The following is a 139,496-nucleotide window of genomic DNA, read 5'->3' as shown; positions in this document are numbered from 1 at the left end:
CTTAGGCCGGCTCCAGCACATACCTTCTCCAACCCTAACCCTAGCTCCAGCCTTAACCCTATCTCCAGCCATAGCCCAGGCTCCGGCCTTAACCCTGCCTCCAGCCCAAACCCTAGCTCCCAGCTGAACTCTAGCTGCTGCGGACACCACAGCGCCGGCCCCGCCAAGAAGCCGAAAGCCTTAGGCCGGCTCCAGCACTTACCTTTCTCCAACCATAACCTAGCTCCAGCCTTAACCATATCTCCAGCCATAGCCCAGGCTCCGGCCTTAACCCTGCTCCAGCCCAAACCTAGCTCCCAGCTGAACTCTAGCTGCTGCGGACACCACAGCGCCGGCCCCGCAAGAAGCCGAAAGCCTTAGGCCGGCTCCAGCACTTCGCCTTCTCCAACCCTAACCCTAGCTCCAGCCTTAACCCTATCTCCAGCCATAGCCCAGGCTCCGGCCTTAACCCTGCCTCCAGCCCAAACCCTAGCTCCCAGCTGAACTCTAGCTGCTGCGGACACCACAGCGCCGGCCCCGCAAGAAGCCGAAAGCCTTAGGCCGGCTCCAGCACTTCGCCTTCTCCAACCCTAACCCTAGCTCCAGCCTTAACCCTATCTCCAGCCATAGCCCAGGCTCCGGCCTTAACCCTGCCTCCAGCCCAAACCCTAGCTCCCAGCTGAACTCTAGCTGCTGCGGACACCACAGCGCCGGCCCCGCAAGAAGCCGAAAGCCTTAGGCCGGCTCCAGCACTTACCCTTCTCCAACCCTAACCCTAGCTCCAGCCTTAACCCTATCTCCAGCCATAGCCCAGGCTCCGGCCTTAACCCTGCCTCCAGCCCAAACCCTAGCTCCCAGCTGAACTCTAGCTGCTGCGGACACCACAGCGCCGGCCCCGCAAGAAGCCGAAAGCCTTAGGCCGGCTCCAGCACATACCCTTCTCCAACCCTAACCCTAGCTCCAGCCTTAACCCTATCTCCAGCCATAGCCCAGGCTCCGGCCTTAACCCTGCCTCCAGCCCAAACCCTAGCTCCCAGCTGAACTCTAGCTGCTGCGGACACCACAGCGCCGGCCCCGCAAGAAGCCGAAAGCCTTAGGCCGGCTCCAGCACTTACCCTTCTCCAACCCTAACCCTAGCTCCAGCCTTAACCCTATCTCCAGCCATAGCCCAGGCTCCGGCCTTAACCCTGCCTCCAGCCCAAACCCTAGCTCCCAGCTGAACTCTAGCTGCTGCGGACACCACAGCGCCGGCCCCGCAAGAAGCCGAAAGCCTTAGGCCGGCTCCAGCACTTCCCCTTCTCCAACCCTAACCCTAGCTCCAGCCTTAACCCTATCTCCAGCCATAGCCCAGGCTCCGGCCTTAACCCTGCCTCCAGCCCAAACCCTAGCTCCCAGCTGAACTCTAGCTGCTGCGGACACCACAGCGCCGGCCCCGCAAGAAGCCGAAAGCCTTAGGCCGGCTCCAGCACTTCGCCTTCTCCAACCCTAACCCTAGCTCCAGCCTTAACCCTATCTCCAGCCATAGCCCAGGCTCCGGCCTTAACCCTGCCTCCAGCCCAAACCCTAGCTCCCAGCTGAACTCTAGCTGCTGCGGACACCACAGCGCCGGCCCCGCAAGAAGCCGAAAGCCTTAGGCCGGCTCCAGCACATACCCTTCTCCAACCCTAACCCTAGCTCCAGCCTTAACCCTATCTCCAGCCATAGCCCAGGCTCCGGCCTTAACCCTGCCTCCAGCCCAAACCCTAGCTCCCAGCTGAACTCTAGCTGCTGCGGACACCACAGCGCCGGCCCCGCAAGAAGCCGAAAGCCTTAGGCCGGCTCCAGCACTTCGCCTTCTCCAACCCTAACCCTAGCTCCAGCCTTAACCCTATCTCCAGCCATAGCCCAGGCTCCGGCCTTAACCCTGCCTCCAGCCCAAACCCTAGCTCCCAGCTGAACTCTAGCTGCTGCGGACACCACAGCGCCGGCCCCGCAAGAAGCCGAAAGCCTTAGGCCGGCTCCAGCACTTACCCTTCTCCAACCCTAACCCTAGCTCCAGCCTTAACCCTATCTCCAGCCATAGCCCAGGCTCCGGCCTTAACCCTGCCTCCAGCCCAAACCCTAGCTCCCAGCTGAACTCTAGCTGCTGCGGACACCACAGCGCCGGCCCCGCAAGAAGCCGAAAGCCTTAGGCCGGCTCCAGCACTTACCCTTCTCCAACCCTAACCCTAGCTCCAGCCTTAACCCTATCTCCAGCCATAGCCCAGGCTCCGGCCTTAACCCTGCCTCCAGCCCAAACCCTAGCTCCCAGCTGAACTCTAGCTGCTGCGGACACCACAGCGCCGGCCCCGCAAGAAGCCGAAAGCCTTAGGCCGGCTCCAGCACTTACCCTTCTCCAACCCTAACCCTAGCTCCAGCCTTAACCCTATCTCCAGCCATAGCCCAGGCTCCGGCCTTAACCCTGCCTCCAGCCCAAACCCTAGCTCCCAGCTGAACTCTAGCTGCTGCGGACACCACAGCGCCGGCCCCGCAAGAAGCCGAAAGCCTTAGGCCGGCTCCAGCACTTACCCTTCTCCAACCCTAACCCTAGCTCCAGCCTTAACCCTATCTCCAGCCATAGCCCAGGCTCCGGCCTTAACCCTGCCTCCAGCCCAAACCCTAGCTCCCAGCTGAACTCTAGCTGCTGCGGACACCACAGCGCCGGCCCCGCAAGAAGCCGAAAGCCTTAGGCCGGCTCCAGCACTTACCCTTCTCCAACCCTAACCCTAGCTCCAGCCTTAACCCTATCTCCAGCCATAGCCCAGGCTCCGGCCTTAACCCTGCCTCCAGCCCAAACCCTAGCTCCCAGCTGAACTCTAGCTGCTGCGGACACCACAGCGCCGGCCCCGCAAGAAGCCGAAAGCCTTAGGCCGGCTCCAGCACTTCGCCTTCTCCAACCCTAACCCTAGCTCCAGCCTTAACCCTATCTCCAGCCATAGCCCAGGCTCCGGCCTTAACCCTGCCTCCAGCCCAAACCCTAGCTCCCAGCTGAACTCTAGCTGCTGCGGACACCACAGCGCCGGCCCCGCAAGAAGCCGAAAGCCTTAGGCCGGCTCCAGCACATACCCTTCTCCAACCCTAACCCTAGCTCCAGCCTTAACCCTATCTCCAGCCATAGCCCAGGCTCCGGCCTTAACCCTGCCTCCAGCCCAAACCCTAGCTCCCAGCTGAACTCTAGCTGCTGCGGACACCACAGCGCCGGCCCCGCAAGAAGCCGAAAGCCTTAGGCCGGCTCCAGCACTTACCCTTCTCCAACCCTAACCCTAGCTCCAGCCTTAACCCTATCTCCAGCCATAGCCCAGGCTCCGGCCTTAACCCTGCCTCCAGCCCAAACCCTAGCTCCCAGCTGAACTCTAGCTGCTGCGGACACCACAGCGCCGGCCCCGCAAGAAGCCGAAAGCCTTAGGCCGGCTCCAGCACTTCCCCTTCTCCAACCCTAACCCTAGCTCCAGCCTTAACCCTATCTCCAGCCATAGCCCAGGCTCCGGCCTTAACCCTGCCTCCAGCCCAAACCCTAGCTCCCAGCTGAACTCTAGCTGCTGCGGACACCACAGCGCCGGCCCCGCAAGAAGCCGAAAGCCTTAGGCCGGCTCCAGCACTTACCCTTCTCCAACCCTAACCCTAGCTCCAGCCTTAACCCTATCTCCAGCCATAGCCCAGGCTCCGGCCTTAACCCTGCCTCCAGCCCAAACCCTAGCTCCCAGCTGAACTCTAGCTGCTGCGGACACCACAGCGCCGGCCCCGCAAGAAGCCGAAAGCCTTAGGCCGGCTCCAGCACTTACCCTTCTCCAACCCTAACCCTAGCTCCAGCCTTAACCCTATCTCCAGCCATAGCCCAGGCTCCGGCCTTAACCCTGCCTCCAGCCCAAACCCTAGCTCCCAGCTGAACTCTAGCTGCTGCGGACACCACAGCGCCGGCCCCGCAAGAAGCCGAAAGCCTTAGGCCGGCTCCAGCACTTACCCTTCTCCAACCCTAACCCTAGCTCCAGCCTTAACCCTATCTCCAGCCATAGCCCAGGCTCCGGCCTTAACCCTGCCTCCAGCCCAAACCCTAGCTCCCAGCTGAACTCTAGCTGCTGCGGACACCACAGCGCCGGCCCCGCAAGAAGCCGAAAGCCTTAGGCCGGCTCCAGCACTTACCCTTCTCCAACCCTAACCCTAGCTCCAGCCTTAACCCTATCTCCAGCCATAGCCCAGGCTCCGGCCTTAACCCTGCCTCCAGCCCAAACCCTAGCTCCCAGCTGAACTCTAGCTGCTGCGGACACCACAGCGCCGGCCCCGCAAGAAGCCGAAAGCCTTAGGCCGGCTCCAGCACTTACCCTTCTCCAACCCTAACCCTAGCTCCAGCCTTAACCCTATCTCCAGCCATAGCCCAGGCTCCGGCCTTAACCCTGCCTCCAGCCCAAACCCTAGCTCCCAGCTGAACTCTAGCTGCTGCGGACACCACAGCGCCGGCCCCGCAAGAAGCCGAAAGCCTTAGGCCGGCTCCAGCACTTACCCTTCTCCAACCCTAACCCTAGCTCCAGCCTTAACCCTATCTCCAGCCATAGCCCAGGCTCCGGCCTTAACCCTGCCTCCAGCCCAAACCCTAGCTCCCAGCTGAACTCTAGCTGCTGCGGACACCACAGCGCCGGCCCCGCAAGAAGCCGAAAGCCTTAGGCCGGCTCCAGCACTTACCCTTCTCCAACCCTAACCCTAGCTCCAGCCTTAACCCTATCTCCAGCCATAGCCCAGGCTCCGGCCTTAACCCTGCCTCCAGCCCAAACCCTAGCTCCCAGCTGAACTCTAGCTGCTGCGGACACCACAGCGCCGGCCCCGCAAGAAGCCGAAAGCCTTAGGCCGGCTCCAGCACTTCGCCTTCTCCAACCCTAACCCTAGCTCCAGCCTTAACCCTATCTCCAGCCATAGCCCAGGCTCCGGCCTTAACCCTGCCTCCAGCCCAAACCCTAGCTCCCAGCTGAACTCTAGCTGCTGCGGACACCACAGCGCCGGCCCCGCAAGAAGCCGAAAGCCTTAGGCCGGCTCCAGCACATACCCTTCTCCAACCCTAACCCTAGCTCCAGCCTTAACCCTATCTCCAGCCATAGCCCAGGCTCCGGCCTTAACCCTGCCTCCAGCCCAAACCCTAGCTCCCAGCTGAACTCTAGCTGCTGCGGACACCACAGCGCCGGCCCCGCAAGAAGCCGAAAGCCTTAGGCCGGCTCCAGCACTTACCCTTCTCCAACCCTAACCCTAGCTCCAGCCTTAACCCTATCTCCAGCCATAGCCCAGGCTCCGGCCTTAACCCTGCCTCCAGCCCAAACCCTAGCTCCCAGCTGAACTCTAGCTGCTGCGGACACCACAGCGCCGGCCCCGCAAGAAGCCGAAAGCCTTAGGCCGGCTCCAGCACATACCCTTCTCCAACCCTAACCCTAGCTCCAGCCTTAACCCTATCTCCAGCCATAGCCCAGGCTCCGGCCTTAACCCTGCCTCCAGCCCAAACCCTAGCTCCCAGCTGAACTCTAGCTGCTGCGGACACCACAGCGCCGGCCCCGCAAGAAGCCGAAAGCCTTAGGCCGGCTCCAGCACTTACCTTTCTCCAACCCTAACCCTAGCTCCAGCCTTAACCCTATCTCCAGCCATAGCCCAGGCTCCGGCCCCGACCCTATCTCCAGCCCAAACCCCAGCTCCCAGCTGAACTCTGGCTGCTGCGCAAGCCACAGCGCCGGCCCCGCAAAAAGCTGAAACCCTTAGCTGGGCTCCAGCACTTGCCCTAGCCCGAACCCTAACCCTAGCTCCGGCCTTAACCCTACCTCCAGCCATAGGCCAGGCTCCGGCCCCGACCCTATCTCCAGCCCTAACCCCAGCTCCTAGTGGAACTCTGGCTGCTGCGCAAGCCACAGCGCCGGCCCCGCAAAAAGCTGAAACCCTTAGCCGGGCTCCAGCACTTGCCCTAGCCCGAACCCTAACCCTAGCTCCGGCCTTAACCCTACCTCCAGCCATAGGCCAGGCTCCGACCCCGACCCTATCTCCAGCCCAAACCCTAGCTCCCAGCTGAACTCTGGCTGCTGTGCAAGCCACAGCGCCGGCCCCGCAAAAAGCTGAAACCCTTAGGCGGGCTCCAGCACTTGCCCTAGCCCGAACCCTAACCCTAGCTCCGGCCTTAACCCTACCTCCAGCCATAGGCCAGGCTCCGGCCCTGACCCTATCTCCAGCCCTAACCCCAGCTCCCAGCTGAACTCTGGCTGCTGCGCAAGCCACAGCGCCGGCCCCGCAAAAATCCGAAACCCTAAACCGGACTCCAGCCCTTACCCTTCTCTAACCCTAACCCTAGCTCCGGCCTTAACCCTACCTCCAGCCTTAGCCCAGGCTGCAGTCTTATCCCGACCTCCAGCCCTAACCCTAGCTCCCAGCTGAACTCTGGCTGCTGCGCAAGCCACAGCGCCGGCCCCGCAAAAAGCTGAAACCCTTAGCCGGGCTCCAGCACTTGCCCTAGCCCGAACCCTAACCCTAGCTCCGGCCTTAACCCTACCTCCAGCCATAGGCCAGGCTCCGGCCCCGACCCTATCTCCAGCCCTAACCCTAGCTCCCAGCTGAACTCTGGCTGCTGCGCAAGCCACAGCGCCGGCCCCGCAAAAATCCGAAACCCTTAACCGGACTCCAGCCCTTACCCTTCTCTAACCCTAACCCTAGCTCCGGCCTTAACCCTACCTCCAGCCTTAGCCCAAGCTGCAGTCTTATCCCGACCTCCAGCCCTAACCCTAGCTCCCACCTATACTCCGGCTGCTGCACACACCACAGCGCCGGCCCCGAAAAAAACCGAAACCCTTTGCCTGGCTCCAGCACCTGCCCTTCTCTAACCCTAACCCTAACCATAACCCTAAACCCTAACCCTAACACCAACCTAAACTCCAACCAAAACCTTGCTCCGAACCTAACCATCGCTTCAACCCTAACCTTAGCGCTATTCCTAACTCTAGCTACAACCCTAATCTAAGTTCCAACCCTAATCTTTGCTCCAACCCTAGCTCTTACGCTAACCCTAGCTTCAACCCTAACCTAAGATGTAACCCTAACCTAAGTTCCAACTCTTTCCCTAGCTCAAACCCTAACCTTTTCTTCAACCCTAACCTAAACTGAAACCCTTACTGTAGCTACAACTCTAACCTTAGCTCCAACCCTAACTCAAGCTCTAACCCTTTCCCTTGCTCCAACTCTAACCCTATCTCTATCCTTATCCCTAGGTCCAACTCAAACCCTAGTACTAATCCTTACCCTAGCGCTAGCCCTATCCTTAGCTTCAGTTCCAACCATAGTTCCAACCCTCACCCTAGCTCTAACCCAAGCTTCAACTCTCACCTGCACTCCAATCCTATCGCTCCCTCAGGGTTCGTACAGATTTTTACGAGTGAAATTTAAGCACTTTTCAAGCACTTTAAAGGTCCCTTAATTCATTTTTCAAGCACTAACATTGAATTCACTGATGCAATATGACTTCAAATGATGAAAGCCACCCTTGGTAAGTTTAAACAGCGCCCCTTTATCTTATAGGATCAAGCTACAAGTCTGGAATCTTCAATATGAATACCACTTATGATTATATTTAGTTCATAGTTTGCATACTTATTTAACTTTGGTTTTATTTTTATTAGGAGATGCAGCAGGTTTGGCCTGTACCTGCTCTCTGGTGGGTCTGGGGTTTGAGTCCTTCTTGGGGTGCCCTGTGACAGACTGGCATCCTGTCCTGGCTGTGTCCCCTACCCCTCCAGCTTTGCACCCTGTGTTGCTTGGTTAGGCTTTGGTTTGCTGCAACCCTGCAGGACAAGCAGTTTCACTCAATGTGTCTGTGTAAACAAGAACACACACACACACACACACACACACACACACTTTCTGAACCGCTTGTCCCATACGGGGTCGCGGGGAACCCGGAGCCTACCCGGCAACACAGGGAGTAAGGCCAGAGGGGGAGGGGACACACCCAGGACAGGATGCCAGTCCATCACAAGGCACCCCAAGCAGGACCCAAACCCCAGACTCCCCAGAGAGCAGGACCTGGTCCAACCCACCGCGCCACCGTGTCACCGCGCCACCGTGCCACCGCGGCCACCGTGCCACCGCGCCACCACACCCCCCTAAACAAGAACAGAGAAAAAAGAATGCACATTTGACTGCTCAAACCGAAAACAGTCTTGCAAGTTGGTCCAACCCTAGACTACAGCTCTTGGAAGTGCTTTCAACTCCTTTAGCTTCTCATCTATTTGACACGCCACATTTTCTATAGCCTGCTCTTTTTCTTTAGCAGCTCTTCGAAGTCTATTCGATTTTGAAATTAAGCTGAGTTTTCCAAGTTTCTCTGCCTTCTCTGCACTATGATCAGCAGAGGTGTAGAGAACCTGAATATCCTGTTATCCTCCTTTTCTTTGCTTCTCTGCTATCTCCTGCATCAGTCAAAAGGAATTAATTTATGCTTATGAATGAATACATTTTTTTTTACATGTACGTATTAATTAAACATTTCTTTTTTTTCCTGCATTACATGGCATGGTCCCTTGCTACTGCAACTGGACTCTCCTTTGGATGTCTACTTCATCATTTAACCACCAAACAGCAGTAAAGAGAACCATCTAGAAAAGCTCTAAGCAGTGAACACAATTAACATTTATTAATCACATATTTTAGCTTTGAAAGCACTAATGCTCTGAATTTGAATGTTGTTCTCTATCATACACATACTACCAGGGTGACAACTACAATAGAGCTCTACAGTATAGCAGAAAAACTACAGATTGTATTTACCATCTTCCAGCCAGTCATTGTTAAAATGAAACCTTGAAATCACCTGTTAAAATCAAGCATTTTACAAACTTTCAGGGCTCTGTACGAACCCTGGATACAGTGCAGGAAGGGCAGTACGCTCATGGTGCGAGTGGCACTGGGCAGTCCTTTCAGACATGAGGTTAACTTTGACTTCAGTGTGTGGCACTTTCATGTTGGTGACTTTGAACTGCCATTGCTGTGTGTGTGTGTGTGTGTGTGTGTGTGTGTGTGTGTGTGTGTGTGTGTGTGTGTGTGTGCGTGCGTGCCCTGCCTCACATTCTACTTCTGGTATAGAGCACAATAGATGAGAGGCTACTGATAATTGATGGATGGATGGATATGGATCCAATACTGCAAGCCTTAGGCCAACTTTCTGTGTCAGTCATCCATGATCTATCAGTATCTGTGACCTTCTCCAGTAATTTTAGGGGCCAGGATGTGACACCCTCAGTACATATGCAAGTTTTGATCACGCTTGACTGGCGGAGGTTCTCTCTTTGCCGTGCCATTTACTGCCTCTAGTGGAAAAGAGCTTCCAAGAACGGAGCGGATGGGGCTGATTGGTGTTCTTGAAGAGGCTGCTGAGCAGGGATCCAGGCACTGTTTGATCTAAGACATCTTAATGGGAATACACTGTATGCAGCAACTGGCAGCCTGGTATCAAACATTTGCTGAGATGTAACTTCTTTATTTCCCAAAATCTTCAAGCTCAACTACAGGGTAAAATACTACACATACATGGTGTTAGTATAGTATATGGACCCCAGTGTGAGTAACACATCAGACTCAGTGTAAAGAGAATAGTGACATTTGATGATAAATGCTGCCGTAGAGCAGGTTAACCACCTGGGATACATAATCAGTGCCAGGGGCACAGAGGTCGATCCGGACAAGATTAAGGGCCATTTGAAAACGTCTGAGTCAAAGGCTACTGCTGTCATCCCCAGTTCTGTGGCTGCTGCAGTGCGGATGGCGCGATTTTCTGCATTCTCAGGCACTCCTGTTAAACACGACTGTCGAACTGATGTCAGCAAGATTTTGCAAAAGCCGCAAGTTACAGCGAGTGAAATTATGGTGGGAAGGAAAACACCCAGAGGACCTTTTTCAACTGAATTTAACTAAATTAATTTCCATATAGTGTAATTCATTGGGGATTGCTGCAGACCACTTTATGCTGCAAACATACAAAAATCAACACTGTAAAATGGGAATAAAGGATTGTCAGCTTATTAAAATGTAGAGCATTAAATTTAAAAAATGCAAGGACCTAAAGTAAAGGGTTCTTTGCCCCTCTTGTTGTGTTCCCTGGTATTAACATATTTTAAATTCTGTTGCACCTGACCAGCCATGATAATAGTAGTAGTACTAATAGATTAATAATTTTGGCAGGGTGGACAGATTCTGTCAAAATCTATTAACTGGCAGCTTCTTGTTCAGATGAGTAATTTCCACATATGCAACAGGAAATGCTTGATAATATTCACTGAGGTCATCTACACATCACCAAAGGCCCTCCAGTTTTACTGACACTTGCCTGTACTGTTCCTCAGATGGGTGGTGCCAAATTTATTTTATTGGAATAATGCCATGTACACTGAATTTTGGATTTCATTCATTGGAATCATGCCCAGCACCCACAGATAAGCTTCACACTTGCATGAGAGATGAGCATACAAAAGTGTCACTTTCATGGGGTTTTTTGAATTTACTGAAGTGAGGAACGGAGTCATGTGGAATGTGTTGATGTGGTGGTACCCGAGTTTTTGGAATGTTGCTCCAACAACCATCATTGCATCCATTTGTTAGTAAATCGTAATATTAATAACCATAGAAATAACATTTGTGAGGGAAAATGATCACAGTAGCTTAGATCGCTTGGGTTACTGTATCAGTCAATAAAGAAAAAAGAAATGTTAAATATTTGGGTAAAACAAAACAATTTTATTTGAAGCAATGAGTGGTATTTCATATATGACAAACAGAAAATGGGTATTTAATGTATGATGTAATTTCGGTGCATTGTGATTTGGGCGGTGGTCGGGGCCGAGTGCCCGGCCGACCCAAACCTCGGGCGCCAACTCTGGTTTTTGGGACTTGGAATGTCACCTCACTGGCGGGGAAGGAGCCTGAGCTGGTGCGGGAAGTTGAGAGATACCGTCTAGATATAGTCGGGCTCACTTCCACTCACAGCTTGGGTTCTGGAACCACTCTACTCGATCGAGGGTGGACTCTCCACTATTCTGGCGTTGCCCAAGGTGAGAGGCGGCGGGCTGGTGTGGGCTTATTAATAGCCCCCCAGTTCAGCCGCCATGTGTTGGAGTCTACCCCGGTGAATGAGAGGGTCATCTCCCTACGCCTTCGGGTCAGGGAACGGTCTCTCACTGTCGTTTGTGCTTATGCGCCTAGCGGCAGTGTAGAGTACCCGGCCTTTTTAGAGTCCATGGGGGGCGTGCTGGAAAGCGCTCCCACTGGGGACTCTGTCGTTCTACTGGGGGACTTTAACGCCCACGTGGGCAGCGACAGTGATACCTGGAGGGGCGTGATTGGGAGGAACGGCCTCCCTGATCTGAACCCGAGCGGTGAGTTGTTATTGGATTTCTGTGCTAGTCGCGGTTTATCTATAATGAACACCATGTTCATGCATAAGGGTGTCCACCAGTGCACTTGGCACCAGGACACCCTAGGTCGGAGGTCGATGATCGACTTTGTAGTCGTTTCTTCTGACCTTCGGCCATATGTCTTGGACACTCGGGTGAAGAGAGGGGCTGAGCTGTCAACTGATCACCACCTGGTGGTGAGTTGGATTCGATGGCAGGGGAAAAAGCTGGACAGACCTGGCAGGCCCAAACGCATAGTGAGGGTCTGTTGGGAACGTTTGGCGGAGGCCCCTGTCAGAGAGGTCTTCAACTCCCACCTCCGACAGAGCTTCAACCAGGTCCTGAGGGAGGTGGGGGACATTGAGTCTGAATGGACTATGTTCCGCTCCTCCATTGTCGGTGCGGCGGTTCGGAGCTGCGGCCATAAGGTCTCCGGTGCCTGTCGCGGCGGCAATCCCCGAACACGGTGGTGGACACCGGAAGTAAGGGATGCCGTCAAGCTGAAGAAGGAGTTCTATCGGGCCTGGCTGGCCCATGGGACTCCTGAAGCAGCTGACGGGTACCGACGGGCCAAACGGAGTGCGGCTCTGGCAGTCGCCGCGGCAAAAACTCAGGCTTGGGAGGAGTTCGGTGAGGCCATGGAGGAAGACTTTCGGTCGGCCTCAAAGAGATTCTGGCAAACCGTCCGGCGACTCAGAGGGGGGAAGCGGTGTTCCACGAACACTGTTTACAGTGGAAGTGGTGCGCTGCTGACCTCAGCTGAGGATGTTCTCGGGCGGTGGAAGGAGTACTTTGAGGATCTCCTCAATCCCTCCGACACGCCTTCCGTAGAGGAAGCTGAGGCTGGGGACTCGGAGGGGGACTCGTCCATTACCCTGGCTGAAGTTGCTGAGGTAGTCAAAAAACTTCTCGGTGGCAAGGCTCCGGGGGTGGATGAGATCCGCCCCGAGTTTCTCAAGTCTCTGGATGTTGTGGGGCTGTCTTGGCTGACACGCCTCTGCAGCATCGCGTGGAGTTCGGGAACGGTGCCTCTGGACTGGCAGACCGGGGTGGTGGTCCCTCTTTTTAAGAAGGGGGACCGGAGATTGTGTTCCAACTACAGGGGGATCACACTCCTTAGCCTCCCTGGGAAAGTCTATGCCGGGGTACTGGAAAGGAGAATCCGACCGATAGTCGAACCTCGGATTCAGGAGGAGCAATGCGGTTTTCGCCCTGGCCGTGGAACACTGGACCAGCTCTATACCCTCACTAGGGTGTTGGAGGGTTCGTGGGAGTTTGCCCAACCAGTCCATATGTGTTTTGTGGACCTGGAGAAGGCATTCGACCGTGTCCCTCGTGGCATCCTGTGGGGGGTGCTTCGGGATTATGGGGTTCGGGGCTCGTTGCTACGGGCTGTTCGTTCCCTGTATGACCGGAGCAGAAGCTTGGTTCGCATTGCCGGCAGTAAGTCAGACCTGTTCCCGGTGCATGTTGGACTCCGCCAGGGCTGCCCTTTGTCACCGATTCTGTTCATTATCTTCATGGACAGAATTTCTAGGCGCAGTCAGGGAACGGAGGGTGTCTGTTTTGGTGGCCGCGAGATCTCGTCTCTGCTTTTTGCGGACGATGTGGTCCTGTTGGCTTCATCAAGTCAAGACTTGCAGCGTGCACTGGGGAGGTTTGCAGCCGAGTGCGAAGCGGCGGGGATGAGAATCAGCACCTCCAAATCCGAGGCCACGGTTCTCAGTCGGAAAAAGGTGGATTGCTCCCTCCGGGTTAGGGGGGAGTTGCTCCCTCAAGTGGAGGAGTTTAAGTATCTTGGGGTCTTGTTCACGAGTGAGGGAAAAATGGAGCGGCAGGTCGACAGACGGATCGGTGCGGCGTCCGCAGTAATGCGGTCATTGTACCGGTCTGTTGTGGTGAAGAGGGAGCTGAGTCGTAAGGCGAAGCTCTCAATTTACCAGTCGATCTACGTTCCTACCCTCACCTATGGTCATGAACTCTGGATCATGACCGAAAGAATGAGATCGCGGATACAAGCGGCAGAAATGAGTTTCCTCCGCAGAGTGGCTGGGCGCACCCTTAGGGATAGGGTGAGGAGCTCAGTCACCCGGGAGGAGCTCGGAGTAGAGCCGCTGCTCCTCCGCATCGAGAGGAGCCAGTTGAGGTGGCTCGGGCATCTGTTCCGGATGCCTCCTGGACGCCTCCCTGGGGAGGTGCTCCGGGCTTGTCCCACTGGGAGGAGGCCTCGGGGCAGACCCAGGACACGTTGGAGAGACTATGTCTCCCGGCTGGCCTGGGAACGTCTTGGGGTTCCCCCAGAGGAACTGGAGGAGGTGTGCGGGGAGAGGGAGGTCTGGAGTACTCTGCTCGGACTGCTGCCCCCGCGACCCAGCCCCGGATAAAAGCGGAGGAAGATGGATGTAATTTCAATGATATTTCATACTAAATTTGCTGTGCTTTTTTATTAATATCGGATGCTCCCAACTAAAAATAATAAAAACATTCAATTGTTAACTTTAGTTTTTCCTTAAGAAAAAGGAAGATTATTTACATATTTTTATGTACATTTAAACATATTAGACAAGTAAATGTCCCATGCCCACAAAAGCGGTTCTTCTTTACTTTCTTCTTATGATATCTAAGTTTTTACTTTTACAATTACATTTATTAATTTAGCAAATGCTTTTCTCCAAAGCAATGCACATTTCATAGAAAATACAATATGTACATTATATTAGCAGGAAGAAAGACATAGATGAAGACACATGATTCTTAAGTGCAGTTACTTTCCACCATATGAACCAATGATCACATGAGTAGCTACATAAAACTTCATCTGAGAATCGACAATTTCTATTTTTTTTTTTTTTTTAAATAAACATTTACATTACAGGAGTAGCTGCGTGAAGGTTAATCCACTGTTTAACAAGTATGATCTTAAAGTTATAGTGCATGAACATTTACACATTACATGAACTTAAGAGATCATCAATGAAGTGAGTCCGAAAGAGGTGAGTTTTAAGACATTTATTCATTTAGCTGACACTTTTTCTCCAAAGCAACTTACAGTGTTAAGGTTTCAGTTATTTACCCAGCTGGGTAATACTACTGGAGCACTTTAGGGTAAGTGCCTTTCTCAAGGGTACTTAACAGCCAGAGGTAGGGATCAAACATGCCACCTTTAGATCCAAAGGCAATAGCTCTAACCACTATGCTACCAGTTGTCCCCTAGGTGGGTTGGGCCATCACCTTACAATTTGATGGTTCCAAGTTCTATTGCTATAGTACCCTAAAATTACCACAAATTCCTCCAGTAACAACACACACGTTTTCGGAACCGCTTGTCCCATACGGGGTCGCGGGGAACCGGAGCCTACCCAGCAACACAGGGAGTAAGGCTGGAGGGGGAGGGGACACACCCAGGACGGGACGCCAGTCCGTCGCAAGGCACCCCAAGCGGGATTCGAACCCCCCAGACCCACTGGAGAACAGGACCTGGTCCAACCCACTGCGCCACTGTGCCACCGTGCCCCCCGGCCAGTAACAACACCTGCTTGATAAATGGGAAAATAATTTCAAAGTTGAAATTTTCAGTTTTTTTGGTCATACCCCTTCATGTTGTTCCTTTTGGTTAAAAAAGATATGAGCCAATTTTTGACATAATCAAACCAGTTTTAATGGGCACTCACCCATTAACACAAACTTTTACTTTTACAAACATCAACATCTTGAGGGGAAAAAAGTCAAATTCATCACCATTATCATGCACCAAAGGGACAGGTGTGTTGAGTAGAAATTAAAACTAGAAGAGCACATACATTAAACAAGCACCAATAAGTGAATGTCTAAGCACTAAGATTATCTAAAGTTTTTTTTTTTTCTTTCAAGTAATATATAGGCTGCAGAACAGTTAGAAAAGTATCCATGGTAGAAGACAAAAAATGTTAAAAATAAGTAAATAAAATACTCAAATTTTTCTGCAAAACTCACTTTATCAAGTCAATGGGACCTCAGAAACACAGAAACTTATATTTCTCCCAGTCTTCCATTGACACTCTGTTCTCCATGGGGGGCAAACATGGAACAGTGAGCTTTTCTGCTGTCTCCCTCTACTGGTCACCTTTGATAGTGCGAGAGGGATCAAGTAACCCATGAAGTGAATGTTTCTGCATCAGCAGCATGAATACACACATAGCGGCTCCTTACATAACAATCAGTCAAGTTACACATTTTCAAAGATAAACAGGGGAAATGTTTCTATTTGCTTATTTTCACTTGTGTTTGCTTTACATACCCTTATTCAGAAATTTCTGTGTTTTGTGGAGGGAATGCAATTGCATCTGTTTGCCCAGCCAATAGATGGCAGTAAATAGCACCCAAACAGTAATAATGAAAGTCTGTCTTAATTCAACCAGTTTCCAGTGGTGGGAATGTAGTAGCTCATATCTAGCTCATGTCTGCTGTTCCTAAGCAGCAGCGATCAATAAAAAGACAGTCAATGTCATAAAAGTTCATGGGGTTGAATTGGTCAGAAACTGGCATTGAACAAGAGCTCGTGGAGACATTTTTATTTTTTTGTAATTTTAAATGTTTTTTCGGTTCACATGTAAGTTAACATTTGAAAATAATAGGAATTAAAAAGTGCTCATTTATTACAGGGATACCAAAGACTTTTACAGACCCACATGGATGAATAAACTTAGGGAAGTCTGCATTAAACAGCTCTTACTGATCGTGTCTCAGTGGAAAAAGTTACCTTAGATTTACAAAGTTACAATCAGACTTTAGACTCCAATTGTGTTCATAAGGTGAGGAGCTAAAATACTTTAAAAGCCATTGTGCTCATCAAGAAAAACTTAAAATCTGCCATGTTATTTAACAAACCACTGATTTTTTACTCACCAAATGTTCCTTAAATAAAGATTTTGATATCCCTGCTCATGTCGTGACTGTGCCAACACTGCATTTAATGGATGCATCAAAAATCACAAACCAGCTCGTGATGCTCAAGATGGGTAGAGGGATTGAGATTCTCAAAATTAAGGTTTTCTGTTTACATCCCTGAATGTGAGGAAGCTCAGCTGGTTCCTGTTGGCAAAGCGCCTTCTGCGCACCACCCACAGGTCAACTGCCAAGAAGTGTATGTGTCAATCACATCTTCAAACAGACACTGAAGAAAGCAACAGGAGGAGCTCCCACCTCACTCTACCACCCATAAGAGATCTCTCAAGAACAAAGTTTCCAATGTTTCAAATCTTCTACACCTGGCAGTATGATGAACTGCTGGAGATCAGCAAGAAGGCTGACAGGCTTGGCATGTGCACATTTGTATTCAGTAATGTTGTCGATAAACACAAACAGAGCAGGGTCAGTCATATGAAGCCTTCCGATGCAACATCATTTAAATACACTAAACCCTTTTCCACAATGGTGCATTTCCAAAACTATTCTAATGGTTTTACATTTGGAACCATATTAGGATATCATAACATTATTACACTATATTGTATTGTATTAAATGATTTTGACTTTGGTAGTTTTTAATGTTAATGATGAGAGATTTTATCACTGTGTAGTTCAAAAAGAATCTTTTATTCCATCTGACACATAACTGTCCGAATCATATTCTGGGAAGATAATAGATACTGCTGAGTGTTATCTTAGTTATCTCACAAGTAATTGGTTCTTTACCACCCATGATGATGCAAAACAGACTTTTTTGCTACAGGAGGCATCTTGAAAGCTTTAATTTAACAGCTACTATGGTTATTTTGTTGACATTTGAACTGAATGATTTTAAAAAAAAAAAAAAAAAAAAAAAAACCTAATCAATTAAGGCAACACATACATGTCCTACATCTTTCTGGCAGGTAAACTTCTGCTTTCATCTTACAGGCCAGTTCTGTATTTGGCATACCTTTAATTTCACAAATATCTATTCCTCTCTTGTATGAACTTAGGTCATAGACATCAAAATTATGCCATGTACGTAGAACATTGTTTATGCCAAATCATGACAGTGTTTGATAGGATCACAGCTATTTTACATATTTCCTGTGGAGATCAGTGACCCAGGCACACAGACGGATTCCATAGAATAAGCTGCAATCACTTTACTCGTCTGATGTGTGGATCTATTCGTTCCTTTGCAAGTGTATTTTACACATTAGACTTTGACAAAAGGCGCAAAATACAACCAAGGGCAGCAATGCCAAAATTCGATGTCCTGCAAGAATGTCACATTAAAATGACCCACTGAGGGGGAACTTAAATTGTGACAACTTATTTGAATCCAAGCATTTCCAATCTATTTCCCCCCCTGTCCACAACCGAGGCTGAATTTCAAGTTCTGTATGCAAATTCACTTGAAGTGATGGCAATCGTAGAATGTCTTCTAATTTACAATTTCCCTTGAAACTTAGGGAGAGGCAGAGTTTTACTTATTCTTTCAGATCTTTAATCTTCTTCAGATGTCAGCATGTTTGACAAGGAGAACTGTTCCTTTCTTTCATTTAAAGTGCTGCTTACCATAAAGGCAGATGGCGATGGACAGGGGATGCAGTCCAGTTATCCCATATATCCTTCCGTGAGAGGCTACGGTAAGAAGTATTTGTGTTGCTCCTCAATCACTGCCAATTCTTTAAAGCCTGTTAGACTCCAATGTCTATGATGACTTATTACTGAACAGAAAGCAGAGGACAGTCAACATGCAGTCTTTTAATTTTCTACCTTTGGCTCCGCAAACCATCTGGCTGCAGACCAGGGCAATGCACTGATTCCAGTCCTAATCCCACTGGCGGCAACCACAGCTCACACCTGACAAATCACTGCGTTCAGTGAACTGGCAGGCTTTCTCCCCTCAACAGAAAAATAATCACGATCAAAGTTACAGAACACAGTCAGACACACAGTTCCTATTTGTGATGCAGTTTGTACCACTTATTTTTTTGAATTTACGGTTCAAGAGAAATGAGATTCAACCTTGTGGTAATTAAAATGAAGGGGGGAAAAAAAAAAAAAAAAAAAAAAAAAAGACTTACTAGTGAAGAGAATTGATGGAATTTTCTTGTAATGGAAATAAAGAAGAACATTCAACAGGTGCTACTGAAGTTCCAAGCTGTGTGATTACTAAATGCTTAATTTCACAGCAATATAAAAAATATGTAATTGTATATACAATAATAAATGTAGATAAAGTATAACATTTTAAATCAAGTGTGTTGTATTGAAAAGTAGTTCACATTTAGCATACATATCACGCTTAATACACACTCCCAAAAAAATTGAACACGACAAAAGAATAAGAGATTCAATAAGTATGAATTTTTTCATCCTTATTCTTATATAAAAAAACCTTTGGAAAAAAGAAAGGTATTGAAGTTTGCTTAAAAAAAAATAAATCCTATTTTCAGTTTATCCATTCAAATCAGCAATTTCTCCACATTAAAGATGACCTAGGAGGTTTCTTAATAAAAATGAAAAATATATCCTTGACACAATGTGGGGAATGGAGGGGAATCAAAGAGAAACTACTGGCATTTGATCACACAAATTATGAGGTGTTCAAACAACCCATATCAAAGCAAAAACAGAGTGATGCCTGAAACATGAACGAGACTTGGGATTAGAAAGGGGAAGAAAAAACAAATATTGATGCTTTTTTCTCTGTCCAGCAAAATCCGCTATAGTTTGAATTAATCGCTTACGGACACATTAATAAATTTGGGAGAATGACTGGGAATTACTATGTCTTCACTCGTCCCACGAAGATCTGTTCATTTGAACTGATTATCGATGAGTGTTCCTTTCATTTTGGCCTTCTTCGCCTCCAGTTCAGCCTGTTGATATAACAGAAGACAAAGACTGAGTACCACTGTAGCACTATGTACCCTGCCTCGCACCCTATGCTTCCACACCAAGTTCTAGAACCACTGTGACTCTCTACTGGAAAAGCAGTTAATGAAAGCCAATAGATACAGTAACACTTTTAACTCATATTCTCCTAAGAGCCAGCCATTCACTATTGTCCACTTTTTTTTTTTTTTTTTAATTCTTTCCACACTCACAATACTACATGCTTCAGCGCTGAGTTGACATGTAGTGTATAGAGGACACTAGACTTTTAAGTGAGAGAATGACATGTTTGGAGGATGAGGCCTGGAAAACTTGTTCAAAATCCTAGAAATATATCCAACAAAAGCTTTTTTTTTTTTTTTTTTTTTTAAACTGTGTCTCAGGAAGAAAGGAGTAAAAACTAGCATGTTCAGATGTAACACACTGTATTTTGATAGGTCAACCAAACACTTGACCACTAGAAATGGGTGTAGTTTGCACAACAAATTAAAGGAACAAGCTGCTGCAAAAAGACAGCATGCCTTCCACTTACATAAAAATATTTATTCAGCACTCAGCTGGGAATGAACATTTTTATGCACTACAAGTGTTGCTCAGACAGTATGCCGTCACCTGTCTGACACAAAGTTAGCCAAGGATGTGTACTCCAGAAACTGCCTGTGCTCTGGGAAATCTGTACTTTGTAATGTGGCTTCTGTGTAAAAATCATCACTTGAGAACTTATGTTGCTGAAAGGAGAAACTTCAGTGTTTAGACAAACTTTTCTTGAAATATATACATGAAGCATAAATGTCATGAAAAAGAAATGGACTGCAAAGACGTTCAACTTTTTGTAAGAAATGAAAGACATTTTTACTTTTTTAGGGAAAGAAACAAAATATTGAACATCTAATTAAATTATTAATAAAACATAACAGTGTAGGTTGCCTTGGACAAAGGTGTCAGTTAAACGAATGTAAAATTTAAGCATTAGAAGATGTAGAAAATGCGCAAAGTAAATAAGCCATACTTACTGCTGTCAAAAGATATATATACATACACATATATATATTATATAATTTCCCTTGCTTATAATCTATTCCGGTAAACTGCACTTGACAAAGGCATCAGCTAAATAAACAATATATAAATGCTGATCCAGAAGGTCATTACAAAACATTCAATAATGTTAGAGGAATATTTGTACTACATTATCAAACAATTTCTGACATGATCAGAGTCTCAAATGGAAAAAAGTTTGAGATTCTGAAGCTCATACAGCACACACACAAAAAAAAAAAAAAAAAAAAGATTCAATTGTAATTTTAAGTTTTGATAAAGAGGCCAACCTTAAATGTTGAGTTTGCACTGGAATCACACAGAGATATTTCACTGCCCATTACCACCAACTGTAACAGTTAATGATGACTTGCAGCACAGTAGGGCAGCTCTTGATAAGGCTGTCTGAGGAGCCAATCACTCCGTCTAATGATGACGAATGCGCATGCTGAGGTGCGAATGTAAATGTGAGCCTATCAAATGGCCGTCTCACCAGTTCCTGCAGCCTTCTCTTGCTCATGCCTTTTCTTTCCAGCTGTTTCTCGATCACCTTAGCGTTCTGGGCGTACGAATCAGCAACTTCTCTCTGCAAAAAGAGCAAAATATTACTAGGCTACAACTATTTTGTATTTCCCCTACTCTAAAAATGACAGAGTATTTATATACAGAACTGTATACATCATAGCTCAAGAACCAAAACCATGTTTAAACAATGCTATCACTTGCGATACTGTACACAGTTTCAGTAATTAAATGAGGTCATTACTGTAAGCTCAAGTTTAGTTTATTCACAGACATACATATATAACTTTACTTGAACACATTTCAACATTTTTACAGATTAAACACGGCACCATACGTGTGTGTCTGTGTACACTGATTTGTTAGCAATCTGAAAACTGAGTGCGGCACCATTTAAATGATTATTAGCTGAGTAAAACTTTCAACGTACTGCTTCAATCTCCTCTTCCTCCTCGTCGATGGTAGAAACGGTGACTGAGCTGAACTTTCCCATGTCTTTTGTTCGCTTGGTCATCATCACCTAGAGGAGACAAATGAGGTGTTGTTATTCCTGCCAGATACACTGCAACAAGTATGAGGTCGAAACACTGAATACAGAAGAAAACCAAGACAAGTAAAATTAATCAATTTAATTACAGGACTACTCAGGCCTTCGAATGGTGTCAATGTTTTTTCATTGTACTTTGTGCAATAATAAAATACAAGAACATTATCCTTTTACATTTTTACAGCACAAGTCACTCAATAAGAACATACCCTGACTTTTTTGGGGGCCTCTTGTTTCTGGCTGTATACACTGGTATTGCCAAATCCTTCACCAAACTTCACCACTGCACCATCAACAATGAACGTAACTGGTGTGTTCTTCTGCTGGTGATAATAAAACAGCAGCAGACCACACCTGCAGAATACATACACACCTCAGTACATATATAAAACAGATTAACACAGCATCAGATTTCTGTGATGAAAACACTGCACTGAAACAAAGAGAGGAGAAGAAGAAGAAGAGGAGGAAAAAAAAAAAAAAAAAAAAAAAACACCCACCCACATTCTGGTAGAAACTCATAAATGCTGACCCTTAAGAACATTTGAGTTGCCAAGACCATGAGGTATAACAGGAAGATACAGCCAATTTAAATATGAACTGTATGTTTTTAGGATTGTAAAACACTGCACTTTAAAATGCAGAAGTCAATGCATATATAAACTTCATAGGCACATTAAAGCAAATTCAAATACTGTAAGAATTTACTCTTCTTCTTTCAACCTGAGTCAAACAAAAGTGGACAACAGCTGAGGACTTAATGCATTACTTACTTTCCACATTTCTTTCTAAACTGCCGTTCAATTCCTTCTGGTCTATAGAAAAACAAAAAGATAGCAGACAGTTTTTAAATCGGTCTATACTGTAGAAGAGCCTTCCCGCTATACTACACATAATAAAGTCTATACTTGATGACACCACTAGATAATTTCACAGATTATATACTAAAATACAGTAAACAAAATATGAAACAAAGCTCTGCCGCACCTTTTGAGATAAACACTTTCCTCCTCTTCTACATTACAGAATTTATGTGCATGTTTGGCTGCATCAATCACTCTTGCTTTGTCCCGTGGCCTCATGGGAAGCTTCTCAAGCTGGCAGTCTGTAAAGCAAAATAACACGAAGGTTTAACCATGAATTATGGCCTGTCTAATTCAAAATTAATGCAACAAAAACCGTACAAAGCCAGTAAAGCTACATATACAACCCTTCATTTACACCATACTTCAGTATCATATCATACAGAGCGACAGAGTGGATCTGATGCTCTGAAGATGGGGAAAACTATAACCACACTATTGAACAAAACCAAAAAGTGCAGCAGTTTTTCAGTAAAAGTATAATTTTCTGAAATACACCACTGTCTAAAATCTTGTTCCTGATGTTGACATTACCACCAGGCCTACCAAAACACACTGCCTTCAAACATCAGTCTCTCACTATGGATGAGAAGTGTGTTTTTACAGACTAAGCTATTGGTAGGGCAGCATTAAGTACTTTGTCAGAACTTTCTGACACCAACTTCCCCTGGTAAGAGTAGTCTAAGATGTTAGTTAGAGTAGCAAGAGGTTACTTCTGTGGTTCTGAGGGACCAAGCTCCCGTTGTCCCTCAGAACTGCTGAAACCCTCCCAAAATTCAAGAATTTCATAAAAATGTCCCATTCTGACAGATTTCTCTTCCAGTGAGCAGTGTTGACAACCTCACCAGTTAGTTCAATTTCATATACTATGTTTTTCCACGTATTTGCTGGTACAAAATACAAGTGACACAAACAAGCAAAACAGTGGAACTAGACAATTAAGGTGTGCTCACAATTGTACTAATGGATTACTACTCATATGACAGCATCTTAAGCATTAAAGTACCTTGATCAAAGGTGCTACAACAGCAAAAGAATGGATCTTAAACCAATAACCAGAAGGCTGAGTGCCACTCTTTAATTACTACACACATTATACTGGTACCATAAATATAGCTGGCCCGCAGTACTACTGGGAAACTACAAGCATACAAGGTGAATCATATTTGACTATGCCTGTTAAACAGGCATCATTCATTAACTGTACAAAGCAATCCACTAAATGAAGTATTATAACAACAATAATAATAACTGAGGCAGGACAGTGGCACAGCAAGTAGCGCTGCTGTCTCACAGCATCTGAGGGGTGCGAGAGAAGTGGACTCGCTTCCTCAGTCTGTGTAGAGTTTGCATGTTCTCCCTGTGTCCACGTGTCTGCTGTTCAGATAGACTGGTGACCTGTAGTAAGCGTGAGTGACAGAGAGACAGTTTGTTTCACTAGTGTATGGATGTAAGTAGTAGTGTATCTAGCAGTGTAAGTCACCTTGATGAATAAGGTGTGGGCTGATAACACCACATAATGCTCATTGGAAGTCACTTTGGAGAGAAAACAATCTCCTCAACTAAGTAACGTAACTGGGAAGTTTTTGAAATCATATCACAGGAAAGTGTAAGAGTACAACATAAAATGTGTCCACTCATCACCCTTCAGCATCCGGTGGAACTTGTTAGTAGCATTTGATTTGGTACAAAGGCAGAAAACGCAGTCACCATGCCATGTGTCATCAATATGAGCACAACTGCTTATGAAGATTGCCAGGCAGGCAGCAGACTGACAACCTTAGTGATTAAGGATGGGAGCAGCATGTGTGTTGTATTTCTTGCTGCTCCCACTTTGAAAGGTGTGTGATAAAGGAATATGTAGTTTTACTGTTGGATCTGTAGACTCTTCAAAACCAGTGAATCACGTTCGGTAATCCAAAGGTAACAAATAAGAGACACTGATTGGACAATAAGCACGTTCACACAGCTGTTCGGCCAGCCAGTAAAGCGTCAAGCGCGGCGAGTTTAGTTACCTAAAACCAGTACCATCTGCCCGCACAGGCAGTAATAGACATGGAGCGGCTTTTCTCCATCGTCATACTCCTCCCGGTCGCGAGTGTCCGAGCAAACGACACTCCTGGATACCACTTTCGGCATGTTTGGTGAACTTTAAAATAAAATAAAATTTATTTGATTTTTTTTTTTTAAATAAAAAAAACCTCCTTAAATCAACAAACTTTAACACTCTCTGCTGCCACCGCTTTTAACACTTCGTCCACGACTATATACGTCATACGGGCGACCAACTTTCGCTCCTTTTTCGGTGACTCGACTGGAAATTGGTTTAAAACTTTACGCAGCGCGCCCCCTACAACCCCGGAGGAGATATTACATATATGTGCCAGAAAAGCGGTGTAGACCCTGCGTGACCGCTGACAACGACTCCATGATGAGGCAGGGTTGTGTTCATCTATCATTTTCTTTGTGTCTTAACGCGCTGATATTTGCACGTCTAAATTATATATAAGAAAAAGTATTTCGTTTAGTGAAACAGGGTGCCATTAGGTATTACTTTAAACACTGATTTAACACTAAATGCCATCTTCAAAGGTCACATAGTAGAGTGCTACCCAAGTGACTTTACAAGGGTTTATGTACTTAAGAGGGGGGCATGGTGGCGCAGCAGGTTTGGCCAGGTTCTGTTCCCAGCAGGTCTGGGGTTCAAGCCTTCTTTGGGGTGCCTTGTGACAGACTGGTGTCCCATCCTGGGTGTGTCCCCTCCCCCTCTGGCCTTGCACCCTGTGTTGCCAGGTTAGGTTCCAGTTCACTGTGACCCCTGCTTGGGCCAAGCACCTTCAGAAGTGTTGCACGCACACACACACATGCATGTGTGTATGTACTTATGCAGGGTATTCTTTCTCTATCAATTCAGGGTAAATACCTTGATCGAGGGTACTATAGTAGGAGCTGGCCACAGGGACTCTGAAGAGTCTTAACCACTACACCACCTGCTGGCCCAGAAACTAAAAAACACATGCTAGAATCATATATCATTATCAAAGCAATCATTTCAAAAATATGGAATATGAACTGTATTTTGAGTTGTTTTAACACCCTGTGAAAAAGTTAAAACACTTTTTCTTTTAAATCTGAAAATGAAAGTGCATTGCCAAATCTAATTATGATTGGCGAATTAATCTTACTTTGATTTGTTTCGCAGAGAAAGTGCCAAACAATTATGCCCATTTCAGTAAAATACCAATTAGGAATATTGTTTGAGGAGCTGCAGCTAATCAAGTCAAGTTAACAGTTCAAGATAGTACAATGGAATTCTCATTTGCAGCATCTATTTATATAAATTAACAACTAATTATCTCCTGGCTGTCCTTCAAACCAGACCAGACCTCATCTTCCTTATAGATCTAATAATAGCATGTGCTCTTATTAGCTAAAACTTAATCGTTTTTGCCAGAGCACAACAAAAAGAACACTGAGGCCGAGAAGCCCGTTTTGCCCCCAGTCTCCATTCACTGAAACGTTCTGTTCCGGAACGCCGGTGCAGCTAATTGATATTCTCATAGAGGTTCCTCTTTGTGTTTATTCCATCCTTTTGTCCAAGGTGGTTGTCACAGTCATCAGTGACTTAGTTTTATTCATGAGCCACACAAGTGCCTGTAATATCCTTCACCGCTGGAGATCTCCTCGTTGCTCCTTCCCCTTAGGAAATGATGAGCGTCATAAATGACTCTCAGCTCTGGCGAGAGAACACCTGCAGACAAAACTGTCCTATGAATTATTTTCAGATTTCCTTTTTTTTTGTTATTTACCAATAACAAGGTGTTTATTCATCAACAACACATTTTTTATTCATGAGAATTATTTTTCAGTTTTTTTCTTAAGAAACAAGTTACTTGTAACTTGTAACAAGTTGTTTTTTCTTCTTTATTTAGCAAAATTATTCTTGTTTCTTTTTTGTTTTCTATAAAAAGTTTTTTTTATTACTTAATCATAATTTATTTTTTTCCATTTGCATTTACATTTATTCATTTAGCAGACTCTTTTCTCCAAAGTTACGTACATCTCATTTACAAACACACACACACACACACACACACACACTTGCTGATCCGCTTGTCCCATATGGGGTCGCGGGGAACCGGAGCCTACCCGGCAACACAGGGCGTAAGGCCGGAGGGGGAGGGGACACAAACAACAGGCTGTTATTTATTTTCGTAAAAGATATGTACTATTTTCATAGAGCTGGTTGTTTTTCAGGAGCAGTTCATACATTTTTTGACAGTGCAACAGCTGCTGCTTCCAGAGAGCTGAGCTCTCAGTGTTTTGTCCACAAGCTCAGCTCCCCACTAAGCTACATACTGTCTTATAAATTTATAATCATATAGCAAATTATGATTTTTAAAGGTGTTCATTCAATTTCTGGTGACATTGCGGCACAGCAGGTAGCACTGGTGCCTCGCAGCTCATGAGATGTCAGTTTGGATGTGGGTTTGAATCTAGCTCACTGTGTGCAGTTCAGGGGGTAGTAGTGGTCCAGAGCCTAACATGGAGAATAAGATGGGGTGGGGCCTTACATCTCCAGGGATGTGGGTTTAGAGTTCGGTTCAAATTCATCTCAGTCACTGAGTAGTTTGCATGTTCCTCCTGTGAAACTGGGTGTTTTTGTTTCCTCCCAAAATCCAAAGACATGTGTTTCAGGTGACCTGGTGACACTAAATTGCCTTCTATTGGGTGTGTGTGTGTGTGTGTGTGTGTATGTATGTGTGTATGTGTGTGTGTCTTTCATTACCCTGAAATGGAGGTGAGTGCCACTTAATTCAGGGTGTAATGTACCTCATGTCCTGTGTTTCTGGGGTAGACTCTGGACCGCCACAGCCATGCAACAGACAAGCAGTCAGTAACAATGCAAGGATCACTGGAAATAAATCCATAAACCCTAAATATCTCCTTTCTGAAGTGAGGTTTCACCAACAGTTAAAAGTAAGTCTTTTCTGAGAGTACTTTATGTAAACATAGTACTCACCCCAGAGGTAAGTGAATATCTCACAAGCATACCTTTAAAGAATCCTATTTGTCTCCCCAATTTCTTCAAACAATACAATAAAAAGTAATTACGGTAAATACTTAGTGTCTAATTACCAGGAAACGGTTTCTGCAAACTGGTATAGCTTGGCTGATTAAGGGGGGAAATCTTAAGATTATTTGCTAACGACTTCCTTTCTATGGAGTAATTAATATGTCATTCAGCTTAATGAGGAGGGTAGCAGTGAATATCAAGACTAAATCAGGGCATGTGTTGATCACGAATGACGTGTCTATACAGCAAGGTAGTGGTGGTGCTACCTCTGCAACACTGCAGCTCTTTAATGAGTTTCATAGGTCATTAAAGATTCATTTCTAAGAAACTATAAAGAAGCAAATTGTATAAATAAACACCATGGGGTCAGTTCTGTGTATTATTTTTCTGTTCTTAATTTCCTAAATTATGTTCATTAAAACAGATATATAAACAGTCTTCACTGGTAAGGAATTATAAATTAATTCATGCAATATGAGTAAATGTAATAATAATAATAATAATAATAATAATAATAATAATAATAATACACACACACACACACACACATTTTCTGAACAGCTTGTCCCATATGGGGTCACGGGGAACCGGAGCCTACCCGGTAACACAGGGCGTAAGGCCGAAAGGGGAGGGGACACACCCAGGGCGGGACGCTAGTCCGCTGCAAGGCACCCCAAGCGGGACTCGAACCCCAGACCCACCGGAGAGCAGGACCCACTCCAACCCACTGCACCACCGCACCCCCCACATATAATAATAATAATAATTTATTATTATTATTATTATTAGTAGTAGTAGTAGTAGAAGTGGTAGGAGGTATATTTGTTCATTTATGTATTTATTTACTTACTTATTTCATTTCAACTTGTCTCCAAAGACATTTACAGTGTCCTAGCCGTTATTCTTGGGGAAAATATTTATTTTAACGATTATGGGTAAGTTTTTTTGCTCAAGGGGACTGTAGCAGCAGGTGGGATTCAAAGCTGGGTCCTGCGAATGGAGGGCTGTAGCTTCAACGAATATGCCACCTGCTTTCCTGTTACCTTAATTTTGCTTAACCTGGCAATAATTGTTACTTAAGGTTACTTATGCTTTCTACCTTGAGCAAAAAATTAGCGACGATGCAATTTGGCTCCATCGCATGAGCAGAATTGGATTACCTTCAGTGGCAATCCTTAAAAGGGAATGAGCAATTTTACACTTCACCTGCCTGACTTTTATGCAGTGATAATGGGTTTATGGGCTTCAGTGTAATATATTAAACTCTGTATGCAGTAAAAGCACAGTAAACCTCATTAATCAAAACTGCACTAACAAATTGAGGCAGTGACCTTCCGGTACCCCCAGCTGTAAAAATCTGTTGTGTCTGGGTCTTCTTGGCTGCACACCTCTTCTACATGTAGCTTCTTCCACAGTCGCTCTGTTTCCTCTGCGTTATGGCATAAATCACAGTATCCTTTAGTTTATTCATCTTTTGGGCTTTTCTCTCAATTACTTGATGCTTTTCTCCTAAAAGGTTGCCCATTTCTACAGTATTAAACTTTTACTTCATCAGATCAGGATGATTACCTTGCTCAAGGGTACTGCAGCGAGAGCTGGGATTCAAACATGAACTTTGAGTCCAAAGGCAGCAGCATTAACCACTGCACCACCTGTTGCCAGGGTGACAGCATGGCACTGAAATTAAGCTGTCCTCCAGAAACAATACGTTTTAGATTTATTAAATGTTTCTCATCAGCTTCTGCACATTTGCTTTCCAGTATCAGCACTTCTTAATGCTGTAAACTGTTAAAGAAATGCATCCATTTGTTTCAAATTTTATTTTCTTTAATGGTTATTATGTATGGTAGGGGGTGTGGTGGCACAGTGGGTTGGACCGGGTCCTGCTCTCCCATGGTTCTGGGGTTTGAGTCCTGCTTGGGGTGCCTTGCAACGGACTGGTGTCCCGTCCTGGGTGTGTCCCCCTCCCCCTCTGGCCTTATGCCCTGTGTTGCCGAGTAGGCTCCGGTTCCCTGCAACCCCGTATGGGACAAGCGGTTCAGAAGGTGTGTGTGTGTGTGTGTGTGTGTGTGTGTGTATGTATTATGTATGTTTCTTTGCCCACTCTTAATTATATACTAATGATGTTTAAAAAACGCTTTTGCCTATTTGACTTTGACTGTGTCATTCAGGAGTAGATAGTCTGATGTGATTGTGTGGATAGTATTTATTTGTGTATAACACCTACAGGTGATTTCGGATAAAGACACCTGTGTCATTCTTGAGATTATGGAATGTTGACAAACGGAGTCATGTGGTTAAGATTATAATGGGGGACATTTTTCTGAGGTCAAAAAAATATATTATTCCTCCATTTTAAACAGACATTTTTGATGAATGTACTGTATGTGTGGATTATGTGGTTTAAGGTGTTTAAATTATAACATTATCATTATCAGCGTTTATCTGAGAGCTTTACATGTCAGATTTGTACACTGTAAACTGCTTAAAGAAATTTTTCAATTGGCTGGGTTACTTTTACTGGATCAATTCAGGGTAAGTCCCTGATCAAAGGTACTGGAGGTGGGATTTGAAGCTGCACCCTTTCACATTAGTAAGAAGGGCTACCAAAAAAAACTGTGTAATAAATCAATAATGGAGCTATGTTCCCCTGCATTAAATTAACAAAGAAAATTTTTACAATCAGTAAAAATAAACCTGTTTTGAGAGTTACTCACAGACTAGATAATCATTTTTCATTTCCTTCTAAATTTGCCATTTTCTGTGACAAACGTAAGTGCTTCATAAATATTAATATCATGTTGAAATTCTACTGTAAATGATACTGCAGCTTTTCTGCGCATTGAATCCTCAGCATCCCTGACCTTTGGTTATAACATAACATTTATTGTTATGTATTAAGAGCCGTCACTTGCAGTAAAGCCCCTCATTATTTCCGTTGACACGTGGAACTTCGTTTCCAGCTGCTGTGCTGCGTGATAAACGCACAACACCATTAGCAACGGGGACAGCTCAGAGAGCATGTAAATCAGGCACCAGAGCTCCACTGACATTGCTGTTGCTTATTGTGCTGCTTATGTTCATAATTAATCTACATCACCATCTGTAATTTTTCATAACTTGAACAAAAGACCAAAAGTAAACTGGAGACAGTGAAAGATGAGAATGGAAACCTTCCGCCTTTATTTTTGTGCTCCATCTACTTTGGGTGCTCATAAATAAAGTTAGTAATCCCAACCATCAGCAATATTACAATCATTGCTCAGAACCTACATTACATTTATTTAGTACACACTTTTCTCCAAAAGTGACTTCCAATGAGTTGTATGTAGTGTAATCAGCCCACACACCTCATTCACCAAGGTGACTGCTAGATATACTACTTACAATGGGTCACTCATCCATACATTCCTGGAACACACTCTATGTATGTCTTTTGGAGGAAACAAGAACACCCAGAGGAAACCCACACAGACACAGGGTGACTGGGGACTGAACCCACAGCCTCTTGCAGCACCCAGGCACTATAAGACAGCAGTGCTGCTCATTGTGCCACTATGCCACCCAAGCTAGAGCAAGAACCTATTACAATTCACTTCATGGTCTGTGATGTTATAATTTCCTATCTGTCTCACACCCTCACTTTGTTACACGTGCAGAAGAACTGAATATTAGCTCTTCTGTTATTAGTAATATTAGTAATTCTCTTTTTCACTAAAACTATTCTGATGCCCTCATTACAGCTTTTGTAACCACAGTCACGAAAATGTCTTCCTCATCATTTGATTAATCTGAATTTTAATTGGAATTGATAATTTAGCAAAGGATGCTGCTGGAACAGCTCACGAGGTTACAATGGCATTTAACAGGATTAGGGGAACAACTTATTTTATTTGACATGGAAAATAATATATACATTTTAATTAACTTGTTTAAATTTTGGTGGCGCAGTGGGTAGGACCGGGTCTTGCTCTCCGGTGGGTCTGGGGTTTGATTCCCTCTTGGGGTGCCTTGCGACGGACTGGCGTCCCATCCTGGGTGTGTCCCCCTCCGGCCTTACGTCCTGTGTTGCCAGGTAGGCTCCGGTTCCCCGTGACCCCGTATGGGACAAGCGGTTCAGAAAATGTGTGTGTGTGTGTGTGTGTGTGTGTGTGTGTGTGTGTGTGTGTGTGTGTGTGTGTGTGTGTGTGTGTGTTTAAATTTTTGCACATTTCAGGCAGTGTTACTTCTATATGTATTCATGGTGTCATGGTTCATAGATATCAAAAATGCCAGTAAAATTACATTTCATAATTTTTTTTCTTGCCAAAACAGAAAAAAATCATGTTAAATAAGGACATGCATTTTGCATAAACAATCAAGCAAATGAAAGAATGTGACATGGACAGTGGAAGGACACCACATTCATACAGCTGAGAACGAGACTGGGACAAAGTAGCCCACAGGAGGCTGACATCTTCATCCTCCTTATGTTAACAGTTTTATTGTTCCACCTTGATTTAATAAAAATACCCTTTCTTCCCTTGAAAAATACCCTTGAAGTGAACAATCTGTCATGTCGAGCCCTGGGAGTCTGCACTTTAGCCATTGCATCTATGTCTTGGTGCAAACAAGACAAACACATGCTTCACATAAATGTGTGTGAACCCAAGTGTGTCCATAGAGTGTATGTTCCTAACCCCGATGTGTGTGTTTGTAATGGAAGGTTTAGCAGCTTCAGGTTCTCTCTTGTGGCCAAAAAAAAAGAGAGTAAGGTAGAATAAAATTGTGTTACAAAATGTTTAGCAAATCAGTTAGCTGGACTACAGTCTAGATAGATAGATAGATAGATAGATAGATAGATCCAGAGGGAACTTGTACAAAATGCTGAAATTGCCTATAATAATAAATACATAATAAGTATGTAAAAAATAAGATAAAAAAAATAATAAAACAAGCAATGACAATGGTGAAAAGCAAAGGGGTATCCATAAATAAATCGATAAATTGATTTACTTGACCTGCGATAAACCTCAAGGGTGACACAGAGGTAATGTTTCAGTATAACCCTGCTGTGAGCTCCACTTGTCCAGACGAGCATCAGAGTAGCCGCAGATGCATAAGCAGGCAGAGACTTGCCCAGGATCACAGATTCGGTGGGAGAGCAAACATTCAAAGCCTGAATGGTTAGGACGGAAAGTCAATTCCACATGTGGTAAGCACCAAATGCAGTAGAAAGCACAGGGGTAATGTGCTGCAGCGAGAGACAGTACACTGAGCACTTACCATATTATATTCAATAAAAACTGTCAAGTGCACCACAGGCTCCTCCATCACAATAGTTCTGTGAAGACACATCTTGAATAACGTTTCATCATGAGTAAATGCCATACAGGATTTCAGCAAATTTCTACTTGTTTATCACCATAGTGAAACCAATGCCTTATAAAGATCCCAGCATTTTTATACTTTTTGTCAGGAGAGCTGCTGTGTAATGGAAACCCTTCCTAGTGTTGGATAAATATCTCCACACAGCATATAATCCAAAAAAAAAATCATCCGAAAGGAGTCAAGGCAGAATGACATGCGGTGGTTATGCAACGGGGACATGCAAAGTAAAATAATAATAACAATAAGAATACAAACAAGAACACAACAAAAATCAAGGAAATTATTAATTACCTTGTACTTGTGGGTAATGCAGCCTAAAAAAATTAAGGTAAAATTTAAAACAAAACACCCAATGGAAAATCAAAACAAATATTTTCAGTCCAGCTGCTGCTTGTGTCAGTGATGGTGTGTGAGTCCATTAAAAGCAGCTGGATGTGATAAATGGAGACCTTCACTGGACTCCAACACCAGTGCTCTTCTCACAAGCTAAGCATGCGGAATTGCTTTCAATGCCTCTCCTCAGGATAATCAAGAACGTATACTATTCATTTTTAATTGTGAAATATAGATTTAAAAACAAAAATAAATAAATAAATAAAATGTGATATAAAACCTTTAATTCTTAAGAAACAAATGGCGGAATGAACAGCAGGAGATCTTTTGCAATAAAAATTGTGTTGAAAGAAAATGTGTCCTGTTTTTTAATATATTTTTGCTATGTTGCATTGCCCCTTTTGTTATTGCAATAAATAATATCAATAAGAGGTTAAAAAGTTAAGCTTTTAATCATCTCACCTGTTTTCATCTGATATACCGTTGTTAGTATATAAAATATTATTTTAACAATATTATTATGCATATAGACAGGACATGTGCCCTATACAGGGCTATTTGATCTGGGGTTTACCAATGTTTGTATGGTTTACCCAAGGAAAATATATCCCCACTCAATATGACATGATACAAAATATATTAAATTCAAATAAACTGTGTATTTTTTTCCAAATCTACTACTACATAAATATGATTCTGTTTATGGACAGAAATACATATGTTGTCATTTATTTCAGAACATGTTTAGTGTACCATGTAAAGGAAGAAAATCCGTTTAAAATGTTAAAAATCTTCAAAGGTGTAAATCAGGTGTGAAGTGAGTATGCACGAGTGACAGATGTGTGCTCATTAGCAAAGGACTCAGGTCCTTGGTTCGGGGGTCTTTGAGATTAACTGGTCAATTTAAAAATGCGAACATGGTTTCAAGTAGGTGAGAGTGAACAAAAACATGATGGGCCTTGATCATTCAAAAGTCAGCCTGGGGGGTATGCAGAAAGTGTTATATTACTACTTATGTGTTTCTGAAAACATGTTGCCATTAAGTGTGGGCTGATTCTGGCTTATATTATCATATCTTCAAAGCCACCTATAGTGACAGGTTTATACAACTGGGTAATTGTTACTTCATCAGTTCAGTGTAAATTTCTCAATCAAGGTCACGATTTGAACCTGAGTCTTCTGATTGCTTAACAACAGCCTTACCCACTATGGCCCCTTGTTGCGTGTAGTTATAATTATATGTTTGGTAAATATGAATAATCAAATATTGAATTTAGTAGTGGGACTGTCACATTTTTTTTAGCTGGAAACCTGTAGCCCGAGGGACTCACTTGCCATAAATATTACAAATTGTACTGAATCACGTGATAATAGACACACACTTCAACACATGCCACATCTTAATGAAATATAACAAATAGACAATAAGCAAATAAACACATACACACATTTTCAGAACCGCTTGTCCCATACGGGGTTACGGGGAACCGGAGCCTACCTTGTAACACAGGGCGTAAGGCCGGAAAGGGAGGAGGACACACCCAGGACAGGACGCCAGTCCACCGCAAGGTACCCCAAGCGGGACTCGAACCCCAGACCCACCAGAGAGCAGGACCGCACCCCCTGCGAATAAACAGTAAATGAATAAATATATATGTATATACATACAATTTATATTCTGACGTTTAAGATTCAGTATGTCATTTACTATGATTTTTTTACCTGTGTGACCCTTGTACCAGTTGATAATAATGATTATGGCAGTTGGCTCAAAATGGTTTGGCAGCCCTGTCCTTGACAGTGTCCTTAATAAAGACAATACTGTCAATCTATTTAACCTCACATTAGTTACTTTACTCTAATTAGTCTTGCTACAGGGAACAATCTGTCCTTTAATGCTGTGAAAAGTCTTCCTGCTGTAGAATTATTCCACAGTAGAATAAGACTGAGAAAAATCTTGTACTTTTTCCCTAAAGCATTGTTGTTATTTTGTTATCTGTTACAATTATGTTATAAATATCTTCATATACACTTGCGCAGTACCCATTTTAATAGTGTTGCTCTGTAGGTGCTCCAGGAAAAGAAGTGTCATGGCTGGGGATTCAAGAACACTGGAAAAAGACTCTTTTGGAAAATATAAGGTGTTAGAAAAGTGTGCTGATGAAATGTTGTAGAAGAAAAAATGTCTATTAGATAAGGAGGTTATATTACCATTGTCACAAAATGAGCAAATACCCATAATATTTAATGTGCAGCCTGCAAGCAGACACAGGTAACCTGGAGCCTGTCACTACACACAGAGGAAGCTGCGTTTTAAATGCAGTGTCTGTGTGTGTGTGTGTGTGTGTGTGTGTGTGTGTGTGTGTGTGTGTGTGTGTGTGTGCTATATTATAAAGCTGATGATTACACCTTTATACGTATGAGACATCTTCATAACTTTGCTTTCTGTAAGCCTGGCTGCAGTCAAAGGAGGTGTTGCACATGGTGCAGGGAGATGGGGAATAATTCTGTGTCCTTAACCATTGCATCCTGTGAGGAAATTCCACTTTGCACAGAAAAGGTGGAACCCAGCTGTGTCGCCTGGAACAGGAAGGACCGGAACCCAACAGAGTGACTTTCCCGAGCTCGGAGGGTCCAGTCAGGGTCGGCCAGGGTGACGTGTTGCGGGACAGAAATACACATCACCGCTGGCCTGGTTGCATTAAGCACATACTGTGACTGAATAATAAACTGCAGATCTTCAGTGATATCGCCTTTGAAAATTTTACTCAGAATGATCTTGTTGTTCAAAATATTAGCTTTGTGTTTGTGGTCAGTGAAATGTCAGTAATGAAGTGGAACAAGACCCCATGCTGGAAATCTGGTGTCAGCTGTACTCGAGCTAATTGACAGCAGGATGGTACAGACAACAAAAAAAATAGTGACAAATACAAAAAAAAAAATAATAATACATTAAAATAAATGAATTGTTTAAAAAAAACCTGAAAAAATAAGAAAAAAATTATTTTAAAATTATTTTCTTCAAGTTCTCTAATGCGTATCCTTCAGACTACTCCATCTGCTGCCCCTGTAATAAATCTTTGTTTGGGTAGCTGCTCATGTTTTTCTTTCTATTTCTTTACGGAAATATTTATTTCACCAACAAATTTGGTGAACCAGACCTAACAACAGTTCACCATCAGCAGAGGCCAAAGTCCCGGAGACACCGAACCACAGTTAATAAAGGTTTGCAACTTCCCCCTGTATCATTTACCTGCAATTCCAGAGCATTCTGTAGTTTCACCTGTAGTACCTATAAAGTGTTGTCATGCTGTCCAGCTCTAGAAATGCCATTCATATAGGCTGCTATTAATATGTCACACTAAGCAAATAAATAACAGGTGTGATGTGTATGCCTTGTATTAAAAAAATACTCAAACGGGGCAGTATTAAGAGAGCTGTGATGTTACAACAGGAACACATACTAAATACAACTCAGACTCATGCAAAGCAGCTGCAAGAATATTTTTATTTATTCGGTACAGCCAAGCCCATGGTAACAAATGATATTTCACTTTGACTCTGCGCACGGGACCAGTACAGCGATCAAAAGTGGTGATGATCACAAATATTCAAAGGTTTTCCAAGGAAAAAGAATTGTACTGTGTGTACCAGCATGTTTTATCACTATTTTATAAAGGTGTTCACAAACCACATTGCATTGTTCTGGATTTACCATCATGTAGGTAAATCAATAAAATGAGCAGACAGTAATCTGTCATATACAGCAATAACCTTTCCTTTTCTGGGAACATTTAAAAATTCAGTATAGAGCAGTTTTCTCCCATGTACAGTTTAATGTGGAAGTTAATGTAATATTTAGCCAAACTTATTTACACTGTACACTTTACACATCACAAGTTCTATGGGAGAAATTATAAAGTAAGTGTATCACAAATGTATATGTCTCTTCCATTAGGTGCTGTCCATTATATGTTTATTATATTATTGCTTTCTTTGAAACGTGTCTGTTTTTAAGAATGGAAAATACTTCCCTGTCATATCTATCATAGATATAGTTATTGTTAGGATCAGCGAGACAGCCACAATATAAGTGACACACAGCCAGTGAGAGTTCATTTCAAGTGCGCCCATGAGACAGGTGCCATCGTCACTAGGTTTACACTGTGCGTTTGTGTGTGTGTGACCGAGTGCCTGCAGAAGTGCAGTAGTCTGTGTGTGTGTGTGTGTGTGTGTGTCTGTGTGTGAGTGTGTGTGTGTCCCTGAGATCTGACAGACGAAAGCTTGAGGAATCAGTTGGAGCTGCTCCTCTGCCTGGCTGGCAATTTCTTGGATGCGAAATTAACAGGACGACAAGGAGATGCTCACGCTCACGGTTCTCGCTTACCTCGCTGCTCTGGCCACAGTCATAGGTAAGGCATTTTTGCTACTCCCTCTTTTCATACCTATGCAAACGAACCTCACAGTAATTCAAAGTACTACAAGAAGCAGCATAATTGATGTAAACTGGTTTTGACATGTATACATATACATTAAAATATATATGTCTATGCTTCTAAACACTGAAGAATTTGGAAAGATCTACCAGAATGCAAAATGCAAGGTTTTAAGTCTGTTGTCAGGTTGTCATGATGGTTTCAGCTTGAGGTTGGATGTCTTTACTAGATCCGATTGTGCTGCATGTATAATGAATTTCTCATATCAGTGAGCTGAGAGGCGAGCAGAACTATGACTGAAAAAACACACATATTGAGAAACGAGTAATTGAGGAATGAGTACTCATTGATCCTGCAGAGCTACTTTAACACTTTATTCACAGAGGTTTTTAATGAAATGTATGTTGTAACGTGAAATATAGGCTGAGCATGAAGGTTATGTTTCTAAAGGGTTCTTTCGGAGGCAATAAGAGCGCATCTGGTTTCTTCTTTTGATAAGTGGCCGTTTCAAAATCATACTTTTCAGTAACGAAATAGAGAAACAAATAAATCTCTGACAAAATAATGCCATGAGAATGATACAGACGTTCTCCACTGTATTTAGTGTTCATTCATTGTGTTTCAATTACTTTATCAGAAGTGAATTTCCAGTTGTATGATTATTAACTTATATGATGGTGACATTATGGCGAACATATAAGAACGTCATATACTTACATCTCTAAATGTACTCATTTTAATAACAAATTAGTCTTGGGGCTGGACTGTATTACATGTATATGATGATTTTTCCCTGCTCATTTTTTCTCAGTTCAGAAGTGAGGTGAATATGTAGGTCTGTAAGTGGGATTATAATATTTCTACAAAATATTATAAAGACTTTGTCTTACAGAACAAATCAGAAAAATTCTGCTGTGTTGATTCAAGTCAGAAACTGTGTGTTTCTTAGGCATCCTAAAGCACTGACACAGCCTTCATAAGGTTAATTAGTCTGGGAGCATTGTTCAAAAAAAATATATAACTCATGGAAATATAGGATATTAAATGTATCAAAATGGCTGAAAGTTATTGAGAAACAGCTGTTCGGGGAAACCTGAATGTGGGAAAAGATGCACTAAAGGCAGATGGTGTTCTTGGGGTTTTGCTACAATAGAGTCACTGAGTGGCATTAAATGCCCAACTGCAGCTGTTTTTATTCTCTGCTGGAAAGTTATTTGAAACTTAGGGTGCTCATAAGGTCTAAAAATTCAAACAAAGCCATGAGAAAAGGCATCAGAATAAAAAATTATTTCCTCCAAGAAGCTTTGGAAATCTACTATGACTGGGTTAATCTTTTTAATCTATCAATATATCTTTAAAAATGAGTATCACTGCACAGTGCTTCAACATCTACATAAATATTAATGGGCAGAGATAATGTAACAGTGTGGAAAGAAGAATCTCAAGCACTATTCTTGACACACAAAAATTGAGCATGGACTAATGTCTTCAGACGTATATGAGGTATTTTACATTTCAATAGTTTCATTTCTGTTTAGATTGATATTTCAGTTCTGGATTATTATTATTATTATTATTATTATTATTATTATTATTATTAATTGATGTAATATGATTAAGACTTGCAGTTAATTACATGGTTTTTAGGCTTTGCAATTCATCCAGTAACCATGAGGTGGCGCATTAACGTGAACGCGCAGACTGAAAAGCATCATAAAAGGAAGATATGTTCTCAGTTAATGTTGAGCGCATATGTTTGTAATAACTTTAAAGATATTGTTTTTGAAACAGATACATTTTTAAATGTTTTTTTCTGATTCTCAGGTGGAGTTTTATCCAAGTTTTATATAGTTTTAGAGATGTATACAACTTGTTTCACTCATAATGAATTTTTATTATTGACAGCATAATAAATGTGTGCTGCTAGAATTTCACTCACATTTAAGCAATTAATCTTTTTTCCCATGTTTTCACCTTCCTATGACATTGCTTTTAAATTAATGCTTGTTTCAATTACATAGGGGAATTAAAAGACATTTCTTTAAATAATACATGTGATTTTTTTTCTGTACATCTTTTTTCAGCAACCTTAAAATGAAGTAAGACACTGGATACAATGTCAGGTTTTATTGCAGATATTATTGCTGTTGTTGTCATTAATAATAATAATAATAATAATAATAATAATAAAAATAAATGGTGATTATATCATACTGTCAGTACAATACATCATTAAAGAAGAATTACAAGTCTCAGAGAACTTTCCCCCTGTACAAAAGAAGGCTGATGACTTCATTGCACCTGTGTGATATATTTCTTGCACTGACTGTCCTAACATCTTCCCGAGTACTACTTCATGCAAGTACAGCCGTGGGGTCTTGAGGCTGTGAGGTCACACGAGTGGTGGCAGGAAAGATACCCTTGCTGGATAATGCTTCCATCAGTCATGTGACCTGACAGCATCATGGACTGAGACAACCTGAAGAAATGCACTTGAGAACGGGAGACATAACACAACCAGATGGACTGACGCTTCTTTATTTCTACTATTTTGTATGCACGACATAAAAAAAAAAAAATGTGGTAAAAAAAATGTGTTACACAATGTCCTTTTGATGTGAATGTCCTATTATCAAGTCAAGGTAAAATGTTAAAAAGTTATCGTTTATATATTAATTATGGAAATTTGAAGAAAAAATCTTACATAAACCAAATCACATCCAACAAAAATTTCTTTTGAATGTGTTGGACTGAGGGGGCACTGTGGTGCAGCAGGTTTGGCCGGGTCCTGCTTCCTGGTGGATCTGGGGTTTGGGTCCTGTTTGGGGTGCCTTGTGACGGACTGGCATCCAGTCTTGGCTGTGTCCCCTCCCCCTCCAACCTTGCACCCTGTGTTTTTGGGTTAGGCTCTGGTTAACCTCAGGACAAGCTGCTTCGCCACTGTGTGTGTGTGTGTGTGTGTGTGTGTGTGTGTGTATTGTACTGAAGTATATCTAACAGCAGTTCCTCTTTATTTGCTCATGGGTTATTCAACACTTTCTGTCATTCATACAATGTATGTTATTAGAGAAAAATATTATATTAAACTGTCATTTATCAAATACACATGAATTAACTGAGAAAATGAGTCAGAGATTTGACTATAGAAAAAGTCAACTTTGCACACTGATACACACACACACTTTCAGAACCGCTTGTCCCATACGGGGTCACGGGGAACCAGAGCCTACCCAGTAACACAGGGCGTAAGGCCAGAGGGGGAGGGGACACACCTAGGACGGGACACCAGTCCGTCGCAAGGCACGCCAAGTGGGACTCGAACCCCAGACCCACTAGAGAGTAGGACTGTGGTCCAACCCACTGCGCCACTGTGCCACCGCACCCCCGGTGCACACTGATAGTAAACACGAATTGAAGGATCGGATATTAGAAACAATGCACCTGCAACACAAGCAAAATCAAGTTCTATGAAAGAGTTAGTAAATGTAAATATGAGAAATGTAGAACCTTTTTGTTGACTTTGTAATTCTGACTCTCAATAATGATATTTAAATGGGACATTTGAGAACATGTTTGCCAAATGGATGGGATTAATAACAGTAAAGAAAGAACCAAATGCCATTTTTACAAACGAAGTATAAAAAAATTCATAACAGTTATTGGCAGGCAGTTTCACTCAGTGCAGAATTCTTTACACATTTACATGCATCTTAAATTAGCAAATGCTTGTCATTTTCAAAAACTGCCTGTAAACTTGCTATACTACAGTTTTCTTTAGATTTTACTGACATTTAACATATGCCACTTTCATCACTGACATTCTCATACAGAAATTCCTTTCAGGAAATCGTCGGTTTTTAATTATTCCTCCCACACACACTCTTTATGAGCATAATGAAAGTATAGAAAGATGTGAGAAGCACACATATACATTCAAAGACCACGTCTGAATAATCAGGGTTGAAAAGGAACCTTGTGGGAGAAACAAGGTCAAAAAAATCATGCTTAGCCTTGTTAAATTTTCCTCAGTCTCTTCTAAATTCAGTTAATTGATGCGTGAGTTTAAATTAAAGTTGTTTAACAACCTATGCACATCTTGACAATTACATTGCAGATACAGCACACGTTTAAGTGTACCACTGTTTTTATTTCAATCCTAAAGCTACAGGAAAAAAAAATTGTTAATTATATATTTTAAAATAGTAATTACTGTAAAGTTATAGCCATTTTTTTGGGAGGTTTATCTTTTCATTCTGTCCCTGTGATAAAAATTTGCTCTTTTAAAAACTTCAATGAACTGGATATTTTAATTACTGATTTTTGGAATTATTAACTGTAAAAAAGTTCTATGAGCCACAATATATGCCACATTTTACAAGTATCAGCATATTTAGATGGCAATTATAATTATCAAATATTATAAGATATATTATAGATAAATAGCTTCCAAAAGCAGCATCATGACAAATACTGCACTTGAAATTTGTAGCATTTGAAATAATAGTATCCATTTCTCTTCAGGTGGAAAGAAAGTTTATAGGATGAAAAGTGATGCATTTTTCTCTACATTTCATTAAAATTAAATTTGCAGTAATAATTTTATACTAGGATATTAGCATTAAATGTGCCCTGGAAAAAAGTACTTAAGGCTTTTAAGGCAGATGAAGGCAAACTCCCTTTTAGGTTTAATCTCTTTTTTAATCTTTTTGAAATTTGGCTTTACGATTTGATGGAATTGAATTTAATATCAAGGCTTCATTTTCCTTTCTATCCCATATTGCTTGCATTTTTCATCATCTAATGTATGTAAGTGTTGGAAGTGCTTGTATTCTTACTATATTATCAAAGAATCCTGGGATTAGATGGAACTGTCATTCATGTATTCAAAAAGTCTGTACTTCTTTGCATTGTACTCACAGCAGCAGCAGTAGCCTAAACAGTAACGGCAGTGTCCCTGGGAGAAGCTTTTTTTGCTTCTAACCTTATGAGGAGATCTTTCAGTCACTGTTCAATGAGAAACACTTTAGCCTTTTTTTATAGAGTCCAGCACAGACAAACTGTACCCGGTTGTGGACACATGCCCCCTGGGTGAATTTCCTTGTGGAAACCTGTCAGTGTGTTTGCCTCAGCCACGCCACTGCAACGGCATTCAGGATTGTGCCAACGGAGCTGATGAAGAAAACTGTGGTGAGTCTTAGCTTGAGATCTTCTTTGGGAATTGTGGTCAGGGGACTGGGAGGGACTGGGATTTACAGCTAGTATCAGCTGGTGCAGCTAATGAAGTAACATTCCATGGCTCTGTCTGTGTGGGGTTTTTATGTTCCATTCTTGTTCACTGCTGAGTTTCCTCTGAGAGTGATACTTTTCGTATGTGATCCAAAAACATGTGATTTCGGTATAATTCTCATTCTTCATATTAATTGTACATGTGCTCCCATGAAATAAACCCCACTGCTGGCGTCTTAAAACTCAATATTTACAAAGACATTTGCTGCTCGTAGAACTCAGGGTTGTAGTTGTCTGGAGCTTATCCTAGGAACAAATGGTGCAAGGCTGAGCAGGGTATACCTTGGATTAGATGCTAATTCATTGCAGGGTATACATTCAAAGTTGTTTTGCAATGATAATGTAATGGGAGAGAATCATTCAAATTTGCGGGGCAGAGACATAATCCAAATGGTATACTCCAAAACGCTAAATGCCTAGTTTTCAAAAAGATTAGCTATAAAGATGGAAATCACTTCATTTGCGACTTTAAAGCTCAACAGCATGGGAGCACTGACAAGGGTCCATAAGAACACCAGAAAAATAAATTTTGACAATCTTGAATATTGGATGCCACCTGAACAAGATGTTAGTAACCTATCCTCCTTTAACTGAGTGAAACACATAATTAGATTACTTGAAATATAAACTTTGAATTTCCCCATATTTGAATTTCAAGGGTCCAGTGAGAGCATGGCATCATTGCTTGTATTCTGTGTTAAAGATTCCTTCTCCTCTGCTCACTTCCCATTAATGTCCATTAATTAATGAACAGTGGATGATGGAGAAGCAGTACCATTCAAATAAATATGCTCCCATAATTTTCATACTGTGTAACCAACCCACACTGGAGCACCATTTGCATTTGTCAACATTTGGGCAATGCCAAACTGCTGTATGAGCCATAAGCAAACATCTCATGAGACACCTAGAGGTGTAAATATTTTGTTGTTGCTAAGTGGTGGTACCATATGATGCCACAAAGGCATCTATTTCTTTATTTAGGTGCCAAAAACTTGGCACACGTAGGTAAATTATGCTGAAAGCTTTTGTCTTTGATCTGCAACTCAAAAAATTCACATTATTACTGTTTTCTGACCCAGGTTTAAACAGGAAGGCAAGGAATTTGTGTTAATGGTTTGTAGTTTATGTCAGATACACCATATTGCACCCAGCTGTAATAGTCTGGGCAGATGTTAAATAGCAAATAGAAAATGAAACAAAATTACAAATTTAATCTTATTTTTATTTATCATAGTCTTGGAAAACTGACCTTACTGGTTTATTATACTTTTACCTCAGATTTTCAGGTAGAAACATTTCACACTTTATTTATTTTTAATTGTGTTTTCTTCACCAGTCTGTTCTCTACATTTTGCACTTTCTCTTTCCACTCAGAACAGAAACTCAACCAGTGGGATGGGAGATAGTAGTTTCTCCAACTAAATTTCTTATCGCTATATCCAGAAATTACCGAATAATCAAATGACCAAATAACCAAATAGACAGATGTGTACTTCTGTATCCGACTCCGACCTTAAATAAACCAGATGTTGACGATACATGTTAGTGTAATGCATTGGTGGTTTCCTCCTGGCAAGTTTTTTTTTTTTTTTTAAGTTTCCTAAGAGACACACAATCAACATTTAGGGTGAAACAATTCACTCTTTATTTGTGATCCTCCATTACCCTGCGACACACCCTCAGTTTTTTACACCCTGGGGTGCCTGATGGAGGAACACAGTGCTCTCTTGTGCATAAAACAGAACATAGTACTAAATATGACATTGTGGAGATGATAGAACTTCTTCTGAGTTATTTTCAGGTAGACTTAATAATGTTATTTTACATTAATAAAAGGAAATAAAAAGTATTATAATAAACTGCTGTTTTGTCCATGGTATCTACAGTGCAGAGAAAGACACTGGGACTCTGCATTGCATAAGCTCTTGATGAAAATAAAGTAAATGTGTTGTAATGAATTTTTTAGTTCATTTTAACTTTAAATGATGTTCTTAGTAGTTTAATAATTTTATGGAGGAACTAAGCTGTTCTATTCAGATTTTATTTATGATGACATAGTGGACAAGATGGACTTAAAAAATCAGAGTTATGAACTTCTGGTTCCAACTGTGTTTTTAAGTTGAGGTAAAAGTGTATTCAACAATTGCACATTTGTGTGTAGTTTTACGGATAAAAGGGCTGTTTCTGAAAAGTGCATAGATGGCGACATCATTGCCCAGTAGCTAAGAAAGCACTTCTCTTTCCCAGTAAAATTAAATGGTGTTGGTCAAACAGAGTGCTGCAGGCACATACCTCCTGGGGATCTGGTTTAGATTGTTAGAGTTGTAATGAGTCTTAGAATAAGCCAGAAAGCTGGCAATAGAACTCCACCGAGGAAAACCTACCTCATTCCTGTCCAAAAGCATAAGATGATGGTTTGGGTGCAATACCTCTAAGGAGTATGTAAGCTGAGTTTTGGGGTTATTCCCGAGAAAAGACACCGTGTCGACATCTGATACAGAGACAGATGAAACGTGGACCTTTCCAGGCAACACTGCTTCTCCCAAACCTGGCTAGAGTTTCAGAACACTCTGTGGCTTTATAACTACCTGCTCTTTCGGGATCTAATTAGTCACAGCAGAGAAAGTGGTATGATCCCGAAAGTGGTAGAGTTAATAATATTTTTAAACTGGGTCTAACAGTTTGAGCTATGGAATTCCCTTGGTCGTCACTTCTTGGATAACCTCCTGCAACTATCAGGCAACATCTAATCTCATGGGTGGATACTACCTGATATTATTTCAGTGTTGGACCCCCACCATTTGTGATCCATGCATTTCCCTTCGTGGAATGATGTGCTGAGAAGATTAACCACTGCTGTCCATGCTTTTGGCTTGCCTTCACCATAATGGTGTAATGGTTAGGATACTATGTAGAGCTTAGCTCAGGAAAAGAGGTTTAAGTAATTTATGCTAATACCAATTAGTATAAATACCCATTTTTTTAGTTAATTTTAGCCAGAAAGCAACAAAGTCCACAGTGCATGTTTCAGTTGAAGGTGAATTATTTATGTACTATCTGTAAAACATCATTCCATTACCAGTACATTTTTTTAAGGGGGGAAAGTGCCTGTTTTTTATATCACAGGCAGACACACATACGTTAACCCTCAGCCCTCTCCTGAGACTCAAGGCCTGTTGACCTTTCTTAGCAGTGTCTCAGCCAAAGTGAAGCTATGGAACTGACTTCCATAACATTTGGAACTTTAAGAAATTTAGCCACTTAAAACTGACTACGTTGACACCTGTTTTATTATGTTATTACCATTGCGTTTACAGTATTAATAAAGTAATTAGGTTAGTTTTTTTCTTCAGTCTTATGTTGATTGTTCATAAAAGCACATTACCAACAGTAATATTTTGAGGACACATGCAATAAGATTTTCAAATGCCAGTGGTCCTTAAAGATTTCATTTCTCACTGCAGTCGATAATAGCGGGTGGCCTCACCTTTTCGATGCATTTCTGAAGACAAACATCCAGGAGTCAAAGGAGTGTAGTGAGTATTCATATTGATGTAACAAAGTAGAATTATTTTGTTACAACTGATCCCAGCTTGGTCCACTTTTGGAAGCACCACATAAAAAATATTCACTCTAAAAAACTTCCTTGGGAAAATTTATTCCACTAAATTCTGTTGACAAAAGAAATAAATATTTCAAAACTATATTATAGTTTTTTTTTTTAAATAATTTAACATTTTGATGTTTAAAAATATATCTGGGGCTTCCAAGCTTTTTTAAACTTGTGAAATGAATAAATAATTATAATTTACACACTTGATCCTACTTACCAACTTGGTTTAACTTATGCAATGTGGGCTTCACTTATTTTTGCACCTGCACTACTTTTGTTTTCCTTCTACACACATGATTTCCTCTAAAGAAACATATGGAACTGGTCATTGCACACCTATTGTGTAACATGCGAAACACTGATCCTCATGAAATAACTATTTTGTGGTAAGATTAAGGGACACAAGGGCTTTGCGTGCTTTCAAGCAGCACTTGTACATGTTTCTACTCATGTTTGCAAACCCCCACTCTAGCAAGGCACTTGCGAACCTCTTCCGTTCTGTGTAAGTGCCTTATGTCTAAAACTCAACTCAGTGGACCTTCTATCCACACATGCAAACGCTATTTGCAACTGATCTGTCACGTTCTTTTACAAAATATCACTCAATAATTCAGTGCTAGAATACAAGTTAAAATGCCCTCCTTTCATCATCCCATCACGAAGCAACATAAGGAGACCATAATGACGTATTCAGGCATATATTGATGTAGTTGAAACAGGTTCTTATTATCTCTGTACAAAAGAAACCCATCATTCTATTCAAAATGATGAAGAATATTTTCTTAAAAGGTACTACGCAAACTAATTAATGCTTTTAGAAAATGAGCAATTCAGTTACTGGGGGTCATTTGTGCTTAGTAATTAACAATTACTGATTGATAGAAGGCAATGTTGTGCCACTGCAGACTTCAAAACTGCTTTTTTCTCCTGTCAGGACTTGAATGTGGTTACATTCACATTTCATACATTACTTTTACTTTGTGAAATATAAATGTGTTTCCTGTTGCCAGTGCTCGATCTGTTACCTGACATATGCCTTTGTGAGGGCCGGAGAGTGAACTGCAATGGCAAAGAGCTCCTAGAGGTACCCGTGGTCACATCCAACGTCACAGCTCTGTGAGTATGGAGCCACCACCATCTTTTCTGAGCTTGTTCCAAGGTGCAACATGTGACATTTAGCAGTTTTTTACAGGTCTTTTTAACAACTGTTAAATTCAGTCAAGAAAAATGGAGGAATGAATTTTATACCATACCGCACAATGTGAAAGATTTCACGCAATAATATAAAGTGTAATACAGGAACATTTACACAGAAACTGCAAATACATAAAAATAGAAGAAAAGCACGTTTTGTGTTGGGTTGCAGAAAAAAGAAACATCACAGACGTTACCTGCAGGTGAAAAGCAGAGTGATTGTGATAGCAAGAAGGCTAAATAAGGAAAAGTGAGTCTTTTAAACACGGCCAGGAAGAATCCATTTGGGAAGTGGGTGGTGGGGAGCAGACAAACTAGTTTTGTGGCTGTATTTTTTAAAAGAAAATACATAATCTTTGTTGAAAACTAATGCTATTAATCTTGCTATTCTGTTTAATTTAATATTAATAACTGCAATTGTTTTGTTCAGTTGTAACAGATTTCTCAAATGTAATTGTTTTCTTGAAAATATAACGGCTAAGTGCAGACAGAGTCTCTTGAATAAACATACTTCAGAGGACTGATGAGCTCAGAAAGACTGAGGTTTGTCATTAAGATTTGTTTGCTAACAAGTCAAAGTCTTGGCTATATTTATACTAGTTATGGTTTGGGTTATTCAAACATGTAAACAGTTAACACATTTGCTTTGGAAATAAATTACTGTCGATCACCACTTTCTTGCATTTCACCTGTCCATGGCCAATCTAGTAAGACAGTCCAATGGGATATTATAAATTTTCATTCATTAAGAATTTTAGGTTACAAATGATATATATTTCATTAAAAAAATCACCAGACAAAATACTTAATGTTCATGTGTCCAAGTTTATCGTACCAAGTATTTGTAAAATGTTATAATTTTATGAAAAGAATTTTAATCCTGACATGCAAGATTAATACATTTGACGTGTGTGAACAGCAGACTAGTTACTTTGTTGTACTGAATAGCCTGTAAAACGTTGGTGAATGTAAAATTAATCTCTCAAAATTCACTTTGGTTGTCGTCAGGAGTTCTTGCGGAAATTACAGTTGGCTAGAAAATAAATTTTGTTTTCAAACACATGTGGTGGAATTTGGAGAAACATTTGAGCAACAATTATTTTCAGTATTTGAACTGTCACAGGGGGTGCGGTGGCGCAGTGGGTTGGACCACAGTCCTACTCTCCAGTGGGTCTGGGGTTCGAGTCCCGCTTGGGGTGCCTTGCGGCGGACTGGCGTCCCGTCCTGGGTGTGTCCCCTCCCCCTCCAGCCTTACGCCCTGTGTTGCCGGGTTAGGCTCCGGTTCCCCGTGACCCCGTAAGGGACAAGCGGTTCTGGAAGAAAAGGAAAGGAACTGTCACATTGCCCTTATGTCTCACATGATCAGAACAATTTTAGGACTGTGAGAGGAAACTGGAGCACCCGGAGGAAAATGAGTATGATTCTACATAATATTGTATTCTTCTTTAAGCATACCAGAGTAAAATTGCAATTTTTAATCAAATTTCTGTATAAGGAAACTCTTTGAAATTTTCCAAGTCCCAATGTACACACATTTGCGTTTGGGCTGACCTTAAAGGGCCAGAACAAGCAGGTATGTAAAAATTAAGATTAATTTTACTGCCTTTCATGGCTGCAGATCAAGATTATAAGGAAAAGTGAAACAGTAAAGCACTTTAATCCAAAAGTATGGTCTGAAAACGTAAGCAGGATCATTCATCAAACAGATATCTTCTTGAATTTTATGAAAGATGATAAAGTGGAAGTGTCAGCAACTAAAAAATGTCTTTGTTCTGTTGCCATCAGGTGAGTCAGTTTAGTGTAGGTGTTTTAGGAGAAAAAAGGTTCTTCAGGAACTTCCTGGTTAAATACAGCTTGACACAGCAAGTGATAAAACGCGCACACTCACACACAGACACACACACAAACACCAACACACACACAGACATGGTATACATAGCATCTTATGACAAACTTTAATCCTGAAAATGTTATTTCCACCCCACAGTGAGCTGAACAGTAATCGGATAACATCGCTTCCCCCAGACGTTTTCATCCGATACAGAAATCTGGAGAGGCTGTGAGTGTGTCTCCTTCTCCACTGAACCCTCAGTATTCACTGTTTTCCACTAGTCTGCTGCTTTCCTGTAAAGCTAAGCGTTCTTTAATATGCACTTTGTTCATTTTTTATGCCTCTATTTGATTATGGACAAATTTTTAGATATGTAGTATGTCCTGTATTTTCAATATTAATACTGATTATGAGGTATTCAATGTAAAGTGCCACTCAGGCTTTGCAAGGCAGATCTGAATTTCAGTAAAAAGTGTTTTTTTTTATGACGATCAGAATCAGAATGAGCTTTATTGCCAAGTATGTTCACACATAGAAGGAATTTGTCTTGGTGACAGAAACTTCCACAGCACAGACAGAATGACAGTGACAAGACACAGATGAGAAGATAGAATATGTGAATAAAGGATAAAAAATATATGAAAAATATAAAGTACACAATATACAAAAATAGTCACTAGACATTATATGTATGTACAGGTATGTTCTATACAAATGCAAGGGAATGTGAGTAAGAGATATGATGTGATAAATAGATATAAATATAAATAGCGTTGTGTATTGCACTGGTTTACTCTCTAGGGGGGATTTAGCTGTTCGTGAGGTAGATGGCCTGAGGAAAGAAACTTTTCTTGTGCCTGGCTGTCCTGGTGCTCAGTGCTCTGTAGCGCCGGCCAGATGGCAAAGGATCAAAGAGGAAGTGGCCTGGATGTGAGGGGTGTAGAATGATTTTGCTAGCCCTTTTACTGACTCTGGACGAGTACAGTTCTTGGAGCACTGTGGGGGGGGGGGGGGGGGGGGTGTGCTGATAATTCTTCCAGCAGTCCGAACTATCTGCAAGTAAATAATTTAAAAAATGAAATCATTCCATAATCTGTTGTGATAAAGGCAGACTGATTTTTTTATGTTTCAAACAACCAGACAGCCATTAAATGAAACATTAAATGTTTTTTCAGTGAATATAAAGTATACCAATATACTGTAGTGTATGTCCTGTATGGCAAAGATGCTCAGAAAGTGTTCAGAGCTGTATGCTGTTTAGAGCAGGTTTTCACTCATTGCGATCACCTCCTCACGAATTTCATGTTCAGACTAATTTTCAAGTCACTCCTTGTGTATGATTATATATGTTAAAGCCAGTTTTCTTCCTTCCTTGTTTTGACCACCTTACTGTGAGAGAAAAATCATTATTTCACAGTTTATAGTTACTTGCTTCACTCTGCTTGCTCTTTCCTTTTCAGACACCTGCAGAATAACAGTGTAAAATACATCTCCAGCCGTGCATTTTCAGGACTTTATGTACTAAGGAAACTGTAAGTTCTTTGTCTGTGTGGTCCTTAACTGAAGTTGTAAATTTGCCATCATATGTTAGTCTTCTACTATTTTGCAATATCCTGCAAATTATTAATCTGTGGGAAAAGATTATTTGCCAGAAGATATATAAGTCTGCTGTCCTTTTGTTCAGGTAAAAAAGTATGTATGAAATGTGTAAAGTGGTGGTAAGACTGAGCACTGACTTTAGATTTCTACAGAAGTACTGTTTTTTAGGAGGGGGTGCGGTGGCGCAGTGGGTTGGACCGCAGTCCTGCTGTCCGGTGGGTCTGGGGTTCGAGTCCCACTTGGGGTGCCTTGCGACGGACTGGCGTCCTGTCCTGGGTGTGTCCCCTTCCCCTCCGGCCTTACGCCCTGTGTTGCCGGGTAGGCTCCGGTTCCCCGTGACCCCGTAAGGGACAAGCGGTTCTGAAAGTGTGTGTGTGTACTGTTTTTTATTTATGTTTCTTTACTTGGTTTATAATTATGGAACAGTTCCTGTTTTCCAGTCATGACTTTTATCAACAACAATTTTTAGCACAAATACTAATCCATTCATCCAATTTCAAAAACTGCTTGCTCGCAGTGATCCAGAGCCTATACTGGAAGCACTGGCCTGGGATAGCAAATACTGATGAAAGTATAGAGTGCATTCAGAAAGTATTCAGACCCCTTCACTTTTCACATTTTTTTAATGTTGCAGGTTTCTGCTAAAATCTTTCTAATTTATTTTTCCCCTCATCAATTTACATTCAATACCCCATAATGATTAAACAAAAAGAGAATTTTAGAATTTTTTTCAAATTTACTAAAAATAAAAAAAATGATATATCACATTGACATAAGTTCAGGCACTCCCTGGTTCATGAATGTTCGACTTACGTAAAACCCATAGTACGAACCCCGCCCCGCTCCCCCGTAAAGCCTACTATATTAAAAATTTGAATTACATACAATGACTAGTAACAACAAATGTGCACTACTTTGCGACGTGCATAAAAACATTGCGCATCTATAATGGTTCATCAGCTTGTGGACAACGACTTCCTTCTTTTCAGTCAGACTGTCACGCCCACAACCTTGTCCTGACTGTCCGCACCTGCCCGAAATCAAAGCAGCGGAGTATAAAAAAGCTGCACCTGCACACCCTGGTTGCAGAGTCTCATTTCAGAAACCTGTCTCTCCAGTGCTCTCAAGTGAACCTACAACAACCTACCCGTCCTTCCAAGTCTCTGGTTCTCCTCATTCCTGCTCCTGATCTGATGTCCACGGCTCCTGAAACTTGCGTCGCCTCCTCGACTACAACATCAGAATCTCCCCAAGACCTGTGTTTGTACATCAATCAAACCACGCCTGTCCCTCCGGCCACGAATCTCACCTACTCCCCTGTGTACCGACAATACAGATCCCGTGATTTGGTCCACACACACCTACCTCAGTTTCCTGCTTGTTCAGTATGACAGGAACAGTATCTCGTGTGTGTTATCGTAATTGGCTTTATTTTTTTTTGTTTGTTTTACCCTCTTATCCATGGCACCAAAGTGTAAATGTGATGCAAGTGATGGTGATGCATCAACAAAAAGGAAAACGATTATGATTGAAATTACAGTGGAAATAAAGCGATCGGAAAAAGGTGAAATGCCAGTGAACACTGGAAAAGTGAACATTAAAGATTCTTTAATGTTTCTTATACCTACACACACACATTCTCCCTCTCTCCTCCTCCTCTCTCTCTATTATAAATACTGTAGTAACATTTATTATTATCTCTTTCTATGTCTCTCTCTAGTATGTAGTTAAATTTATTATTGTTATTATTATTATCATTATTATTATTATCATTACATCATTACATTGTATTCAAGTTCAAGTTCAAGTTTCATATCAAGTTTATTGTCATAGATACAAGTACCATGTACATGTATCATGAAAATCTTCTTGAATGCTTATCCACAGTTATTATTATTATTATTACATTAAAGATGTTTCAGTGTATCCGGAAGTGTTTCTTTAATGTTTTTTAATCCATAGAAAGGTACATGATATGCTATATACTGAGACAAACATTTGACTACCTGATGTTAGACACAAACCTTACCCAACTGTTCTGACTTACATTCAATTGCAACTTAAAGACAGACTTAGAAAGGGAACTCATTCATAATCCGGGGACTGCCTGTATTCAGACCATTTACTTAGGACTTAGTTGAAGCACCTTTGGCAACCATTACAACTTCAAGTTTTCTTGGGTATGATGTGAAAAGCTTTGCATACCTGGATTTGGGGATTTTCTGACATTCTCCTCTGCAGATCTTCTCCAGCTCTGTCAGGTTGGATAGATACCGTCAGACAGCTATTTTCAGGTTCATTCAGAGATGTTCAATTCGATTCAAGTCCGGACTCTGGCTGGGCCACCCAAGGACATTTACAGAGTTGTCCCTAAGCCACTGCTGCATTGTCTTTGCTTTGTCTTTTAGGTCATTGTCCCATTTGGTAGGTGAACCTTCAGCCCAGTCTGAGGTCCAGAGTGCTCTGGAGAAGGTTTTCATTAAGAATATCTCTATACTCTGCTCCATTCATCTTTTCCTTGACTCTGACTAGTCTCCCAGTCCCTGCAGAAAAACAAGCCTACAGCATCATGCCACCACCATACTTCACCAATGGGATAGTATAGTGCAGGTGATGAGTGGTGCCTGCTTTCCTCCAGACATGACACTTAGAATTGGTTTCATTAGATCAGAGGATCTTGTTTCTCAGTCTGAGAGACCTTAGGTACCTTTTTGCATACTCCAAGCAGGATGTGTCTTACTGAGGAGAGGCTTCCATCTGGCCGCTCTGCATAAAGCCCAGATCGGTGGGGTGTTGCAGTGATGGTTGTACTTCTGGAAGTTTTTCCCATCTCCTCACAAGATCGCTGGAGCTCAACCAGAGCGACCATTGGGTTCTTGGTCATGTCTCTTAGCAAAGCCCTTCTGCCCAGTTTCTTCAGTTTGGCCAGGTATCAAGCTTGAGAAAGAGTTGTGGTTGTTCCAGACTTTTTCCATTAAGAATTATGAAGGTCACTGTGCTCTTGGGAATCTTCAATGCTGCAGAAATTTTTTGTAGCCTTCCCCAGATTTGTCCCTCGATACAGTTTTGTCTCTAAGCACTGCAGGCAATTCCTTTGACCCCATGTCTTGGCTGTTGCTCTGATACACATTGCCAGCTGTGGGACCTCATATAGACAGGTGTGTGTCTTTCCAGATCATGTCCAGTTCACTGAATTTACCAGAGGTGGACTCCAAACAGAAAAATCTCAGAAACTGGATCCACCCGAGTTACATTTCAAGTGTCATTGGAAAGGGTCTGAATACTTATGTTAATATGACATTTCATTTTTTATTTTTAAGTAATTTACAGAAATTTCTAAAAGCCTGTTTTCACTTTGTCATTAATGGGTATTAATTGTAGCGTGAGTATGAAAAATTAATTGAAAAGATTTTAGCATAAGGTTGTAACAAAGAAAAGTGAAAAAAGTGAAAGGGTCTGAATACTTCATGAATGAACTGTAAATAATAGTGGATTTCATGTTTGTCACTTAACAGTTGCACTGCTTCCTAGTGTTAAAACTGGCTGCTTGGGCTTTGCACTGGAGACATTGTAGTTACGGTGAAGTTGTGGTTGCATTTGTATGTTACATATAAAGGTTTCGGCAATATAGCTGCTGCAGTCACTTGAGCAAGGTCTCAGGTATTAAGCTGAAATAGAAAAAAAAAAAAATGAAACTACTTAAATTCCAGAAAGACATCTTAATTTCACCATTCCATTTTGCTTTCTTTCACTAGATTCCTCAGTCAGAACAAGATTTCAGCTCTGAGGGCTGGCGTTTTCAGGGACCTACAAAGCCTTGAGTGGCTGTAAGTGACATTTCAGAACATCCTCTTGTCCTGTTCCAGTTTACATTCTTACATTCTTAAATTGTTGTTTATTTGTTATGTAAATTAATTATACAGTAATGCCTCATTTTATGAAAATCATTCAGCCCTTAAAGCGGTCCAAAAACTGAAATTTCATATAGAAAAAGAATATTTCTCATTATTTTAAACAGGAAAAATATAGGTTTCCTGCCTATTTAAAAACCCCAAAATACTGTAAAACATCTATATAACTACTAACCTATGATTTCAGCATGAGATATAAAATAATTCACTTCATGATTAGGAAACATTTAATGAAGTCCTTAATAAGTATGTTTCAAGACAGTAAGCTTCAGATCTGAATTGTGTTTTCTTTATATCCAGTTTACAGCAACAATCATTGAAAACTGAAATGTGTGTTAAAAATCAGTACAGACAACAATTTAAGATAATCCAGGCAATTTACTGTAATGAACTGTTGCTATACTCACTGGCAGAACAGTTTAACAGAGCAGAAAAGCTAATTTTTGTGACGGTTGGTGGAGACTTCACAGTCATTCTTGCACTGATGTTGCACAAATACTTCAAAACAAAGCAAATTCGAAACCAGAAACTAACAGGACACAGATAGTGGTACTCTAACACCAACTATAGTACATAACTGCACTTCTGTGTCACTTGCATGATGCATGACTTTCACATTTTTTTGGATATGCACACACACACACACACACACACACACACACACACACACACACACACACACACACACACACAGAATCGTATGTCCCGAGAGGGGTTGTAGTAAACTGGAGCCTAGCTCGGCAACACAGGGCGCAAGGGACACACCCAGGACGGGACACCAGTCCATCACAAGGCATCCCAAGCAGGACTCAAATCCCAGCACCCCCCTTTTTGAATATTCACTACATAAAATTAATTTCACTGGTTTTACTTCTAGAAATTGAAAATTGGGTATCAAAGCCAAAAGCCATTGTTACAAAAGAGAGTTAATAAATTGAGGGATGCCTGCATGTTATATTCATATTAGAATCTAAAAAACTGTAACTTTGTTAGCAATAAATGCAGCTGTTGTTCAGACCTTCAAATTTAACTATAACTACAAGGCTGCTCCCATTATGTTAAAAGCAATCCTTCAGAAACCCTCATTGTGTTAGCATGCTTTTGGAAAAGTCAAACTGCTTAATATAACTATTTTTCAATACGGAAAGCGTTTTTGTTTTCTTTTTTAACCAAAGATTGGGTGTTTCCATGCATCAACTGCAGCTGAACTGCTGTCTTCTTTAACAGAGCAGAAGGGGCTTTACTGTTGCATTCTTTGAGCAAAGTTCTTCATTTGAGTAACTTCATTAGACTAAGTTTAACACAGGAAGTAGCCTGCTTTGATTAGAGGCATTCTCTAAGCAACCATAAACATATATAGAGGTAACTATGGATGTAAACAGCAGTCAGCCAGTTTCAAATGCTTAAAGTAAAAAGCGACTTGGGGAAATGTATTTTCTAAGCCACAGTTCATGAATGCTTTTTCCACATTAAATCTTAAATGTTTGTATATCACTGTGCGCTCAAGGCCATTTGCATGCTTTCAGTGTGAGAACTGTAATTATTCCACACACAGTCTAAATGCCTGTCCTTTAAAATGCCCTTTACGCTTGCTGTGCACTATTGTTACTTCTATGCTATGTGAAGTCTGTCCAAAATAATATCTGCTATACATTTACAAACACTCAATTCACTCACTTCTTTCTTTATTGTAGAATTCTGGATGAAAACAAAATAGCGCTAATACGACAAAAGTCATTTGAAGGCCTAAAGTCATTGTTTTTCTTGTAAGTATGACAATTTAGCCTTTGGTATCAGTTCAGTGAGTGCTTGAGTGTTGTTTATGTTTATTATTTGTTCTGACTCCTATGGCTGTGGCATGTTTGGGTGTTGAACTTGAATATACAGGGCCTAAATAGGGCCAGCAAGGAAGTATAGTAGTTAGGACTCAAAGGACCCAGGTTTGCATCCTGCTCCCACTGTGATACTTTTCAGAACTGATACTGTAAAAAAAGTTATAGCTGCATAAATCAGTAAATAATTAGTACAGAAATCTAAAACTGAAATTTGCTTTGGAGAACAGCTAAACTAGTAATCAATAAGAAAAAAGTGCTGAGCTCATAGACCCTTTAATGATCACTTCTATACTTTATGGCACAGAGCACATACGCTGTTATATGATCACGAGTCTGATTCATTTATGCTGGAAATAGTTTATTTCCATTATTCAGGCAACATGAGCTGAAGCTAAGAAATTTAGTAGGGTCACAGCTCAGTCATAAGACACACAGTTTTCTTGCACTTCATACCGGCTTCACTTTCACCTCTGGAGGCAGTGTTTAAGTGAGAAGGTGTCTTACACAAGCTTTGAATTTCAGTGCAGTGAAGTACTCCAAAAGAAACCTGGAAGATTGGCACAATTATCAGTAATTTTTTTTTTTGTGTCAATTGTTGCAATATTGCTATGATGTATCAAAAAAATAAATGCACTAAAGAGATGTCTTGTTCACAACATAATCCCATTAGTCTTCTAATTATGTATGTATATTATATAAATATATAATAAAGACAATTTAAATATATTTAAATCTCACTCATTTGGTTTATGTTTTTCTCCAAAGCAACTTAGAAAATTGATTTTCTGACGATAATGCACTCATTTACACAGCTGGAAAATTTTACTGGAACAATGGAGACTAGGTGGAGGGGGGGCTCTGAACTTGAAGCTTCCAACGGTAGCACCTCTAAGCACTAGACTAGCAGGTGCCCCATGTAATTATATAATTACGAGCATATATGTATATGTACATGTACATATATATGTATATATTTAAAAAAAAAAAAATTCCCCATTCCCCCCCCCCCCCCCCCTTTTTGCGGGCGGTCTTACTCCTTCAAGCTCGGGTCCTCTACCAGAGGCCTGGGAGCTTGAGGGTTCTGCGCAGTATCTTAGCTGTTCCTAGGACCGCACTCTTCTGGACAGAGATCTCGGCTGTTGTTCCCGGGATCTGCTGGAGCCACTTTCCCAGCTTAGGGGTTACAGCCCTAAGTGTTCCGATTACCACGGGGACCACTGTTGCCTTCACATTCCACATCTTTTCTAACTCCTCTCTCAGTCCTTGGTATTTCTCAAGCTTCTCATGTTCTTTCTTTCTGATGTTGCCATCGCTTGGGATGGCGACATCTATCACTACGTCTTTCTTCCTCTGTTTGTCCACCACTACTATGTCCGGTTGGTTAGCCATTACCAGTTTGTCAGTCTGGATCTGGACGTCCCACAGGATCTTAGCTTGGTCATTCTCGACCACCCTTGGGGGTGTATCCCACTTTGATCTTGGGACTTCCAGCCCATACTTGGCACAGATGTTCCTGTACACTATGCCAGCCACTTGGTTATGGCGTTCTATGTATGCCTTGCCCACTAGCATCTTACACCCTGCTGTTATGTGCTGGATTGTCTCAGGGGCATCTTTGCACAGCCTGCACCTGGGGTCCTGCCTGGTGTGGTAGACCCCGGCCTCTATTGATCTTGTACTTAGAGCTTGTTCCTGTGCTGCTATGATTAGTGCCTCTGTGCTGTCTTTCAGTCCAGCTTTGTCCAGCCACTGGTATGATTTTTCGATATCAGCCACTTCTTCAATCTGCCGGTGGTACATACCGTGTAGGGGTTTGTCCTTCCATGATGGTTCCTGTTCTTTCTCGTCCTCCTTCTCGGGTTTCTGCTGCCTGAGGTATTCACTAAGTATCTCATCAGTCGGGGCCATCTTCCTGATGTAGTCAAGGATCTTTGTTGTTTCATCCTGGATAGTGGCTCTGACGCTCACTAGTCCTCAGCCTCCATCTTTCCGCTTAGTGTACAGCCTCAGGGTGCTGGATTTGGGGTGAAACCCTCCATGCATTGTCAGGAGCTTCCTTGTCTTGATGTCAGTGGCTTCTATCTCCTCTTTTGGCCAGCTTATTATGCCAGCGGGGTATCTGATGTCCGGCAGGGCGTAGGTGTTGGTAGCCCGGACCTTGTTCTTCTCATTCAGCTGACTTCTCAGGACTTGCCTTACTCTCTGCAGGTATTTGGCGGTTGCTGCTTTCCTTGCGGCCTCTTCATGATTCCCATGCGCCTGCGGGATTCCAAGGTACTTGTAGCTGTCCTCAACATCTGCTATGTTGCCTTCTGGTAGTACAATCCCCTCAGTTCTGACTACCTTCCCTCTCTTTGTTACCATCCGGCTACACTTATCCAGTCCGAATGACATTCCGATGTCATTGCTATAGATCCTGGTGGTGTGGATCAGGGAATGGATGTCTCGTTCACTCTTGGCATACAGCTTGATGTCATCCATGTAGAGGAGGTGACTGATGTTTACTCCATTCTTTAGTCGGTATCCGTAGCCAGTCTTGGTGATGATCTGGCTGAGGGGGTTCAGGCCTATGCAGAACAGCAGTGGGGAAAATGCATCTCCTTGGTAGATGCCGCACTTGATGGTGACTTGTGCAATTTGCTTGGAGTTGGCCTCTAGGGTTGTTGGTTGGCCTCTAGGGTTTTATATATATATATATATATATATATATATATATATATATATATATATATGCTCTTAATATGTATTAAAACTGAATATACATATATGTGATGAGGGGTGCGGTGGCGCAGTGGGTTGGACCACAGTCCTTGCTCTTCGGTGGGTCTGGGGTTCAAGTCCCGCTTGGGGTGCCTTGCGGCGGACTGGTGTCCCGTCCTGGGTGTGTCCCCTCCCCCTCTGGCCTTACACCCTGTGTTGCCGGGTAGGCTCCGGTTCCCCGTGACCCCGTATGGGACAAGCGGTTCTGAAAATGTGTGTGTGTGTGTGTATACATATATGTGTGTGTGTGTGTGTGTGTTTGTGTGGTATAAAAGTTATTCTAGACCGAGTGAAAGAATATAAGCAAAAAAATTATAATAACTCGTTTCATTGGTATGGTGTATATATAAGCATATTTTGAGTTGCCTTTGGAAGGGTGACAGCTATTGCCTTTGGACACAAGGTTGCAGATTCAATCCCCACCTCTGGCTGTAGTTTCCTTGAGCAAGGTACTCGGAATTGCTGTAGTAAAATTACCCAACTGTATAAATGGGTAAATAATTGTAAGCTTGTAACTGTAGTAATTGTAATCTTAACATTGTAAGTTGCTTTGGAGACAAGTGTCAGCTAAGTAAATAAATAAAGAATCAAGGTGGATATATATGTAAAAAATTGTCTGCCACACTACACACACACACACTTTCTAAACCGCTTATCCCATACGGGGTCGCGGGGAACCGGAGCCTAACCCAGTAACTCAGGGCGTAAGGCTGGAGGGGGAGGGGACACACCCAGGACAGGACGCCAGTCCCTCGCAAGGCACCCCAAGTGGGACTTGAACCCCAGACCTACCGGAGAGCAGGACCTGGTCCAACCCACTGGTCTGCCGCACTAATTGAGTGTAATATGGTTTCAGGTCTCTGCTGAATAATTCACTTCAAGAGCTGCCGAGGAAGTCTCTGTGTCTGGAGATGCCAAGGTTAAACTGGCTGTGAGTAACGGGCAAATCAGCATTCATCGTGATGTGAATTACAAATAAAAGGAAGCAATTATAAACAAGGAACAACCATCTAATGTGCTACAAAGTGAACACAAATGGAATAAAATCATATATATCTTTTTGTGAAATGTACATAAGCAAATTTGCTTAAATGTGGTGGGGTGTGTGTGTGTGTCTGTGTGTAAGGGGAGGTGGCTTGAAAGGGCGATGCCATGCTGTTTACAAACTAAAAATATCTTTCACACAGGGAATTGGAGGGAAACCTCATCTCGCTGCTTCAGGCCTCCACCTTTCAGGACTGCACTGCGCTCACAGTTCTGTGAGTTCTGACAGCGGGATGCATATGACTCATTGTTGCCAACAACTTTCAAAAAAGAGCTCTTTATGTGAGGACGCATGCTATTTTTAAAGGACAACCACCATTGCCAAAGGCCATATTAAAATGACTACGAACGATGAACGATGACTTTCACGTAGTTAATTTTCACAGCGTGGATCCCAGCCCTGTGCTTCTCTTATTTAGCAGCCATTAAGAAAGAAACCACTAAGAATACTGGAAAAAAATTCCTGAAGTGACATTGTAAATCCAATTTATATATTGTTTATTTGCTTATTTGTTTAATGCGCTTGATTGTTTAAATTTTTCTGTTCCTTTGTGTTGCATTGCATCTCTAATTATTGTCAACATTCCCTGCACAGATTAAGAAGCTTTGGGCATTTTGCTTTGCATTTCTCAGGTGCGGAGCTGTCAGCTAAAGCCAGCTATCATAGGGAGCAGAACATGACAGATACTGGCAGCAGGGGCCTAAAACTGCCCCCATTAGGCACTGTTTTAAAAATCATGTCAATTTGTTTTGTCTTTATTTACTTCTTTACTGATTTGTTTTTTTACATTTTTCATTTTTAGTTTATTCATTTATCTGACACCAGGGAAATTTACATGGCCCTTCTTTGGAAATTTAAAGCTTTAAGTGTAAAGAACAATGGACAGCAAGAGAAGATGACTAGAGAAGACAATTAAGCATAGGAAGACGTGTTTATCAAAAATTTGCACCTGGTGTTTCTTCAAAGCATAAAAAATGAAAAAGTATTTTTCCACCCCTTCAGTGTTAACTCATTACATTTTTTTAATTTATGTTTGTCATCTTAATCAAGAAAAAAAAATAAGTCTACAGTTTGATTTGAGAAATCCATAGTGTGAAATGCGAACAGTGTGTTTCCCTACTTGGTGCAAAATGTTCATGAATACAGCTTAGTTCATAACCTTCAGTACACTGATGGTTGTTAACTCAGACTTTGGAGAAGTTTTTACCAACCAATGAAAAAAAAAAAGAAACTTTATTCTTTCTTTTAAAATATTTCTTCAAACTTTGAGTCAACAACAGTGCACTCAAGGCTATGAACTGAACTGTGCTCATGAGCATTTTGCACCAAGGAGGAAAACACACTGTTGACACCTATAGAGAATTTAGGTGGAAAAGGATCAAGAAGTTGAAGGATTAAGAGTTGGGAAAAGGAAGCTCTTAAAACACAGACAACCCTGACAGGAGGTGTCCAGCTGGCATTTGGGACTGAGAGCAACATGTTCTTGGTAGACTGAAACCACAGTTCAGATCACGAATGTAGCCAAGATTGCCAATGGGTGGATAAAAGCAAAATAAGGCTAGATTGTGACAGATTCCTAAAGCAGTGGTGCTGTCTCTTTGTTCAGTAGGTCTAGTTTTACAAACAAAAAGGTCAGTGAACAAGGAGTTACCCCAGTGAGGTGACCAGAGCCTGGAGCAGGAGCGGAGCGCTGATGTGGCAATTAAGCCAAGATGGAGATATGAACTTCTCCAAGCCCTTCTCCCATGAGTAGGTTCTTTGTAGGGAGCTCAAGGTCACTGTCAGCAGAATACAGGTTTCTTTCAGTTTCAATATTAGTAGTGGCAGACATCCAACACAAAATGTTTTCCATTACAAGTATGAGTGTTGCTCAGCTGTCTCGGGCATTAAAAACCAACATCAGTTGAAACATAGGTCTCATGAATAAGAAATGATAAATAAAAGATGAGTTTGGCATAACTCTTCTCTTGTGTATAATGAAAATCACTTTCCAGTATCAAAGAACATCCTGTGATCCTCTGTGTGTGTGTGTGTTTTTCTAATAGCACATGCAGTTTTTTAAGCATAAAAAATAGTACTTTAAGCATTCTCACACAGTTTTCCAGAATATTCTACTTTGTATTCGAAAACCATGGTTGTTGACTGTGTTCCATCCAAGGTGAATTTCGTGTGTTAAAACAAACTCGTAATGAAGTTGACAGCTTCTATCACACGCGATTACCTTCAGGACATTGTCTGCTGGTGACAGTAATGAGAAAAGTCAGGAAAGAAAAATTCCAATCTCATGGTGGCTATAAAGGGTATTGTGGAATTATTTCTTTCTTTAATGGAAGAAAACGAGTAGTTCCCTCGGGGTCAAATACCCCAGAACTGTTTGACAGCTTCATTCAGCATTGTGTTTTTCATATTCAGTTTGTACCAAGAAATCATGGCCAATAACAGCAAAATGCAAAACTGGTATTTGTGTATTAGTGATGCATCATTAATTACATACTATTCAGTGTAACAAAATAGTGACTCTGTTACTAACAGTGGGAATGCCCATGTCAGACATTTTTGACATTTAAAAAAATATGTTAAAATTAAATATTAACCAACTGTTTCTCCTTGCTAGAACTTAGTCCAAATGTAAATCTGCTTACTTCAGATGTCTACATTTCAGTTTATGACAGACTACAAAAATTATGCTAAACTGAACATTAATATTTGATGCAGAAGGTGTTAAGCTTATATTTTATGTATGTGCCCTTCTGACAACTGATCACTCTGTTGAAACGAAGTGGACAGCTCAGCTGAAAATGTCATGAAAAAGTTAAAAAAAAAAAAGGCTTTGTCGTTCTTTTCCTTTCTTTTCCTTTTCTTTTCTATCTTAAATTGCATTGATTTCTAACAAAGTTCTTCCTTGTGATTTCAGAGCTCTTCGTAGGAATAAAATAGAAACTATTGAAGAGGGAACATTTTCCACCATGATAAGATTAATAGACCTGTAAGTATAATTTTGCTCTGCTATCCAGTGATGTAATTTTAAATATTTACACTTGGTGTTTTTAATTGCTGAGCTTGAGAGGCTGGATTTCTGATTTTTTTTTTCAGTTATATGTGTTGATAACATCTATCAGTTGCCTTTTCAAAGAGTGGAGTGGAGGAAAATTAGTGAAAAGCACAATCAACAAATGAGCCCTTACACTGAAAATGATTAATACGCTGACCTCAGATCCAAAATGAACCAATATTTTATCATTTAATTTCAGTGACCTGTCTGTAAATAGAATCCAGGAGTTACCACCATACTTATTTCGAAATCTGCAGAACCTGAAGCAGTTGTAAGTAGTTTCTTTAGTTACTTAATTGTATTTAAATTTATTTGTTTAAGTTATATTTCTTAGACAAATGTTCTATTGTCATGATGGGCAGTTGTACATTTATGTATTATCTATTTTCTGGAGAAAATTTGGCTTATTAAACGACTGCTTATAATCACCTATACTTACTGTCATTATCCACTTGTCTAAGTCTGGGGTGTGGTGGTCCAGAGCCTATCTCATCCCCCTGTGGCAAGGTACACCCTGGCCATGATGCTAGTTCATCTCAGTACTAATTTAGTCCACATGACAATTCCAGTTTTAATTGTTTAAACTATTATAGCTTCAAATTCTTAAAATTTTCCAGTTTTTATTCATATTTATCTAGACTTCTCTCTGCCTAAATTTTTATTTTTCACCCCAGAGTCTAAGGTTTTTTAGAATTTTCTTTTTTTATGTTTCATCAGAATAATATGAGATTTACAGTTTGGATGAAATCTTTGGATGAACACATAATTTTGATTTTACCTTTATTATGATGAACTGAAATATCTTCTTTTATATATGCACACTGATCCTACTTACCAACTTGGTTTAACTAATGCAGTTTGGGCTTCACTTATTTTTGCACCTGCACTATTTCCGTTGTTTAATGACCAATTCCATATATAGATGATATAATAGTAATTGTAATAGTATAGTAATTTGGTAATACAACAAAATCAATTGTTGTTCTGTTATGACAATACTTCCCATATACTTTTTGTAGGCCTGGATCTTCTCAATTACTTGAACTATGCTGAATATTCAAATTAATGTTGTCTTCTTTTTGATTATGCATTTGCTCACTGCTTCTATTTGTTTCAGCAGAAAGTTGAGAAGTAAATTAAAAGATATTAATAAAATCCATAGATGTGCCAATTTGTCCAGGGGATTACACAGTTTCTGAGATAACAGCTGTTGTCATTAAAGCTGCCAAGAATTTTACTTTTAGGGTTCTCATGACACACACACACACACACACACATTTTCAGAACCGCTTGTCCCATACGGGGTCACGGGGAACCGGAGCCTACCCGGCAACACAGGGCGTAAGGCCGGAGGGGGAAGGGGACACACCCAGGACGGGACGCCAGTCCGTCGCAAGGCACCCTAAGCGGGACTCGAACCCCAGACCCACCGGACAGCAGGACCGTGGTCCAACCCACTGCGCCACCGCACCCCCATTCGGTTCTCATGACAAATAAAAGAAAATGTAGTGAGAATTGAGGCTATTATCTACTATGACTTATAGCGCATTTGTTTTCAAGAAACCTGCTGTATTGATTGTCTAAATGGCCTTTGTAAAATTCAGGGACACATACTGTAATTTGACAATGTGTAGCAGTGCCCAGGTTTGCTTTGTAGCTATTTAATGTTGGTTTCTTTTCTTAGGAACATTTCAAATAACCCTCTGATTCACATCTACGATGATCAGTTTGACAGCTTTGTCAATCTGCAGTCATTGTAAGTAATGGGATTTGTTTCACCAACGTTCAAGGTTTTACTCCAGAGAATGATCAAATCAAAGCATAAAATTTACATTTTCATTGTCTGAACTGTTGTCTTGTTTTCAAAACTATTTATATCTATTGCAGAATAACATAGTGTTATTGATCATAATATTTTGGTATATGATGTAATAATATCAGTTTTGTGAAAATACATTTTTTACAGTTTTACTGTGCAATATATGACTATATTATGATGAATTCTAATATACCACACTTATCTTGACATTATAAGTTGCCTTGGATAGAGCTGAGGAAAGCTCAATAATTACATGATAGTAATTATTCCAGCATATGCAATAACAGCTCTGATATTAATCCATCTCCAAGCAACAGGACATTCATTAAGCCTGTTACTTATAGAGATCAAACAAGCTTTTTGCTCCTTAGTGGAAACAGATCTTGTTGAAGATGAAATATTAACAAAACTGAGCAGACCCAGCAGAGAGGCTGGCACGACAGCAGCACAAGTGGAGCCCAGGTTTCTTTTGACAGGAACAGTCAGATAAAGGAGAGTCCGCAAAGAACCCCGAAATCTATATCTGTCCCCATTGTACCTTGAGCTCACACCCAATTCTACAGTTAAAGTCAACATGTACAAATGCTCTGCTATGATCATACCAGAAGGTGCAGCCCACGTGCAATAATGGTGCCAGTTTTATCAAACTGCTGTGGAAACTTTCCAGTCCACATGGGTGATGTCAAAATGGGCATTGAATTAACCATGTGTTGCATCAGGTTCAATAGCGCCAAGATGACTTATTAGATTATTGGCTATTGGATTCAGCCAGGCAACCACCAATTATTTTTGGCTAACTGATCCGCTGAATGTTCTGTGTGAGAACAGGAGCAGTGGGAAGGGGGGGTTCAGTTCAGGATGCAATAATGACTCATGAAAAATGTGGGAGATTGGGACGAGTGAAACCACAGCCAGGAGAATGTTAGCTTAGCCTGAGAAAACTATGTGCTCAGGGAAATAACTCAAGGGCAAGGCAATAACTATCAACAAAACACATAGGTGACACATTTCCAGTTCACAGTTTGCCCTGGGAAATAAGCTTTCACACCCATCTCAGATGCTACAGGGGATTGTCTCTTTTTGTAGTTCTTTTAGAGTCGATGCACTGAAGTTAGGGCAGCATCTTTTCAAAAAGGATAATACAGGCTGTGCTTAAAATTCCTTCAATCTGGACCGGCATTAAGCTTGAGATTACATACTCTAGGGAAACTCACATGTAGTTGTTCTGACAGGTGGAAATGATCATAAATATATACACACACACACACACATTTTCTGAACCGCTTGTCCCAGACGGGGTCGCGGGGAACCGGAGCCTACCTGGCAACACAGGGTGTAAGGCTGGAGGGGGAGGGGACACACCCAGGACGGGACGCCAGTCCGCCGCAAGGCACCCCAAGCGGGGACTCGAACCCCAGACCCACCAGAGAGCAGGACCTGGTCCCACTCACTGTGCCACCGCACCCCCCATCCATAAATATATAGTACCGATCAAAATTCTGAAACATTTTTTTTCTTAATTGACAATGTTTCATATACAAGTCACTTGTTTCCTTCACTTTCCATCTTCTCCAGATTGTTTGTTGCAAAACTGAGGTATTTTAGCTTGTTATCTTGCTGAGTAATGAAGATGTGGCATGTGATGATAGCTATACTGGTTGAGATTACCATGGACTTCATGAACATCACCAACTTTGTGACCAGTAAAGCCACCCCAGACCATGAACCCCTCCATGCTACACAGTGGAATCCATAAAGGCTAAATTCATGCATTGGCCCTCTTTTATTTGAGTCTTACAAATATTGGGTGGTTGGACTCACATATTTCTAACATTGACTCATTGGTTCATAAGACCAAACTTTCAGTCGTCAAAAGTCTGGTTCCAAGTTTTTTACCAAGGCAAGTTTGATTTCAAACACAAGTACTCAGATTTTTGATCAGTACTATAATCCTTGTAGTCTACATTTGCCTCTTGTGCTGATTGACCCATCAAGGTCCATCAGAGGACATTTAGCTGAGTGTGAAGTACAAGAGAGTCCCAGCAGCCCTGTCATTTGGGTTGTGCTCAAAGTGCAATGACTTTCCTTCTCATGGTCTGGATTCTGACATTTGCTGTCTGGTTCAAAGGACTCAAAGTGTTCAGCTGATGGAAACATTATTCATGGTTAAGTATTGGTGACAGTTGCAGTCAGCTAGAAATTGATCTCAAGGGTGATTTATAACAACTTGAGCTTTTTCTACTCAACTTCGGTTCACATTTCAACTGTTAAATTTACTTGTAAAACTTATTTAGATGCCCTCACAACATTTTCATTTTTACAGCACACAGTTCACAAAATAACTATCAAATATAATAATTCACATTGCTTTCACACTTTCCTTTTTAGCTTGTAGTTGATTTCTGCAAAACAAGTGCATCAAGCAACAGTAAACTAACAGTAAAAGAAGCTGCTTTTTTCTTTCAGGAGTATAGAAGGAGTAGAAATCCCAAATATCAGCATTCGGATGTTTCGCTCTCTAAACAACCTTTCACACATGTGAGTACCTGTTCTCTTGAACGCAAACACCCAACATAAAAGTTATGATATTAAACTGCCAAAGTAACTATAAACCATGTTTGGTTGTTTTCTCGTGATTATGCATGACTTTTTTGCTAGGGTAAGGGCTTTCAAGTCAAGTTTAACTCACTGAGACCATATGGGTGGTTTAAGTGCCAACTGAGTGGATAGAAGTGGTTTAACACTGCCCTTTCCCATGAATGTCTTGGGACTACGGTCACACGGAAAACACACAAACTCATGACATACATACAATTAAGGCACTGTAAGGCACCAACATTGCCTGCTGCCCCTCCGTGCCGTTTACCCTTCCCTAACCTTAACCCAATCCCAAAACCCTAACCCTATCCCAAACCCTAAGACTAACCCATAACCCTAACCTTAATGCCTAACTTTAATCCTTAACCCCAACACTGTGTAGCTGAAAATGGTGTCATAATTTATCTTAATTGTCTCTCTAAAGGACACAAGAGTTGGACCCTTGTAGAAATGAAACTGCCAGACACCTCATGTTAACATGCTATGTTGCTATGCTACTGACTATTTTATAGATATTTTAAGAAGTTTGAGTACTGCGGGTACTCTCCGAATGTACGGAGTTGCAAGCCCAACACGGACGGGATCTCTTCCTTTGAGAACCTTCTTGCAAACATCATCCTTCGCGTCTTCGTGTGGGTTGTGGCCTTCATCATCTGCTTCGGCAACGTGTTTGTCATCTGCCTCCGCTCCTGCGTGGCGACTGAGAATCGGCATCATACCATGGCCATAAAATCACTGTGCTGTGAGTAAAACATAGACTTCACACAGCGATGGCCTTTCTCACTCGGCTTTGCAATTATAATTTATTTTCTTTCTGGAACATGTCTAACCTTCCTCTGATTTGCATTACAATATAAAAAAACATTGCCTGTACTGATATTTCCTTGCTTATACTAAATTCTATTATTTTTTTATCTTGTGGGTTTCACACTGGGGGGTGCGGTGGCGCAGTGGGTTGGACCACGGTCCTGCTCTCCAGTGGGTCTGGGGTTCAAGTCCTGCTTGGGTGCCTTGCGACGGACTGGTGTCCCATCCTGGGTGTGTCCCCTCCCCCTCCGGCCTTACACCCTCTGTTACCGGGTAGGCTCCGCGACCCCGTATGGGACAAGCGGTTCTGCGTGTGTGCGCGTGTGGTTTCACACTCCATATATTTGAACTTCATGATAAGAGGGTTTGCTTTCAAGGAATGCTAAGTGATGCTGAACTCTTGAAACTCACACTTAAGGCATTTCTCAAATCTCAATTTGCCCACCAGGTGCAGACTGTCTGATGGGCATCTACCTGTTCTTCATTGGAGCCTTCGACATTAAGTACTGCGGCGAGTACAACAGGCATGCCCAGCTGTGGATGGAGAGCCTGCAATGCCAGCTCATTGGCTCCCTGGCCATGTTGTCCACAGAGGTGTCTGTCATGCTCTTGACATACATGACTGTGGAGAAGTACCTGTGCATCGTCTTTCCTTTTCACAACTACCGTGCAGGGAGGAAACAGACCCTTGTCACCCTCATCTCCATATGGGTCCTGGGCTTCGTCATCGCCATCATCCCCTTCTGCGACAAGCAAACATTTGGCAACTACTACGGCAGAAATGGAGTCTGCTTTCCGCTTCATTCTGATGTGACAGAGAAGCCAGGTGCTAGGAGTTACTCAACTGGAATATTCTTGGGTAAGGTATGCGCAGAAAGGCCTCTCCAGTTGAGGACAGACATGGCCATATGACAGTGCATTAAGTTACTACTTTGTCTCCCCTCTTGTTGGGCCACGGGATGCTCATAATCTGTGGTGTGAAATTGAATTCGATCACAGCAGTATGAAAAGGTTATTGCTCCATCAAGATAAGAATTCATATGAAGAAAAGGTCATGGAGATGCCTGCTGACAGTCAAACATATTCTGAGATATTTAAAACATCAGGATTTACTTTAAATGTTTATGTTAATAGGGGGTGCGGTGGCGCAGTGGATTGGACCACAGTCCTGCTCTCCAGTAAGTCTGGGGTTCGAGTCCTGCTTGGGGTGCCTTGCGATGGACTGGCGTCCCGTCCTGGGTGTGTCCCCTCCCCCTCTGGCCTTACGCCCTGTGTTACCGGGTAGGCTCCGGTTCCCTGCGACCCCGTATGGGACAAGCGGTTCTGAAAATGTGTGTGTGTTTATGTTAATATATTAATTGTATTAAGATCAGGACCACTACGACCCTGCACTGGACAAGATGTTATTGAAGATGGATGGATGGATCATAATTGTTTTACTGCCTGTCACTATTTGATTTTTTCAATATTTTTGAATGATAGAATAAGGTTTCCTGCATGAAAATACTGCAGTTTTACTTAAAATTCTTTTTTTTTTCACTTTTTTCGTGAATTTATTCTGTCTTACAGGACTAAATCTTTTTGCCTTCATCATGATCGTCTTTTCATACACAAGCATGTTCTACTCTGTACGGAAAACCGCCAAAACAGCTCGACAGAGTGTCTTCGATCATGAGGTTTCCATTGCCAAGAGATTCTTCTTCATCGTTTTCACTGATGCCATGTGCTGGATACCCATATTCCTAATCAAAATACTGTCCCTGTTACAAGTGGAAATCACAGGTAATCACCAGAGACAAAGCAGATCCCTGATACAAAAAAGCTCATCCATGAATTCACAATTAGCATGAGAGCTCTCTGAATAAACACATCAGATGTGTGTAGTATTATAATGATGCAATATAGTATTTTAATGTTGTTCAGAATGTAGTTCCAGATAATATTTTGGTTTGGTTTATTAATTTACTGAATAACCATAATGGGAAAACCGTAATGCTTGAAAGACATTTGCAAAAACATGACCGCAAATTTTAGTTGTTTTTTCCATTTTCATCAGCTGCTTGTTATCTGCAGGAATACAGTGGTCTGGAGCCTATCCTGGAAACATAGGGTGTGAGGGAGGGTACACCCTGAATGGAGTGCCACTCCATAGCAGGACACTCACACACAAACTCATTCACATAACGGGCAGTTTAGAAACAACAATAGACCTGTATTTATTTAAACTATTTAAATGTGCTTATATTTATTTTTCAAAGTTCAAACAAAACAATTTTTCATGTACACAGATGTACGTTCTGATACAAGGTGTTGAAATGCAAAATCCATGATTTTGATAAAGAATTGTTTTAGTTTCAAAAAATATATTCTTATCTTCTGCTTTTCTCACATTGTCTTTTTTATGACCTCCTTCTAGGCACTATGATTTTGTGGGTGGTCATCTTCATCCTGCCTATAAACAGTGCCCTAAACCCTATACTCTACACCATCACCACCAGCTCCTTTCAAAGCCACATCAAACTCTGTCTCCAGATGAAGTGTCAGCAGGTCGGACTGAAGGAGACACCCCGCAGCATCTCCACTATCTACACGCATGCCAATCCTCCTTGAGGAGGCGCACGGACGAGCCCTGGGCCTCATCCCCGTCCGCACCCCTGCAGCCAGACTGCTGCGGTCGCCCTTCGGGGAGAGCAGATCAAATACACATGAAATGAGAAAACAGCAGGAGGATCGGAGGAAGAACGGAAAGATGATTCTCCACTCTGCCGCTCCATTTCTCCCCCCACACCCACTACCTAGCCGGAAGACTAGGCATATGTTTGCCAATAGAGAGACCAGGTGTAAAATCTGGACTGGACGTGGTTTCACCCCTAAAGTTGGAACTGAGGGGGGCAATGATTAAATGGACCCCACTCAGCCGATCATACACACCACTGAGCTGTGTTTTCTCACTTCTGCTGAACTTGCAAAAACAACCACAGCTACCTTTTTCTTTTTTTTTGAAGTTTTTAAATAACTCTGTCTTGTACTGCAGAGTTGATACAGTTACAGAGGATCCATTCCAAATGTCATTTGTCATTGTCCTTAAGTCAAGTGTGATGTCCATACTGAAGATAATAGATTTGCTGCAATATATTAAGTTGCCACCCCTTCTTGTGCTGCGATTGCTTAACTCGAGATCAAGTTCCGCTTTTTTAAGGAGCTTTTCCACAAACCATATGTGGTCGCTGCAAAAAACTTAGCTCAGAAAGTGGTTCCGCTTCTTGTCCTTGTTCACTAACTGGCTTTAAACTACAATATTATATTTAGCATTTTGTAGAAGAACAAAGCAGTATTTTTGTTAACTTGATTTTAACAAGTGCAAAATGTGTGAAATGTTTTTTTTTTTTTATCAGTGGTTCTGAAAATATGTAATTATGTGTTATTTTTAAATAAGTAACATCTTTTTCTTTATAAAAAAATTAATAAATGAATAAGAAAAAGGGGGCAAATCTTACTAAGAAATCTAGAATGAAGCAGCCCAAAACTCATGCCCCTAAGCAAAGCTTGCTCTTATATTAGAGCAGGTGAACAGGTGAGCTTCTGTCTGGGATGCAGGTAAATAATAAAACAAATTGTTTGTGTGCCAGGACTGAAGTGGTGCGCTTTTCCACTAATGGAAAAACGTATTATGTGGTGACAGGGCACCTTAGATGTTGTCTTTTGCAAACGTCAAGCCGAAGAGCACCAGCAGCGTACATGAGGTACAACATCGGCAAGGTCTGAGCGCTCCGAGCCAGCAGAGTGAGAAGCCCAGGAGACCGAAGTCATAAATCCACGGGGGTGAGGTGGTTCCTGAAAGTCATTTACACACGGAGTCAAATTGTAACATCCCATCCCTCAGCTAACAGTTGATATAGGCTTTTTATTTAAAAATCTATACACCATTTGGAATTTGAGAAATCAGACCATTGCGTGCTCATTGGTGGGGCTGAGGGATTCAGAGACCAGAGGACAACTGAATGTAAAATAAGGACTTTACATCAACAAACTTTCAATCTAAAATAGTGTTTATTTTTGCTATAACGATTTCTTTCCATTCATTCACTTATTTATCTCATAGAAAAGCTTGACGCAAAAGCTGATGGAAAGTAGGCCGTGATCCCTCAGCACAAGGACTGCCATTTTACCTGCAGCACTGAGTGGTATGACAAGTGCTGCCCTCTACTGGCATGTTACAACACTGCTTCTAGGAGCTGGGGGGTCAATTTGAAACCCTGAGGTCATGTGTGCTTAATTTTCTTCCACTGTAGCTCACTGCCATTGCTTCACTGGAATGATGAATTTTTATGTGCTATAATTAATATGTCATGTGTGTGCATTATAAAAGCATTTTCATTTTTCTCAATTTATTGCCCTAAATATGTGATTTTAAGGGGGGTGTGGTGGCGCAGTGGGTTGGACCACAGTCCTGCTCTCGGGTGGGTCTGGGGTTCGAGTCCCGCTTGGGGTGCCTTGCGACGGACTGGTGTCCCGTTCTGGGTGTGTCCCCTCCCCCTCCGGCCTTACGCCCTGTGTTGCCGGGTAGGCTCCGGTTCCCCGTGACCCTGTATGGGACGAGCGGTTCTGAAAATGTGTGTGTGTGTGTGTATATTCCTTTGTTAAATGTTATGCAATTTATTAGCTCATATACAGCTTAAATTTTACTTGAGCAAATCCCTTTAGGGGTGCTTAGTATGTGACAGACACACTTTGTTGATGACTCTTTTGCACCTGCCAAAACAACTGTAAATGAACAGTAAATGAGCCCCTCTGGTAACTGACTGCCACTTGCCAGACTAAAAATAATTTGTTGGCTGTGCACATGGAGAATTCACCTTACTGTCAATTTGGAAAAAAAGTATGCTTGGCAAATAAATGGAAAAATCATAAATATTAAAGGATACTGGCTAAGAACCTTAACATGCAAGTTTGAAGTCTAGCGTCCATATGGGACAGTTAGATGTCTATACTGAATTGTGTTAAAACTTCACACATAATATGGGGGCTGCAGGTTTGGTCAGGTCCTGCTCTCTGGCGGGACTGGGGTTCGAGTCCCGCTTGGGATGATGAACTGGCATTCTGTCCTGGGTGTGTCCCCTCCCCCTCCAGCCCTATGCCCTGCACTGCTGGATTAGGCTCTGGCTTGCTGCAACTCTGCTTGGGACAAGCAGCTTCAGCCAAGGTGTGTGTGTGTGTGTGTGTGTGTGTGTGTGTGTGTGTGTGTGTGTGTGTGTGTGTGTGTTTACATAAAATAGGGGGTTGAAACATACCCCCCCAACACATACACTGTCTGAAACTGATGTCCTGAGTGGGGTTGCAGCGAACCGGAGCCTGGCACAAGGCTGGGGGGAGGGGACACACCCAGGATGGGCTGCCAATCCATCGCAAGGCTGCCCAAGTAGGACACAAACCCCAGGCCTGTCAGAGAGCAGGACCTGGCCATGCCCAGTGCAGGTTGAAACATACAAGATCTCTGAAAGAACCTTTTGCTTTCTTTTTACACTACGCAGAGCAAGATGGGAAAACTACATTTCATTAACAGTAAGACATCATAAAAACATGTAGTAACACATAAACATTTAATTATTCAGTTAATTTATAATGAACCCTTTATTAATATTCTGCATACATCTGAAGAAATAAAATAAGATTTATAACTGAACAGCTGAAATAGTATCGTAAATTAGATATATAAATACAATTGAGGCAAAAATGCACTGTGCACCACTTAGTCAAATGATATAACTATACATAAAATGTTGAAAAAGCAGTTTAAATTTCACAACTCTTAGCCAATCTGTTAGAGATTGAAGGGGAATGTACACCTAATACTGTCAATCACTGTGCTTTTTAAAACTGATTTTCACTTGAACAATGATTTCAAGTGCAAAGTAAAAAATAATAAACTCTAAAAGCACAGTTGTCATCAATGAAGCAATAACAAAGGTAAAAGAATATACATTTTGAAACAAAATGTAGAAAATGAAGTAAAGCAAAGAATGACAATCTGATCTCTATTTGGTGTGAAAATACATACATCCATACATACATACATATATACACATATATACAGTGTATATATGTATATATATGGTAACTGGGGGAAAGTACACAAAATTAATGTGAAGAATTTGGCCATTGTATACTTTCACATTATGTGGACCAACATCTTAAGAGTATAATTATAGTACAGAATGCCCTTTGACCTGAAATATATCACCACACTGAAGCAAGACCTGACATAAATAACACTGATCAGTGAAATGCAGTAAAATTTGCACACACACACACACACACACACACACACACACATAAATACATACAAAAAAAAAAAACAGTTTTGTCAATATACTGACCACATAATCATGCCAAAATGTATTATTTTCATCATTTTGCACAACATGGCGACCCACTCCATCATTTTACTCAGGTCATTTCCGATACTCAGCAGAAATCCCATGATGCAATTTCCCATAAAACTGATAAGGTGTGCGACAAAACCTTGAGGTGACTTCAGTTCACGCTGGGTAAACAAGTCGTTGCAGGAAACTGTCAAATCAGTCACAGTAGCACCTCAATGCAGTTTCAGTTACACTGGTAGAATTAACTATATAGCGAAGTAGAAAATAGAATGGACGTTGAGTGTGGGACGCAATCTTATAATTTATCACAGTGCAGTAAAAGAAACAGGGACAATACCACACAGTTCAGGCAATGTGGGAACAAAACAACCACAAGGTCAGTTCTTTGTTTGCAAAGTACAATATTTCAAACACCTTATCGGCTTCTATTCATAAAAATTGTATTAACTTAACTATCACATAGGCCACAAACCTTAAATTCAAGGTGCTGTTATCAAGTATCAAATAAAACCTATTTAAAAAGCTAAAATAAAATGACACTGGCAAGAGCAGTGTAGCAGAACATGAGTGAGCTGCATATAGTCCACAAAGTCCTCAATAAGTAATTTAGACAGCGCCTGAGTTGTGCTTTTATTTAAATCTATGTACATTTGAAACCCCTCCTTTATTATAGTTAAAATGTATTATTCAGAATTCTATTAGTTAAACACATAGCAGCGTGAACATGATGGTGGTATATTCTATGAAAAGGCGTCAGCGCATCGGCACTTTCTGCTGCTGTTTATTGAGCGCTTGCGAAAGCAAGATATGGATTTTCCTTAAATGACGGCCATATTTCTCGCCACTGTGACAAGTGGTCTGTAAACACATCTTTCAAAAAGAAAGACGTGTCACCATGGCCACAGAGAAGGTCCATGGGATCATTTTACACCTTGCCAAATACAGATGAGTCTCCGATGCTTGTATTTTGGGTCAGTTATGGTTTTCATAAACTTCAGTTCATTCTGTCAATTTTAAACATCTTTGAACTTCAGACAAGGTTAGTTTGCGTTTTCTCAAAAGACCACTTGTCCAGTTCACTTCTCTTTTCACACGAGTGTAGAGTTCTCTTTACATCAGTGCCTCTTCCACAGAGGGAACCAGGACCTGGAAGAAGATTCCAATTCTGGTGTATCTTGTAGAATTCCCTCCTGGGTGGAAAACGTGTGGTAGCTTATTCAACAGGCTCGCGTCGCATGAAAAACATACACGTCAGAGCTTCGTTTCCGGTCCACGAACTGTGAAAACCGGGAATGAATCTCGAATCCTGGCCACCTCCACAGAACAGAGGTGGCCAAAGAATTTGTTGTACCACTCTGGAGACCGGCCCCTGGAATGAGAAACAGCCAGATGCTTTTAGTTACAGCCAAAACTTTTACATTAAAAACACATACAATTACAGGGTTATTATCTTACTAAGAGTTACGATCTAGTCTAAATAATTTTGCAAATGAAATAAAAATCACAGTTAAAGTTATAAGGCTCTGCACAAAAACAAGTTATTTTTTGAGCCTATATTTACATTCATTCATTTAGCTGACACTTTTCTCCAAAGAAACTTACAATGCTAAGGTATTTACAATTATTTACCCATTTATATAGCTGAGTAATTTTACTGGAACAATTTTAGGGTAAGTACCTTGCTCAAGGGTACTACAGTGAGATGTGAGAATCAAAGCTGTGACCTCTGGGTCCATAAGCAGTAGATCTAACCACTATGCCACTGCCTGTCCCCTATCTACTTCTATTAATTTATCTTACTACTGCGTTTCTCCAAAGTGACTGGCAACATTAAGCTACTTAAAACTATTCTCCTATTTATACAGCTGGCAACTTTTTCGGAATCAATTCTGAATCAATTCAGAGTAAGTGCATTTGCTCGGGGTACTATTGTAGGAGATGAGATTTAAACCTGGCTCCTTCGAGCGGAAGGCAGCATCCCTAAGCACTGTGCCACCTGCTGCTAACCTATTTAATTATTTAGTAGGGCAGCAAAATAGGAGAGCAGCAGAAAACATGCACTGGAAACTGGCTAAAATCCAGCGAACATCCATACTGTAATTTTTCCTGTACAAATTTAGTCATAAAAAATAAAAAAGTAATTAAAAAATTTTCATCTTCTTTTAAATGGGTATTAGACAGCTGAATGAGGCAGTTGGAATCAGCGATGACATGAATCGTTGGCCAGTAATGCTCTCCCAGCAGATATACTGATTAATACAGACCTGCTGCGGCCAAATGAACAGTGAAGTACTGAGGGCCAGCTGACAAGGTCTGCCTGTTTTCCCCAGGAACTGCCACTGGGGGTGCTGTGTCACTGAGTGGCTCACCTGAGGTCAGCCCTGCAGAAGTGGGTGAGCCGCGAGCGCCCGACACCCTGAGGCTCAATCAGCCAGCGAGAGGTGAGGAGCACAGCTCGCAGGCCAACCTCTAGGGGCCCCTTGTTGTGTTCCACTGAGGAGGACACTAGCAGACAGAGCCCCTTGGACGGGTCGGTGTACCACCTCCTGCAGGAAGGCAGGGACACGGACAAGGACATGGTCACACAACAGGTGTTCATACAAACCGAGTAAGTCCCAAACAATAATAATATATAATAGCAACAATATAGCAATAATTTTATTAATAAAAGATATATTAACTGTTAATATTGCTGCAAAAGACTGACATCCCATTCAAGGTGTACCTCCCTAGCCCTGTGCTCAATGATTCCAGGATAGGCTCTGGACCACCGTGGCCCTGATAAAGACAAGTGGCTAAAGAAAGTGAGCGAGCGAGTGATTAATAATATAACAGTAATATACTCAAATAATTCAATGTGTATGCATTTGTAGGAGACAGAAAGACGGTAGACACAGAGCAACAAATTGGCAATCACACATTCCTTTCCATGATGGACTGCACATTAGCCTTACTACTGGTGAAGTCTTCCAAACTCTTGTGTATTTGGTTTGCTTTGCTAAATGTATTCATTTAACAGGCGCATAACAATTACTAACTAGTATTATCCAGTGTGACCTACAATGCTACATACAATTCAGTAAAGACCCTGCAGTTATTCGCCCATTTACATCACGGCAAAGCGACACACACACACTACAGGCAATTCAGAGTGAACAATCCACCTAAAACACATAGGATTGCCTGCACAGATCTAGAACGTTCTTCCCCTATAATAGTGCATCAGAGCATGCAGACAGAGTAATGCTATACCAGCAGCATTGTTGTGCTGCTGTGTAAAACACCATCTGAACACATTTTATTGGGTCTTGAGCCTAATGCAAATTACTTGCGATAACACTGTCTCCCAAATTAATTAAATGCAAATGTTACAACCCAGTTTATCTCTCTGCATTAAAAACTTAAGCGCAGTTATATATCAGCGGGAGAACGAGGAGAGAGACTTACAAATAGAAGGTTTCCATTTGAAAGCCCTTCTGTTATATACTTCATGTGTAGCTGTATAAATTGTTCATATCGCTCATCTGGATAGAGACATTAGATGCAGTACCTCAACACAACAAACTCTCTGCGGGGGTGAGGAGCCATGCTGTCCGTGACGTACTGATACACCTCCGTGTTGTCCTCGAGAGCTTCCACCACGCGGCTGTGCAGCAGGTCATCGTCCCATAGGTGGCGCTCTCGCAGAATTCTGTGCAACACAGTGCTGGGCTGGGCCTCAATCTCTGTGGAGACTTTCCACAGGCGTATGGGATGTCCATCTCCAACCTGTATGACACGGGGCATGGAACAATCTCGTTTCTGTTTTGTAAATGCATCATAAAAACAATACATTGTGAGGAATGCTCAAATTTACAGTTAGTTTCAATGAAAGTTTTCAAAATAAAACAAAAAAACAAAACTGCATGTCAGACACCCTGCTATAACTATAAACCAGGACATATATGTTTATGTTGATATATATATATGTGTGTGTGTGTGTGTGTGAGTTTGTATTTATATACAGAGTGTGCATCTTGTGTATATATATGTATATACAGTACATAGTTTAGGACACACCCACACACAGACATGCATGTATGTAACACATAAATCAACATGTGCTAACAACATAGATGAGTTTGATCATCTGAACTCTAAAACTGATATAAAAATGTTACATAATCTATCACTGAAATGTTAGAATTAAATTTAAATGGTCTAGAGCTACCAGTGTGCATTTTAAAGATGTAAAGCAGTTATTAACTTCTGCTGACACATAATTAAATTCTGAAAATTTATTAGGCTAAAATTTGACATTAAATAACTAGCCACAGTGGTACCTTCTTGTACGCCAGCTCTGTGTTCTCGGGTGCTGACACGCCTCGCCACCCTTTGCTCTTCTCTGTCGTTTCTCGTAAGAGGCACTGGATGCTGTCCTCCAGGTAGGCACGGTAGTCCGCCGGCTCGCCCTTCAGGTTCATGCCGATTCCGTGGAGGGGAAGCGGCTGGGCATCTGCAGCCAGGTACGAGTTCTGCGAATGCAGCATCATATCCTGCGGAATCTGTCCACATAAAACAGGAGAGCAGATCCCTCGGGTTTGTGGGCAGTTAACAGAAAATGAACACATTAAGAAATTCAATATTCAGGAACAAAGCAAACTACATTTTGAAGAAGTTTTATTCACTGGAGCAGGTAATGTAGTTGTTAAAGACACACACTTGTAACATGAAGGTTGCTGGAATTCCACTCTCACCACTTCTATACTACCCTTAAGTACTGCAGTATAAAATTAATGAATTAATTAAAATGTAGTGCATATTTATTCATGCCACATTACATACAAACATATACATTATTATATATACATATATAATATATACTTGCACATTATTACTCCAGTAAAAAATACCAAACTATACAAAAGACTCTCTATAATTTACATTGTAATGATGTAAAAGGCATGATTCATACATGTTTATATTTGTAATTCAAAACAGATACTTGCATAGCAAAGAGCCAAGATGTACCCATGCTCATGTATGAGTTCACTATCTTCAAGCTGTATATTTCACCTGGAAAAGCTTCTTGCACTCGATGATCATGTGACTGAGACCTTCCGTTGCTGCCATGTTGTCATTCAGGTCCTTCTGATCTGGCTTACCCATGCCACCCCTCTTGTGCATTAATCTGCCGCAAAACAGATTTGCAAATTACATTTACTCATGTGATGTTCATGGTTCTGGGCTGCGGAAGTGTACGTCTTCAGTATAATGCACTTATCCATTTGTTAGAGCAAGAAAGAGAGGTTTGTTTCTAATAGTTGCTACACTGAGTGCTCAGTATTAATGTAGTCCAAAATCGAAAGCCTACTGGTTCTCCATTTTGACTCTAAGATGGTGGAATGAGCTCCCTCTCTCCGTCAGTGCTGAATCTTTCCCAGCATTAAAACTGAAATCCATGTCTTTCAGAGCAATTTCCTTCCTGATCTCCAGACAACTACACAAATTTGTTCAACACCATCTGCTATGACAGTCTATTGGCATTTTTGGTATGAATTCCATAAGCAACAAAACAAACAAAAAAAGTGACTAGGCAATCATGTATCTGCACCCAAACCTTTCTTTCAGCTGTGCAGTGATGAATACCGGTGAACAAAATAACATACATTAACAGAAGAAAAAGTTTGAAAATGGGCTCTCACAGACAAGTGTCTCTTTGGCATAAACAGAAAATTGATCATTATTGCACATCTTCTGGCCAAATCACTGAATTATCAAAGGATTTTTAATGCACATGCTGTTTGTGGTTTGGCACTGATTTTCTTCAGTGAAGAAGATCTGTAGATATCAGGGGGAAGAGTACCTGGGCGAAGTGCCCTCCTTTTTGGAGACATTGAGGTGGAAGATGGAAGGTGCCAGACACACAGCCAGGTTGCCAGCAGTCATCTGGTTACCCTGGGCAGAGGCGATATCGCTAAGGAAGTAGAGGAGCGTCTGGAGAACCTCCCGGTTCTCGTCAGGCAGGAGCACAACAGCAGCCTGCACTGCCTGCAGACACTGGTCCTTGGGGACAACTTAGATGGAGACGAAAGGGGAAGGAGGACAACAGGTTACAAGGAAGTTAGACTGGAGGACAATTCTTTAATTCAAAATAAAAAAGTGACAGTTGCGTGCTGGAAGAGTCACTTTTGTTTTCAAAGTAACAAAAATTTTTTATTGCATTAAGATTAGAGAAGTAGAAATGGAAAAGGCTAAATCATGCCACTTAAAACCGCTAAAGCAGTGAAACTTACACTGGTAGATCTGCAGGAAGGTTTCTGTCAACTTGCTGGTAAACACAGGTTCTGGAAGATCTCGGAAGTACTGTTTCAGCATGTCAGCCACGTCATAAGCAGAGTGGCCTTCATAGCTCACATGGTCTGGTGACGTCTCGTTCAACTGTCTCAGGGTCTGGATTCGCGACTTGACGCCGCACTTGCGGAAAATGCCAACCTAGCCGGAAGGTTTGTCACGAGCATGATATTTCGTGAGCTACATTATTAAGGGCAAAGATGCAACTTTGTCAAATGCATGAAAGTGCAGAAGAACAGAAGTCTATCAGGTGCTACTGGGTTTCATGGATATAAATACATCCTGATGTTCTACCTGGTCCACACAGCGACTGCGGATGTAGCGCATGGCTTGCTGGATGCTTTGGGGTAGGGGCTGGCCGCTCCTCTGAACATTGATGACCAGGGGGACACCAAAGACGTTCTTACTTCTATAGTCTGGGACCTTGCCCCTCTTCATGAACTTTTGCATTGCCCTGTAAGGTTGAGTCAGTTTGAGGAGATGAAGTCCAGAAACAGTTGGTTTGAACCTGATAACCACATGTGTTTTGAATATGTGGTTGAATCATGTGGTTTTGTACCACATAACCCAAACTGTTGTCATCCAGCTCCTACACTAAAAAAAAAAAAAAACCTGGACTTCGCACCAGCAAATACCATTAATTAATATGTATTTTTTTTAAGTCACCAAGTACACCTGTTTTATAATCTTGCTGCTATTTCCACCTGTATGCCAAAATTATTTAGATATACTCTCACAAATCCTTATAAGTAATTGTACTGTTCATTGAGTATTGTACCTTTTTTTGAAACTGTTACTTTATGGTAACCAATTACATTACAATTATTCATTTAGCAGACACTTTTCTCCAAAGTGACATACAATGACTATTAATAAGTGACATTATTATTATTAGATCATTAATAGTGATAATTTGCTAGTATTTCTTAACTCACACCTTTGTCCAAGGTGACTTACTCTATCACTTTGACTTTTTTTTTTTTAATACAAATGAATCATTCTTGGCTAATTCCTATGTACAAATGTTCTCCGCAATTAAAGTCTTGTTCATCTGCTTCAATAGAAAGCTGTGCAAATGTCAAAATTTGCTTATTAAGCCTTAAACCAAGGCCAAACGACTAGGTTGTGCCTGAAGAGCTACATAAATGAACTAACTAGCAAGTTAGCAAATTATAATCATATATTAATTTGCAAACAAGCAAAGGATTAATATGAGTTAAACATGCAGCCTGCATAAATTACCTGCAAAAATCTGAGGTAGCATTTTGAAACCATTTTTGCAGTCCAGTTAAAATTGAAATCAAAATATTTGGGGCATGAAATATTCTATATCCCTTGTGTTGCATCTATTTGGTGAATGTCTGCAGAAAAGAGCACTTGCTGTGTTTTTTGTCTTTCTCACTCTATTATGGCACAGCACTCACCAGCTCCAGCCATGCTTATTGGGTGAACAGTATTTCTCCATTATTGCTGTCAATCTCAGCAGAGAGAACTTCTGAAGCAGGTTGAGCTGTGCAGCTGACTGGAGGTTTATCTCCAGGGAGGCTGAGTTCAGGCTGGGTCTGTGGGAGTTCTGAAAACTGTGCCATCTCAGTTTCCTGGAATACAAATAATCCATATTCAACAGTGATGTGGTTTTCTTGCAGAGAATTAAACACTCGGATATAGCACCTCTGTAACATGCTACATGTACTATGTTTTATACACACACACACACACACACACACACACACACACACACATATATATAATATTTTGATATATATATATACACACACACACACACACACACACACACACACACACACACAAGTATTTTCAAATTTACATTTTCATTTTATTTAGCAGAAATTTTTCTCCAAAGTGACTTCCAATGAACTCTATGCAGTGTTAGCCCACACACCTTAATGACCAAGGCGACTTACACTGCTAGATACACTACTTACACTGGGTCACTCATCCATACATCAGTGGAACACAATCCCTCTGTCAATCACACACTATGGGTGAACCTGAATAGCATGTCTAAACACTAAACCACGAACACCGGCTCCTTGTTTTACGAACAGTCTTCCGACAGATTTTTGAAGATACAAATATTTTCTTTCAGCAATTTAAAATGCATTTTTTTATGTATGCATTTTTAAGAATTTCTATTTCAAAGTGATGTGTGTTTACCCTCCAAGCCAATGCATGGCAGTAAAAAACATCCAAAGAAAATAAAGATTATGGTATTCATGAGCGTCAGCAATCAATAACAAGCTGACGAATGTTGCACTCTTATTGGATGAATCAGTCAGCAATCAACATTGAATATTACTTTATAAAGAGAAGCTACTTTTATTTTTTAAACATTTAAAAAGAAATACATAAAAATATGTTTTATTTAAAAAATTAATTTATCGGCCATTGTTATACAGAAAAATTTAAAATGTTCTGGACATACTATAACCCACACACACATTTTCAGAACCGCTTGTCCCTTACGGGGTCACGGAGCCTACCCGGCAACACAGGGCGTAAGGCCGGAGGGGGAAGGGGACACACCCAGGACGGGACGCCAGTCCGCCGCAAGGCACCCCAAGCGGGACTTGAACCCCAGACCCACCGCAGAGCAGGACTGCGGTCCAACCCACTGCGCCACCGCACCCCCTCCATACTATAACCTACCTACAAAAATGTATTCATTCATAAAGGGGGAAATTTTTACAGGAGCAATTCAAGATAAGTACCTCAATCCAGGGTACTACAGCAGAATCAGGGATTCAACAGCGGATCCTTCAAAAGAAATGCCTGTAACCGCTACATTACCTGTCTGATGGAATATTTTCCAAAGAATTTCAGGGACACTAATCACATTATTACCTTTTACTGACTGTCAATCAGTCATAAAGGTGACTCAAGTTATGATGAAAAAAAATCATGAAGCAACTTCTGGTCCCAATTCTGTTTGTCAGATAAGGAACCAATATATGAACATCTGAGTATCGAACCTGCTTGGCCTGGTCAAAGAGGCTCCAACTCCTGAATCACGACGCTCTCTCATCTCCATCTCTTCCGCCTCATTCAGTGAATTCCCTGTGCTGTCATAGTCACTTGCCGCTGTTCCAATGTCTGACATGGACCGCTCCTCAAAATGCAGGCTTGAAGGATACGTGGTTTCTGCTCGCTCCTCTGAATCACCGTCTATGTCCCTGTCTTCCAGCTCCAGGGAGATCTTCTTGGACCAGTGGTCAATGTTCTGCTGGAGGCCATGAACATGCTGCAGGATGTCATCAAGATGCTCGAAAACTTTATCACCCTCCAGGTTCAGGTTCCAGGTGCTCCCATAGTCCTCTGGCACATTGTCATAGACGCTCCCCATGGAGCCACAGGAGTTCCGTCTCTGGTGAAGCCCTGAAAAGTCCTGAGACTCACTAGCGCTGCCAAGAGAAACATCTGTGTTGTCCAACTGCCACCCATTTGAATCATCATGGGGACCGGGACACAAACTTTCAATGGAGAGAGACTTAGGGAACGTGCCTGGCTTGTGGCCTTTAGGGAGATGAACAAGACAGCTTTCCTGCCTGCTCTCAAGTTTACTCGACTGATCTGTCCAGTTAGGGACCTTCAAGTACCTCTCATAGTCTTCCAAATAAAGTCCTTTACTTTTCGTTTTGACTCTCCCTTCCACCAAGGATCTGCGTGCAGTGCTCCTGCAAATCGTATTATAGGTCTTCCTGCTGTACGGGGAGCTACTACTCTCCCGAGCATTTTGTTTCAAGCCTGGAAGGCTCTCGTTCTGTGTGCAATGCAGGCTCACAGTAGGCTGCAACTGCCCTTGTTTAACATCTACCTTTGGGTTGATGAGGTCCTTCATATTCACTGCTTCCCTTTCTTTGTCTTTTCTCCTGAGAGACTCTATTCTCCTGAAGATCCTCCTGGAACACCTCCTTGTCTTTTCTCGGATGGAGAGGTGGTCCTTGGAAGAGCTGGCGCCCTGGCTGCTGTGAAGTGACCCATCAGGAGAGTCCGAAGACTGGGGTGCAAAGGGTTCCGATATGGTGATCTGGCTGCTCAGAGGGGTTCCTCTGGCACTGCCACAACTCAGACTGCCATTGCTTTGCACTGAGGTCACTTCAAGGTCACTGAGGTCACTAAGGACACTCTCAGTGCTAACTGAAGCCCTCCTGTTGGCTGAAAGGACTCCCAAATTGGGTGCAGCAAGTGGTGGGTTGGTGTCCAGCCTAGACCACCGTTTGCTGTCCCGCTGGAATGCCCAACGGTCACTAATGGCACAGAGGTCATCGTCCTCTGAGTCCTCGCTCTAAAAAAAGAGAGCCCATAATAAGGTCATTTCCAAACCTTTACAGCAGAAGTTTCTCTCAGTTAGCTACAAAAGACTTAAAATGAATTTAAAATGGCAAAGCCACAATTTGAGAAACTACTGTTCACATTAATACACTTTACATATGATTCAATATACCCATTAGGTGCAGAAAAGTCTTTGTTCTCAAGTATCTGATGCCTTACATAACAATGAAATGGGAGAAAACAGCTGGAATCTGAGAGGCATATCTCAGGGGATAAGCTCATCTATGTACCAAAAAGAATGGCGTTAACAAGATGTCACAAAGCATGAGCTACTGGGCATCCAGGGACCAGGTACACCACAAAGTGACCCACCTGCTTCTGCTGAAAGTGAACTTCCAGTCTCATGGAGGCACATTTGTTGAGGGTGGTCAGCCTCCTGCAAGGAAATGATCAGACACTGAGAACGGAAGGTTACATTTTGGAAGAGTACATCGATGCCTACCCAGCACAGACAAAACACCTATCACAATTGTGTATCGGACACACACTTAGTCATCAACAATCCACAATACTGAGAAGAAAAGGCATAGGGTGTGCTTTTCAAAGTGAACTGTCATAGAGGATCTTGAACTGAACTGAAGCTGTACCATTGCAAAACTGCACATTCTCTAAGCTTGCCACTGAGTTTTCCCACCAATGAGTTTTCCCAGATGTATAAAGCTTTTCAGACCAAATTTTTTTTTAACTCTAGCATAGGAAAGGGGGTGAAGGAGTAGCTTCCCATTTATGTGGTGAAAACAAATGGGCCCTTATCTAAGCTAAACGGTACACAATGAAAATGTGCAGACAAGGAACTCTCAAAAAGCCTATTTTTCCCCATGCTGATCTGCTGCCGGCTCAGAAGAATTTGCATTACACCATGAAAAAACAGAAAGACAGAAAATGTTGGCCAAAGCATGAAATAAACTGTAAAATGACCACGGTAAAAGCCAAATTCAGCTCTGTGTCTGTGTCTGTGTCTGTGTGTGTGTGTGTGTGTGTGTGTGTGTGTGTGTGTGTGTGTGTGTGTGTGTGTGTGTGTGTGTGTGTATCTCAAGGTTGTGGTGTGAGAAAATAATGACACAAGCATGTACAAAAATGTGGTGTTATGTGTTACCTGCAGAGAGATTTCAGTGAATCCTCGTCCAGGAAATCATGGTCTTTTTTAACAGAAGCGATATTAACTGGAAACAGCCCATCTGTAAAACAAATATGAGAAAAACAAAATATAACATTTAGAGAAAAACCTTCTCTTGTAACACAGAAAGAAAAAAATCTGACGGAGGACACGGACATGCAAGGACTTTGAAGTAAAAGTATAGTAACAATGATAATTTATGTTTAGTATTATCCAGCTATTTCACTTTCAAAATCTGCTTATCCAATGCAGGGTCATGGAGGTCCGTAGCCTATCCCAGAAAGCACATGGAATGAGGGAGGGTACACTCTGGACAGGACACCAGTCCAAGGCAGGGTAATGACACACACATTTGCATGTTTGTTTAGGGGCACTTGGTAGAATAGTGGTTAGAACTGCTGCCTATAGCCCCAGTGGTTACAGGTTCAAATTTCACCTCAAGCTGTAATACCCTTGCCCAAGATCCATATCCAAAAAAATTACTTCAGTAAAAAATTGCCCAGCAGTACAAAGGGGTAAATAATTATAAGTAGCTTAAGACTGTAAGCTGTTTTCAAGAAAAGTATCAGTTAAATATAAATGGTCACACATACACACACTATATGTAGAGCCACTCATCCACGTGAAAACCAATCTATACTATTACTGATAATAATATTCACAGTGACAACTCAACCAATTATTTTTTTTGTATCTTATCTTACTCAAGCAATTCAGGATAAAAACCTTACTGAGGCATGCAACAGCAGGGCCCCACCTAGGGCTTCAACAGGAAATCCTCAGTGTACAAGTCTGTGCCTTTAACTACCTTGCCCTTTAGTCATTGTCCACAACCAAAATGTAACATGCTGCCTAGTTATGGCTTTTGTTATTACAACCAGTCTCGACAGGAAAGTGGTATAGAATACATGTACAAACAGCAAAACAAGGAACTTAACCGAATGGAAAACAACCCAGCAGGGAAGAACTCTAAAATGGAATTGTTGCTGTAAGTTCCCGAAAACAGATTTCCTCCCATTTATGTGCAGGAATTGTTACAGTAGCAGCAGCCCAATACTCTAGACTTGTATTTTTGAGAGGAAATTCGAGCGTATTTACTTCTGCACTCCAAGGGGTGTTTTGAATGCACCAATCTCCTATTTACTGTAATGCGGCCTTTTGAATTTCTCAGCTTTAGGAAAAAAAAGCTTTAAAAAACAAATACATCACAATAAGATGAGACTGTCTGCTTTATACTATATTACCCAGTTAATAACTGGAGTTCGACAATCTTTGAGGTTAAGTCAATAGGCAGCCGTGATGATGTTTTTAAAAGGTTAAGACAGTTCTTGCAGATGTTTTTTGACATACAAATATCAATATATCATGACAGAATACAAAGCATTTGAAAAATATAACAGCAGGATTGCTCATAAATAAACCTGCGGCTATTTTGCTCAGTGGTGGGAGCTCCTCCTTAAACTCTACGCTCTGTTTCAAAAACTTGGGCTCATCTATTACGAACAGCTTCTTCTAGTTAACAATTTAACGTGAGTCGATCCATGGAGGCAGAAAATTTCTGCTGTATAGGCTGCGCTATCCCCACACAAGATTGAAAATAAATAATGTAAACTTTGAGAGTGCAAAAAGCCCTGTATTATATTCGCAACACGACGACCTGCCAGCACATGGCAGTTTTCACCAGCGACAGCTTCCACTGTACAGTATGAATAGATAATCAGACCAGATCTCCCTGCTTTGACTTCCCCTATCCTGCAAAACCAGAAAAATAAGTTGCACTGCAGCAGATTAGAGTGTCGAAATAGTTACTGACAGAGGAGCTCATCTGCCAAGCTTTAATCGACAGCTGCACTTTAGCATGGAAATTAAACAAACTGCAACCATCTGCCCGGCACCAGAACTGGCATGCAGAGCATCGTCATGAAAGCCTGAAGGCTGCTCCAAGCTATGGTTCCACCAACAAGTTCACACTGGCGCAGACACCCCATTCATACATATACATATATAGTCCTAGAGTCAGTACTTCATTGCTTCATTTTTTATCCAAAGCGACAGCAGGTAGTGTGGTGATTAGAGCCGTTTACTGCAAACATTGTCTTATAATCATAATGTCCTGGGTACAGATCCTTCCTCCTGCTGTAGTACATTTAAACGGTGGTAATGATGCTATATAGTTCCATTCATTCGATATCATTAACATATCAATAAATGCTTGTCCAAGTGGTCAGGAGCCTGTTTGAGAACAACCAAGTATAAGAAGCGCCAGTCCATTGCATGGCAATCACACACATATGTACACACACTCAGGGCAACTGAAAGACACCAATTCTCCTCAGCATGTTTTTGGGCTGCGGGAGAAAACCCACGGGCAGGACATGCAAACTCCATACAGACTGAGCCCGATTTGAACTGACAGCCCAGAAGTGCAACCCAGATAGATAGCTAAACTGACAAAATCCAGGTTACAAACATCTCACACGTTGTTCGAGTTATGGATATCACTCTTGATAGAACTGGACACAGCAAGGGTTATATTCATCTATGCCAATATCCATCAACCTGCTGGACTCCATCCATATGGATGGATGATGGATATGGATATAAACAGATGGACAAACGTGTATGGGAAAAACATTATTATAAGTATGTGGAAATATAATTTTGATACATAATTATAACGGAACAGCTATCACGCACTATCGTTAAATATACGTTTGGAGGATATTACTGATTTAACTAGTGTTGTCCATGACATGTAATAGGCAGTACTCTGAGCGTTCTGATCTTTCACCAGGAAGCTATGCAAAAACCCCATTTTCTTATTTTATTCTGCTGCTCGACTTTAGCGCGTGTGGTTTGTTAGCCTGTGGCACTGTGATCAGCAAGCCACTCGAGAGGTAAATCATTGTCCCTTCGCACGGGTCTCTGTCCGCAGCAGCACTGCCATGGTAACGGCTGTTCTGCGAAGAAAAGTCTGAAAACTGACTGCCCTCTTACATGCTGACACTGTGAATGAAGTATAAAAACAAGAGGGGGAAAAAACAATACCCCCCTTTTTTATATGTAATCTTGACTGACTTCAGGAAATATTTACCTGAAAAAGAGTGCAACTTTCGCATATTTCGTTGAACTAAGACAAAAATACAAGCTGTCCTTTCTTTTCTCTTCACCAAAACTGTATATTTTTTGTTCACAACTTTTGATTTACAGCAAATTAATATGAGATGGAAGGCTTGGGTGGGACCAGCTGTTGTGCTGTCTCACGTGTCAGAAACTAACCTCTGAGGTCCTCTGATACATCCATGTATAAGAAGCACGTACAGTATATTCATAGTGATTTATATAAGATGATGCATTTTTTTCTAAATTTCATGCACAATACACAACTTGTCAGGTATAGTTGCAAAGCTACAATCACTTGACTTTATTTCATTTAAAACTAAAGCACTTTCACGAACAGTATCAGACCAATGAAACTTTACACTTAAGCTTGAGAACAGCATTAGTATAAGCTTTATACTAATTTGCATATTTGAAAAATGGCTTTTATACACGTCCACATATGCGATGAAGTAAGTACTTCTGCGTGTGGTAATAATAATGAAAAAAATTTTTCTGCATTGTTGCTATCTATCACTTCCAGCTATTGTGTCAACTTGTCCCTCTCTGCCATCACCACAAAAGCTTCAGCAGTGTGACTTCTGCTTTTTTGAGGCCCGGCGACACTCAGCAAAGTAACAGAGGGACCAATCATTTCAGCAACAAAAAGACATCACATGATTCCACTCTTATCACACCACAAAAGATTCATATAAAACAAAGAAGAGAGTAAATTATCATCCATCATTTTTACATACACCCTGATCTGGAATTATGGATTAACTACTCTTTTTTTAATACCAAAAATTTTAAGTAGAATTAAGGAAAACGAAGAAGACAGGGATTCAGAGTCTATTTTTTACTATTAATTTTTCAGAAAAATATATCATCTTAATGACGATGCAGAAGCCATTTCATTGCCATGCAAATTACTCATTTATTATACAGTCCAGAGGCTGAACCATGTTAAGATAATATGTTCATTTTCATACCTATCTCATTTCCTTTAATTTTGTCGTTAGCAGCTTGCAAAGCAGAAAATGTCCCTGGAAATACCTTTCTCTGCTCAGATGTAAGAGGTAATCAAATATACTGGCAGCAAAGTGGCACAAATTGAAAGAAACGGCTCGGTGATTTTTTTTGGGGGGACGAACTCAGCACTACTAAAGATGAGGAAAAACATGCTAAATGCTGGATTAAAAAAATCACTCATATGAAAACACACACCCATGTAAGAGAAGCAAAACAAGACAAAACTTCTGGCAGGCATCATGGACAAGATAAGCCACCACAATCATGTCATCATTTACTCCTTCCACAAAGTACCCACTCTACCTTGATCCGTGTAATTAACCAACATGGTGCTTCATTAAAATTCAACTGGTGTTCTTGGACTCATTATATGACAATGGATAATGGATTCAACCAGTTACATTTTTAGGCTAATAAAATTAAATGTCAAATACCTTCGTAGAGTTGCGCATATTGTGGAAATCCAGTTGCCCGCAGCCAACTGCACGCTTCTGTGGCTTCAAGTTCTGAATGATGGAAAAACAGAGAAAAACATCACAAACACTGATTAATGGTGACTAATATTGCAGTCTTGATGCTAATCAGTGGTTACGGTGTGTTGTAAATTGAGGGTTCGGGGGTCTGTCTACGGTTGTGAATTTGCTGTCACTTCTAATTTTTGAGAAAATGACAGCTGGTGTTTTTATTCAGTCTCAGTTCATTTAATTTGACCACAATTTTAAATAAACATACAGTTTTAAAAGCAGGTGAACCATGGTTTATGAAAAAATTTAAAGGTGAGTTACTCATTTAAAACCTTTTGGAACCATACAAAAAATACTATAAAACCTGGTGAACCACAATCTATGTAGAAATGACAAGGTGAGTCTAATTATAAATCTTTTGGAATCATTTCAGTGCTACATATTTGTTTTAAAAAAATCATTTTGATTGTTAGTGCAAAAGAATTGAAATTTCATTAGTTCACTGGAACAAGACTCCATGATTACACAAACATTGTGCTGAAAATTGCCAAGAATCTATCAAGGGGACAAGATCTACTAGTTACTCACATAGTGCACATGCCTTTGATTATTGGGCCGTCTAGCGCGATGGAGCAGCGCAGCTCTTGAGGGAAACAGAGTACATCCAAGTAAAGTCTTGCAACGACCTGCTCTGTAAATCATTGCCATCACTGTGTCACAAAACAACTTAATTAAGCGCTCTTTGGGACCAGATGGTGAGTGTGGGAAATGCATGGCTGTCCCAACAGAACCCCCTTATTATTATTCTGCTATTGTAGGTTGAAAGCAGGTGGTGAGGTCTCCAATGAAATTGGGTCAGACTGCCTGAATTTCCATATGGGTATCGCGGCCCACAGGAAGGCAGGCAGGTGTCAGGGGGGGTTAATTACATTTGTAGAATCGAGTTTCAATCACTGCTTTTGATTGACATGACACATTGCCACTTGACAACGACAGCTTAACCTAAACGAATACACCCATTTGTCTTGTAGCCTCTCAAACAGACAGGCGATATGTAGGGGTGGGATGTGACCATTAGGCCATCCTCAGATTACTTTATTTGACAGGTGTGCTTTCTTCCTCCATCTCCTGAATGTGGTTCAGTCTCTCTCACTTATCAGCTTCTTGACCGTTCTATTTTGCAGGGTCTTTGGACTTTGAAGGCTGCATAGTTTTTCTGCGTAAGTTTCCGGAAAAGCCTGAGGTGGGAGCCAAAACCACGGCGTTAGCGCTCTGCTTATTTGCTTGGAGACTTACATGACAGCCATCATGAGAGAGGGGGTTTACCCTTCTTCATGGCTTCCTTCCATACACAGTTGGTTGTTCCTGGTCTGAATTTTACACCACCAGTCCAACTGAACTCAAAGAGCATACGGTATTGATGAACAGGTGAGTCCCCTCTCCCTCAAATGGGTCACTCTAGGTCATGTGTTAAATAGTTTGGATGGGACCAAATGCCAAAAAACCTGAGCTTGTTAAAACAAATGAGTTCAAGCAAAAAAAACACTTTAGAAAACCTCTCTGAACAAATAGACCATGAGTCTAAGTGCGGTAGGGGACGTAAATAATAATTTGATTTAAATCCACAAGTATTTCTTAATGCAGTGCTGGGCAACACACTGGCCAATGGCTACAAATGGTCATTATGTCAAAATGTGTGCCCAGCTGAATTCAGGTGAACCTCGCTACTATGTTGAAATATTTCAGAAATATGAAGTGCACATTATTGTAAGATTGTTCACTGGATTCTTTACTCAGGACCAAATTTCTAATTTAAATAAATTTATTTCAGAAAAATTGTATACTTTGTGTATATATTTATTTTAAATATCATTAAATTATGATTTTTTTTTTTTATATATATAATGATTGTACAGTCATTTTTGTGGTTGACTGGTCAAGGAAATGGGCAGGAAAAAAGCTGGTCGCTTATACCTGTAGCCTTTTTCATAAGTAACAGCGGTGTGGAATACAACAAAATTTTCCAATAAAGAATTTTCTGAATGTATAAAAAAATGGAAAAAAGTGTTGCTACGATTTCCAAAATTACTTCATGCCAACTCACTGTGCATCCAACCAACCTTGGAACTAGGTAATTATGTTCTATATTATTGTTGTTATTGGTTATTTAGCTGATGACTTTTTCCAAAGCTGACAAATCTAAATCTAATTTCTTTATTTTTAGCAGCCTATGCATATCAAAATATTTCCAACTGCATTTTTTGAAAACAAAGCTTGAATTATGTTTGTTCGTTTAACCGACACTTTTCTCCAAAGCAACTCACAATGTTAATTGTGTGAATTAAGTTACTTACAATTCTTTACCTATTAATACAACCTCTTACCTTGATCAAGGATACTACAGTAATAAAGTACCTTGGTAAAGGATGCCATAGTGGGACTGGGTGTTCTTCAATCCAACATATTACCTCTGATCACTATGTCACCTGTTGCCCTACCATTCTATAAATTCGAAATATCAAAAATTCATAAAACAACCCCCCTATTATGTACTGTACATCATATTACAATTGAACAGTTTTATCAACAACAAGTTGAACTATGGAAAAACGTGGGATTACATCTCCCACTCTCCTGTGTAAATCAGCCCCTGTTCCACATCCACCACTTTCTGCCTTCTGGTCTTAGGCTGATCCTAATGTCTCAATGTGCCTCTTATTTCTTCTTTGCAGCACCCGGCATGTTCCACCCCTTGCGGACATTCCTCAACCCCCTTATTCCCAGAGCACAGAGGAGGGCAGGGTCTCCTGAAAGGGGCCGTGTGTTCCCAAGCCTCCCCAGCCCATTACAGTCATACTCCACACCTCCACTGTGCCATGAACCCACCCAGAAGACCCCTAGAAGACGGAATGATAATTCTGAGGACCGCCTTTGTATGACCGAGAAAGATTTTAAAGGTCCCTTTGTAAACGAAGTGGAAACACATGACAGAAAGCCTTATCAATTTTGAGGGAGCGTATCACAAAACAAATGATGAAACCATTCCAAAATCCAGCAACAGCAAATGTACGAAGGACATCTCACTGCACAGAGAGAAAATAGAAGTGTAAAGACAGGGTGTGCTGTCTTATGGGAAGCCAGGGGTTGAATCTTTTATGAGAAGAAGTAAACCAATAGAGAATCTGGGTCCTGGAAACCCATTGCAAACCATCCGACTTTCAAATTTTTTTTTTTTGGTTAAGATCACAGCTCAAATCAATGCACAAACAAATCCCCATGGATGCTGTTTACCAAAAAAAAGCACTTTAAAACCATAGTTTTAACACCACAGCGGAGCTGATAAAAAGTTGTTTCCAGAAATTGCACACTTGCCTACACAACTCATGAGAATCTGTGTGACGGCAGTTCAAATGGGTTCTCAAGACCAGGAGTAAATAATACGTGCCAAAAAAAAGGGAATATATAAAACATCCACAGTAGCTGTTAAGTCACAAAAACAACAACTGTACTGTTAGATTTTTAGTTTAACTGTTGCTTTTTTACAAAACTTTAGGTTCAATCCATTGTATTTTTATGGAGCACTCAGCATACAGTAAAAAATACTACACAAACACAGTACAAAGTAGCAGCAGTTATAGCTAACTATTAAATTAAGACAGCGACTTGAACAACCCAGCCAGATGAGGAGAGGAAAACAAAAAAAAAAAAAAAAACCACACAGCTTCCCATTTCATCCATCAGGATATTTCACCACAGTAAATGTTAAGCACCTTGCTTAAATGTACTACACACCAGGACTCCTACTGGGACTTGAACTGGCAGCCTTCAGGTTGAAGATCACTGCCACTGAATGATCCTAAGTGTTCCAGCTGCATCCATAGCTGCCAAAAGTGATAAAAAAGAATCTAAATACAGCGGTGTGACAGCAGAATTTTACCATGAATGTGCCATTTTGTGGAGTTGCAGGTTTCAGCTCTTAAGAGGTAATTTGCATGCTTCTCTTCAGGCCCAGTGACGTCACACACCTCGCTCTTTCCAGTGGAAACAGAGCTTCCTTTTCATCCAGCAGAGATGCCTATTTCCTGACCGCCGTGGCTGTCTCACATTGAATAAACGCAGTGGTTCCCTGCCACGCCACTGCTAAAGCAGCCATTAAAATGCCACCAGCTTGAACGTAGCTGGGCTTTCAGGGGGACGCTGGCAACTTATTCAAAACAAGATATGAACACAACATTGTCGTGTAAAACACACACATTTGCGGAACCACTCGTCCCATACGGGGTCACGGGGAACCGGAGCCTAACCCGGCAACACAGGGCGTAAGGCTGGAGGGGGAGGGGACACACCCAGGACGGGACGCCAGTCCGCCACAAGGCACCCCTAGTGGGACTCGAACCCCAGACCCACCCGAGAGCAGGACTGCGGTCCAACCCACTGCGCCACCGCACCCCCTGTCGTGTAAAACAAATGACTGCAAATCTTATATGAGACTGTAAACATCACTTACAAGTACAGGTCTGATTCACATTAGAAAGGTCACTAGAGAGCACAGTGCTCTGTGTCATGCAGCAGGTGGCATAGTGGCTAGTGTGAATGCCCCTGGTTCAAATGTCTCTCCACGCTGTAGTACACTTGACAAAGATATTCATCCTGTGGCGACAGACGAAGAATACCTTGCTGTATAAATGGGTAAATAACGGTAAAGTTGGTTATATAGCACTAAATAATCTTGGTCAATGGCATTAGAAAACTAAAAATTTTCATGCAGACAGTCATTTCTTCAGAAACAAAATCACAACTAAAGACCTTGGATTTTGAGGTGAGACATATCACAATTTAACTGAAAAAGCATATAAGTCAGAAATGAATCCTACATCTACAATACAGAATAATGCAAGAAATTTATAGAAATATACCTTATGCTTAAAGAAAACTGCTGTTCTTCACAGTACAGGGACTAAATACCAACATGTTTGCATGTTGTCCAAAGACAGTTTTTTGCACATCAGAACTGTGTGTGTGTGTATGTATATTATATATATGTATATATATACACTGTATATATTTATATACTGCATACATATATATACACACACACACACACACACACACACACACACACACATATGTATGTATAAACCCCTTTTCAAGGACTTCTTTCAAATAACTTCTATGTATGAAAAAATTTAAAACTCTGAGAAGCAAAACCCCCTCTTCCACAAACACAGAGACGTACAGAAACATACACACTCTCTCACACACAGACACACTGCCGCCACAACCACCTTCTAAGTCCCGTTTCCTGTGAAAATGCTTTGAAGTGTAAAGGAAGCAAACATTTTGATTTCAGCTCCACTTGTGTGTATTGCATTATTAAGGGCGGTTGAGGAAATGCCGCTATCCCTACCCCCAAACCCCACCCCACCCCCAGCAGGAGGGAGGGGGGTCACTATCCATATCTTAGGCATAACCGAAAAGAAAATCGGTTTCACATGCATAACTTTAGAAGCTGGGAAACTAGTAGTCTGCCTGCCTCTTCTGAAGCTTTAAAAAGAGACCTTTCATTCCAACTAAAAGAGGGAATACAGTAAAAAAAAAAAAAAAAAAAAGAAATGAACTCAATGAAAATCACTGCCAAAGCATTTACATTTACATACATGCATTTAGCAAATGCTTTTAGTAACATATAACTCAAGATAAACAAAAGTGTATTTCATCACAAAGACTTAAAATAACTACATAATATATAGTGCTGTATAGGAGTAAAATGCTGTTTATTACTGCTATAAGCAGTCTCCTTACACATCCCTTTCCCAAACCCTCTTACATTGCAATGAGGTTAGGGGTGGCAGTTTGGCTGGATTACTGACAGGAATTCAAACACACATGCTTTTGAGTGAGTGCTGGGTCTTGACCTGAGCCACCATCTGGTTTGCCTCTGTCGTGTGGTACGTGCAACCTGCTACTGAAGTCCTCTCATCCTCCCGAGTTAGTTTTAATTTAACTCCAAACCCCCTAAAACCTTATAGAAGCAGAATGGTAGCAGAAATAGAATCCCATCATCAAAATCACTACCATTATCTCCTGACTTCCCTAAATTCACTGTCTGCATTCCTTATAAGCAGCGTTGAAAGGGAAACAAATGCTGGTGACATAACAGAGATTGGGGAAAAAAAACCATAAATATAAATTAACTTCCTAGCAGAATAAACATCCGGACCGTACAAGATCAATTCTTGTACTGGCTGGAATAATTGATTTGTGCTAAAAAAATTTCGGAAAAGTGGGATATAGTCCAACTCACTTCATAACAGCAAGGCAAATGTGGTTTCCAGAGGGTCACAAATACGGCAACGATTTTTTTTTTTCCTGTAGCGAACATAACCTGCACATAAGGAACAGCAACTGAGATACATTTGGAAGAAATTGATTTCAGGAAATCTGTATGTTTCTTCACAAACTGAGATGTGCTTTTACATTAGTGTTTCATTATGTCCTTTCCCCTTTCCATTCAGTTTACTTATGCAAATGCATTTTTAGTAATGGGGCAGGAGGTGCCATACTGATTAAAGCACACACACGCACACACGCACGCACGCACGCACACACACACACACGCACGCACACACACACACACACACACACACACACAGACACACACACACTCTGAAGCCGTTTGTCCCGAGGAGGGTCACGGCGAGCCAGAGCCTAGCCCAGCCCGGCAGCGCAGGGTGCAGGCTGGGAGGAGGAGGGGACACACCCAGGACGGGACGCCAGTCCATCACAGGGCATCCCAAGCAAGACTCGAACCCCAGACCCACCAGAGAGTGGGACCCGGCCAAGCCCACTGGGCTGCTGCGCCGCCGCGTCCCCGCATCCCCCCAGTTAAAGCAGTCCCAATCAAATCAAAAAGTCTTGGGTTTGAATCCCAACCCCTGTGGTAGTACCCTTGAATACAATACTTGAATTTAAACAGTGAAAATTGCCCAGCTGTATAATGGGCAAATAACAGTCATTAGCTTAATACACAAACCTACTACTGTGAGTCATCTTGGACAAAAGTATCTGTTAAATGAATTAAAAAAATAAAAAAAAAAAAATGTCACACATTGGAGATGTAAACTTTCAAGTTTTATTCCATCTTTGTACTGACCACAGAGTTTAAAGTGCTTCAAGAATTAGAGACCAAGCAAAGAGGGGACCAGCAAGCCATGTCCTGTTGTGTCTGTATGCTGTTGTGTCTGTATGCAAATGACTTAGCTGCTCTGTGGGGCAGTGGGGTCAGGCAGGGAGTTACCCTTACAACTCTGCAGCTGAGGAGCATATGGCCCTACCCTCACAATGCTGAAGAAGACTCATAGGTGCAGGGGGATGCACACTCCTTGTAGGAAATTCCTAATAACAAGAGGGCCTGTTGACACTGACTAATACGTTAAAAAACCAAACCCAAGTATCCTCAAGCGGTCTGCATATCTGACTATGTTATGTTGATAGCCACGACATGCACTGCACTGCAAACTTGGTATGTGAAGGAACAGCATGCATGTGTTTATTTTCACTCAACAAAGCATACATTTTCGAATTTAGACTCCCAAATTCCATAGCGTGTTTCTCTGCATACTTTGGCAATCCCCTCTACAGGGGAGTGCTCCAGGAGAACTGAAAACGCAGGCCTGTGATTTCAACATGTAAAGTGTGTGCTTACAAGCTCTAGCGCGGAGCGGCTGAGAAGACGGGACTCCGTAACGAGACTCCACGACTGACCACTGCTCCATTACTTTAAAAGATCTTCCAAGAACAGCTTAACATAGTAGGGAAAACTGAAGCTCATTTGTGGCTTTTTGCTCCAGCAGAGACATGTAGAACGAAAATTGTCCAGCCCAAACACTCTCCATTAATCTAGTTAGCTATTTATATCACACGTTTTAAAACTAATAAGAAATCCACTCCCACTTTGTTTCTTCCTTTGGATTGTGCACCATGGAAAATGTCTTACCTACTGCATGTTAAAGTCATTAGCCACACCCGAAACACGCAGTAAAAAGGAACCCTGAACGACTCGCCCCGGCTGTACTAGCCAAGTGTCGGTGGGGGAGGAAATGTTCCCTCTCTGACAGCTGAAGTCCCTGATCACGTCCTTTCCGCGCCAACCCCCCTAACTTCCCATGAATAATGGGTATTGTTCACGCCGAATGCATGGATGCTATTGTTTCACACGAGCCTCCCAGTGAGAACCTGGTTGCCTTTACAACGTAAACCATTGACATCGAGAAGTTCAAAGTCCGAGCTGCCTCGGGCCTACTATATGTTGTTATGTAATTCAAAATTTTTCTGTTAGATCTGATACTGTGACACTACAGAGTTATGCTGGAATGAAAGGTACCATTCTCATTACATCATTACATCAATAATGGCTTAAACATTGGACAGAGCATTGTGATGTAAGAAACCCACACCAAAGAGCATGGAGATGTTAAGCCTGTGGGTAAAATATGTTAACATGTTTCAAGTCACAAAGTACATTCAACCATTAACCATACAACTGCATGAATACTGCTCCTAAACTCATGATAGCCATGTGTCAGAGAGTCGGAAAATGTACTGCCAAAGAGACGACTCAAGAAGTTGTACACTAAGGTGTCCATTGTCTCGGTGTCAGTCCTTTGTGCACGGAATTTATATGCAAACAGATCTAATGAATCTGAAATAGAGTACATGTTAAAACCCCTATTGGTCCCATTGAATACACTGAAAATGACACCACCAAAAGTGACAAAGTCTCAAATTAAAACACACACCTTTATCTGTAATAAAACAGTTCAAGAAATTCAAAAAAGTATTGAGAGACTACAATATAATTTCTGTAATCCACAACCAAGGCTGTTTCACAAACCATAATTAAATAGGCTATGCTACTTTGGAAAGTGCTTGCTGCCCAATGTGCCCAGTTGCACAGGCGGACTTAAGTCTAAGTCTAAGCTACTTTGTTCATCTCTCCACACAAAAGTTTGGCATCACATTCATTAACATCAGGTTAATGCTGAGGCACCTAAGGGGCGATGATGAAACGTAGACTTACCAGTCTTACGGCGCGACGCTTCTGTTCTATTGCGGCTGGTCATTGAGAAAAAGGCATGAGAGCCCAAAGCTAGAGGATCAGAAGCCAGGAGGAGCCGGGAACATGAGGTTTCATACATGTGTCAAAAAAAACCTCCCTGAGAAACTTGCACACAGCCCATTGCATTGTTTCCAAGCCTAGCCAGAATGAAGCCCCTATCCGAACCCCGTCCGTCTTTAAACAGAAGGCTAAAGGCTCGGGTTTGCTTTTTCAGTTCCAGAAGTACTGTACCCTCTTAGCAAAACGTGCCCTTCCTGACCCCATTCATACTGAAAACCATCTGGTTCCTCATGAACAAATGTCCCACCTAAAACTCCCCCTCATCTCCTCCAACAAGGCTGAACCACTTCAGCCAGAGGAAGGGGTGACTCAGAGTTCCACTAGCTCAGATAGGCCTCCATGGCAAAAATTAAAAAAAAAAATATATATATACATTAAATACATTCTTTCATGTTAGTTTATGGACTACTTATGTAGGATGCTTCTGATTATGCTTTCTTTCCACGTTACTAGTAAATGAAAAAAAAATTGTTTTTCTGCCACAAATCTGTAAAATCAGGCCTGTAAGACACAACACGGATAATAAACTAGTTAGTAGTTAGTTTGTAGTTAAATTCATAAAGCACCAATCAAAACTATTCCAGAATTATTCATAGAAGAGGTCATTTGAAAATAATTTATTTTTCACTTATTCTGACCATCATCCTCTAAAAATAAATGAGATAACACTAACCAGAAATTTGTGGAAGTTGTTGTTAGCGGATATTAATCATTTTTGGATACAGGGGTCGTACCTCTTCCCATCATCCCTCATCTCATCCACTTCCTGATTCTTTCATGCAATTTTAGCGAAAGCTTGGCCCAGAGGGACTGGCAGGCCGAGTCGAAACATGGTCCACACGGAAATAACCCTAGCTTAGCTAAGCGGTCTGGTGCTAACGCTAACAGTTTTTATGTGTTGTCAATGCCAACAAAACCCCATAGATGATGACTATAGCTTTCACTTCCAGCTGAACTCCCCCAAGAATGTCTTGCTAACTTAGCCAGACTCAGTCAGCTTTGCCTTCGAGTCATGTGTGTAAATTAAACGTAATAAACACCAGTGACTCAGTGACTGAGAAGTACTAAATTGACAAAAATTTGCCATTTCCCCAACATGCGTCCCTTTTGTCCCCTTTTAAAACATAGCTGACTGGATCAGATCAGAGTTCAGAAGAAATCTGAAATTTTCCCTCATCACAAACAATTACCCGTGATAGACACTTCCTTCCGTTCTCAGAACAAGATTCAGGGGAAGAGTGCAGCTCCTTTGGGAAGTTCCCTTTGGATGTTCTCTTCTGGACTGAGAGGAACAAGGTGTGGCATCTGCCCAGAGTGCTGACTTACATCTTCCCAATGGAAAAAATGAATTTGATGGGAACGGATGAAGAAGTACTGTGGTTATGAAATACAGTGCCACACAGTGTCATCTGCATACACATCTTCTCAGCTCAGTGTTAAATTTAGAGGAAAAGGACAGCTTGAAGCAGCAAAACTGCTGGGAATTTTCAAAACCCAGGAATTTCAGTCCTTTTCAGTAAATTGATAATAACCAAGATAGTTGAGTATTTCGTCATGAAATAAATATGTTCATTCAAACTTTTCATTGTTGAAGTAGGAAAAAGTAGTTTTGTGCAACCAGCCCAAAAATACTTAAAAACTTAAGGAAAATACAAAGACAAAAAAGAATTTTAAAAAAAATCTGTTTAAATACAGGTAATATTTAACACGCAAGCCACATGCAACTATATACACATATTGAAAGAAACGTAAAAATGAATCGGCAAAATCTGAAACATTTAGCTGCCACTCCAAAGCTCCTTACAATAATCTACTCATTTACACAGCTCCACAATTTTTACAGGAGTACTTTATAGTAAGTGGCTTGCTCAAAGGCACTGCAGCAGTAGATGGGATTCAAACCCGTGACCTTCAGATCTAAAGACAGCAGTGCTAGCCACTACATTACTAGTGGTGCCCAGTCAGGTTAATTTTTTCTCTCATTTTGACAATTTAATAGAGTTTATACAGAGCATTACATATGTCACATACACTGTATGTTACAAACATACGTATATATGCGGTATGTCACCATTATCAGTTCTGATCAGTTCAAGTAACTTGAATGTTAAGTTCACTCTTTCATCTGACATTTTCCATTAATGTTACAGTTTTCAGTTGTACATTTCGCATCTGTCAACGAAAGGGGTTTTCTTAAGTTTACACTTGTATTTACAGTAGTTGGAATCTCTGTACCACCTAGAAACACCTGCCAGCTGAGCTCTTGGATGAAACTGCTTAAATGTAATAGTCAAAACTTTGAATGCACTTGCTGTAGACTAGCTGCCCACCCCCCTGCCGAAGAAGTTTACCTTAAAGGTCACCTAACAACTTTTCACGTACAATTCAGCAGAATGCGGGACACTTATGCGTTGCTTTGCTTTCACTCCTCTTCCCAGTTCCTACCATACAAATAATACCAAGGATGTCCAGGTTACACTCATACTTTTGACTGGTACTACTAAGTCAATAAGTCTGCTCTACTAAGCTACTGGACAAGCATCACTCATATTTTGTCAATGAAACCTTGACAGCTGCAATATTGACTAAAAAATATGGAATTAAATAGGCAAAGGAAAGGCTAATGAGTTCCTTCCTTCTGATCTTTGTTTACAGAGCTGCGGTCATCATAATTGCAGGAGAAAGTACCACAACCGGCCTAATCCCCGCAACACGACGAGCAATTTCAGATGTAGAATACACAAACTCAACTAGATTGAAAGTTTGGAAGACACTGTTTCAGTGGAAGGCACAGTAGTCAAAGTCTACCTTTCATATGTGAAGACATTAAATATTGGTATTGCCTTAAAGAGGCCACTATTTCCTAATTCCACTTTGAGATTACATCAGACGTCTTGCTAAGCACGGTACCTTTTAATGGCAAAGAAAAATTAGAGTAAATGGCTTAAAGGCTTAGTGTAAGAAATAAACAACCCATAATCCAAAAACTGTAAAAACAAAGGCCTTATCATCTTTCGGATTTCACCAAAAAATTAGCATGCCTGAAACTCCCTGAATAAACTAACAAATTGCACTGAACGTTTACACTGAAACCACATGCACTTCCAAAGTTGCACATGCAGAAGTCATTCCTCAAGTGTCATGCCCCCTACTGACTGACAGGTGCATTACTCCGTATTGCCAAGCCAGGTGCTCAGCTGGCACACTGGCCCACTAATGTCCCACTGTAGTTCTTGGCACAGCACTATCTTTAGACAAACTCTGGCCTTTACCAATGATCCTGACATTTGCAAGCAGCTGTTGCAGAACTGTTTTTGCTCATGCCCATCAGTGCATCAGCGCGTTTCTGTTTGTGTATCCCAATATGTGCCCAGAGTACACCAATCTATGCCCATGCGTGAATATGTGTACCCAGAGTTCCCATCTTGGCCAGTATGGGCCTATATGTGCCCATGTGTGTTCACCTATATGTGCGTGCCTGGGTTTGCCAATGTGTACCCATCTATGTCCATGTGTTCCATTCTTTATCTATTTATACTGCATCACTCAGAGTTACGTAAGGGGTCTTCTGATGATGGCAGAGTGGGGGAAGATATCAAAGGTAGGAGCAGCAGGTCACGTAACAGTTAGAGCTTTCATCTTGGAACACCACTCCCGTGCTATTACCTTCGAGCAAGGTACTTGCCCGGAACTGAGGCAGTAAAAGTTACCCTGCTGTATAAATACACACACACACACACATTTTCAGAACCGCTTGTCCCATACGGGGTCACGGGGAACCAGAGCCTACCCAGTAACACAGGGCATAAGGCCAGAAGGGGAGGGGACACACCCAGAACAGGACGCCAGTCCATCACAAGGCACCCCAAGCGGGACTTGAACCCCAGACCCACTGGAGAGCAGGACCGTGGTCCAGCCCACTGCGCCACCGCACCCCCTACCGCTGTATACATAGGTAAATAATATTAAGCAGCTTAGTACACAACTCTACCATTGTGTGTCACTTCAGAGAAAGGCTAGATAAATAATGAATAATTATAACAAAGGGATAGCTGTCAAAGTATTGTATAACCATATGCAAACATCCCTAACATCTATAACAATGAACCTCAGCTGAGCTAATGGCAGACAGCAGGCAGGGCTCTCCAGGTAATTGTTACCTTATTTACCCTGTACCTTTAACTGTTGGATTCTTCTTTTGGGCCTTCTGCTATGGAGTATTTCTGTTGTAGTATGTATTTTGTGACTGGTTGTGGGGCAGAGGCACCAACAGGGCAGGACTAAGGCATGGGACAGTAGGACTTTTAAACCAAAACAGGTTTATTGTAAACCAAAACAGAGTCTTCTCTGGGGCAACAGTAGGAATAATAAGATGCAAGTAGCTTTTCAAAATGAAAAATCCACAGCTTCTACCTCTAGGTTGCTCTCTAAAACACCATTCTCCAAGTTGTCAGGCAAGTTGCCTTTATAGTCCCTACAATTAGATCCTATCTGTAAGCAACTGGCTGTGACAATTCAGTTAAGGTAGGGGTGGGTCTCTGGGAGCTGTCTATCTTGACGCGCCGCCTCCTGCCCGCTTCTCAATGTATATGATTAAAGTAACACGATTAGATATTCACATCTTACAAACAGTGTTGGTGATTAGATTTGGTTTACTGTGGGCAAAGTACTACTTGTACATGCACAGCTGCCACTTAAGCCACATGGAAAGAGAAGAGAGATGAGATAGGAAACAGGAATTTAAACAAACCAATTTACGTCATAACCATTTACAGAAGCAGAAAGGATTCACGTAAAGGAACTTAAGCAGCAGCACACAAAATTTAAATCCATACTCTTATATTTCAATGCTTTACCATTTATTCATTTAGCTGATACTTTTCTCCAAAGGAAGATACAACAATGAGCTACCTACAATTATTTACCCATTTATATAGCTGGGTAATTAAGTACTCAAGGGTACAGGACATTTGAACTAATACCCTTTGGATCCAAAACAGCAGTTTTAACCACCATGCTATCAGCTGCTTTACCAGAAAGAGAGCATAAGCTTTCAGTTTTGTTGTTCATTCAGAGAATAAACATATGTTATACAAAAACTCTTTCAACCCTTTGCATGGCTACATATGTTTGCTATATTTCATATTTACTCTAGATCATCTTGGGCTTTGTAAATGCAAACTATCATTAAATCAGGTCCTTATAAACCATTTTCCATAACCTTAAAGATTTTTCAAGTTAAGTTCTTGTAGGAAGTTACAGTAGAATTCCACCCGGATCAGTCATATTTTATTATTCTGTCAAGGGTTTTTTTTCGACATTTTTATTAAAGAAATGAGAGAAACTTATCTATCAATAGATGTCATATTTGCATTTAAACCAAAAGATTCCAGGGCTTACGGACAAGACAAGACAATCACTAAGGCCAGTTTTGCAATATGGAAAATGCTGGCTTATAGGAAACAACCAGCAGGGTCACTCTTAAGAGACACTTTGACAGTAATGGTATTTCAGTTATTATGGGATTTTCCGGCAGTTTATCTTTGACAAAAAAACATTAATAATATCCAAAGCAAACACTGGCTTCCTGAAAAGCCCTGTTGGCTATTTAAGTCAAATTAAGGTTTGATCTGGTTATTAAAGTCCCAGCATTTCACATCCCATTACATTAAATTTCACTTAAAAAAGCAGTAAATAAACTTGGATGTTAAAACAGATTCAATAAATTTAAGTGTGCACACATTAAATCAAACACAGATGAGTTTTTAAATGGATTAATCTGCAATTTCCATCCTTGAATAAGACCCCATAGAGCTTTTAGACAAAAAATGTCCTTCCTTCATATTATATTATCAAAATTATTAACTGTGTCCCCTTCATTAAACTGAGAAGAGCTGGAATGAACAAAATCTTTGTAAACTCATAGTAAACAGCTTCAGTTTTACTACTCTTGCTCACAACTATTGATAATAGGATAATTCGGACCATATCATCGAATGTTGCCCCTATGCTATCTGTGATTTCTCAACTGCTTTACACAGAGTCCACTGTTCTCAAGTCCTTCAGAGCTCTGTTCTCATTTCTGATAAAACTAAGAACCCAGTTAGTGCTGGGTAGGGTGGGTAACAAAGGAGGTGACAAAACAGTGCATAAAATACTAAATGTGCTGTTTGGTGTGGATATGTTGAATACATATTTTATAGGAACAAGAGAAACCTAATATTAGGCTCCTGGATTGATACACTTCTGGTCTGAATTAATCAAATTCTGGAAAATTTGCTGGGTGGATTTTGAACAAGCTTGACATGTTATACATGACAAATGAGTAAATTTAGATTACATTTATTCATTTAGCTGATGCTTTTCTCCAAAACCACTTACAATGTCAAGCTACTTACAGCTATTACCCATTTTTACAGCGGGGTAATTTTACTACAGCAATTTAGGATAAATACCTTGCTCAAGGGTACTGCAACAGGAGGTGAGATTTGAATCGGCAACCTTCAGAATCAAAATTCCACAATGATAGATCCTTAAATCTTACTTAAGTTAGTTTCTTTTCCTGTAATATTTAACATATTTACCTCATTCTGAAAAAAGGCTAAGATGTTACATTAAGATGTGTATTAATATGCCATACATAAATGTATGGAATTTTCAAGGTGGGTACAAAATTGCAGCATGTACAGTATTTCCATTGGTTCTCTTATTTTACTAAATTACTATATTAAAACATTTATGAAATTTTAATTACTTTAAAAATAAATGAGTGCTGTATAGAATACTTTGAACTGAATGACAGGAAGAAATTCAGAGAAATTAAATACAAAGAAGCTAACTTACATTCCCCAACAAAAGGCTGATCCAAGAACACAATGAAAAGAGTAAATCAGAGTAAATACTTCAAAATGCTAATCAAGCATAACTGATGAGCTGACAAGACAAGTCATGTTTTGTTTTGTATTATTTTAATACTTTCACCCAGCATTTCAATTCTTTAACTCTTCCACAGACTTCAAATGTCCCAAAGTTCAAGCACTGCAATTCTCCACTGATACATAAAGCATCCTTTTTTTCTGAACACACTGAATTTATGGGTTCATAACTTTATGCTTTTTGCTCATTGTCACTCACATGCTATCCTTACTGACATCAGACACCTGAAGAGATGATGACTGAAAGCTCTGTGAATGTTAACACTGAATCTGATGAATACAATTAAATCTTTATACAAGTTTATCATTATATATATATATATATATATATATATATATATATATATACTGTTTGTACATAAAGAGTACATGTACTTATTTTTATACAAAGCAAAAAGGACCCATTTCAATTAACAGCAAGAAGACAAATTAAGCAATATATAAAGCAGACCTCTTTCCTCCTGGATGCAGTACTTTTAAATACTTCTAAAATGTTCCCCAATATCCATAAATTCTTGTGCATTTATGGAGGAAGGTAAAGTACCTATTATTTGTCCCAGGTCTGTGAAGGTCATTCACTGGGTCACTTCAAGACCTTTCACAGGCCGTGCTACACATCTTTACAGTCAACTGAGGGCAGCGATTCCAAGAAGTTGGCTGAAGCAGTGTTGTACCTTGAAACACAGTAAAATTTCTTGGAGCATGTGGTAGAAGAGCAGGGAAGAAGAAAACCAGTTGATCGTCACTTGAGCAACAGGCAATAGGGAATACTGCATCACTGGCTTCTCCTCTCTTAAGCAAGAGCACACTGGATACCCCCCCGATCCAGATGTCGGAGTGTGTGCCGTGAGGTATGCAGGCCAGGAAGTGCTCCTCCGAAGCCCACTTCCTCGGTGTATTGTTTCTCTCCGCAAGGCAATAATGCTCCTGCACTCCCTGCCAGAACGGAAGGCTCACAAAAACAATGCAGCACTCCCAGCTGATCCACATCAACACACATAATTATTGCTGTCTTTCTTCCACACGTCGAATGCTATAACAGCTTTTCGATGGAAATGAGAGATGTGTGGCCTTAAGTCAATTTAAACAAATGGTAACAGCATGCAGACATTCCCGCCTTTGCTGCATGTCATGCATTTTTAATAAAAGCTGCGCTTATCACAAAGAGGCAGGGCCGCCGATGCTCTCCAATGACGGCTTACCATGCATGAGCAACACAATGTTTCCGTGAGCCATGTTTCAGATGACTGCTCAGGACAGACATGATCACTCGACCATACACTGCGCTGTGCACCATAACCCCCCAGCAGAAAACCACCACCACCAAAACCTGTCCATTTAAGTCCTTTAAACATTAAAGCTTGAATGGACACTGCATAATCACCTTTAGGCCAAACAGAATCATTTTAGTTTCAGACTTATAATTTAAATCCTATTTACAGAGTGATCTTTCCTAATCTTTCAGAAGTCACAAAATTTTGTTACTACGGAGATAAGCATAAAATAAAATGTAACTCCATTCCAGAGCACAACTGCAGATGAATGGCGATGCTGATGAAGGCATCCTGCCGAAACACACCCATCCCATTACGAACAATAAAACTATTTTGACGAGTTTGTGTGGCCTCTCACATTTTTGTTTTAATTTTATATATACCAGGGGGTTCTGAGCACCCAAGTCCATAACTTGATTTTGCAAAGATGAGTGCATCTTCAGATTTTTCAAGCTTAATGTGTTAAAATATGCATATATTAAAAAATATGTATCAACAGAAAGTTCAAGCAAATTGCATATAAAAATTGGTAATACAGCAATGTTTTCCAAACAATAAAGCTACTTCTTAAGGTATCAAGGGGCAGCAAGTATCAGAGTGTTTAGAGCTACCACCCAGAAATCAAAGGGCCGGGGTTTGAAATCCTGCTCCCAGTATAAAGCCTTTGATCAAGGTACCTGCCCTAAACTGATAAAAAATAAAAAATTACCCAGCTGTACAAATGGTATATCATTGTAAGTAGCGTCAAGCTGAGCAACCACCACATAAATCCATCCATCCATCCATCGCCAACAACCATTGGGCCCAAACAAGCCAGAGACTTAGCCAGCAACACAGGGCACAAGGGGGAGGGGACACAACCAGGACACCAGTTCGTTGTAAGGCACCCCAAGCAGAGCTCGAACCCCAGACCCACAACACAGCGCACAGCGGAAGAACCCTCCACACCACCCTGCCCCACCAGATAAATCAATAACCATATTTTAAATATGTAAATATGGTGTGGTGAGACTAGCCTACACATAATTGTTCATATATCAAAAACAGAGCTCAGGACTAAATAGATCTCATTCAACCAGGTATGGACTGATTTGCCAATTTTTTTTTCATCCAATAAAGTGTCAACTTCAGAACAATTACATTGTGTTATTTCAATAACTGACTTTGGTGCATAACTGTAAACTTCAAACATCGCCGAAGGAACAATGTTCATTTTAACATTATAAGAAACGTTACCTTATATGAAAAAATATATAAAGCAAAAAGCAACATGAAGCTAAAACATGTTTAATGAATAACCCTTCAAATAATCTGTATCGGTAAATATTGCAGCATTTATTTTAAGAACATTATTCTGATGTGCAAACACCGTTTGAATACAGAAATGCAAAAAAAAGTGTTTTGGTCTAATGGTCTTACATACTCATCCTTTGTGTAGAATTAATACCCAAACACACATTGTCTGAAACCACTTATCCTAGGCTGGGTTGCAGGGAGCCTAACCTGGCAACGCAGGGCGTAAGAGATACACCCAGGATGGGACACCAGTCCATCACAAGGCACCCGAAGCAGGGCTCGAACCCCAGACCCACTGGAGAGTAGGACCTGGTCAAACCCACTGTGCCACCACACCCCCCTAGAATTAACACCCTGGTGACTTAAAAGAAGTGCTATCAAAAGGGAAAAAAATGAAAACATAATTGGGATTACTACTGTGGTGGAAAGAGTAATGAGGCTGTTCTACATAAATAGAAAGTGAGGTGTTTGCCCAGCTATTTGTCACCTTCTTTAAAGTGAAGGGTGCACAGCAGGGCCTGCAGCACAGCTCTGGAGAACTTCCTCAAATCATGGAGCTGGGAATGTCCCATGTTTAAACGGACAGCCAGCCTGGTTATTTTGGGAATAATGGGGCATTGTGACTGGGCTGCTGCCTACCACGTGCAACCTGCTGCTCGCTGGGAACACAGCGACTCCTGGCCCTCCCTGACCCGACCCCTGGCACTCCATTCGCCACCCAGGCCTAATTGCTGTCATAAACAGAGTAGGAGTAAAATCGGCTCCGCCACTATTTTTACCACACTTTCAACAGAAGGAAATCTTCACCTAAAATGTGCCCTGCTGCTACAATCATGTGAAGCTTAGTATGTACAGCGGGCAGTTGGTGGCCGTGGAAAACGTAATTATCTCGATCCCGCACAGCAGTCGCAAGGTCTTGAAATGGAGATGAATCCACCAGTCCACAAACACAGCAAAGAATGGTAGTTGTTTCTAAAGGCTGCTGTGTCTTGGGAGATCATGCTGTAGCAGCCGTGGGAATGAGGCTAATGAAAACTGCTAATGGTCTATATTTCAGCTCTGCAAAATATGACTTTTTTTCTGGTTGCAGGTATACGTGGATCTGTTATTCTAACTTTAAACACTAAACATATACTGTATAATAATAATAATAATAATAATAATAATAATATTATTATTAACGGGGTGGCATGGTGGGGGACTGGGCAGCACTGGTGGGGCACTGGGCAGCACTGGTGGGGCACAGTTCCCGAAGCGTGGGTTCAGACAAGGGTCTGAATTCAGCTCTGTTTGTGTGGAGTTCACATGTTCCCCCTTGTTTGCATGGACTCTGTTTGGGTGCTGAGCTTTCCTCCCATTTCCAATTTGTGAGTGCACACTGGTCATACTGAGTGAATGAGTGTGTGACATGTTGCTTACACTGCCTAGCTTAGCCCTGTGTTTCTAGGTAGGATAGGATCCAGATCACAGCAACCATGCACTGAACAAGCAATAATGGTTGGGTGGATTAAAAGAACATTTTCACTCTTTGCCGACTGCTTCTTTTTTTAAAAAAAATATTATTTTTAAATTTAGCTGCGAGGACATGTCACTGACAACTGACAGCTTTGACAGTTGCAAGATGATGAGCAGAGGTGTGAACATAGTCTCCTCCCACCTTGCAGGACAAAGCACTCTAGCAACTGCTGTACTTCCACTGAGTCCAGGTTTCGCTGGGTCTGCACTGGAAGCCAAGACAGTCAAAGTTTCAGCACCACCCATCATTTGGGCTTCATACATTTCTCATCAGAAAATTCATTTGCGCTCACAGCTAGATTCAGATTTATTCTTACTGTACTTCATTATGCTGAATAGTGCCAACTTAATAATAGCACAAAGCAACAATTTCCCCTTTAAAGAAATTTCTGAAGGGGACCACGGTTCATTACCAGTGTACACTTTGGTCAAGGAAGAATCCTGTCGCTGGTACACCTATCGATACAGATGAAGCAGAAAGAAACCGTATGTCTTTTTCACTGTTCTCAAACATTTAGCATAATGTGTAATCTGCACTGTCACTGATTTCTTTCATCTGAAGGACACAAGACAGCTAGAAGCAGTTACTGAAGTGTAAATAAATAAAAGATAAATAAAATCATGAACTGTCAGTGTGGGAGTAAGGGTAAAACCGAGTCATCAAACTAAAAGGAGCCCTGAAATATTTACTGCGCAGAGGAAAAAGCTGGTCACACGACTGCAAAAGCCACAGAGAGGGTCAGAGTTGCCGTGACAGCGCATTAATCACCTTGTTTGCATAGCCCATCATCAATGGGGCTCATTCAGACTGACTACACATCTCCGAGTATTAATAGTAATAACAAATTACTAGGGAATGACAGGCAGTCAGCGAATGTGAAACTGATACTGAAAAAATAACAAGGACGCCAGTGTGTGCAGGACACCACTGAAGGGTTGTTGGTACCATGCTCACCCAGTAACGTAGAGCCCTTCCTCATCCCTCTTACACTTCATGTATCGGTATACTTATATATACAGTATACATTGATATCTAATGTCATGTATTCCTTTTGCTTTTCCCTGAATTATTTATGTGTATGCCTCTAATGGTATATAAACTATATTTCTTTACTTTAGCTTATATGTACATATGAATTTCTGCAGAATTTATCATTTCCCTATTATTTAAGATTTTATACTGTCTATCTATATTTATATATTATACATATACATTCTTGTACTCAAGTATATATAATATTATACTCGTATAGGGCAGATTTACGTAACAGGCTCCAGTATCTATGTGTGAAATAGATAACAGCTAAGTTTAAAACTATTCACTGATTGCATTTTAAATTCTGCAAATGCAGAGTTCATATCACAAACAACACACCTTCAGGTAATAATAATAATAATAATTTTTTTTATTTATTTTTTTTTTAAAAAGGTGCAATAAAATAACTACAAGACAACCAAAAAGAAAAAAAAAAAAAAAGTTTAGTCATGATGAGTTGAAATTGAATGAATCATTCGCTGAAAAGGTCATATGCTGAACCTCAGGACAAGTTCAAGTTTCAGTTCAAAAATGGATTTAAAATATATACGGCTAAAGAAACGCATGTTAATTCAAAATAAGAAAGTGTGTATAATAAATAATACTACACTACAGTCAGCACACCCTGCGCTCCGGCAGCGCGTCCTAGGTAGCGGACATGATTACAGTATAATAAACTACAATAGGGCGGCGCTCAGTGTAAAACTCTGGGAAAGTTGGAAAAAGTTGTAAATGAGGTTATTTACCTGCTCTCTGTCCATGATGGACTTTCTTCCGCAGAATAGTGAAGGCTTTCAGGGTCGAGCCCCTCAGACTGAGAGTAAGTGATCTCGGTCGTCGGAAACTTTCCCATGTTTTACCATCCATGATTACTTACTCGTTACACAGAGTTAGCGCCCCGCGCTTATCGTTTCTGCGAATACAATAATACGAAGAAGTCGCGTGTTTCCCGCTACAGAGGCTGTGTTTTTCACACGTGAAAAGCCTCTGTGTCATCCGCTGCCGATCCATACTTACTCCCCATGCTGTTTCACTATAATATCCCTTCCTCTTTAACAGAAAACTTGTGCTTTGGCTCTTCCTCATTTGCATAAGTTTAACAACGGCCCGGGGCATTCTGGGAAATGTAGTCATACGGCTTGTCCACGTTTTTCGTTGGCGTTGTTGTACACGTACTCGACTGAATATGTCATTGTCGGACGCCGTATATACTGTACTCTGAATATTATTTTGTTGGTGTCACGATGAAAAAATTAAATTATTCAGACAAAATATTTAACTATATACATGTAATCCTCAAATCAATGAATAGAGAATAAACAAGAACAACTAACAAAGAACAATGAGTGGTTTATAAATCATAAATGTACATCAGTACAGTTTTCCCTGTCAGTGCAACAATATCCAACCACTTTTTGTAATTTACATATTATTTATTTACATATTTTGTATCTACACTGCTATTTATACTCTTGTGTTTGTATATTCTGTAAATATGCTATTTATTATTCTGCAATTCTGTGTCAGCTGTTTGTTGTCTGTAAATACTGGAAGCATCAAGAACCACAGCAAATTCCTTGTGTGCGTCAGCACACTGGCCAATAAAACTCATTCTGATTTTGATTCTAAATGTATTATCAAGAAGAGGGGGTGCGGTGGCGCAGTGGGTTGGACCGCAGTCCTGCTCTCCGGTGGGTCTGGGGTTCAAGTCCTGCTTGGGGTGCCTTGCGGTGGACTGGCGTCCCGTCCATGGGTGTGTCCCCTCCCCTTCCGGCCTTACACCCTGTGTTGCCGGGTAGGCTCCGGTTCCCCGTGACCCCGTAAGGGACAAGCGGTTCTGAAAGTGTGTGTGTTATCAAGAAAACAATACATTTTATTTCAGCAAAAATTCATGTTGTCTTCAGTCCCCCCTACCCCCTTTTCAGTTCTGTATTTATGCTTTTAAAAACCAAAAACGAAGCAGTAAAGAAAAAAAGTGTAAACTAATATTCTTTGATTTAACTCTGCTACCTTATATTTTATTGTAAAGGTGTTAACAGATGACTAAGTCCTTTCTTGGAAATACCAGAGAGACGTTCTGCCCCGGAGTCTGTGATTGCTTCACCGCTCTTCGCTGTCTGCCGAGAAGTGTCAGGATTGCTACATCATTGTTTCGATATTAATTTGAATGTGTCACATGATTTGGTTGTGCGTCTTTCAAAACATAAAAACCATCCATGTCTCTACAGAGAGTTCAAAACAGTGAGCGCATATAGTCCCCCATAGTCATGATGTTGAGCCTAAAGAAATTTATCACAAGAATGAATGAGGAAATCCATTCATTTTGCCGATGAAACATGTCTTAAACATGTCTTAAGTTACACTATAAACTATATTCTCTACTTTATGAGCTGATGTTGCATCATTTGAGTGCTCACGTCCTTGCAAGCAATGCAAGAAGGCAGTCTTTTCAGCCTTGGTAGATGTCAAAGTGACAAAGGCCTATTGAGCTAATAACCTGAGATATACTCTCGGCAGAAATCAAAAAACAGTACCGACAATTTTTTGCCATTTCTGTTGCTGTAATGCACTCATTGTATTCTTTCTCTGAGATATACTTCTGAAAAAAAAATCTGTTAAATACATAAATGTAAATATGTTTAAAATTTGAACTTTCCTCTTAGACTCATCTAAGTTGGGTACAATTATTATACCACGTGAAGCTTTCTTCCATTTTACTAACATATTTCTTTCTTTCACCAAAACTATGGTAAATTACTTCTGCATGATAAATTCTACAAAGAAAGGAAAGCCCTTTCAGATGATAATCTTTGAGGATGATGGTGCCTACTCATGCTCATGTCTGACCAGGGAGGGGAAAAAATGCATTTTAGAAAATCTGAGCAATAAATGTTTAGCAGGTTTGTAATCAAAAAGCTCAGAAGAGTTCTGTATAACCATTGCTTCAGACTAAACAATGGTTTGTGTTTAGTCTGCAATTATGATTCTGGGAATTTAGCTGAGATGACCTGATAATGAAATTCTTTATAAGGGCACTTATCGTTAATTGTTTTCATTTTAATTTACTCAGTAATTGCTACTACATAAGCTTCCCATAAACTCTTAGAATATTATTCAAGTCATTGAACTTTAAAGCAAAATTTGAATCCAATAGATAATAGTACAACTGCTGTTATAATGATGTACATCATGAAAGGTGGAACATTCAGATTATGTTAAATTACATAATCAATCAAGAATATATTAACAGTATAAAACATTTAAATTTTAACCAGATCTCAGATGAAGAACGGAGAATCAGCTGATACTGTGATACAGTGAATGAGTCAGAGCATTAAGTGTAGCGAAAACTTGTAAACAACCCAATAATATCCGAAGTGATCACATCAGATTTATTTTTTTATATAATTATTTTTCAAAACAAGATGTACTTCTTCTTGAAACCAAAAGCTTTGCATTAACTGGCCATGTTTTTTGCATGATAAAAATAACACTTCCGTTTGCATGAAATATCACACGACTTCTTGAACAACTATGGAATAAAGGTAAAAATACATTTTAAACTGACATGGGGATTTCTAAATCATCATATAGGTTGAAGGTGATCATAGAGTAAAAAGACCAAAATACATCAGAACAGAGCAGAATAGCTGCTGTCACATACCGTATATCATATGTGTGAGTCTCATTCTTACTACAAGAAAAACTCTTGCTCTTTTTGCTGGCAGGAGATCAATGGTCTCTGCTGTATCACACTACTCAAACAATGCACAAAAAGTAAAGCATGTGGCCAGTGTATACCTTTATACTGTAAAAACCAATGAGTTGAAAATGCAAAAAAAAAAAATCATGATCACAGAACATCAGCAGATATATGGCTGATTTTACATTAAATTTCAATTCATGCTGTCACTGATTTAATTTCAAACACTGTTCAGTCTCTGTTGGACTTACCATAAATGCATGTGCCAATTGTTGACATACAATGTACAGCTTTAATGGACAAAGGTGCAGTGCACCACTAGACCATATATACCATATATTATTTACTTCAGTGATTTAGAAGAACTAAACATTATGACACATTATGTTGGGCAATCCAAAATATATAAGCTTGTTCTTTCAGCCTATGTTTAACTTTGGCGGAGAATAAACTGGAAATAGGGAATATTGGGAGTATCTGACATACTTGTGTTTATGTAAATGATGTAAAAAAAAAATATCAGTATGTAAGTTTTTATGCAGCATGCATGAATGTATATGTTACATGTCCCCACCCAGAGTATTTATGGAAATTAAAGGACAGGCTTCCCTTACCACCATCCTTGTGATTCCATGTGGGCAGGTCCTAACAGATAAAAATAAAAAAAGTAGTTATTACTCATTTTTAATGGATTGACTATTTATGACAAAGTACTATTAGAAGAAAAAACCCACAGCAATTTTTAACAAGTTAATAACTAACAGGTCCACAAAACGGGTTTTTGTTTCCTAAAAGAAAACTGCACTTGTTTAAAAATTACCTGTCAATTACCTTGAGCCAATTACACTTGCATGTATTTATATTTTCTTTAACAATCAACATGTAGGATATGAATTAATTGTGCCTGATGATTTTCTAACAAATAAATAAATAACAGATTTTTAAATTAAATGTAGCTGAACCCGTAGTTGTACAGCTACTACTCCTTTGAGCAGGATAGAAAGTAAAAAGCACGTAAATACCATTATATGTGTTTTGAACACTTTTCACCACATCACATTTTCAAGGGTAATATTATAACTGCTCGGTGGCTGAATAGTAAAAAAAAAAAAGTTTATATTCTTGCTCCCCATTTAAAAAGTCCCAGAACACCGTTCAACTTTTATAACTTCTCCTTGGACCAATGGACCCTAAAAAACATGCATTTTTGAAATGATTAAAAAAAAAAAAAAATCACAGTCCTGTTTACAGCTAATCTATTTTAATAGGCTCCAAGCTCGCAGCGCAGGCTGCTACTGATGAGAAATAGCCAGCAATGATGTCATTGTTCCCTGGGCAGACGCCGCAGGCCACGCTCGTTGGCTTTTGGATGAATAGCGACTTTTGAATCCAGTCACTGCAGCAACTGTGGACTGAGCGGCACTTTCTCGGGAGCCGCTGCCTGGGAACAGGCCAGCATTCACTCCATTCCTACACCCACTTAGCGCTGCCAGGAATGTCCGTTACTTTTCTGGAGTCACATGTTCCGCAGACCCTGAGCATGAAAGCCATAGCATCTGCATAGCATTCGAGAAAGAACTCTTTTATTGTTACTTCAGTTTCTTCTGTGCGCCAGCTGCCAAGCAGTCGTACGAAGATGAGATGCAAAATAGCAAGAGATAATATGAAATAAGAACTGACAATGCACCGTATTATCCAATTTATTTGTTTAAGAGTTGAAATTTCCAAAGAAAATCCAACAAATGCATGCCAGCATAAATGTAGATCTATGTATAAACACACAGATCAATACCAAGATAGATATGCAAATACCTACAAATATAGACATATTCTTTTGCCATCAGCCAAGCCAGCATGATGCACAGCAACTCCAAAAGGCAGTGAGTGACTATAATGTCCATCTCGGGGATCTAATCATGCTGCTACTTACTTTTGCCCTCCTAAACAAAGTGCAGAGGCAGCTGAAGAAAGCCATGACCAAGTTGGCCCAAGGTGCGTCCGGGGTCACGGTTCAGGGGAGTCGAAGGTGGCAGATCTGCTCCACCCCCGGGTGGGGGTCTCACACTACGTTGTGGTGCTCTCAGTCTGGTGCCGCGGCTTAGAAGCAGATGGCTGGGAAAGCGGGACTGAGCTCAGGGAAAGAGGGGCGGGGTCACTCACTCTAAAACACAACGCGGGGGCAGAAGCCAGGGATGCTGCCTGCAAGCCAATGCAGCCCCCCCAAACTTCTAGTGACTCAGAGGGGACGGCTGCTGAAGGTTCAATCAGCAGTCAGCTTGCTGAACTGTATGTATGAATTAAATGCACTGCAAGCCATACATAGCTTTTCATATAGTGCCGTCTAATGGGAAGATTCAACTGTTCAGTGAAACAGGAACATATATGAAGTCTCCGGCCTTTTTTGAAGAATTTTTTTCCCATATATTTCTCATAGAATATCAAGCAAGATAAAAAAAAATAGATTCACCTGACACTTATCTGTAAAGTTGACATTAATTTGCCAGTTCACACAACTGGGCAACTTTTACCATATCAAATGAATACCCTTGACTAATGGTATTACAGCAGAAGAGGGGGTTCAAACTACGGTTCTTCGATTGCAGCGTGGTGGTTCTAAGAACTACATAACCTACTGTCACCAGCAGCAACATTTCTTAATGTACTTTCTTATATGCATGGAACTGTGCCAGGATGCTCATTGACCAGTGTGATCATATTATTCAGAATAAAAGTTACAGGAATAAAAAATGCTGACTATCAAGTAATCAGTTATTAATTAATACCTTTGCCCAAGGTGCTTTACAATATTAGGCAAGGTAGATTAAACCTGTAACCTTTGGGACTAAAGACATCAGCACTAACCACTATGCTACCAGCTGTCCCTAAGAAAGTCGCCATCATAAAATGTCAGCAGATATAGGACTGATTTCACATTAATTTTCAATTTATGCTGTTACTCGTTTAATTTCAAACACTGTTCAGAGTCTCTACTGGACATACCATAAATGCATGTGCCAGTTGTTGATACATAACGTACAGCATTAATGGACAAAGGTGCAGAACACAACAGGAACATATTTATTACTTACTTCAGTGATTTAGAAGAATTAAAAGTCTTCATACCTCTCTCTATAAGCATTAATGAAGAGGTCATTCATATTTTATATTCAGAGAATAACATGCAGTGACATATTATGTCGGGCAATCCAAAATATATAAGCCTGTTCTTTCAGCCTATACTTAATTTGGTGGAGAATAAACTGGTACTCGGAAATACTGGGAGTATTTGATATACTTGTGTTTATGCAAATAATGTAAAAAATATCAATATGTAAGTTCTTTTACAGCATGCATATGTCGCATGTCCTCACCCAGAGTACACACACACACACACACACACACACACACATTTTCAGAACCGCTCGTCCCATACGGGTCGCGGGGAGCCAGAGCCTACCCGGCAACACAGGGCGTAAGGCCAGAGGGGGAGAGGACACACCCAGGACGGGACGCCAGTCTGTCGCAAGGCACCCCAAGCGGGACCCGAACCCCAGATCCACCAGAGAGCAGGACTGTGGTCCAACCCACTGCGCCACCGCACCCCCTTCCCCTCACCCAGCGTATTTATGGAAATTAAAGGACAGGCTTCCCTCACTGCAATTCTTGTGATTCCATATGGGATTCCATGTAATTACTTAAAATAGCTTAGCCATTTATAAATATTGAGTTTTTAACTGCATCAGTTCAGGTATCAATAAGTACCTTGCTCAGGGGGTACTACACCAGGAGTGGCGATTCAAACCAAAGACTGTTAGATTGGAAGACAATGGTTCTAATCACTACACCAGCTGTTGGCTCAAGTGCCTATACAATGAACAAACATTAGTACAGGGGTATACTGTAAATATGCTAGATGTCATAACTTGTACAGAATTGACTTACAAGGCATGCTCTGAATTTCATATGAAAATATTCCTCAGAGCAGCACCAATCCACATGTGGAGGAACTTGCAACACATCCACAAAGGCCACAGCTGTTGAGCTACTGTATCCGCGCCAGGACCTTAGTATGACTTTGTGCCTCAACTACAAGGAGCACAAGAAGTCATCTGATTTTAGGTGCTGGACAGCCTGAGTAAAAACAAAAGTACATTTAAGGCTTAAATAACTAGGGTAGCTGATAGCATATTAAAAGAAATGTTCCCCTTGGCTCTGGAGCTCAGAGGTTCAAGTCACACTATTGGTGTAGTGAAAATTTGCCTACTATATAAACGGATGAATAATTCTTTGTAGTGTTGCCTTAGAGAAAGGCATCAGCTAAATGAACAAAGAGATGATTAAATCATACTGTATCATCCAGCCTTTATTCAGCATCACTACAACATAATTTCAGTTGTATGTAGATATTTAGCTAAACTATTGCCATTTAATTTATTTCAATATATGTTTTTTTAATTTTATTTTTTTTCCGATATATCTTACATGGGGGGTGCAGTGGGTTGGACTAGGTCCTGCTCTCTGGTGGGTCTGGGGTTTGAGTCCTGGTTGGGGTGCCTTGCGACAGTCTGGCATCCCGTCCTGGGTGTGTTCCCTCCCCCTCCAGCCTTATGCCCTGTGTTGCTGGGTTAGGTTCCAGTTCCCTGTGACCCTGTATGGGACAGGTGGTTTAGACTGTGTGTGTGTGTGTGTGTGTGTGTGTGTGTGTGTATGTGTGTGTGTGTGTGTGTGTGTGTGTTCACATTTTAGTTTATTACAATATTTTGCTATTATGTTACAATAAAAAGTCCACACGCCTATAATGTGCGTAAGAGATCGAAGACACCCACGCAACACATTTCAGCCAGCATTGCTTCTTCACCCTTGAGGACTTTCCAGCCACATGTAAAGCATGAGTCCCACTTCCCTTTTTGAAACTTCAGACCAACAGACATACAAGGTTTAAAAACAGATGCTAAGTCTGCTGCTCCTTTGCCAGTAGGCTCACCCATCTTCATTCATCCCTATGTTTTTTTGGTTCTCAAGCACTATTACATGAACAGAGGGTGTGAAAATCATCTCAAACACAATTTATGTCTTTGCTTTTGTCGGGCTGTGAGGACATCTCAGAATTCTCCTCGGGTCATTCTCATCACCACTCTTCCAAGTGGCAAGTCCTTGACCTCCATCTTCCTAGTTCTTTTCCTAATATTTTTAGTCAACGCCTCACCCAAACTGAACCCTATTCATCCACAGGACTGTCCATCTCTTATGCTGCCCTTCATTTCTTTTCTAAACTGGTTTATGTTTGCATTTATTCATTTAGCTAAAAATTTTGTCAGAGGCAAATTTCAATGTTAAGCTATCTACAAATATTTAACCCATTTATAAAACCGGATAGTTTTACTGGAGCAATTCAGGGTAAGTATCTAGGTCAAGGGTATCATGCCTGGAGGTGGGGCTTAAACCTGAAACCTTTAGGTCCAAAGACAGCAGTTCTAATCACCATACTACCAGCTCCCCGCAAAGCACCTGCCAACTCCAAAGCTTCCTTTTGCTTCAGCACGACCACCAGTCCCTGCATTTCACACCTGGATTTCTTGAAATTTCAGATAAAAAATATGATTTTTCATACTGGAAAGTTTGCATGTATTCATTTAACTAATGATTTTCTGAGAAGGGACTTGCAATTATTAACTAGTATTTAGCTAACCCTAACTGCAACCCTTGGTCCAAGGTGAGAGTCAGAGTGCTTCTACACTGCAATGCTAGAAACCATCTACACAGCAGAGCAATATAAAACATATATATTCTCACAGTAATGGAAATTCAAATTCACCATTTCACCGAAAATGCATGTTTTTGAAGTGTAGGTCAAAATCAGAGCACCTGGAGAAAGTCATGCAGAAGGGAGGAAAACACACAAACTCTATACAGGCTGAATGGGGATTGAACCCACAGCTAAGCAGCAGTGAGAAACAGAGCTGGATTTTGGTGTTCCTAAAGCCTAGGCACTTTCATTGAGAAATGCGCAAAAAAGAAGGGTTTACGCTGACTGACATGATGAGATTGAAACTATTCTAATGTTAAGTTAAGTGGTTGATAAGGAATTATGTTTTTAAAATCTATTTTTCTTATAAATTTCAGTTGTATTAAATTTATTTCTCATTATCTTTTTTCCTGATTTGAAATTTTTTCCCGTCTTCATAGATTGTAAAAATTTTGTAGGCCGAGGTATCATGCCTTCAAACTGCCTAATGAGAAATGTGTCACCGGTGAGACACCAGTACTGCTTGCTATGCCTCCATGCCAAAAACCGCACTATGTGACAAGGTACCGCTTCAAGACACCACATATTTCCATGTCCCAGTTTGCATATTTCAAGCTTTTGAGGAACAGCAGTGTGGCCCATTTATTGCGCTGCCCGTCATCTTTCCTCTTCTTCATTGTGCCACAGAACCACAGGATATAGTAAATACCATCAGCCCAAAGCTGACCCTGCCAGGTAAATGTTTAACACCAGTCCCTAACACGAAGCCACTGCCTTTGTGGGCTACAGTGAAGCTGTCAACAGGTCAAAGAACTGACTCGGTTCGGTCCCATCTCGATCAACATGCATTAAATTGGTATGTGGTCGCACTGTAATGACCGTGACCTCAGACGGAACAGTGAGAACTCATCCACCTTCTCTACTTCAAAGGCCATGATGTTCAGACTAAGAAAATATTTGAAGGGCTTGGGAAGTCATTTGAAAAAAAAACTTTTTTTTTTTAAAGTAAAATTATAATAGCGGCCTTTAATATTAATGTCATCTAGCTGGCAATTTTTTTGAGAGCAATTACTGACAAGTGTTTGTGTTGAACAGCACAGCCTATTTCCATTTACATTTACATTACAGTGACTTATTTAGTAGACACTAAAGCGATGTAAATCTCAGCAAACAATATAAAAGTGTGTTGTTCCAACAGATGGATAGACTTGGATGCAGACACATGATTCTTTAGCACAATTTATCACATAGCACTATATGAACTAGTATATATTACATGAGTAGCTGCATACAGATCACTTACTTCTTTATCTGTTTGTTTTTAGAAATAACACAGAGCATATTTGTGGAGCACATAGCAGATTAGGGAAACGTGAATATCTATTGACCCGTTTTTATTTCATTTATTCTATTCATTGATGGGGAGTTGTGGTGGCACAGTGGATTTTGCCAGGGCCTGCTCTGTGGTGGGTCTGGGGTTTGAGTCCTGCTTGTGGTGCCTTGCAGCGGACTGGTGTCCTGTCCAGGGTGCATCCCCTCCCCTCTCAGCTTGCTACCCCTTGCTGCTGGGTTAGACTCCGGTTCACCACAACAAGTGATTGTGTGTTTATTGATGTCATCAGATATTTGCCCTTCCATTTGCAGGTATTTATTTTGTTTTAATCACTTCTGTACAGCTACTGTGCATATTACTGTGCTCCACCAGACATCAGTTTCTTCTTCAGAAACTAAATTAACAGCACTGCAGCTATTGTAACCCAAATGTCACTCCTTAAAATTCAGCAGTAACATTGCTAGTGGTCTAATTAGACAGCACTGAAATAAGACTGGAGAACAAAAGTCCTTTCTTTAAATGTAAATTGCTATGCTGCTGCAGGTCTTATTACAGGACATGGTGAAAAAAGGCCAAAAAGGTCCTTCAAGTTACAGACTGTTCAAAAGCCAAAGAGTAAAGATGACTTCTTTTCAAATCTGATGTCAGATTTTTTCACCGACCCTCTCCTTTGTGTATTAAGCCTTTAATTAATTTGCTCGACTCAATATCTTATTGAAGGTGCTGTGAACTTACGGAAATCCCTGCTTGGGAAATAGTAGGAGAAAATAGTGTGTCCTTTTTGTGAAGGAAATTCTATTGGTACATCATTAATATTTTCAGCTGCAAATATTGAAATGTATTGGACATACGCATTATGGAAAAAAACTTGCAGAGATTTTGGGAACTTGAAGGTAAATGGGAAGTAAATGAATAATGCAAAAATGTTGATGCAAGCAAGTAAACAAGGTCTGAAAAGAGCTGTCTGTTGACACAGGGTGATAAGGAAGAATGGATAGATAGAGTGATGGAATTTCTGATAGACAGGCAGAGGCACCTGACCTGTTGGACGAGGACAGTCGCTATCAGCTTCCACACAGATATTTAACTCTTTGAAAATAAAGCCTAGAAGTTTCACTTAATTAACAAGAAAAGAATAATTTAGATTTTTTTTTTGGAGTGTTGATCTTGATATGGAATGTAATACTCACTCTATGGTACTGATCTTCAAAGAGGTCATGGATGCCACATGGTTGTCTGTCTCTCTGGTTTTCGACAGTCTCATAATTGCTGTGCTCAGAGAAGGCCAAGCATGCGTGTGCATCATCAACAGTGTGTCCGGTGGGTAAACATGGCCTTAAAAACAGCTTTCTGGACCACATCAGGTCCCTCTTTGCAATTTCAGTCATCACCACCCACATGCTCTCCTTGGAGAACACGATTGTGCTCGGCTTGTGCTTCACAACGTGCACGTGTTTGCCGGGGGCCATCTTCTCTTTACGATACAAGCCGCAGGGATTCCTGGGCTGACACAGTGACTTTGGTCACCTTGGATCAAATCGCCAATGTAGAGAATGTCATAATCGCCATCATCAACCTCAGCTGCAATTGGAACCATTTGCTCCACGGTCATTTCCTCCAGGACATGACCTTTCTGATGAGTTTGGTGATATATTACTGTTCCTCCAGGAAAAGGCTTGACAGTGATTCCCTCCTTCTGCTTCTTACAGCTGCAGAGTCATAGCAAATGAAAGCAATACACATCTGAAAAGCAAACACAGGACAAAAATAAGTTAATAAAATCATCTTATATTATTTACCATAATTATAATAGGTCAAAAATTAATAACTAATTGGATAGTTTTCTTTTTTTTTTTTTACTGTCATTTAGCAAGTGCTCTAGTGATTATGCCTGCAGCCATTAGACCAAGCAGTTTCAGGTTTGAATCCCACTTCTTGCTATAGTATGTTCACTAAGGTTCTCACCCTAAAAATAACCCAGCTGTCTAAATTGGTAAAACATTGCCATTCACTTTAGGGAAGAGTATCAGCTAAGTGAATAAATTTAAGTGCAGCTGATGTTTTTCCTAAAGGAACTTACAATGTTAGGGCTGAATATTTAGTTTCATATGATTTACTCAATTATACCCTGGGTATTTTTTGTACTGCAGCAGTTCAGGGTAAGTAACTTGATCACAGTAATTGAAACAGGAATAGGGATTCAATCTCAGATCCTTCTAATCATCACACTAACTTCCACCATCCTCTGACTAATTTAGGTATTGAGTTACAAATAATATTATATTAATATTTTCATTTAGGCTCTCAGTCCAGGGACAGTGGGTGGCGTAGTGATTAGTGCCACAATCATATTTTCAATGCACGTAAGTCTGAATCCTACTCCACTCCCACTGTAACAACACCCAGGCAGTTGGGAGTGTGGTGGGTAAAGCTACTGCCTGTGGAGCTAAAGGTTACAGGTTTGAATCCTCCCTACTGCTGTAGTATCTTTGAGCAAGCTGCTTACCTTAAATTGTGCCTATAAATATTACCCAGTTGTATAAATAGGTAAATGATTGCAGGTACTTTAACATCCTGGGCTGATTCAGAGAAAGTATCAGGTAAATAAATAAACAAAAATGCAATACCCTTGAACAAAGTACTTACCCTGAATTTCTTCAGTAAAAATTACTCAGTTGTATAAGAGGCTGAATCACTTTAAATAGCCCAGTATTCAAATTTAACATTGTTTAAGAGGAAGCTGTCAGTCAAATTAATAAAGAACGCCAGTTAATACAATTTCTGTTGTACCCCACTGAGCCCTGTCACGTAATTCTGAAGCAGTGCATGCAGTTCAACAGTTGTCCCACTTTCATGGGCAAAATCATTTTAATAAATATTTTAATTTTGTTTAATAAAGGTCTTCTTAAATAAGCAAAAATATATTTTTTAAAAAATTTTCCTGAAACTGAATCTTCCCGGAACGCTGTGAAAATACTGTACTGATGAAATACACTTTATAGATGCCTCCCTAGCATGATCTTCGGTGTCCTGTTACAACATGCTAGTCACCTGGTGTGACATGTCACTTTGGAGACAACCTGCTTTCAAAGGAACATCTGACTACTCGGCTCTTTGATGCACTTGGATGAAATCCCGATAAACACCCGGGATGCTGGATATCACACTTGTGCCTGTCTTTGATGCGGGCTGTGCTATCTGTGTCTCCACTCAGTATCTTCTTCATTCCCACCTGAGATAAGTTATAAAACAAGGTGGGAACACATCGCTTTTAACATACAAACCCAAGGACCCAAAATTGCATCATGATAAAAACTTGGAAAACGATGCAGTGTATGTGCATCTACATATATTACGACATATTTGGTATTTAAATTAACATAAAATGATTTTTATTTTGCCCTATTGCCATAATGAAGGTATCTATAATCCTTAATCACTTTAATAGAAGTCCACTATCTTGAATTCCATGGTGTCTTTCATTAACTTACTTTCTAACTACATGACTCACTGTTTGGAATAATCAAAAATTGAAGAAGAAATGAAAGAGAGAGGCAGTTAGAGAGAGGGGGCTTCTTAATATTTTTAATATGCATAAGAAACATAAGAAAACTGCAAGGTTTTATAAATCAAATGCTGTGCTGTGCTTCTGAACTGCACTTGCACACAGCGGTAATAAATTTTATTTTTTTAAGTGACTTTTTTGTGATTTTCAGGTATGTGTTAAGCAAATAATATGCTCATTAGGAATTTTTATCTGTTCATAATTCTGCATAATGGCCGTGCAATAAATATATGGGAGTACTACGTATATCACAAACCCAGTTTAGCGGAGCACCCCAGTGAGATGCTGTAAAAACTGCAGTGAAATAGCACAAGTGCAGCCCAGAGAGTTGATATCCACCAAGACAAAGAAGAGCTTTGGACAAAGAAATACGCCCATAAACAGGGAAAAGAAACTTTAATTTTTCTCTCATAAGGGTGTGCTTATTACCAAGAAAATTTATCATGGAGCTTAGAATGAGTTCATTACTCTTAGTCTACCATTTATTATTACTTTTCCATCTAGCAGTACTTTTTAAGAAAATTTTATATATATCTATGTGTATATGCTTCATTTTTAAGAAACTCTGAAGCAGCTGGGATTTTGAACAGCTAAAGGAAGTGCGTTTCCACAGAAGACTGTGCTTATACGTACGCGCAAGCTTATACAAGCACTTCAAAAACAGGTCTTATATAACTTCATAGCTCACATGCACAGGCAAATCTGATTGCAAGTTAAATTTCAAAATAACTTGAACAGAGAGAGCACATTTGCAGCCTGTTAATTAGAAGTTGCACCAAAGGTGGAAAAAGCTTGTCTGGACTCCGCCATGCAGAGAGAGAGCGAGAGACATGGAGTCACTGGGACATGAAAGCAGGGGGAACAGATTTGGTTCAGAACTTCATTTTTTTACCCCCCAGGGCCAGGCAAGAGAGGGACACACACATACCTTTTATTCTGAGGGTCCGATCCACGCCAAGCGTCCTTTACGCCTTAAATAAAATGAGGAGAGGACGTTCAGTGACTGAAAAGGAGACGACAGGAATGCCCAGGGCAGGACACCTCATCGAGAGCCAGGTTGTGCTCCTGGCCCAGGTCCAGGGCTTCTCCCACTTTCCTACAGTTAAGACGCACAGGAACATCTGGCGCACACGGAGCACGTAGAGAGTGTGACATCACTTACCTGCAATGCTGTCTCTTGTACACACACACACACACATACACATACGGTCCTACAGCTGAACAGGCCTCAGTCACTTTCTTGTGTATGAATCTTATTCATAATCTCTCTTTATAGCTGTTAAATATTTGCTCAGTATTTCCTCTTATAATTAGTTCAGTCTTTTCAATGTGTTGCATATATATAACAATAATGTGCCTTTAACAATTAATTACAGAAGGATTTTTGTCAATAGTTCAAATTCTCTGTCCACAAAAATGTTACTTTTATCTTATAAATTCTATGTATTTATATAATATAGATTATAATGTAGGGGGGGGGGGTGCGGTGGCGCAGTGGGTTGGACCACAGTCCTGCTGTCCGGTGGGTCTGGGGTTCGAGTCCCGCTTGGGGTACCTTGCGACGGACTGGCGTCCCGTCCTGGGTGTGTCCCCTCCCTCTCCGGCCTTACGCCCTGTGTTGCCGGGTAGGCTCCGGTTCCCCGTGACCCCATATGGGACAAGCGGCTCTGAAGATGTGTGTGTGTGATTATAATGTATCCATATCTCTTATTTTAAATAATATATATTTATATATATTTTGTTTAATGTCTATTACTGCTCTATAAGGGGAAGTGGACAGTGTAGTGGTTACAGGTTTTGCTTTGGATCTGAGGGTTGCAGGTTTGAATCTGACCTACTGCTGTAACTTTCTTGAACAAGGTACTTACACTAAAATTGCACCACTGAAAAGAAATTACTTGACTGTATAAATGGGTAAATAGTTGCAGGTAGCGGGGGGGGGCACAGTGGCGCAGTGGGTTGGACCAGGTCCTACTCTTCAGTGGGTCTGCGGTTCAAGTCCCGCTTGGGGTGCCTTGCGACGGACTGGCGTCCCATCCTGGGTGTGTCTCCTCCCCCTCCGGCCTTACACCCTGTGTTACCAGGTAGGCTCCGGTTCCCTGTGACCCTGTATGGGACAAGCGGTTCTGAAAATGTGTGTGTGTGTGTGTGTGTGTGAGTTGCAGGTAGCTTCATACTGTAAGCTGCTTTTGAAAAAAGTGCCAGCTAAACATACAAACATTTTTGGAAAAAAAAGCTGGATAATGGGGTAATTAGGATAATCAATTGATGATTTGAGGACAATTTTAAATAAGAATGATCAGTTACCTTGACGAAATCAGCAGCGAAACCATTGACACACACATCTAAATACTACCGTTCAGGCTATTCAGGCCATTCAGTACAATTTTTGTGTGCAGCTCATAGCTCTTCCATTTGTCTTCCAGGTGTGAAGGTGCTTATTGACACTTGACAGACAGTGAACATTGAACCAATACTTCCACATAGTTTTGAAAGATTGGCATGAATAATACAAATTTCAATTTCCTCAAGAATTCCAGTTTAAAGAATAAAACCAGACTCATACACAAGTAACATCTGTAACTGAAATTAAGTAATAAAAGAATATTGGGTTCAATTACAAATTAAATTGTTTTGATTTGTTTTAAAATAAGTTTTAAACAATATTTAGGTGCAACTAGTTCATTGTCATATACAGTATAGCATATTGCTAGGTAACACAATAGCACTGTTAACCTCCACCTAGATTTTCTGATACTACTCTATCATGCAATTGCATTCTATGCTATTCTACTGTTATTTTTCTTTTTCCTCGTGCTTTTCTGTATTATATATTCTCCTATTTTATGTTGCATTGCACTTAGGGAGTTGCAGAAATTGAATTTCATGACATATGTATAAAAGCAATAAAGCTGAACCGGATGGAACTGATGATAAAATATTAAGCAAAGAAAAAATCTTTACAGACAGCATCTGAGTCTACAAAGTTCTTGCAAAACATTAATGTAATACTATTAGTACTCATTACTTTCCCCTTAAGTACTATTTATTTATTCATTGTTAAATTTCTCAAAGTAAAATGTATATTTGTGTTTTACATATATTTCATTTTATATTGAAAAGTGCCTTAAGAATATGGCTGGAATGATATTAGTCACTTGATTAGTGTAAAATAAAATCCACCAGAAGTGTAATGACATCATTAGGTTTCCATTGCCTCATAAAGAACACACCTCTCAGACCTGTTTGAACACATTTCTTCAGAAACAGGGCAATACACACCTACCTTACATGCACCCTGTGGAAACAATGAATGAAGATTTGCATGTATACGGGTCGGTTAACCATTTATGCACTAGTTCGATTTAGTGCTCAAACCGAGCTGGCAAAATTGTGATCGTCGTGTGGGGTACAATCCAACAGGGAATTCCAAAAGTTGGAACCATATTCTAAGTGCCACTTTAATCACTGAGTTACAACACACACTGTAATTAAAATAGCAAGGCTTTTATGGTCAATTCCAGCCTGAGATACAGACGAGAAGTCCAAAGTTTACTAAACAGGGATAAAGATTAAGCATTCTGTAGAATTATTGCCATTTCATCTGCTTCATTTAAGCTTTCACAGCAGAAAAAAAAAGTTTCATCATGTAGGACATAAATTTACAAGTTCAAATATGTCTGAATGCTGCCTGCTTAGGAATGCAGGACATTTGGGACAAACCATCCATAGAAAGCAAATTACAATTCTAAACCTTTGAAAGAGTCTATAAATACAAAGATATCGCCACGATGATGCATCTGCGTCCTTGAAATATCCCCCCTAATTATAAATAAAGGCAGGTGTTTGCTTCTTCGGAGCCCATATTCAGATGGTGCTACTAAAATATAGTAGATTGTGCTCAGCTGTCATTGTTCAAACAATTAAAGCACATAATTCTCATGAAATAAAATCACTAACTATATGGAGCTATTACAAAGAAGGTCTCGCAATGGAATAGCACGGCACGTTTGACACGTCAGGCACGGACAAAGTCCACAACTCTTTACCTTGTGGTGAAACAGATGGGATAAAGTGTAAACCTAATGGGAGGTTCTCATGATGAAGATTAAAGATTCCCACTGGATCCTGGATCAAATCCTCTTCCCTATTTTCTCCTCGTTTGATTCCATGTTGTGGTTACACAGAGTCTAAGCCTGGTCACATGTTCACATGTTTACATGTCTGCATGTTTGTATTACTTTCATTGCAAAGTAACAGGTCAATAAATTAATGTGGACAAAAATATTATATTTATTTCTATTTACACACGTGCTCGCACACAACTGCCTTATACATGATGATCATACATGACTCAAATGATGAATGAATGTGTATATTCACACCTCGTGCAATATGTTTATGTGCTCTGGACCAATATGACCTTGCAATGGACAAGCAGTGATTCATAACGGATGAAGGAATAAAATAGAAGAAGAGACTTGGATTGTCTGGATTGTATAATGTGATAGGTATTATTTTTCACATAAACTGATGAGAAATTAAGTATTAAACAACTGCATTTAAATTATAATTGCTTAAGCTTCTCTCAGAGTTTCTTTGTGAGTTTAAATTTATAAATGCATCTACAGAATGTAGCACTTGTAGCCATCCACTTTGACAGATGTTAAGCTTCATTGAAGGTGATGATTTGAGAATGCATGTTAATGATAATAATAAGAAACCATTGCTATGATGGAATATGGGAACAATGAGACTCTGATCAGCTCTGGATGTTCATATTCCAGTCCTTACCCTGGTATGAAGTGAGAAACTCTGCTGGAACCCCTGCCAAAGACATTAGTTTCATCTCACACAGTTGTTCCAAATCTGACATTTGGGGAGTTTCTACTTTTTTTATTATTTACACACACACACACACACACACACACACACACACACACACACACACACACAGTGGCTGAAACCGCTTGTTCTAAGCAGGGTCACGGTGGACTGGAGCCTAACCTGGCAACACAGGGAGCAAGGCTGGATGGGGAGGGGACACACCCAAGACGGGGCGCCGGTTCATCGCAAGGCACCCTAAGCAGGACTCAAACCCCAGACCCGCCAGAGAACAGGACCCGGCCAAACCCACTTTATTTTTTATATTAGCAGAAATATATTAAATAACCAGTTCAGCGCAAACACTCCTGTTGGACAGGTGTGGATTCAATCAGCACAGGACAGAGTCCCAGGAGAAATGTCATTACAAATTAAACTGTGGCCGATTATAAAGCCATGCTGTGATCACATCCTCTGTTAGTGTGATTTTACATTTCTTTATCATCAGTCCAGATAATAAAGTGGGAAAAAGAGTTTTAAATGACAACATTCCCTTCCCATCAAATCTACGTAAGTGCTTATTATAGAGATTGAATTTTTTTTGCCCTCCATCCATCTTGCATTTCAGATACTTATAAACACCCTTGAAAGATTTCAAGAGGGACTTCTGTAAACATTATTTTTCAGACTTTCTGGAATGTGAAAGGGCCAATGTTCAAGGGTCACAGCTTTCGAAACCTGCTGCTAAGACAGTGAAAATGAGAGAATCATTAAGCAGCTGCTGAAACTGAAGAAGAAGACTGGATTTACCACCTAAGCCTTGCAATTTGGAAGCTGATTCAGAGGGGGATGCAAAAGAAACATTTACAGAAAATAAACTCAGGATTTGTGTATAATTTTCAAACTTATTTACTCTTCTGAATTTTGAATTTTTACAAACAGGTATACATACCCAGCGCTTTGCATACATTGCGGTGTATGTATACTTGTTTGTAAAAATCATAAACTGTAGCACTGTCCATTGCTGTATAATATCTATCTTTACTTTTGCATTCTGCTGGATCAGTTCATTTTGAAAGTGACAGCTGCAGCAATTCCATTTATACATAAAGTCCATAATTGTATGGCAGCTCCACCTGGTGGAAAAAATATGTTGTTGCCTAAAATAAGAGAAGGGGGGAATCTAGAATACAGCTCTTTTTTGGAAGTTATTCATATTCCGCATCATCATTATCACTACTTCATTGACGGGAAGATGCTTGTAGGAATCATGGGATTTGCCAGTTGAGCGTATAAACTTAGAACCTTTCTGAGGATCAAACCTCCATTCCTAGTGGCTGTAATATAAGTGAATGGAGCAAGTCACTTACTGTGATTTGCCCCAGTAAAATAATCTGGTGTAACATGGGTAAACAATTGTCGGTTGAAATGAAAGAGTCAGGTGAGCAAACACATAATTCTATGGAAAGTAATCATCAAAATCAGAACGAGCTTTATTGCCAAGTATGTTCACACATACAAGGAATTTGACTTGGTGACAGAGACTTCCACAGCACAGACAGAATGACAGTGACAAGACAGATGAGAAGATAGAATATGTGAATGAAGGATAAAAAAATATATAAAAATATAAAGTACCCAATATACAAAAATAGTCACTAGACATTGTATGTATGTACAGGTATGTTCTATACAAATGCGAGGGAGTGTGAGTAAGAGATATGATGTAATAAGTAGTTATAAATATAAATATAAATAGCATTGTGTATTGCACTGGTTTACTCTCTAGGGGGGATTTAGCTGTTCATGAGGTAGATGGCCTGAGGAAAGAAACTTTTCTTGTGCCTGCCTCTCCTGGTGCTCAGTGCTCTGTAACGCCGGCCAGATGGCAAAGGATCAAAGAGGAAGTGGCCTGGATGTGAGGGGTGTAGAATGATTTTGCTAGCCCTTTTACTGACTCTGGACGAGTACAGTTCTTGGAGCACTGTGGGGGGGGGTGTGCCGATAATTCTTCCAGCAGTCCGAACTATCTGCTGTAATCTTCTGATGTCTGATTTCGTAACTGAGCCGAACCAGACAGTTATAGAAATGCAGAGGACAGACTCGATGACTGCAGAGTAGAATTGCATCAGTAGCTCCTGTGGCAGGTTGAACTTCCTTAGCTGGCGAAGGAAGTACAACCTCTGCTGGGCCTTCTTCACGATGGAGTCTATGTGAAACTCCCACCTCAGGTCCTCTGAGATGGTGGTGTCCAGGAACCTGAATGACTCCACTGTTGCCACAGTGCTGTTCATGATGGTGAGTGGGGATAATGCTGAGATGTTTCTCTTAAAGTCCACAATCATCTCCACTGTTTTGAGCCTGTTCAGCTCCAGGTTGTTGTGACTGCACCAGACAGCCAGCTCATGTTGTTACATATGAACACAGAGGGTGTGGCTCTAATAAAGAATCGCATTTAGTCCAAAAGTAAATTGTGTTGAAAATAAACTGTGACAAACAAACACACATCATCTCTTAATGTAGTGCATAAATTGTACTTTTGCTGAGATGTACGTCACTTTGGACAAAAGCAGCTGCTAAATGAATAAATGTAAATGTACATATGTGTGACAAAAACAGCTGAAAATAATTTCATGGAAAAAATCTGCCTTGAAATCAGATAAAATTTAAGTGTTACAATGCAGCTTTGAAGTATGTGAACCCTATAGGGATGGCCATTATAAGAAACTTAAAAAATTAATAAATGCTATGATTTACACCCCTGATTCTACTTACCTACATGGTTTAACTAATGCAACTTGGGCTTCACTTATTTTTTCACCTGTACTACTCTGATTTTTCTACTACGCACATAATTTCCTCTAATTCTAAAGCAACATATGGAATTGATCATTACACACCTATTGTGCCAGGTGAGAAAAACTGCTTCTCATTAAATAACCAGTTCATAGTAAAACTAAGGGACACAAGGGTTTCACATACTTTCAAGCAGCACTGCATATACATTTTTACTGTAAAGCCATATTCAATGTGTATTCTGCAAATATTTAGTAAATTACCCCATCAGCAAACATTTTACCCCATTCTAACTATGTGACTGATTAGCCGCTGTTAGCGGTCCGTGTCAGGATTGTCCCCGATATCTGACAATATTCTCAGCAGGACACCCTTTCAGTGTCCAGTGCTCATTGGTTCGACAACAAATCTCGCACGACATTTCATGCGTATAAAATATGCTGTTAATAAGAAAACACGCATTGTCTGCTCTGCTTACTGAAAACAAAGAAATGAATAGATAGTATAATTTTTATAGAACTTGTGTCCAAAAAAAATCGATTACAACAGGAAAGAGTAGCAAATGTTGGCTCCATCTGGATCTGCTGTGTAGTACATTGGAAAATATATTACAGCAGATTTTGGGCTTCAACAAATATGCATTTGACAAACAGGTGTAATATGTTTTTTTCATAAAGACCCAACAGGACAAATAACAATAAAATCAATAAATTAAAAAAATATATACTCCTCTATGGTACTTCGGAGGCTGATCTTCTCATCACAATTACAGCTGGTCTGTTACTTGTTCAGTTCTGGGACAGCTATAATTTTTGCTGAGAACATATCACACAATTACTTTGCTCTATGTGCAAATTTGAAGTACAGAACATTTTATAAAAATAGGTGATTTAAAAATAGTATTAAAAATAGATATAAAAGTCTGTTTGTTAGACATTTCTTGCAAGTCTTTAATTTTACTGACAGAATAAGTTGGCCGGCTGCCATCATGTCCTGTAGTTTACGGATCCATTTCCATATAAGAAAACTGCTCTAAAGAGTGAAAAAAAAGCTTTGGTGGGAAACGGAGGGCAGTAATGAGCTGGCCATTAGAGTAGCAGCTAAAGCCATGGCACAGCTGGCACTGTTGGGTTTAATAGTGGGGTTTACATGTTTACCACCTTTGCGGAGCAGGAATCTGCTTTCCTGGCTCCATCAGCTACTTGTGTCACTTATTTTATTTAAATTTTTTTTTTTTTTATAGAGCGCTCTTCTCACGCAGTGACACAGAGCGCTTTAACACAGGCATACAGCAAGAAAAATTGATACAAACAAAGAAGACAGTCAACTAATGGATATGATAATGAAGAAATTATAGAGCTATAAGTATACCTACTGGCCACTGGGGAAAGGAACAAAAATTCCCAACTGAAGGTTGAGGGAGATAAAACCTCTGGGGGTCCATGGGCCAGTGGCTGCCCACCCCTCCTGGGCATTCTAGAAAGTAACAATTTGTAAGCCAGTGTTTAACAAGTAATTATAATGTTGGTAAATGGCATCTTGGATCCCCGACTCGGCATGGAACGTCTCGATCGTCACGGCAGATGGACATCATCCTCTGTCAGCATGGGATTCGTCTGTCACCACTGGCCAGCCTCCTCAGGTCTTATGTAGCGAGGTAGTGCTCAACAAGAAGATAGGACAGAGTTAGTAATTTGTTACTTAAGTAAATTTAAAATGCAATTTTGTAAAGGTGATAAAATAAACAGCCAAGGCAGGTCGAATTACATTACGAGGTGGAATGCCTGAGTGAACATGTAAGTCTTTAGTCAGGATTTGAAAACAGAAACAGACGGGGCATTTTTGACAGTAACTGGTAGACTATTCCACCTTTTATGTGCTCTATAACTAAAGGCGCGACCTCCTACTGAGGTCTTATTGATCACGGGTACTTTAAGGTAACCTGCATCTAATGAACGGAGATATCGTCCTGGGATATAAAAATTAATAATCTCACTAAGGTAAGCCAGAGCAATGCCATGTTTGCCTTATAGGTCAAAAGTAGGATTTTATAATCAACTCTATAAGAGACCGCGAGCCAATGCAAGGATTTAAGTATCGGTGTTATATGGTCGTACTTCCTAGTTCTAGTAACAATTCTCGCAGCAGTATTTTGTACCAACTGTAGCCTGGATACAGTCTGGTACGGACAACCTGACAATAAAGTATTACAGTAATCCAGCCTGCTGAAAACAAAAGCATGAACCAGTTTCTCACAATCCCGTCTACAAAGGAGTTGCCGCATTTTAGCTATGCCTCTTAATTGAAGGAAGCACGACTTAGTCAAAGCATTTACATGCGATACAAATGACAGCTTTCCATCCAGCAGGACACCCAAATCCTTGACACAATCCGGACGCTTGAAGGTAATACCATTTGTTGTAAAGATTGGTGTGATTATGTCGAGAGTTTTAGCATCACCACGCACCACTTATGAAAATAAAACACATATTTACTTATTCATAAACCTTATATCCATGGCTGCCTTTTAAAATCTGAAAATTTTACTCAAGTGTTTATTCGCTGCCAAACTTTGTGCCAGACCTGATGGTGGACTTTGGGTTTGGACATGGGTTCGAATCTAGATCAGTCAGTGTGGAGTTCATGTGGGTTTCCTCTTACACTCCAAAGATATGTGTTTCAGAGGAACCTGAGACCCTAAATTGAGTGTGCACGTATGTAAGTGAAAAGTGTGTGTTCGATTGCCCTGTGATAGACCAGCATCCTCTCCATGGTTTAGCCTGCCTGACCCTCTGTGTTTATATGATAGGCTCTGAACTACCACAACCCTGCACTGGACAAGCACTTATCACTAATGAATGTTATAATGAAAAAATAACATAAACGTAGCCACACACACAGCTCTCTAACTATGCAAATTCAGAATCACTGTATATTTTAACTAACATAATATAGCTGTTCAAACACATCACATAACTTAATCACTTATAAGGTTAGGGTTATTTAACAAGGCCATTCAAGCAACACGAGACTTGGAAGGACAGAACAGCTAGGAATCTCCTGGGCCCAAACTGTGAAACCATTTGGTGCAAAGTCAAGTTCTCGAGCCACTGCTGCAACTTTCTAAATCGGTATTGTGGCAGCCCAGAGAAATATTATAAATCTGAGCACGTGGCTGGAACAAAAATCTACACACACAGATGGGACACAGGACCAGGATTAGGAAACCCTGCTGTTCACCATCACTTTCTTGTCCCCCATGAGAATGAGATGTCTTCCAAGTAACTTGGAATCAGTGCACAGCATACTTACAGGAAATTAATGTGAACCCTGTTTTGTACTGCTCACAGTACTGTCTTGCTCAAAAATAGATTATTATTATTATTAGTAGTAGTAGTAGTAGTAGTAGTAGTAGTAGTAGTAAAGCTTATTAATGGTATGCTGCTATAATTAAAGTTTTTATGCTCAAAGACAATGGTTGGTTTTCAAGAATGGCATCACGGAAATGTCCGCTTCATTCACACAATGAGATCATTGCGGAAGTCTTCCAAAATGCCTACGTTAAGACCTTGGCCTCCTTCACCAACAAGACAATAAACACAGCTGATTTCCTTCATTGTACTGTATATTCATTTAGCTAACATGTTCTTCCAAAGAGATTTACAGTGTGAAGTTTGTCAACTAAGGTATGTTTCATTATTTACCCATTTATACAACTGGATAAATTTTACTCTATCAATATGGGGTAGAGGCGGACACGGTGGCGCAGCGGGCTTGGCTAGGTCCTGCTCTCTGGTGGGCCTGGGGTTCGAGTCCTGTTTGGGGTGCCTTGTGATGGACTGGCATCCCGTCCTGGGTGTGTCCCCTCCCCCTCCAGCCTTGCACCCTATGCTGCCAGGTTAGGCTTTGGCTCGCCGCAACCCCGCCTATACAAGCAGCTTCAGTGTGTGTGTGTGTGAATATGGGGTAGGTACCTTGATCAAGAGTATTACAGCAGGAGTGGGATTTGAACCTGGGGCAGTGGCTCCAAGGACATCGCTACCTGCTGCCAGTTACTTTTTGCTCCCTCTAAGATGTAGCCGGCCTGCTTCTAAAGAGGGGTTTAGTCCAAAGCTTATCCCAGAAGCATTGAATGTGAGGTAAAGCATACCTTGAAGAGGAGAGTCACTGTGTACCATGCACTATACAATGTTCAACCAGTTTACAAACTGAGTACTGTTACTTTAGGCCATCATTTTATCTACCATGTATTCTCATATAACCAGGTCAAAGAAAAAGATGCAACAGCTTATCAATGTATGACCTTTTCCTACAATGTGCTTATTAATTTAACACAGTGACATTCATAACCAATTACATGGTAATTTTCTTACCACAACAGGAATTTAATTCATGGCCTACAATGTCAGGCAAACACGTTATGTAGTGTATATACTACCTTGCACCAGGTCCTCAAATGAACACAACAGAGACTGAAATTCCATTCATAATTCAATTTGTTCAGAACTCCAAACTCCCTTTAACCACTGAGTTCTAATGAATAAAAGCAGAATGTGGCATGCCGAGGCAGACAGGGAGGTGGGCGGGGAGAAGGAAGGAGTCGCCGCAGCTGGGGCTAATTAAGAACCCTATTTCTACTCCTGTGTCCTACAGTGATGGAGAGAGACAGAAAAGGAAACGTAGAGCATGAGCACGGAGCATGAAAGAATGATCCCTGCGCTCATCCCCAAACAAACACCTGAGGTC

General features: G+C 41.0%; 3 protein-coding genes across 5 annotated transcripts; 1 reads left to right on the top strand and 2 right to left on the bottom strand.

The window, feature by feature from the left end:
- Positions 1-18,763: 18,763 nt before the first annotated feature.
- Positions 18,764-24,471, bottom strand: steep1 (STING1 ER exit protein 1). Its single transcript, XM_018728484.2, has 7 exons — positions 24,215-24,471; positions 22,324-22,441; positions 22,110-22,151; positions 21,546-21,690; positions 21,220-21,309; positions 20,761-20,853; positions 18,764-19,213 (listed from the first exon to the last, which is right to left on the bottom strand). The coding sequence occupies exons 1-7, from the start codon at positions 24,336-24,338 to the stop codon at positions 19,151-19,153; spliced, it is 675 nt and encodes a 224-aa protein (XP_018584000.1). The 5' UTR covers positions 24,339-24,471; the 3' UTR covers positions 18,764-19,150.
- Positions 24,472-37,339: 12,868 nt separating this feature from the next.
- rxfp2l (relaxin family peptide receptor 2, like) lies at positions 37,340-71,378 on the top strand. Its single transcript, XM_018728428.1, has 18 exons — positions 37,340-37,391; positions 42,456-42,602; positions 46,169-46,240; positions 47,328-47,433; positions 49,499-49,570; positions 50,803-50,874; positions 54,697-54,768; positions 56,547-56,618; positions 60,304-60,378; positions 60,635-60,706; positions 63,407-63,478; positions 63,744-63,815; positions 65,229-65,300; positions 67,830-67,901; positions 68,474-68,703; positions 69,217-69,627; positions 70,338-70,550; positions 71,185-71,378. Exons 1-18 carry the CDS (start codon positions 37,340-37,342, stop codon positions 71,376-71,378), a joined length of 2,148 nt encoding a protein of 715 aa, XP_018583944.1.
- A 3,039-nt stretch (positions 71,379-74,417) lies between these two features.
- Positions 74,418-118,575, bottom strand: stard8 (StAR related lipid transfer domain containing 8). 3 transcript variants are annotated; one of them, XM_018728595.2, is made up of 15 exons: positions 118,417-118,575; positions 117,101-117,131; positions 91,520-91,591; positions 86,934-87,015; positions 86,150-86,213; positions 84,478-85,790; positions 82,909-83,082; positions 81,779-81,938; positions 81,427-81,625; positions 80,997-81,207; positions 80,207-80,321; positions 79,474-79,695; positions 78,702-78,919; positions 77,521-77,697; positions 74,418-76,520 (listed from the first exon to the last, which is right to left on the bottom strand). In XM_018728595.2, the coding sequence occupies exons 1-15, from the start codon at positions 118,459-118,461 to the stop codon at positions 76,403-76,405; spliced, it is 3,201 nt and encodes a 1,066-aa protein (XP_018584111.1). In that variant the 5' UTR covers positions 118,462-118,575; the 3' UTR covers positions 74,418-76,402. The 3 variants fall into 3 exon arrangements, with proteins under 3 accessions (XP_018584111.1, XP_018584109.1, XP_018584110.1); XM_018728593.2 differs by lacking the exons at positions 117,101-117,131; positions 118,417-118,575 and adding an exon at positions 113,530-113,807; XM_018728594.2 differs by lacking the exons at positions 117,101-117,131; positions 118,417-118,575 and adding an exon at positions 100,629-100,927.
- Between the last annotated feature and the right edge of the window lie 20,921 nt (positions 118,576-139,496).

This window comes from Scleropages formosus, chromosome 14, assembly GCF_900964775.1.
Source record: "Scleropages formosus chromosome 14, fSclFor1.1, whole genome shotgun sequence".
Taxonomy (NCBI): domain Eukaryota; kingdom Metazoa; phylum Chordata; class Actinopteri; order Osteoglossiformes; family Osteoglossidae; genus Scleropages; species Scleropages formosus.
The sequence above is the reverse complement of the archived record's forward strand: the minus strand, read 5'-3'. Positions and strand labels throughout refer to the sequence as shown.

Bases quoted from the DNA above. Each gene is read 5' to 3' on its own strand.
- rxfp2l (XM_018728428.1), top strand. From the start codon at position 37,340: ATGCTCACGCTCACGGTTCTCGCTTACCTCGCTGCTCTGGCCACAGTC. The intron at 50,875-54,696 runs GTAAGTTCTTTG...TTCTTTCACTAG, and splicing joins CTTTATGTACTAAGGAAACT to ATTCCTCAGTCAGAACAAGA. The intron at 60,379-60,634 runs GTGAGTAACGGG...TCTTTCACACAG, and splicing joins ATGCCAAGGTTAAACTGGCT to GGAATTGGAGGGAAACCTCA.
- steep1 (XM_018728484.2), bottom strand. From the start codon at position 24,338: ATGCCGAAAGTGGTATCCAGGAGTGTCGTTTGCTCGGACACTCGCGAC. The intron at 22,152-22,323 runs GTGCGGCAGAGC...GTTTTTCTATAG, and splicing joins GAAAGTGTTTATCTCAAAAG to ACCAGAAGGAATTGAACGGC. The intron at 21,691-22,109 runs GTAAGTAATGCA...TGTATTCTGCAG, and splicing joins TTTAGAAAGAAATGTGGAAA to GTGTGGTCTGCTGCTGTTTT.
- stard8 (XM_018728593.2), bottom strand. From the start codon at position 113,650: ATGGATGGTAAAACATGGGAAAGTTTCCGACGACCGAGATCACTTACT. The intron at 85,791-86,149 runs GTGGGTCACTTT...CTCTTTTTTTAG, and splicing joins TTCACTTTCAGCAGAAGCAG to AGCGAGGACTCAGAGGACGA. The intron at 77,698-78,701 runs GTACTGCATCTA...GCCTTCCTGCAG, and splicing joins AGAGAGTTTGTTGTGTTGAG to GAGGTGGTACACCGACCCGT.